The 122604-nt window shown below is 37.6% G+C and overlaps 3 protein-coding genes across 15 annotated transcripts; 2 read left to right on the top strand and 1 right to left on the bottom strand.

Annotated features, from left to right (window-relative positions):
- Positions 1-10540: 10540 nt before the first annotated feature.
- LOC113118701 (ATP-sensitive inward rectifier potassium channel 1-like) lies at positions 10541-18450 on the top strand. 4 transcript variants are annotated; one of them, XM_026288083.1, is made up of 3 exons: positions 10541-10607; positions 15467-15560; positions 16856-18450. In XM_026288083.1, the coding sequence occupies exon 3, from the start codon at positions 16869-16871 to the stop codon at positions 17985-17987; it is 1119 nt and encodes a 372-aa protein (XP_026143868.1). In that variant the 5' UTR covers positions 10541-10607; positions 15467-15560; positions 16856-16868; the 3' UTR covers positions 17988-18450. The 4 variants fall into 4 exon arrangements, with proteins under 4 accessions (XP_026143868.1, XP_026143869.1, XP_026143870.1 ...); XM_026288084.1 differs by lacking the exon at positions 10541-10607 and adding an exon at positions 12787-13223; XM_026288085.1 differs by lacking the exon at positions 10541-10607 and having other exon boundaries at positions 14835-15560; positions 16860-18450.
- A 1390-nt stretch (positions 18451-19840) lies between these two features.
- Positions 19841-49722, bottom strand: LOC113118700 (Friend leukemia integration 1 transcription factor-like). Of its 8 annotated transcripts, none has more exons than XM_026288074.1 (10): positions 49591-49720; positions 46987-47101; positions 38973-39184; positions 38719-38870; positions 37818-38021; positions 31357-31425; positions 24322-24381; positions 23983-24045; positions 23717-23764; positions 19841-22027 (listed from the first exon to the last, which is right to left on the bottom strand). In XM_026288074.1, exons 2-10 carry the CDS (start codon positions 47056-47058, stop codon positions 21498-21500), a joined length of 1410 nt encoding a protein of 469 aa, XP_026143859.1. In that variant the 5' UTR covers positions 47059-47101; positions 49591-49720; the 3' UTR covers positions 19841-21497. The 8 variants fall into 8 exon arrangements, with proteins under 8 accessions (XP_026143859.1, XP_026143858.1, XP_026143864.1 ...); XM_026288073.1 differs by having other exon boundaries at positions 38719-38873; positions 49591-49718; XM_026288076.1 differs by having other exon boundaries at positions 21498-22027; positions 38719-38873; positions 47014-47101.
- Positions 49723-67671: 17949 nt separating this feature from the next.
- Positions 67672-112514, top strand: LOC113118698 (protein c-ets-1-B-like). Of its 3 annotated transcripts, none has more exons than XM_026288072.1 (10): positions 67672-67782; positions 69101-69199; positions 74903-75053; positions 98177-98296; positions 98988-99188; positions 100519-100596; positions 101571-101816; positions 103664-103924; positions 109017-109135; positions 109953-112514. In XM_026288072.1, the coding sequence occupies exons 2-10, from the start codon at positions 69131-69133 to the stop codon at positions 110166-110168; spliced, it is 1461 nt and encodes a 486-aa protein (XP_026143857.1). In that variant the 5' UTR covers positions 67672-67782; positions 69101-69130; the 3' UTR covers positions 110169-112514. The 3 variants fall into 3 exon arrangements, with proteins under 3 accessions (XP_026143857.1, XP_026143855.1, XP_026143856.1); XM_026288070.1 differs by having other exon boundaries at positions 67687-67782; positions 100522-100596; XM_026288071.1 differs by lacking the exons at positions 67672-67782; positions 69101-69199; positions 74903-75053 and adding an exon at positions 86938-87510.
- The last annotated feature ends 10090 nt before the right edge of the window (positions 112515-122604 follow it).

Below are 122604 nucleotides of genomic sequence, written 5' to 3'. Positions count from 1 at the left end.
GTTTCTGGTTCCAAGTATGGAAATAAAATGCAGTATATGTTGAATATTTAGCAGCTGAGCAAGCGAAACTGTGAAAATGTATATAAGGTGTTTTAGTGGGAGAAGGGGAAATGTAACCGCTGATGCAGAAGAACGATACACTTCCACTCACATTTTCTCAGCTTATTGACTGAATGATTTGGGGAGACATACTGTACCACTGCTGTCTTGAGAGGGCAGCCTTTAAAGTGTAGCTATATGCCAGACAGTCTGTTAGATAGTTTTGAGCTGTTTTCCAGCAGGGGTTTGTCTGAAAGAATCTTTGGCTAACTATTGAAATACCATTTGAATGCAGAAAATGGAGTGTAAATGCAGGAAGTCTGTGAAAAACCTCAGGTATAAGTGCTTTGAAGTGCTGACTTTTATTATTATTTCTTCTGCTTCTATGTATAAAGTATCCCAGGATTCAAAAACTATTGTTGGTTATGTAGTAAGTGGTTTTAAACAGAAAGACTATTGCAGACATCGTACTGAAGCAATGAACTCAATACAACCAGACTGCTCATTTAATTTGTATATATTGTGTGGGCTGGGTGTCTGTTTTTGGTCCATTTGTCTGCTTGTTATTTTGTATATAGACAGGCAGAAGCGATGCTTGTGGTCAGGATCTTGTCTTTTCCTCCCACACATTACATAAGGAAGAAAATCACCTTATTGTGTAGCAGATCTGTACACATCAAATAGCATTAATTGGGAAAATACATCACATAGCTTTAAAATACACAAATAGTTTGTTAAAAAAGGAAATGTATGGCTGATCTAGCTGGAAATGCACATAGAATATCACAATACGGTGCAATTGGTGGGTAAAAAAAAAAAAAAAAAAAATCAATTCGTCTTCAGCGGCTCAAGTTCAGCCTGTAGGTCATTTCTCCAAGTGTCTCAAGTAGACATTGCTTGATGAGGATAGCTTTCTTCTGCAGTCGCTCAGGGCACTTTACTGAGATGATGTATAGTCCTCAGCCTGAACCTGATACAGTTTTTAAGACTTGTTGAACTAGGAAATGTCTTTAAAAAAATTATGAAATGAATGATTTTAGACAAAATGGTACACAAGCACCTCATTTTGGAATTACAGCAGAATGAAGGGTGGAACTTGTCAGTATTTATTGATTGATGCATTGATTGATTGAGACAGACGATATGTGATGACAAGATTTCTAATGTAAACTATTACGTTTTATGTGACACTTGGTGTTAAATTATGTAACATTTTAGGGAGTTTCTCCTAAAACCAGATTATGCTTACATTTAATATTTTCTGAAATGTTTTCATTTTTTTTTTTTCAGTTTGAAAAAAAAGTGAAAAAAGCCCTGATATATATATGGTCAGTTTTACATATTAATTAATTATGAAAATAGAATGCAATTAAAATATTTTAATGCAGTTAATGCACTGCCCCCCTCTCAGACCTGTACGTCATCTTACATTTCATACAGTTTACTTTCGTTTTTTTTTTTTTTTTTTTTTTATAATAATCCTAGATTTGACAATAAACATTACAGACATACACATCAGCAATTACCTCATATATATGTCTGGAAAGGACTAAAGTTGTTAATCTCTTTGTTAGTTATTTCCATGCATAGTGAATAGGAAAGTTTGTCTCATATTTAATGTTAAAACATACTCTTTTGGGTCATGCTGTGTATTTTTCCCTTTGTTCTTTCTCAAAAGGAAAATGCATCATATTTATTGTTATAACATACCCTTCAAACCCCATTGTTTAGTAATTTCATTAGCGGACTGTTTGTTTTTGTCAAGTTTCTCATGTTTATTGCACTTATACATTTACTGCTGAACGCTTTGATCTGTTTGCTGTGAAATAAAAACATAAAACATAATTTCAAAGGGTCTTTCATAAGGTCTCTGTACAACACACTTTTGGCAAAGCTGACCGGACTGACCTCAGGTTGAGCGGCTGCGACAGAAACAATAAAACAGGAACACCTGGCTGACGGAAAGGACATATTCGTCAAGTTAATTAGATCCTACATCAATCTAATCAGAAATGTTGTAGGCAACCTGGAGCTTTGGCCCTCAAAATCACCAAGTGTAACTCCATTAGTGACGTCCAGTTGCAGTCTTGAGGGTGCAGCTTTTCATTTGTAGCCGGGATGCTATGCCGTCTATTAAATCAATCACGCTCTAACTTTGTGAGTTATTCTCCAGGTTAAAGCATAGAGGTGACACCTAGAAGATAAAGATGTATTACTAAGAGATCAATTCATGATAGGTTCGTCAGACCCCAATGCAGCAGACCATGTTAACTCTCACAAAATGGTACAAAAGCCGTCAGTTTGCAGGTACTGTACCCTTTCAAAGGGTTCTGATATATTGCTGAATACAAAGCCGCGTTTCCACCGCAGGAACTTTACCCAGGAACTAGGGACTTGGTCCGGTACTTGGTGTGTTTCCACCGCAGGAACCAGGAACTAAATAAAAGTTCCGGGTAAAAAAATGCCCCTCAGAAAGTCCCTGCTGGCGAGGTGGTACTTTTTTAAAGTTCCGGAACTTTCGGGGGCGGGACTTTGGCGCTAAACATGCTGATTGGTTGAGTTCACGCAGCATTGGTTGAGTTCAACCACCATTTATTCGGATCAACATTTTCAAAATATTACTGTTATTGTGTCATGAAATGAAATTTTAAAAGTATTTCAGGCGAGAATGTAGTTGTTTGAAACTCAAATATGTTGTTTATTTATAAAGACCGTGCCTATTTAAAAATGTGTTTCGCCGATCTCGTAGACGGTGAGCTCCACTCGATCAGCGGGAGCTCAGTCCTCATGTATCCGCAGAGAGCAGCCTCTCCTGGGATAGACCTTCTGATATGTGCCGCTGGCTCTGATGTGTCTTTAGTGGTTAAACATAAAACATAATTCAGCTGCGGGGTAAATCTAACAGGTTTTCTTTGGTCTGTATTCAATTTATCTATATGTTAAAATGAAAATAAAAAAGGCAAATTTATATAATATTTCGTTTCATTGTAATGGCTGCATATACACATTTCCCTGAACTAAGTACATTTCTGCAGCTGTTATTATGCTTGAATGAAAACGAAAGGAGGCAGTGGTATTTGATATCATATTTCGTTTTATTGTAAATATACAGTAGGGAAAATTGCAGTAGCCAAGACCAGCTGACTGAAGTTATCAAGTATCATATATATATATATATATATATATATATATATATATATATATATATATATATATATATATATATATATATATATATATATATATAGTATATAGTTACGCTGCTGTTTATAGATTTACCGGACTTGCGTAGTTGCAGACATCACACTCCCCAGTCGAATGCACAAAGTCTGAACCAACTACCGAGGATGCACGTCCAAAATCAGCGTACTTTTTTTTTTTTTTTTTTTTTAATCAGTGGTACTTTGTATTGAGAAACGCGCGCAGACCTACGTCACCAGTCTATTTGCCTAATCTACCCGGTACTTTACACCGCGGTGGAAACGCAGAAAGCAACAGGTCTGGGGGGAAAAAAGTTCCTGGGAAAAAAAGTTCCTGGTACAAATGTTCCGGGTAATTTCGGTGGAAACGCGGCACAAGTGTTCATTTTCAAATAAATAAATAAATATACCAATGAATGATTGAATGAATTAATGATATAATTAATTAATTAATACATTTAAAAATACAAAATAAATAAAATTATATATTTATTGTTGAGCAGCAAATCAGCATATTATAATAATTTCTGAAGGGTTTTGTGATACTGAAGACTGGAGTAATGATGCTGAAAATTCAGCTGTGCATCACAGGAATAAATGACATTCATATAGTCATACTAACTTCTTAACTGTGACATTAATAAAGACAGTTTTGTGACTGTCACTACTTACAGTGACATCAAATGTATTGATTTTATTCCACAGTAAACTGATATAAAAACAACACTCCAGAGGCCAAATATAAATTAAATGGAGATTAAAATAAACATTGAAAAATAATCATTCCAAAAAAAAAAAAAAAAAAGCTTTTTCAAGGGTTTAAAGGCGTGACATCAGTGATGCACATTTTCCTATTGAGGTGCATGGAGGGAAAAATAAATAAATAACACAGACCACAACGGAATGTTTGAACATCAAATACAATGTGCATTTTCCTACTGAAGATGCAATGTAAAAACTAACAAAGGCATCTACATCTCTGTTTGGAAATGTTTGGGTCATGAGAAGCAGTCGGGTTTGAGTTTTAAACAACATATCTAAAATATCCCACAGAGCAGCAAGGAGTTCACTAAAAACAATAAATAAAAAGAATATGGCATGTTTGCAACCATGTTTGATGGACTGCATGCATTTATTTAGCTCAAACAGTGGAGTTGTGATTCTGAAATTATGGGTTTGAATATGTGTTGATCTTGAATGCATTGTTATTTTGGATAAATGTGTCTGCTGAATGCATAAAGACTTTATTCCCACACTGAAACAGGGTAGTGGTAGCAAGTCCTTGCTTTTTAAGCAGGCACTGGGTTGAGGGGCAGATGGATGAAGCCAATGGGCAATTCTTGAGAAAACCAATTTCAGACTGCAAAAGTTTTGAGACTTGTGTTAAATTTCAAGACAACAACGACAATAAAACATACTGCCAAAGCTGCACAACAATCCACATGTGTCAGAAAGGCCTAATCAAAGAATCTCTGGGAATCTGTGGCAAGGTGCAAATGAATGTTTACAAATTGTACCTATTTGAACTGAAAGAGCTGGAGCAATTTGTTTTTTTTAGCAATTTAATTAAATATTGCCATGGGGAATGGATAAGAATGCAATCCCAGATATATATAGATATATTTTTAAATATAAAATATATGTTTTAAAATTTATTTATGCAAATATATTTTCTTTCAATATACTTTTTGGTATTTTATATTACTGAAATGTATTTTAAATAAAAAAATTTTTTTAATGTAATTGTATAATAAATGAAAATAAAACAGACAGAAAACTAAAATATTACAAGTTTTTTTTTTTTTTTTTTTTTAAGGAAACAAGCAGCAAATGAATAGAGTGCAAGTCTAAAAGGGCAAACTGTGTTTTTTTAATAGAATAGAATATAACAGAATTAGAGTGCTAAAGTTAAATGGTCAAATAAAGATGGAAAAGATGTGCATCCTGCAGCTCAATTGGTAGAGCAAGGTTGGGGGTTTGATTCCCCGGGAATGCACTGTAAGTCGCTTTAGATAAAAGTGTTTGCTAAATGCATAAAAACCATGTGTTTTAAGCCGATTCTTGAAGATGGCTAAGGACTGCTCGGATTGAGTTTGGGAGGTCATTCCACCAGAAGGGAACATTTAATTTAAAAGTCCGTAAAAGTGACTTTGTGCTTCTTTGGGATGAACAATCAAGCGACTTTCACTTGCAGAACGCAAGCTTCTAGAGGGCACATAAGTCTGAAGTTATGAATTTAGTTGAATGGGTGCAGAGCCAGTGGTGGTTTTGTAGGCAAACATCAATGCCTTGAATTTTATGCGAGCAGCTATTGGAAGCCAGTGCAAATTGATAAACAGAGGTGTGACGTGTATTCTTTTTGGCTCATTAAAAATTAATCTTGCTGCGTTCTGGATTAATTGTAAAGGTTTCTTTTTATTATTATTGAAATATATATTTTTTTGGTATAAAAGTTGAAAGGGAATATATTTCTAATTATATATTACCAAGTATATCCTATATATGGACCTGACTCTCTCTCTCTCTCTCTCTCTCTCTCTCTCTCTCTCTCTCTCTCTCTATATATATATATATATATATATATATTATTATTATTTTCTGCATTAGAATTAATTTACAGGGCCATAGTTATCTATTTTTAAGCTTGGTACAAAACCGGCATGACAGACAAATCTCAATTACATCCATGGCCTGAGTGTAAAGCGCTTTGAGTGTTATTGTCACCTGACTGACATGTGATTTTCTCTTTTATCCTTTCTAACAGGAATATGTGCATCATAGTTTATGCACAACAAAAGCTTGTAGGCTGGGTGATTTCTGTTCTTTTTGTCCTTGTTAGAAGGAAAAGCAGCATGATATTTGATGTTATAACATGCCCTTGAAATTCAGTGTTTTGTGTTCACTGGAGCGATTGCTTGCAGTGTTGCACTAGTTTGCAAGGTTTATTGTAATCACCATTTCTTTAACATTTCACTTCTATACAGTTTTTTATTTTTGTAAAAAATAAATAAATAAAATCACAGTGTTATCTCCAGTATTTCATTGGAGGTTTCATTAAGAATTACCATAATGATGAGTTGAGGTTGCAGCTGAACAGCTCTTCTTATCATAAATACATCTGAGAACTTAAGAAATAATCTGCCGCTTCAGTATATAAATATACATTAGGTCAATGCCATTGCCCTCTGTATGATGAGAAAGTATAACCAAAAACAGCCACAAAAGTCAGTAGCCATATCATTAATATCAATCGGTATGAAATGCAGGTGAATGGATGCACAGAGCGAAGTGTGTTCAGCGCTAGTGAATGGATGCAAAACATAATATAAGGCCACAGGTTTAAATAACAGCCATAATGACAATCAGGTGTGCTCCAGTCACTCTCCAATCACAGCACCTGCCAAAGAGAAAGAACCCGAAACACTCAAACCAACACAACTCAGTACTAACAACATTAACTAAAACAATACAGACTATACGAATGCTTCACATAACACTAAACATATACACAACTAACCTACTGACAGATTTTGACTTTAAATATACTATATATAAATGTTTGTCTATACATAAACAAAAAAATACAGACTACATGAATGCTTCACATAATAATACTCTACATGTGCAAAGAGAAACATCATTAGTCAAGCAGCTGGCTGGGGAACAGTGCACGATGATTTGTAGAGCATGAGCATGTAAACATACACATATTACTGAGTCTTTTGTGGGATTATGTCCACACAGCAGTGTGTGAAAAGTGTCTAGTGCACATAGAGGAGACTGTGTTACTACAGGTGGTTTGTACAGGCCCACTCACCTGTGTACTCCGAATTGCTCTGAAAAGAAGAGAGTTTCAGACAGTTTTTCTGTGATGTGGTAAGTTTGGGGTGTGTTTGGGGGGAGGGGGTGAGATGAGATGGTCTGTGAGACTAAATTCCTGTACCAGACGGTGATGCAGCTGGTCAGCACACATGGTGCCCCTGTAGAAAGTGGTGAGGATGGGTGGAAAGAGACTTGCTCTTTTCAGCCGGCAGAGAAAGTGTAGGCAATGTTGGGCCTTCTTGAACATTGACATGGTGTTGGTGGTCCAGGTGAGATCCTCAGTGATGTGCACCCCCAGGAATTTAGTGCTGCTGACTCTCTCTACAGTTGAGCGGTCATTGGTCACTGGGGGAGGGGGGTCAAATGAGTTTCTCCTGAAGTCCATCAAAACCTCCATTTTCTTACTCACATTGAAGAACAGGTTGTTAGTGCCTAGCAAGTTTAGTTAATTAATGGCCGTTGTGGGATTATTGTGTTGAATGTTGAGCTGAAGTTAATGAACAGTTTTCTAACACAGGAGTCTTTATTCTCTAGGTGAACATTTTTAACTCAGCTCAACTCAACTCAGCGCACTTTATTTCTAGAGTGCTTTCAAAAACGACAATGGGCACAAAAGTGCTGTACATGAAAGAGAAAAAAAACTAATAAATACAATCCATATACATACACATTACAACACATTAAAAGCCGAATAAAATAAATACGTTTTTAACATCCTCTGAAAAGACCCTAGAGTAAGAGATGTTTTTAAGGACAGGGAAAGCTCATTCCATGGTTTGGGGCAGCTTGGGAAAACCTCTATCTCCTCTATATTTCAAGCGTGTTCAAGGAATCATCAGGCACAGTTGATCCTTAGAGCGAAGAGATCTCAAAGGTTGATGTAAAAAAATAAATCTGAAACATACTCTGGTGCCAAGAAAACATATAACAACACTTTAAATTGAATTCTGTATCGAATCGATGTAGTAAAATCAGAACAGGGTTAATATGGTCTGTCTTTTTGGTACCAGTTAAAAGCCTAGCAGCTGAATTCTGAGCCAGCTGCAGCCGAGAGAGAGAAGCCTGACTCACATCCAGATACAAAGCATTGCAATAATCCTGACGAGAAGACACAAAGGCTAAACAACCTTCTCCAAATCACGGAAAGAGAGGATAGACTTCAACTAAGCTATATATCTAAGATAAAATAAACTATTTTTAATTTTTTAATTTAAATTTTTTAATTTGGCAATCTTATTTAAGCTCTGAGTCAAAAAAAATAAATAAAAGAACATTTTTTTTCACAGAAGAACATTTTTTTTTCCCAGGGAGCAATAACAGATTATCATTAGAATCCATACCACATCCTTTCTGACCAAAAAACAATAAACTCTGATTTGTCATTAAATTGGAGAAGGTGCTTGCCAACCAACACTTCATATCAGCCAACAGTTATACAAAGACTCAATAGAAGATTGCTCCCATATTTTTAAGGGAAATAAATTTGAGAATCATCAGCATACACAAAGTAATTTATACCGTGCTTATCAAAAATCTTTCCCAATGGAAGCAAAAAAAGGGAAAATAAAAGGGGCCCCAAAATCGAGCCCTGAGGAACCCCACACGTCAACATTACAACAGAAAAAGAGTAGTTTCCCAAACTGACTGAAATGGTTCTACCCTTAAGATAAGACGAACACCAGTCCACCAGTCCAGCTTTACTTTCTTAAGAAGGGGATGAATGATGGCATGTTTGAAACTATTTGGAACAATACCAGTAGATAAACAACTCTAAACAATACATATACACAATACACTCTTGTACCAATTGAATCCATCACCTCCCTAAATAAAGAAGATGGAATAATGATGAACCAGAAGTCCTCATATGTGCAACAATGAAGCCACAAAATGTTAAACGAAGCCACAGAATTCAAAATATCAGAGCATGTAGAGTTAAACTGGATAACCAACTCTTCAGGTCACATGTCAGAACATGGAGACTCCATCGATGATTTTAATGGGAGTAAATCAAAAGCAGCTGAAAAACTGCTAGCAGTAGAGGAAGAGAGCACCCGAGATTCAGTAGTAACAAGAACATCATTAGCTTGACCATTATAAGAAAAAACTGGGTTAAACAAAACAGTCTCAGTAAATAAATAAAAAAGTCATATGAGAGGAAAAAATAGTTCAAAATAAAAGTCTTGTTTCAATTTACTCTGAAGCAGAGCCAGAAGAAGACTGAGAAGATAAAGCGAAGGGATCGTAAGAGTTGTATATTAACTCCCCGTTCTCCACAATGCCGCCTCGTGTAGACATTCTGCGATGTCCACCACACAGATCAAGATGAAGACGGGACGACAGGAAACAGGAAGAAACGCTGGCAGATCAACACCATCCAGCGCAGGTACAGAACCGTTAGTGACCCTCCTGTTCTTTCTTGATCTCACTAAATGGCCCGTTTGCCAAGCTTTCTTTAACATTTACTAAAAAGGCAAAAACACCCACGGTGATGACATACTTGCGTCAGTTTAGCTGGCACAGCAGAGTGAAACCCCCAGTTGAGTATAGGATCTCAAATCAAACGATCAGGCACCTCTGCGATGTCATGCGATCACAGACCAAAACAGAGGAAACCGGGCAGAGGATAAAACACATAAAAAAAACTAATAACTAACGTTAAAAAACATTTACTCATGAGGGTGAGTAAATGATGACAGAATATTAATTATTGGCTAAACTGTACCTTTAAGAATCTTTTATTTGCTCTACTGTACATGACAACAGTACTGGTGAATGTATAGCCAGGCTACACATGAGCTGTTCAATAGTTTAGTGCACTTTACACAACCGCTGATCTGAGTTTCATAATAAATCATTGGACTGTCTCATTTTAGCTTGAAGTGGTGTTCAGCGCCCACATATGAAAGTATAACATCAGCGCTTGTCATGTGGATCGGTTCTTCACAATAGCTGTGCGTTTGGCAGACTATCCAGACTTCACAGTTAAATTCAGGCCTGATAACAGAGGTTACATTTGCATCACTGAAGTCTTGATGAAGCTGATTATTCTGGGGTACAACATGTGTTTGTGTTCTTGCTCAGCAGCAGCACCTTTCAGAAAGCAATGGAACTGCAATGGTCCTACTTGCAGGTGCCGTAAATTATTCTTATAGTACTTAGAGGTGATGTTTCAATATATGAGACGTGGAGCAGAAAATCAGGCTATTTCTCAGATGCTTTCCTTCTTGAAGCAAACAAGGAGCTGTTGGCTAAAATACAGCTGCTGTGTGCCAGCAGTCCTTGGCCTTGTCTATGCTGACAGCTTTCTGCTGGCTAGACACCAGCTCTGACGGCTGTGTTTATCAGGCCAAACAAGAATCTAAACAGGATCTGGCACATTATGAGGTACTATGTATCTATTTTATGAACTCTTTGTACTCTCAGAAAGTGAGTGAATAAAAAAAGAGGCATGAAACGCAGAATCAGCTCATTCTAGACGAAGAATGAAGCACCCAAGGGTACAGACCGACTGATTGAGGTTTGTTTTCTCGTCTCTAAAGAAAGGTGAGTTGCAGATTTTACCAGCAATTTTTCTCTCCACAGCTGAGATGCCAGATTTGTTAAAAGAAACAAAATAGAAGAAAGTTACAAGCTACACATCATTTAAACTAGTTCAGCTACACTCAAGCTGCCCTGTTAGAAAAAACAAGTAGTAAACTATTACTTCAAAACCAACCAATGAGTGAAAATTCAAATCAATTTGATTGATTATTTTTTTTCAAACCAGTTTGATTGTAAAGAAGACAACATTTTAGGAGGCTTTTATAAAACAATATTTTAAAAATAATCTCTTTAATAATAGTCTTTTTTTATTATTATTCAAAACACCACAACACTGGCATTTTCGGGACATTAACATTTTTGAAACAGGTTTATATGAGCAAGTTTTTGAGAACGATACCACTTTTGTTTCCATGTTAACTCCTTAATCCTGAATTTGTAGAAATGATGCTTTCATTTACATCATTTCTGAGTCTAATGTTCATAGTGTTTCTTTACAAATTGGCATTGCCAACTACTGGCCTGGTATGCATGATACCGCTTTTTAGTCATTTGTTGCAGATCTTGTTCCCCTGATGTCAAGTCAAGGTTGGTTTATGAAGTAAATCAGGTTTTTGCCGGTATTTAAATAGAAACCATGACCGTGCAAAGACCATGAATGATAATGATTTCCAGGACTTGAAGTAAATGATACACAAAATGTATAAGTAAAATATTTAATAAAAAACTTATTAAATAGATTGTAGTTTAGAAAATAATGCTTATGACATTTGGCTCCAATCGCTGCTCAAAAGCTACATTGAATATTGGATTTAGGAGTCAAAAAGCGGGCAACAAAAGCAGAAAATATGGGTGGGAGTGTCGCCTGGAGCATGCGACTCATTTGAGTCATTTAGTGGAACTAAGTTGGTCATTAACGTTCACACTTCAGTAATGAAATCCCCCCTCGGCCACCTGGCACAGGTGATTATATCATTATGATCACAGAAGGGTGAAGAGAAACTTTACTTTGCCACCTCGAATGAGAAGTCAACGCTTCTGTGTATTGTTTGAATGAGGGGAAAAGTAAAAAAAAATCAGGCATTTTTTCCAGTTCATATATACATTTTATTTGTTTGGAGTTTTTCAAAAAAGCGTGTCCTGCTGGGCGTTTAATGCATTTAATTTCAAAATTATTCGTGAAGTAGAAAACATGCAGGTCATAGAGACTCAGCATTTTCTTAAAAGAATGACAGTAGTTTTGTTGCATAAATTGGATTTGAGACTTACAACTGTTACCGTTTACACAAATACACAAATGAGTTCACGTCGCAGCAGAAAAGTCAGTGTGGAAAAACTTTTCCTTGGATCAGTGGTCTTGAATGGCAGCCGAAGGCAACATTTCGTGGTTTGGTATTATTGAAAATCTTTTTTATGGATTTTCCATTGAAGTAACTCTGGTCATCGGCATGTCAAAGCGCACAAAGGTATTGAACTGAATGAAGATTAAATCCGAATGACTGGCAGGAGAACCAGGGTACCATATATATGCTGTGAGTTCATGCTGCTCACATGAGAGGTCAAGATCTTTTAAGATCTTCTTTTCTTGTCCACACTAATACGTTCTTATCTCATCTTTTTCTCTCTGTTTTGACCTTCCGTCCACACTGAGACAGTGTTTTTATCAAGGAAAACTGAGCTTTTTGAAAATGCTGTCCAAAGTGGATACATTTGAGAATATATTTTTCGAGTTGTAGTGTAGACTGTGATAACCGAGGCTTTTGAAGACGATGATGCAAGTTTAATCATGTGACGCTGATTATACCAATAGATATCTGTGTTAATACTGTAACTGTGCACGTTATGTGCTATTTACCTTTTTCCTGACGCAAAAATGGGCACTGCCATTTGTAATTACCTATAGCGGCTAATAAAACAGAAGTCTCAGCCATAGGCTTACTTCCGTGTTGAGGAAAAAGGTGGAAATATGTGTTACTATCCGAAAACTTAGGCAGGTGACTCGCTGCCTTGCTGTCTAATCAGGCAATGACTTTGCAGACAGCGTTTTTGCCCGAAGGCACCTCATGAAACTGATTTTGGACAGGCTTCTGAGGCAGTGTAATGATTTTATGATCGACAGCAAAATATAGAGAGCTTTGGTGATAACTAAGTGGATATTTCTGCAATTACTGCAAAATTAATTTATCGCTAGAAATTACATAAAAAGTGGAAAACGTTGTTCAGAAACATACATTTACACACAAACTGACCACCGACCACAACTTTCAGACGCCATCTTTACTTTTTTGCCTAACTGTCACATAATGAAACGCACAGGATTGTGGGATATCAAAGGCAGCGAAGGGTACGTCTGTGCCTTCAAAAACCGGCCAGACGAAGGCATCTCAGAAGACAGCTGACACTGATTTCGGACGTGACTTGATGCCTTTCTTGCTTGGAATGCGACCTCAGAAGGCAGCATTTTTTCAGTTCTCGGATGCATACTTTTCATATCACAGTCCTGCAAAGGTGAAAGCAAATTTACTCGCGATCGCTATTTGCGGGAAAACATGATGGCAGTTGCGTTATAGATCAGACATACAGTAGTGAATGTGTGCGACCTGGACCAATCAGTGAATGGTGAGTTCTTTTCGTGAATAAAATAAATAACATTTCTTGTCAGAAAAACTGCATGAAAATGAATCATGTCAGTTCCGTTTATATAATCTGCAGTGAGCTTATTTTTTTATTTATTATTATTTTTTTTTTTTAATTTTTTTTTGAGGCTTTACACATGCGCAGAAATGTAACTTTTTCTGATGTTTCTATGTGGATGAGACACTTTTGGAAAACGCTTGAAAACGCTAGTGTGGACGGAGAGCGTTTTAAAACGAAATCGCCGTTTTCAAATCTATCCAGATTAATATAGATAGGCTTATTCTCTTCAGAACTGAGATCTAAACAACAGTTGAATAGGCTGAACATCTAATAAAGAGTCTTTTAGACTCTTCTTGCTGGTTGAAGTTCACAAAAAAAAAAAAAAAAGGCATTTCAACGTCAGTGGGGAACAAAAGAAGCGTTTTTTTTTCTCTCTTTTAAACTTTTAAAAAAACATTTAAAAAAAAAAAAAGTAATGTCTCCTATATACAGTGAGATCCAATCACCAAAACTGGTTACTAACGTTATTCAAAGTATGCTCTTTTGTGTTGCACAAAAAAAAAAAAAAAAAAAAAAAAGTCACATTGTGTTGGAATGACATGGGAGTGAGTAAATAATTAGCCTACATATTTTTAATTTCTGGGTGTAAAGTATAAAAGTTAATCGCTTATTCGCTTAATTCGCGTCTGGAGTTTGCGTCTCTGCATGAAATCTATGCGCGCAAATAATAACATTAGATTTTTTTACTTGATATTGAAAAGTAATTTTGCTGTTTAGTTCCAAATGACACAGCAAAAACTGTGGTATCAATTAGAGTCCGTTTGGAGAAAATAATTTTGTGTAAAATACTATGCAACAGAAATTGTAAATGATATGATTTGATTGTTAATCATAACACATTATGATTTCCAGGAAGCGATTTCAGGCGATTTCGACAGGCTTGATTACACAAGTCCCTCATTTCAATGACAAAAGTCGCTATCAGTGTCAGCAGACTTGTAGAATCAGTCTGTGTGGAAAGAGAAAGGCTTTGAGTTCTCGGGTGAAACTACTGTCATGTCCAAAGAACAGAAGATCAAAACCCCAGTCAGTACAGGGCTTCATCATCTTCTGTGTTGTGATGACTGACATCTTTTCAAACTCCTTCAGCGGCTAACATCTGAATTGCACTTGAAATCTGACTGATCGTGAATGCAATGGTTTCAGTTTGTTCTAGACTTATAGATCAGACCTATGCACAATACTAACATGATCTCATCAAAATTTAAAGCGTGTTTCTAGCACACAAACAGTAATGCGTGTTTGGATTGACACTGAAAAGTACATTCCTCGTCATTTACTAACAATCAATGTCTTGCTATGGGATTGTGTCTAAATATTAGTCCCTGGGTAACACTTCATTTTAAAAACCAATTCTCATTTTTAACTAGCATGCATATTGTCTGTTCATTAATGCTTATAAATCAGATATTAATATCTTATTCTTCATGGCTGTATTTCAGATCCCCAAATCCTAACTTAACAACTAATAATAATAAGCATCAAATTAGTAGTTTATTGTGGCAAAATAGTTAGTTAATTGTGAGAATTGGACTTTAAAATAAAGCAAAGTGCAACTGAACTTTGTAAACTGATTAGTTTGCAATAGTTTTTATTGTCTAAAAAAAACATACAAAACTGCAAATACGCACAGTAGATATTCCTCTATAGATCCCAAAATCAAAACCACTCGAGTCGCAGCAAAGCGTGACCTTTGACCTTTGTGGTTTGCAGTCTGCCGGTGACCCAAAACATTTACAGAAGACTGATTTATCATGCATAGTTTAATATGACATGACCATCGCTGCTGACGTATATTTATTGCAAAGCAATAAGTGCTAAGTGATTTTGTGGGGGTACCTTTAACAGTTCAGCGGTTACAGCGTGTCGTGCGGGAGTGTGTGTGTGTGTGCGTATGTTGATAAGTACTTCCGTCTTGAGTAAATGCAGCCTGCACGCTCCCCTTGCGTAAAGCATTTCTGTGTATACATAAACAAGGGGTAAACACGGGATGACTGTGTTGAGTAGGAGGGAAGCCTACAAAAGGGAAGAGTCGGCATGAGTTGTCAGAAACACCTGGCTGGGAGAGAGAGAAAGAGAGAGCAGCAGAGTGTGAAAGACTTGAGGAGGGACACAACTTATTAATAAGTAACACACACAAGTTGATTTCCAATTTCCTGCTTTAGCTCTCATTTAAAAGACGGGAAAGAGAGGACAAAACCACACAAGCGAGTGAACCGGAGAGGGAGTGAAGTTTTGGCACCTCGACTTCTGTAGCAGGTAAGCTGAACATCTCTACATCTGTGATGCTTTCTTACATCTTCAGTGTAAATCTCTGCTCGTCTGATGTGCAGTCTGGCTCGCTCATCAGCACCGATATCCTTCATGGTATTTTGGGAACATTAAATTCATAAATCTGCACAGCAGATGATTGGTGGTGGATGGGAACTGCGGGTTCCTCTGGCTGGGCTGAACAGTCACTATTCTGTGCTGTAATTGAGCTGAGTTGAACAGAGCTGATGTGTATTCTAATAGACTCTACATTAAACATTAAGCACACTCCAGAGATGGAACAAATGGATCTGGAGCGAACCGAGCAGCACTCAGCTGCTCATAAAGGACAGATACGCAGAGATTACCTGCAGCTAACTGCCCTGAACATGCTGTGCCTTGCGATGCTTGCATTTATCAACGCTTTTGTTTACTGCTGTAATTAAGCACAATGAAACATTCAGAATGTGACAAGTAGAGTAGCGTGATTGTGAATCAAAGCCTGGAGAGAATCCACAGGTCTGTCAAACACAGTCAGGTTCAAGACGAAACGGACACGTTAGGGCTTATTGATTAAACTGATTTGCACTTGCTATGCATAACTCATAAAAAAAAAAAAAAAATTGTCATATTTTAAGCTTGTCGAGCAACTTAAATCACATGGCTTCAAATTCAACGCAGGCTCATTTAAAACCTATACATATATTTCACTGCAATTTCCTACTGAAATGAACACTAGAGGCAGTAGAACATGCTTCAAATTATAATTACAGCCTCATATTATCGATTCACGATACTATATTATGAATGCAAAACACTTTATAATATATCTGAAACTTTGATGCCGTTCTGCATGGATCTAAGAGTTGAATTCTTGCACTAAGCACTGCTATAACTACTTTCAAATGAACTCTCATAATGTCATAGAGAGAAAAAATACACTGGATTTGTTCAATCTGCTGTCTGTGATGTAACAATAAAGAGCCTCAGCAACTAATAACATTGCAACTCTAATATGTTTCTCGAAGTTACTGGCAATGTTATTTGAAAAGGCCCAGATTCTAAAGAATTGTTTACTGTGTGCAAAATGTGTAATCAACTCAGGTGCTTATGCACGTACGGTATGTGGACAGATTTGGCTATCTTGTCTCATGCATAACAATTGGCAGTGTTTATCCCTAAATACTTCAGTCTGTTGGACAATATGTTCTCTGTGGCTTTAGCCGACAGTTTCCGGTGTGCTGTTTTGTTTTGCATCGGGCTTTGGTTTGGGTCTAACAAATATCGCATCACTCTCTTCCCAGACAGACCTTCAAAATGACTCGTTCCTTGAGAGAGCTGGTGAAGGAGTACATAACAGACCGGCGAGTTCGCAAGTGTCGCCTGGTGAATAAAGATGGCCGCTGCAACATCGAGTTCGGCAACGTGATGCACCGAAACCGCTTGGCTTACGTCCTGGACATATGGACCACCTTCGTCGAGACCCGATGGCGGTTTGTCATCTTGCATTTCACGGCATCCTTCACCCTCAGCTGGTTCATCTTCGGTCTCCTCTGGTACTGGATCGCCAGAGACCACGGTGACTTGGAGTGGCAGAATCCCCCTGAAAATCACACGGCTTGTGCCGGGAATGTCGACACACTGACTTACGCCTTTCTCTTGTCGCTGGAGACCCAAACCACCATCGGATACGGGAACATTTATGTCGCTGACGTCTGTCCCGGAGCTGTGGCTCTGATCGTAATTCAGAGTCTTATCGGCACCATAATCCACTGCTTCTGGTGCGGCGTGGTTATGGCTAAAATCGCTCTTCCCAAGAAGAGAGCCAAGACCATAACCTTCACCGACAAGGCAGTTATCTGCCCCAAAAAGGGCACCCTTTGCCTTCAGATCCGAGTGGCTAACCTGCGCAAGACCTTGATGATCGGTAGTCAGATTTACGGCAAGCTCCTGAGGACCACAATCACCCCCGAAGGTGAGACCATCATCTTGGACCAGGTCAGCATTGACTTCATGGTGGACTCCGGCAAGGACAGCCTGTTTTTTGTGTGTCCTTTTACCCTTTTCCACGTCATCGACAAAACCAGCCCTTTCTTTGAAATGGCGGTGGACACTCTGCATCAGCAGGAGTTTGAGCTCGTGGTGTTTCTGGACGGCACGGCCGAATCCACCAGCTCCTCCTGCCAGGTCAGGACCTCCTACATCCCTCAGGAGATCATGTGGGGCTACGACTTCCTCCCGATCATCTCCCGCAGCAAAGAGGGAAAGTACCGCGTGGACTTCTCCAACTTCGCCAAGGAGGTGCCTGTACCGACCGCTCATTGTGCCTACTGCTACCACAACGAGGCGGGACACCATCACCACTCCATCAGCGGCATTGACAACAAGGGCTTTGAGGTGATTGACATTGAGAAGCCCAACGTCACCAAAATGTAAAGCTTTTGGACTGACATGTACTGAGCGACATCGCAAGGTCACGTTTTGTCTCTCACAGTGAGCACAAGAAGCAAGACAAGTGTTTAATCTCTAGAAATGATTCTATCTACCATTTGAGAAATGAAGTGGAGTGGCCCTTTTTATTTTCTGGAATGTAGTTACTATTTTAAAGAGCACCCAGTGTTCAAAACTCAGAAATATAAGAGTGTTAATTGTCCTTGAGGTGGAACTAGAACTGTCTTCTGTAACAGGGTCAATGGGAGTGAGAGCATGAAATGAAAGGTCATTCATATGAGATTGGGTTTTATTAATGGGTCTATGTATAAAAGTCTAAGATGAACTGATTTCAGATTGCAGTGAACCAGCAGGTGCCTTTACGCTCTGAATCACTCTGGGATTGTGTATTTCTTTGTAAATTAGTAGATATTGTTAATATGGTGTAAATGTCATTTGCATTTTGTATATATCATTTTGTAAATATAATTTTTTTTAATAAAATAATTGGAATTTGTGAATTGGGTGTGGAGTGAAAAAGGCTTTGTAAAAATCAACCAGGATTTTTTTAGTATTCAGTTAAATATTACCACATGAGGGCGCACAAGACAAAGCAATAGATGACAAACAGTCAGCTTGACAACTGTTGGTGTGTAAAAAAATATATATTCATGAAACATCCATTATGTACATATAAGAATAATTTTATATAGGAATGGATACATCTTAAATATAGAATTTTTACACACACCAATAGTTTGTCAATACACACACACACACACACACACACACACACACACGCACGCACAGTAGATATTCCTCTATAGATCCCAAAATCATATCCACTCGAGTTGCAGCAAACCATGACCTTTGACCCTTGTGGTTTGCAGTCTGCCAGTGACCAAAACAGTCAAAAACTGCATTATAAGATAATAATGGTATATATATATATATATATATATATATATATATATATATATATATATATATATATATATATTATATATATATATATATATATATATATATAAGTTTTCCTTGAGTCGTCAGGGCCTCATTGTGAATCCTGCAGTAAGGTCTCATCATACACAGTCAAACAAAGCAGTCAGTGTCAGTGTATTTGCCATCAGCAGTGCTGACTACTTGGAAATTTGTAATTCTCGTAAAGCGTAAGCGTGGAGAGTTGTGCGTAAGGCAGGGTGGTGTGCGATCGAGCGATGCTGTCTGAGGCTGTGGCCCGCTGACTCACTACATGACACACCAAATAATAAAGAGGCTTTAAAGTATATTAGACGTGGGATGGAGATAATGCCCTGAAGTGCTCTCACTGCCAAACACTTAGAATTCATACATCTTACCTTAGACTATCCATGTGTTTGCAATCATTTAGCCCTAACATTACATCACTGATTTATTATTATTATTTTTTATGTTATTCATCTCAGAATTTCCAGTGAGATATTTTTATGATCCAGTCTTTTCCTTACCAAAACAGTAGATCAAAATCCAAACAAATGAATACTCATCAGATTTAATGTCATCGTGATCTTCAGATGTGCCTTTGATTGTTTATGATAAACCGGGACTGGATTAGATGAAATATCATGTAGTCTAGACCATAAGACTGAATCATAAACAGTTATGTTAATGCCAGGCACAGATTTTCCTATTCCTCTGTGTACAAAAGTGACTTAATATTTAACAGCTGATATCAAGATTACATTATGTGTATGTGATCATATGAACTCGGTGTAAGCCGATACATGTTTCGTTTAGTGGTTTAGAACACCACCCTTTTTTTAACAATTATAATTTCAAATTATGCACTGCCCAAATGACACACAGTAAACAAGTTATATGGAGAGATTTTTTAATGTAAAAACATTTATTTTGTCACATTTTACCTATACAATAGACCCTTTTACAAAAGGTAATACATATTAAATTGCGAAAACAACAAAATTAACAAAAAAAAAGATTAATTGCAATATTTCATATATATTTATATAGTAATAAATTTAATATCCAAATACTTGCATATATAAAATAGCACAATTCCTTCATATCTGAGACTGATCCCTTAAAGAGATGAAGAGCTGGGAATTTTCAATCAGCTTACACAAAATACATTTGTTTTTTTGTTTGTTTTTGTTTTTAGGCACAGTAACAAGATTTGGCTTTAAGGTATTGTTATGGCACTTTGGAAACATTAATTATGTAGAACAGATTGTCTCTAAGCACGTTTGGTAAGGCATTTGCTTTTATGGAATGAAAATATCAGCTACGTATCAAAATAACCTTCTCATTGTCATGGCTATGCGCCAAGAGCTTTAGAAAAAGCATTTTCTGAAAAATACAAGAAAACATTCATAAACTTATTGCCTATATGTACAGATACAAAACACCTACGTAGTTCAAACTACTTTCAGTAACTGATAAAAAAGTTTGCATTTTGACCGAGGTCAACTCGTATTAACGTATGATTCTTAACACTGTCACATATGAAAATAGCTCTGCATAACTTATACAGTAAGATGCTTTTAATGCCTAGTTGACCTTTGATCAAAAAAAAAAGAAAAAAAATACTAGCAAATAGGTCTGACAAACGCACAGCGTTCGCGAATCTCTGGTTTCAACGTCCCGTGCTGCTGTTTCAACTGTCTTTTTCTTTCAAAGAGGTACTTCGCGTGATGCCCGCAATCATTCAGTCCATCCAAGACGCAAATCTCACGTGAACTCAACTCTTTGGCTGTTTTGAGATGAAATCGAGTGGATTTTCAATGGCCAATGAAACGGGACACCATGCGTCAGAAACGTAAAGCAGGCATCAATCCATTCACATCAACGCCATCAGCATAGAGGAGTGCTAAAGATGAGGGAGAGAGTTTAGCTTGAGCCAGCTAGCCTGAGAAGCTCCTAATAAACAATCAGACGCCACGTCCTCCAGCGAGGAGGAGAAACGGCGCTTGAATGCCAACATTTTTTCCAGTTGCCAGATTTGCTTTAGAAAAGAGAGTTTCAGTCACGACTTGAGAAGATAAACTCGTGTTACTGAGTCGGGTTTTGATAAAATCCGAAGGGAAGCGGGGAGTTGGTCCAAAAACATAAACACTGGGTTCACAATTGCATTAAACACACAGGGTGAGTTTACAGTGATTCTTTTCTCGGTCGTTTGCCGACTTCTACATAATCGAGGTGGTCTTTATTGGCTAGAAGGGACTCTGGCCCATCGGTGCAGCTTTCGGATGTAGAAAGGCACAAGAAACATGCACACGCTCTCCAAAACACACAACAACCCAATGTCCTTCAATAAGTAGTACTCCATTTTTAAATAGGATCAACCATTTTTTGGTCCGTTTTGCTCTACTTTCTCTTCCTTTTCCAGTTTCTTTCAACGTCGCTTCTTTCTGCTAACTTTCCGGCCACAATCCCTCCAGGTCCAGCTTGCTTTTTTGTCTTTGCTTCGAGTGCAGTTCAAGTTTTGGCGTATGGGCAGCGGGGTGAAAGGTGAAGGTTTTAGTAGTAACTGCCAAGGTGGGGAGGCACGTGTGAATTGGGGTGACGCGGCATGCTGGGATTGGGATAAATCCCTCCTGTCGGAGAGCTCCAGTACGGGGTGGTGTGCCCGAAGAAATTGGAGGATGTGACGGGCATGGAGGAAGGATGGGGAGAAACGAAGTTGACCTTCTGCTGGTGAGCGTGGTAGCTTGGCACATAGGGCAGTTCGGTTGGGTATTTGTACATGCTGGTCTCGGTGGGATGGGGCTGCAGGGCTTGAGCGATGCCGTGGAAGTCAAACTTGTAGGCGTAACGCTTGCCGTGCACTTTGGTCATGATGTTTTTGTCGTAGTAGTAGCGCAGGGCGCGGCTCAGTTTGTCGTAGTTCATGTTGGGCTTGCTCTTGCGCTCGCCCCAGCGACGCGCTACTTCGTCAGGGTCCGTCATCTTGAACTCTCCGTTGGTCCCTTCCCAGGTGATGCAGCCGGCGTTGGCACTGTCGGAGAGGAGCTCGAGCAGAAACTGCCACAGCTGGATCTGACCTGAACCTGGACAAATACACAGACAGAGTTTTACTATTGACCCACCAGCCTTCATGTAGCTCAAACAGTAAGCATGGTACTGGCAATGCCAAGGTCATGGGGTCGATTCCAAGGTAAAAATGACTGATAAAAGGCATACTTTGAATATAATGCAAGTCACTTTGGATAAAATCATCTGCCGAATGAATAAATATGATGTAATTAGAGATTTTTTTTTACATTTTGAACAAATAAATATCAGTACAATGTAAAAAAAAAAAAAAAAAAAAAAAAAAAAAAACAATTTTTGCCAGTTTTATATGGGTATATAAAGTTTTATACTTTATATGGGTATCTTTAATGATACAATATTTAGGTTTTACTTTAAAAATTCACATTTAATTCTAAATTTAACTTGCTGTTTCTTGGTAATTATTTGTGAAATTCTAGCAAGTTCTATACAGTAGTGTTATTATAGGACAATTTATATATTATTCAAGTTTTTATTAATATTAGTTTTTTTTAAGTATTTTTCATTATATTCGTCTTTGTGTTTTTTTTGTTCTTTTTTCATTTGTATTAGTTTTTTTATTTCTTATTTTGGTTTTAGTTATTTTGGTACTTTCAAGTTAAACTAAAAGTAAATGAGATGCCTTGTCAACTAGCTGAAACAAAAATGTATTAAGATTTATTTTCTTTTATTTCAGATAAATATATATTAGGTTTTATTTTAAGCTTGTTTTTGAGTTAAAATTGCTTCAAAATAAATCACAACATTTTTACACTGTAGATTATTATTTATATTGCAGTGATTTAAAATTAATAACTATTTTAAAACTATATATGAATACAAATTTTTGTAAATGATCAATGCCAATACACATTTAAAATAAGTGTTTTCAATGGTTTGCTAATGTTTCAGTGTTTTATTTTTTAATTATTTAAATATAAAGCAAATATTACAGAATATTAGAAAAGTCTCAGGTTACCTATTTAACCTTGGTTCCCTGAGTAGGGAACGAGACACTGTGTCATCTAAGGGCCACTATGGGGAAGCTAGAGGACACTGTTCGAAGTTCCCTTGAAAGGGAACGTCACTGGTTAGGTATGTATCCGTGGTTCCCTGAGTAGGGAGTGAGACACAGTGTCCTCTAAGGGCAACTATGGGGGAGCTAGAGGAGACTGTTCGAGGTTCCCTTGAAAGGGAACGTCTCTGGGTAGGTATGTATCCGTGGTTCCCTGAGTAGGGAGTGAGACACAGTGTCCTCTAAGGGCAACTATGGGGAAGCTAGAGGAGACTGTTCGAGGTTCCCTTGAAAGGGAACGTCTCTGGTTAGGTATGTATCTGTGGTTCCCTGAGTAGGGAGCGAGACACTGTGTCATCTTAGGGCCACTATGGGGAAGCTAGAGGACACTGTTCGAAGTTCCCTTGAAAGGGAACGTCTCTGGTTAGGTATATATCTGTGGTTTCCTGAGTAGTAAAATGAGACACTGCCTCCTCCAGCTTTCCCATAGAAACCCAAAGAGGACACAGTTGAAGTTCCCTTGAAAGGGAACAGAAATAATATAGAATCAACCAATTCTTTACTCTTCTTTATTCATTAAATATTAATATTTTAATATACATCTCTAAATAATAATAATAATAATAATAATAATAATAGGTTTTCCTAAAATGCATTGTAGCTCAGAAACAGTAAGCCTTCATGTTGTTACCTGGGTTGGCAAGTCGACTGCTAGTGGGTCCTAATATTTGGTAAGGATCTGAAAGGAAAGATAAATTAATCTTTGAACTGGACAAATGTCACAATTTAAAAGTCTTGCTCTCCAGTAGATGGAGAACTGGTGAAAAATATTACTATTGCAAACCCATAAAAAGTTCAACTCCCAGAAAATGAATAAAGTGCAAATGCACTTGCCAAATGCATAAATATGAAATGTTTTTGAACGCATGCGTGTGCTCGTGGCAGAGCGCTGCTCACCGGGCTGAGGCCGAGCCTGTTCAGTGTTCTTGGACACATTCTGAGACACCACTGTAGGAGAGCCTGAGAAATGGAAAGAAAGAGCACGACAGAAAGAAGGAGAGAGAGAAAAAAAAGTTAAGCACATTCGTCTGGGCGAGCAGACGCACAAGTCTTCATCCAAAGAAAACATGGGCAATATCTGACCAAACTGCTAAGCACTTAATGGGCCTCTTCAGTGTCCCTAAACTAAAGACCGGCCATCAGCTGGTGTTCAGTATCACTGTCCAGATTAAAGCCTTAGAATCAAACGCTGTCTGACCAATTAATCAAGACTCCAGATGGGTGTTTGACTCTCACCTTTGCCGCTGTGCATGTTGTTTGACCAGCCTGTCCTCCGTACAGCATCATAAGACGCATCTGGAAAGGAGAGAAAAGAATATGAGGGATTTTCATAACCTGCTATTGTTTATTCCAAAAGCTCAGTATGCCTTTGGAAAATGTATTAATGTTCCTGAGAAATTTGATTTGGATGGGTTATAGCAGTTTATATCACACTTGAAGTCCTTGCTGATGGAGCGTTTTTGGTTCATATTCAGTTTTTTTTAAGAAACTCTCTCAAACTGTCTGTGTGTCTGAGACAAAGATGTGCTGGAGCTGTTAGGTTTGATCTGACAGAGTCCCGTATTCATACGGAATATCTTTTTGGATGTAAGATTATCATGATCATCTGATTGAGTCTGTTTTTAGCGATCTCACAGAAACAAGGAACATAACAGACTGGGAAGGGTTCTCATTTATTTATTTATTTGTTTGTTTTTTGAACCGACAAATAACAAATAAGAAATCAATCTTCTGGCCTTTGTGGTAAATAAACTAAACTAAACTAAAAAAAAGAAAAAATAATAATTATAATTAAAAAAAATATATATAATAATATTTGCAAATATTTTGAAAAAAAAAAAAAAAACTTTAATTAAACTAAGCTTAATAAAAATACTTAATTTAATGCAATACTGTTGTGGTTATTATCATCAAAACTAAAATTTAAAACGTAAAAGCTATATCGGCAGATTAAAAATAGTAATTAAAGAAAGTTAAAAGTTAAAAACAAAAATATAATACAAGAAAATAATTACAGAAAACATATTAATAAAACATCATTCAAAATATGACCAAAAACTATATCAATGATAAGATAACTATATAACACTGGAAATGAGTTACTATTTAATCTATTTTATTAACAAGTTCCATTATTATTATTATAATGATTATTATTATTTGTACTCTTTTTTTGTTACTTTATTTTAATAATAGTTTTGAATATTTGAGTTATTATTGATTATTCTTTTTATATTTTGTGTAATCCTATCAGAGGGTTGTTGATTTAGAATGAATGAATGAATATCCTGTTATCTTCTAAAAGGTTAATCTGAGAAGCCCGTGTTCTTCCTGTAAGGGTGTTTTTATTCCTACTCTGGAAAGGCATCTGTATCGGTATCCAGGAAAATGGCCAGTCTCCTTCATTCTCAAACAGAGGCTACTCTTAAAACATTCCCATCATGCCTTGTGGCACTGCAGTGATCCCTCTTTCCCGAACGGAAATTAAGCAATGACTGGCACTAATCAAGTCTCTATATGCTCTAGATGTACGTTTGGCCTTGGTTACGGAGTGAGTGCTTCCTCTAGGTCTTACAGGGGCTCTGTGTACGACCATATGAGAGAGCATCGGATCAAAAAAAAAAAAACTAAAAAAGAGACAGCCAAAAAATGCTGGCCAGATGCTAGTATACTGACATCATGTCTTTGAAAGTAGCCTTTGTGGTATGACAGTCCGTAGAGTTAAAGCTTTAGTTCACAGCTCCAGCTGAACAGAGCCAAAGCGTTTGCAATGGTGACATAACGCCGCCCTCTTCTGGTCACTGCACTGGAGATCTCATCCAAGCTTTGGGTGGAACTACAAGACATTAACCTCTGGAGACAAAGACAATGTTTGGTTTGGAAAGTGCTGATAAACCTACATGGCCCACGTTTCAGAATCGAAACAAGATCTGCAGCCTGCATTTCTCAGCAAAAGCAGAATCCAAGAGAAAAGAAGATGCTAATCTTGAAACGCAGAGAGTGAGAAAGAGCACGACTTTCACTGCTCCTGTTCATCATTACATCCACAGCCCAACCTGACTGAGAAGAGCTTAACTCTTTAAATACAGGATTCACACACACACACACACACACACACACACACACACACACACACACACACACACACACACATATAATGAAGTAAAACATAAACTAAATTAATATGGAAATGTCCACATAATACAAGCTTGAAGAGTAAAAATAATAATAATACAAAATAAATAAATCTATGCATAAATTAAAATTATAAATAAATTAGAAAATACATAAAATAGTATGTATAAAAAAGATAATTCAGAAATTTTCACACACAACAGTTTATGAACCATCGTTAAAAATAAACTAGGGTAAAAATTGGTCTTTTATCTATGATATGTTCTGATGAATTGTAACTTTATCTAGATTAAAGGAATAATAATTATAATAATAATAAAACAATAAAAAAAAACAATGTAAAGACCAAATCAAGCTATAAAAATAATAGATAGATGTCATTGACACTTGGTCACAGGACACACAAGAATGAGTGATGTTTAATTTCACTGACATCTATTCTGTGTCACCACTCAAGATTTAAAGATTACTCAAAATCCCCTCGTTTGTGTCACATGGGAGATAACAGCATATGGGTCTTAACAACATAATAATAAATACATACAATTAAAAAGAAGTTTGATTTCATTTGCCCTGAAGGCACTTTAGATGAAGAAACTGTGCATTTGTTTTCACTATAAATACTGATTCTGTACATCTGTAATAGTAATTTATCAGAGCACCAGGCGCTACACATCTAGGCCCCGAATTCAGGTGATATCTGGGAGACATTGCTTTCCATTTAACATTATTCTATCATTCCTTGTCCTCAAATGCTCACTCTTTTTCTGTAATGATCTTCCATCCTTCGCTCTCTTTAGTGTCTGTCAGATCTGATCTGGAGCCGGGCCGGAGAGAAGAGAAAACGAAAGAGAGAGAGAGTCCTGAGAGAGTTACGTTTCCTGCCTGCCGAGTCTCTCACACAACCTCTCTTTGTTTTACTGGACTTTTTTTCCCTCGTTTTTTCATCCCCCTCCACCATGAAAAAACACACAGCGGCCAGGAGAGAAGAAGAGGGGTCAGGACGCGATGAGGAGAACAGAGAGAGATGGAGAGCAGACCATACACATCATCGGAATTCACAAAGAAAACCGCGGCGGTGGCCAATGCTACTGTCTGATGGCCGTGTCCCTAATTCAATCACATCAGAGCTCAACTGCGAAACAAGAGACAGACGTGCATCTGGGATATGGATAGAATGTGTGCTTTAGGACAGTGCACTGTTCTCTGTCATGAGTAAGGTGTGGTGTCTCCTCAAGAGACCAGACGGCTGCTCTCTAGTCAAAACAAGACTCGCGCACAGCCATCCGTCTAGACTATCTCAGTTTTTAGACAGTGCTGGAAAAGTCCAATGTATGTGGCCGTTTTGAACCTAACCAAAGTCTACAGGTGCTGGTCATATAATTAGAATATCATCAAAAAGATGATTTCACAAATTTCATTCAAAAAGTGAAACTTGTATATTATATCCATTTATTACACACAAACTGATATATTTTCAAATGTTTATTTCTTTCAATATTGATGATTATAATTGACAACTAAGGAAAATCGCAAATTCAGTATCTCAGAGAATTAGAATATTGTGAAAAGGTTCAATATTGAAGACACCTGGTGCCACACACTAATCAGCTAATTAACTCAAAACACCTGCAAAGGCCTTTAAATGGTCTCTCAGTCTAGTTCTGTAGGCTACACAATCAAGGGGAAGACTGCTGACTTGACAGTTGTCCAAAAGTCAACCATTGACACCTTGCACAAGGAGGGCAAGAAGCAGAAGGTCATTGCAAAAGAGGCTGGCTGTTCACAGAGCTCTGTGTCCAAGAACATTAATAGAGAGGTGAAGGGAAGGAAAAGATGTGGTGGAAAAAAGTGTAGAAGCAATAGGGATAACCGTACCCTGGAGAGGATTGTGAAACAATACCCATTCAAAAATGTGGGGGAGATTCACAAAGAGTGGACTGCTGCTGGAGTCAGTGCTTCAAGAACCACTACACACAGACGTGTGCAAGACATGGGTTTCAGCTTCACATTCCTTGTGTCAAAACACTCTTGAACAACAGACAGCGTCAGAAGCGTCTAAAGACAAAAAGGACTGGACTACTGTTGAGTGGTCCAAATGAAGGTAAATTTCTCTGATGAAAGTACATTTTGCATTTCCTTTGGAAATCAGGGTCCCAGAGTCTGGAGGAAGAGAGGAGAGGCACACAATCCATGTTGCTTGAGGTCCAGTGTAAAGTTTCCACAGTCAGTGATGGTTTGGGATGCCATATCATCTGCTGGTGTTGGTCAACTGTGTTTTCTGAGGTCAAAGGTCAACACAGCCGTATACCAGGAAGTTTTAGAGCACTTCATGCTTCCTGCTGCTGACCAACTTTATGGAGATGCAAATTTCATTTTACAACAGGACTTGGCATCTGCATACAGTGGAAAAGCTACCAGTACCTGGTTTAAGGACCATGGTATCTCTGTTCTTAATTGGCCAGCAAACTCACCTGACCTTAACCCCACACAAAATCTATGGGGTATTATGAAGAGGAAGATGTGATATGCCAGACCCAAGAACGCAGAAGAGCTGAAGGCCACTATAGAGCAACCTGGTCTCTCATAACACCTGAGCAGTGCCACAGACTGATCGACTCCATGCCACGCCACATTGCTGCAGTCATTCAGGCAAAAGGAACCCCAACTAAGTATGGAGTGCTGTACATGCTCAAACTTTTAATTTTTATACTTTTCAGTTGGCCAAGATTTCAAAAAATCCTTTCTTTGTATTGGTCTTAAGTTTTATTTACATTTTCTGAGATACTGATTTGGGGATTTTCCTTAGTTGTCAGTTATAATCATCAAAATGAAAAGAAATAACCTGTATATATGATTTTACTTTTTTTTTTTTTTTTTGTCCAAGAGACTGTTTATACAGAGAGCACTCTTCAATTTTCTGCTTGGAAGAAACGAATAGAAAACTCAGTGCGTCTTGTCGGCTCTGTTCTAAAATCTGGTGATATGCCCTGCTCTCTACGGCTTACAGACAGCTGAATTCTAAGTCAGCATCCTAAATGAAACAGAAATCTCATAATTGAGTGAATTAGGAAGCTATTTAGACCGTAAGTCCGTTATGGAACTATATATATATATATATATATATATATATATATATATATATATATATTCTTATGGAAAATAGATATTTTAAATTGTAAAAATATTTAACAGTATTACGGTTTTTACTGTGTTTTTAATCACATATATAAGCCTGGTAAAAAAGAAAAAAAAGAAAAAAAAAATTAGCTTTTTTTATGTGTAATTTGAGTGCACATAGTTGCACAATTATATTACAATACAATTATAGAAATGTTAACACGTGGCCAAAATACGTTACCTTAGAAGGCAGTATAATCAAAATAATGTATCTTAAAAGGCAACATAGTCATGCTCGACTCGCTTTGCAACAGGCTTTGTATCAGCAGTGTATTTGTGATGCCTAAAATACTCAGTGAGTTTAAAACTAAGCAATTTAGGACACTAAACATAAGATCAATAGTTAAGATTAGTGTAATATGGTATTTACTGCATTAAGTGGAGTATTAATCAGTATTAATCTTTGACTACCCGTGAGAAATTGGCTTAGGAAAAAAATGGCCTGAAATCAAAGGGCAAGTGAAAATAAATCCAGCCCATAAATCTTGCTATCAAACGTTTAATCTCCAGCTGATAAACCGAGACCTGTGAAATGACCACTTTTCTGACGACTTTACCATTTTTATGCTTTGCATTAAAAGCACAGCTCAAGGGAAGGTTATTGGATCACTAACTTTCTAATTCAGAGATATTTAAGTACTAAACAAAGGATGTTCAAGACGTGTTCTCATAAACCGCAGCCCATCAGAGTAATGCACTTAGTGCTCTACTATGATTGACAGCTGTGAGAAGAGGGTCAAAGGTCTCACGGCCTTCTCAGCATTATCTTATCTTCAGGCTCACTGTACTAATGACCCTAATATGTGTAGAGAACAGGTGGTCTGTCTTCTGGCTTTTATCAGGACAGCTCTGCTCTCAGGACTATCAGTGTTATTACAGCCCTCTGCTTTCTGAAGACGGAAAGCCCAAAGTGGTCTGTTCTCCAGAGAGACTGTCAAACGTTTACTTCAATGGTTTATGCAAACCGATTTCCTTGATGAGCTTGAGAGCCTGATTTCATTTGGATGGGAATCTTGTGTTATCATTGGAAAGTACACAAGTAAATTACGTAAATGAGTCTCAGCAATCGTTGTCTATCATCTCTGTGTTCATGTAAGTCTGAAAATAAATGGCGCGTAAGTCATCTAAAAACATTGGGGGACACGATCATAAAATGAAGTAGCTCTTTTAGATTAATATTAATCCTTCGGTGTCGTGTTTCATATCCATTCGACACAGTAGCTTATCCAAAATTAGAACTATATCACCTTTTAGTTTGTTTTTTTCGCAATGAATTCTTTAGAAATTGTCTGTTATATGTTTTAGTATTTGATGCTAGGTATGTTGCAGTATCTGTTTTCTGTCAGTTGTACTGTGCTTATGATGCAAAACACCTTTTCAGTGCTGTAAATATGGTCTGCATGTTCAATAACGCCTCTAAATGACTGTTATTAAGGCACACATGTCTTCCATTAACATCTCAGTCGAGTTGTGCTGTATTGTTCCCAGCGACACCTGTCTCTCTGCTCTTTCTCTGTCTCTCTCTTTCCCGCTCGTGGCTTTTGTCTTGTTAATTGTCTCTGTGCTCTGAGAGCCTCTGCTGTCCGTGCTCAGGTGGAGACTGAATGGTTGATGCTTTTTATTTGCGGCACACAAAGAGAGCACCTGCTGGGCGCTTTGCCTCGGCCCCGAGCCCTGCTCTGATACACATGATGGAGAGAAGGGACCGGGGCCAACCAAACGCTGCCTAACGCCATTATTCTGATGAAATGATCAGACTCACTTCCTCATGTCATATCCACATGCATTGTTCATCTAATGTGCCTTTTGTGCCTCAGAATTAGTAATCCACATATGGGACCATAAGGATTTTGAGTGAAATTGTACTAATGCAATTGTATTTGCAGAACAAATGAAAATATTGTTGGAGCAAGAATATAAAGGACAATTATTTTGAGGACAATTGGTTTGTCATACCGTCTTTGGCAGCCAAGCGAGGAGACTGGTCGGTATGAGATGGTGTGTTGTATGATATTGATGAGCTGCCTGCAACACAATTAAAGAAAAAAAATAGATATTAGAATAATAAAGATAGTAATAAATTTAGTGTGGTTAAAAAATACACTTACATTCAATATATATTATCTGACAATACTTCAAATTTAGATTTATATAAACGTAAAATGCTATAAAATGTATTATAACAATATGAACTAATTTATATTCTATTCTTGAAAATTAAGTTGAAAATCAGTCAACAGAACAAAAATAAATACACTTAAGACTTACAGTTAAGCGTTATACAGTTTCACTCATTAAAATGTTATATATATATATGTATGTATGTATAATCACAATATATAACATGCATTATATAATATTAACTTTTCATTGTTAAATATTTAATTATTTTTTATATTTTATATCAATGCACTAGTATGAAATGTAAATAACATTAATGCACTACATAAAATAACATATAATGTGTATTATTGCTGTTGTTAATAGACAACAAACTTTCATTGTATTCTATGTAGTCTATGCTTTTGCATAAATAACATAACTTTAGCCTTTGAAACACATTTTTGGCCATTTCATTTCAGATTAGATCTTTTTTTTTAATTACAATCAATGGGATTTTATATTTAGTTTATAACCGTGTAATTACATATTAATTACACAGCAACAAGTGAACAGTGCATATTCCATAACGAGAAACTTCTTCTAGTAATAACCATTTATCTCTGATTCTCACCATTCATTTCTTTTCACACAAGCTGCTCAGTTTTGTCGTTACAATCCAAACACAATCTACACTTCGGACAGAGAGAGGCATTCATGTGCAGTCCCAGAGTGTTTCCAGTGAGCACTCTCTTAATTTGAGCTGCTTTAACTCATAAATCAGAGCAAAAGAAAACAAGAGGAAAATTGCACTGGAGAAACCTGAGTCTTCCTGTGGATGGAGGGCTGATGGTTATAGCAGTGAGAATGAGGAATCAGAAGGAATAACATTCGGCATTTCTTTGTTCTTTGATCAGCTCAGAGAAGATAGCAGGGTGTTTTAATAAAGGTGTGGGTGTGTTTAAGTGTGTTTTATGGAGGTGGAGAGAGCATTGAACACATATTTTAACCTCCAGGCCCCTAAACCCCCCAAAGTGATGCCTTTGGCGCCACAGAACAGGGCAGTCTTTGTGTGGGGTGCGATCCCCTCACAGCAATCCATGACTGCTCTTCCCAAACAAGAATAACCCCCACACATCCACGTGGAAGAGAGGGAGAAACTTGTACAGAAAAACACAACAGGGCTGAAGTGAAGGAAAGTTCTGTGCATCCTTATTAAGAGTAAAGAGTTTTACCGGTGCTAATGTTTTTGTGATCCATGTTGTTCCCCTGAAGCTTTTGAAGTTTAATCTATTTACACTGAAAAAAGTGAGTGTGAAATTTTAAAGCAGAAATAATAATTTCTTGCAAAATGTGCACGAATAATCTTTATACTTCAATAAATGCATTAATTGAAATAATTATCTATTGTTCTATCATTCCTTCTGTAAAATCAAACCATGATATGCCAGTCAAAAACTTTAACCTGAAATTCAACTCATTTTTTATCTAAATTCTAAATCTATTTTTCCATTTATTTTCAAATTTCTTTCAATTTTCATCTTTCTATTTTCATCTTTCTTTCTTTCTTTCTTTCTTTCTTTCTTTCTTTCTTTCTTTCTTTCTTTCTTTCTTTCTTTCTTTCTTTCATTCTAACTTTTAAACAGTAAAATTTTGCTTTTCTAGTAAAATAATACAGTCCTATGAATTGAAATGCAGTTCTTTACATTCAAATTGAAATTGCTACCTCAATTCAAATATGAATTAAATATAGGAATTTTATTCAAAAGCATTCTTAATTCAGTTCTTTATGTAGTTTTTTTCACCATTATTTTAAATATATGTATTTTTTTATTCTATATTTCTTTTGTTCTGTCATTTTTTGTTCAGTTTGTAAACTTTTAACACTTTCAAACAAGCAACATGACATTTGTGTTGGCTACCTCAATTCTAATTCAAAAATAATTCTTAGATCAGTTAGTTTGTTTTTGTTTTTATTTTATTTTCCCAACTATTTTTAGTTATTATTATAAATGTACTATTTATTTATAGTTCTACACATTATTGCACTATATGTATTGTTATTGTTTTCGTATGTATTGTATGTATTGTTTTCAAGTCAAAATTAATGTCTTTGATTTTTAACTTCATGTGTCTACATCCTTGGGTTGCTTGGCACCAAATTTAGGAATTAAAGTAGAGTTTTAAAAACATTCTTAACTCAACTCTAAATTGAGCTCGAGCCTATTATGAATATCATGAGGTTTCAATGCCATTAAAAACAGAATAATAAAAAAAAGCTATTTTTATTTCCTGAATTTCAGCCTTATAATGAGATAATGAGATGACTGTCTTTATTACAGCCACCAGAAAGTTATGCTTTTTTTATTTTAAGCCCCAAAAATACATTTAATTGAATTCATAAACTGAAAACACGTTCATCACAGAAGAGCTGCAAGTGATTCAAGATGCCATCCCATTACTATCTGTATATATGTGTGAGTATATATACACATACAGTGGCTTATTTCTGTGCATATCCAATCTTACTCCTAGAACCTTTCTAACACACACACACACACCTTTCCAGTCTGTACAGTGTGTGTGTGTTGAGATAAAGGCAGCAGTTCAGGTCTGCTCCCCTCCTGCAATGAAATTCCAACAAATTTTCTAATTGCAGCCAAATTAAAAGCACATTGGCGAGTGGGCGGCAATCACTAATAAAATCTGAATATCTGACCAACAGCAAAGTCAAAGCAAAACCTCGTCCAGCACCATCGAGCTCCAGCAGCAGATCCTATTCACCAGCTCTCCATCTTCGGCTCGTTCTGATGCGCGTGTGTGTGTGTGTGTGTGTGTGTTTGTGTACTGTATGATTCAGCGTTTGCTTACAGTTTGGCCAGAGGCGGGACTCGACCCTGCCCTGCTCCGCTGTGTATAAGCAACGACACGGAGGAATGTTAATCAGACTCTATGTAAACACCACAGCATGTACACAGATGTGTATGAAATGATTACGCTGCCGACTGTCAGACTGGAAAACAGCGAGCCGATGGATGTGTGTGTGTGTGTGTGTGTGTGTGTGTGTGTGTGTGTGTGTGTGTGTGCTCTTGTTTTTGTGTCATATCAGGACACAACTCTGTATAATGACATGGGTATGACACAGGTATTACAAGGAGAGGGTGACTTATGAGGACATAACCCATGTCCACATTTTTCAAAACGCTTATAAATCATACAGAATGAGTTTTTTTGAGAAAGTAAAAATGCACAAAGTTTCCTGTGAGGGTTAGGGTTAGGGTTAGGGTTGGTGAAGGGCCATAGAATATACAGTTTGTACAGAATAAAAACCATTACACCTATGGGATGAACACACTTTACACAAAAACAAACGTGTGTGTGTGTGTTTGTTTGTGTTACGAGAGGAAAGAGATCTTCTTTGGTTTTAAACTCTGAGGCCCGGGGCTCTGAAGAAATCTGTCTAGAAAACATATGTACCTACATACATGTACACACATGTAAACTACATAAAACATGGACCTCTTAGAGAGACAGTTCACCTAAGAAATGTTTTAATTCTGTTATTTACTCATCCTCATGTTGTGGTTTATATTTTTAGAATGTTTCAACTTTTTGCTCAAATAAGATTGTAATTTTAACGGTAAAAACCTGTTAATTGGCTCACAGTGAGTTCCCTAACTCTAAAAACAGCAAAATATCTTATAGGTAATTTTATGTCATTTTACAGCAAATACATTGAAATTCACAGCTTTTTGGAAGTGAAAAAGAACAATTCATCTTATAATTTACGGTGAAAAATAAAATAAAAATCTAGCTTGAAATTTAGATAGCTCACATTTTATTTATTTATTTATTTATTATATATACATATATACATTTGTTTTTTGTAACATCTTTAATTTGATCTCTTTTCCATTTGTGTTCTTGGGGTGGTTGTCAGCATAATTTTTTTTTTTTTATAAAAATATATAATTATAATAATAAATCATCATTTCCTTTATTATTATTATTATTATTATTATTATTATTATTATTATGAACTAGTGTGTTATTATTATTTTTATTATTAATACGAATATTTATTATTATTTTTTATTATTATTATTATTATTATCGACATGGCAATAAATGACTTTTATTTTGAAGAGTGTGAAACTTTTAATTGCTGCTTCCACATTTTTTCATAGATTTTTTGCAATGCAAATTTCCCAGATTTGTTAATTTAATTTAATTTAATTTAATTTAATTTAATTTAATTTAATTTAATTTAATTTAATTTAATTTAATTTAATTTAATTGAAAATTGAAAATCAATGGGTTTCAGTGGGTTGCTTTGGAACTTTGTTTTGGACCATTGTCATTAATTTTATGGAAAAACAGAGAGACATTTTTGAAGATATCTCCTTTTGTGTTCCAGAAAGGAATAAAAAGTATAATATGAGGAACACGAAGGAACACAAATGTCTTCTGACTGAGAGTGAGGAGCCTCTGGTAGATGGACCACTGCTCTTATTAATATTTGATTTTGACTCGGGACGTGTTCCAAGGCAATACAAATGGTGGAGCGAAGGATTACGAACCATTTCTTCTGTTTCCAAAACACACAGGCTAAATCAAAGAAAGAGCGGAAGGCAGATCCACAATGCCCCGGCGCGTAAGCTCTGGCTCAGTCCTGAAGCAATCGTCCCTAATGAAAACTCCAAAACCAAAAAAAAAAACACCTGACAGCACGCAGACAGGCCGGGCTCTGCCCTGCGACTCACAAAGGCTCTCTGTTATACTCCGAGTCTGTATGCAGGCCCACAGCCTGGCCACCAGCACAAAACCGTTGACACCCACGGAATAAAGTTCCCATTACCTCACAGCAGAATCCATCACTAGTTTTTAAGGAGGACCGTTTAACCGCTCAGCCCTGCTGTCATAATGTTTAGATGGCCCAGCTGCTCTCACCATCCCAACAAATTGCATCTAAATGCAACCCTTCGGAGAATGCGTAGCTCTGTTTACCGACGCGATTCTCGTCCAAACAATTCACGCACAGATGTGGCGTGTCCTCCCGACAGTTCGCTTATAGATGGCACTGAAGTGGATGAGTGGACTTAGTTTTCGCCCAAAGCTGTGGGATTCTAGTCAAAACATGTGGGGAAATAACATATAAAATCCTTTGGAAGAGAAATGGGGCAAGATGCCTCTGTTGTAAATTAGGGATAAACTTTCCCGTGCCGTGTGTAGGCAAGGGCCTCGCTGGCCGTCTCCCGAGGCCATGCACCTGGGCTTCATCTCTCTGAGCGCTCAGGGGGAGATGCTCTGCACGGGACGGTTGCTGAAATTCATAATCACTGCAAGTCTGCCAAACCAAATGCATCCAGTAAAAGTCAAGTCAAGCAGGTGGAGCGAGACAGGAGAACTCCCTACGAAAGCCTTCGAATGGAATAAAACGTGAACGTAATGTGCAAACTATTAAAAAGCATGTTATAAAATATTGCAGTAAACTTGATCTCAGTGTGGTTTGAGTGACTGTGCCACGGCGTGGCTAAAAACAATGACAGCAGCCATGTGGAATAAACTAGGCTCTATTTCTTGCATGGATAGTCATGCATTAAACAGTTGCAATTACTTCCAAACATTTTACTGTTGTGGTACCATTATTACAAGCTTTTCTAAATAGTTTGGGAACGATTTATTGGTCAGTTGCTTGGCACCTCATAAATAGTCATAAACAAAATATAAACACTGCTCTAGAATGTCTTCGCCGTGATTTTTGATGAAATTGCAATTAAGTCATTAATGCATTCTGTCATGAGAGATTAGTTGTTAAATTATTTATTTATGTCTTGGGTACACAAGCTGTCCTTTCAAAAGTACACTTTTATACCTAAAGGGTGCTTATTAATACCTTATACATATATAGTATTACCATTTGAAAGGGTATGCTCTCATACAAAGGTACAAAAGCTGTCACTGGAGCGGTACACTTTCAAAAGAAACAACTTTATACCTTATTTACGTCAAACAATTGCATTGTATTCCCCACGATGTACATGTTTGTACATTAAAGTGTACATATTAGTCCCTGAATGGTGCATATAATTGGCTTCCATTCAGTGACAGCTTTTTTTTTTTTTCACAGCTTTTGCATTATTTCTATTCTGAGAGTGTGATAAAAATATATGTCCATTAGGGTTACAATATATTCTGACATCATAAACCGAGGTATGGAAAAGCAGCATGTTACACATTTGAAGAGAATGGCAGCAAAAGTCAAAAAGAGCCAAATTAGCCGATCTCAAAGGAACACAAAGAGGTGGTGGACTTACTTTCCCTGAGGTAATTGAGATGTGAGAGCAGGACATCCGCGTTATAGCCGTTGGTTAGTCTCAGGAAGTCCTCTTTGCTCATCTTGCACAGTTCTTTTCCGTCTGTGTTGTGGAACATGGCTGTGTCGATCTCCTGAAGACCATACTCTTTAATGGCCCAGTCTAACCATTGCCGCACATGCTCTGGAGACCAGAGAGAAGGGTCTGAAATGGAAATAAAGGATCAGATATCATTGGTTTATATCACCACTTCAATGTGAGGAGTGAAGAAGTGAGCAGATCTTTAATTGTCATTAACAGAAACATTCAGTATTTTCAGAGAAACAAAGTAATCATTCCTGCTTTATTAGTGGCTGCAAATGGAAATGCAAAAATAATGGCTGTTCCAAACACACAATGGTCATGCATTATTATTAGTTTCAATATTCTCCAGCAACTTTCGTTAAGTTCAAATAATCATTAAGATTTTTTTGAAAATCAATTGCAATTTCAAAAAAATATATATAAATAAAAAAATATTATATATATATATATATATATATATATATATATATATATATATATATATATATATATATATATATAAACAAATATTGTGGAAGTCAATGGCTGTCATCATCATTCTGCAAAATATCTTCTTTCGTGTCCAGCAGCTAAAATTCATACTGTGTTTGAACAATTTGAGGGTGACTAAATACTGACACATTTTTGTTTTTGGGGTGGAGATGGGTTGTAAATAAAACAGGTTATTTGGAATATGTTTTAAAATGATAATTTCAGCCTTTCTGCTAATTTCATATTTAAGTCACATCAATTTGCGTCAAAGTTTCTACATCGCATTTTCAAGTTAAATGTGTGGCTCTATAAATGCAGCATCGACGACGAGACGAAGTGTGAATACCTGCTGGGACGATGACTCTCCTCTCATTGGTTGTCATGTTTGGGGGCGGAGCACACTTCTCATCCATGTAGCCAGTATAGCTCATTTGAGATGCGTCGGTCCCGCCCACCATTTTATTGCATTTACCCACACTGCAGTCCACCGGGGACTCTCTGCTAGAGAGAAAAGGCAGAGTCAGAACAGCTGTTGCTTACTAATGCTTATTTCAGACAGAACAACTCACGGACACAAAATAATGGTGTTTTCTGCCATACCTGGATCCATTGATGTGGTCATACTCTCGCTTGACGTGCACCCGGCCGGGCTGGCTGATCCACTCCTGCTGAGGGGCGATAGGGTTGATCTTGTGAGGCTGACCGTAGTCCTGTGTGCCGGACGCAGTCATGTCTGTCTTGGGTAAGGGAGCAGCAGCAGCGTACGGAGGCTCAAACAGAGACTGGTCTTCACTCACCACTGACAGCGCCTCCTGGAGGAGACAACCGGCCCAACACTGTATCACTGTTTCTCATTAAAGCACAGAGCAAATGATAAATGGCTTTCAGTTCATCATGTTTAACCAGAATTAAGCTGAACAAATTGTTAATTGTTTCTTGCTGAAGGGCATAATCACAGATGCTGGGTGCAAATGAAGCAGTGCAATTGATTGCTAACACATAGCCACACCGCCGCTACGCATACAGGAATAATAGCTTGAAGTCAACAAGGAATGCAACTTGTTTTACTTAATTTGAAATATTTCCCCATGAAATGGGATATTCAATAAGGAAAACACATGTGGGAAGAATTTGTTTCATTGAATTGCATAGAAAAATGAAGGGGAGGAGCTAAAAACAGGCATTTGTGATGTCAGCAGAAAGGAAAGTTGTTTCGGACGCGAACTAAGTTACTGTGTTCTGATTTTATGTTGAATTCAACAGTTTTATTTATTATTGAGAATATAATATTCATCGTCATAATAATAATTACAGTTAACTGTCACAAAAAAAACAACCGTTAACGTGACACTGTCCACTTTAGTTTTAGAGAAGAATTTGAAGATGCGACTCTCAATAAGTAGAAGATTTGTGAGTCTTGTTCATGACTCATGTGTGAGACAGAACAGAGGCAGACAGATCTGTCCAGGGTCACTTCTACATCTGCTCTCATCGCAGGCGCTCAGCTGGGGTGATGTCGTTTTATTAAAGAAAACAAACGCGGCAGACAAGGCCCTCCGGAGAGAGAGAGTCTACACGTGCATGTGATCGTCTCCATTCACCTTTCTGAAGATTTCCTGCAGTTATAAACATCTGTCAGACCCTTAACGTACACTAAACGTTATCCTCAATAAATGCATGACAAAAATGAAGATACACAAACACAAGGCATTGAAAGATGTGAATCATTGTGGATTTCGAGAGCGAGTTTAGGTGAATGATTCCTCCTTGGCATCTCTTTATAAAAACAAAGCATGCAGCATCCAAACACCAAACTGAGTGCATTTCACAACTCATACTGCTGGTTTTACAGATTCAAACGAAATGGCAAAGGGGATCATGGGACACTGTCTCAGCTATTCTTTATCCCTCTTTGGCTTTTGAACTTTGGTGACAGTCGTCATCAATTTGACCAGCGTCCCGTGGACAGTATCGGGGCGACCCACAGCAGCAGCCTGTGCCATGATAAGTATGGCAGGGCTAAGGAATGCCTTCATGGTGCCAGATAAGACCAGAGCTGCTATTATGACTGTTACACGTTACTTACACGCAGACATATCAGGCTCCACCATATAATTCATGATTGGCAGTCAGTCGTTCCCAAGATTACAGAGGGTTGTAAAAATAGGAAAATCTAATTCCACACTCATGTCCGTATATATGTAGAGACAGGCTTGTCAAAAGGCGAAATTCCCTCATCTCTGTGAAACAGAGAGCTAGGCGATGGTCACAGTACAAGCTTCTTCTTACAATGAGGCTAAAATACTCACAAAGGTGCTATTTTCCTGAGGCTATAAATTGGCCGTGGCTTCATGGCTCGCTTAAACCGTCCAGAACCACAGGCTGGTTTGGTGTTGTAGATTTATGGCAAGGTACGCCAACAGCTGAACATGCTGCATACATAATGCATTATGCTACCGTATGTTGTTATTCTCACCAGGAAAAGTAATTCATATTAGAATTCTAACAGCCGACTTAATCATCACGGGCCGTCCCGCAGAAGATGCGTCATTCAGTCAGGATGTGCGGACCCCTTTAGAAGCACAGTGCTATTTTGTACAGAACGCATTCCTGTCTTTTGTTTCAGGAGGAAAAGGAAACCTGACAGGAAACCAGATTGTGTGCAACAGGAAGTACCCGTGGATTGAAACCCCCTCCTCATTGTCCACCTAAGTTTACAGTTCAGAAATGGATCTAGAGAGCTATAGGTGTCAAATTGCAATTTAAAAACACTATAAATTCCTCTAGATTTCACGAATGCTACTGTAGACACAGTACAGTACTAATATTTAATAGCCGTGTTTGAAAATTGTTGAGGGTCGCACTTTATAGTAGGTTTATTTTATAAACCATATTATTTTTTTTTACTTTAAAGCATGTTAGGGTAAGGTTAGTGTTAGGCTCATACAAAATCATAAATATACAATAAATATCTTATGCAAATCTCTAGTCTCTACTGTAAACAAACTGACAAAGTACAGAAATATTTAAATTTTATGTTTTTAATAAACAAAAAATATATGTGTGTTATATGAGTGTTTTTATGTGTTTTGTATATTCATATAAATAATACACAATTATTAAAATATACAAAACCACACAACCATTATCTTATATATTATCTTAACTCAGATATGATTTAGTACAGTAGTTAACTACAAAGAACAATTTATTTATGTGCTGACATTGTAATAATAATACTCATAATAAATTATTAAATTAATAATACGATTTAATTATTTTTTCAGTCATTTTTAACAGCCAATCAAACAGTTCTGATCATATAATAATAAGAAACACTGTTTTTATTCGTAATGCCCTGCAGCAAGGACTGTAGGCTCTTTGAAGGAGTTTTGCCGCATTAAAACCAGCTCTTTTTCTGTCCCCAGTCACCCCAGCGCAGTCGAAACAGTCTCTTTAACATGATACAATCTAACACAAGCATGATGTGTACGGCCCCAAACATATACCACACCCAAAACCACTTATATGACCGCAGAAATAAGGAGTGTTTGAATCTGCAGGCCTCCCCTCCACAAGAGTCAACAATCAATCAGGGATCTGATGCTCAGAAATAACCATTTCAATCAAATACTGATTTAGCTTGTTTTGCTGTTTTTAATCAGAGATCCGATGTGTGGATTATTCTTATTATATATATAAAACTATCAAAAATGCACAAAATGATCGTGTGGACCACACAAACAATAATAATTTGTGTTCGCAACCCATTCAGGAATATTGCGCAATAATTATTATTAGTTATCAGAAGAAGGGAACGAGTGTGGAGTGATATTTTACTGTGGGTGGGCTCGGCGTTTGAACTATATGAATGGATGGAAAACCTCGGCACGGTGCCACTCCAATTGCGCAGCCACATCTCCAGCATAAAGCTTTATGATTTATATAAACCTCTGCGCTGTATTCACACGCACACACGCGCCACGGTATGCTGAAAACACAAACAGCCTCGTCGAGCTCCGGACTATCGCTATTCTATTCCTAAAAACCAGGTTCTCCTTTACTCCTTTACTCCAGCGGCTCTAGCCCGTGCGTTTTTACGAGCGTCCGAGTGTGTGTAGGACCCATCTGGACGCCCGGGTGCTCCGCGATAGTTTTCAACTTCCAACAAAGTTTCGACGAAAAGGAAAAGGAAACTTGAAGAGAGAAAGGGAGAGAGAGAGAGAGAAGAGGAAAAGCGTTGCTCGGAGCGGCTGAAAAGTCCCAGACAGGCAGAACTACAGGCGTCTAAACTCTCAAACTCTGTCCATCTCTGAAAGATCCCTCTCATCCACTCTTACCTTAATAGTTCCGTCCATTTTGCGCAATTTTCAGTGGAGCCCGACAATATTCCAAACATGACACGCGTCTGAATTAATTCCAGATCTCGATATGTGGCGGAGAGACAGAGACAGTTTCGCCGGATGGTTTTTTCCTCTAAATTTGGGAAGTGAAGTCACTGCGCTTGAGAAGGAAGCCGTGTATGTGTGCGTGTGTGTGTGCGTGCGTGTGTGTGTGCGTGTGTGTATCCCTGGCCCTGCCTTCATTACGGCAGGATATTTGTCCAGAGAAGATAAGACACCAAAACAATAGTGTTTCTTTCCTTTCTACATGTTTTCGCTTGGAAATATTTACAGAGCGCCTGCCAGCACTTTACGTTTGTTGCGCTTTTTCCGTCATTAAAGTAGCTAGCCAATGAGATTTGATAGAAGCATAAATGCATCGAATGTATGTAACAAAACAAATAATAATAATAATAAATAATAATAATAACAAATCTCAAATAGCCAAACAAATTAGATAAAGCTGATACAAATACAAAAATAATAAAAAATACATCTGGTTGACTTTTTACACGAATGGAGGTTTATACAAAATCGAGTTAACCTATAAACTATGAAATGATGTCAAAATATTAGGATTGGAGTTCCGCTATAAAGAAAACCACGAACTGGATCTACCTATAGTGAAGTGAAGAATGTGACGAGTCTTCTTTTGCTGTAAAAACGGGTTTCCATTAATAAAACCGAAGCCCGCAGCGCAGAGTCTGTCTGCTCCACACGTGTGCGCGCCTCTGAATGCACACGAGCAGCATTTCTCCAGCGACAGACTGTATGGACCATACTGAGAGGCTGATACCTCTCGTGTGCTGGCTGTTCGACATTTCGCAAAATCAGTAACACATGGCCTCACATATTTAATATCTTCATGGGAAATGAGGGGAATCGTCTCTATTCTAGACTACATTTACTGTACATTAAATATTTAGGCTACTTTCATCCTGGAAAAGAACTGAAAATCTTACCATTATTTACCACGATAAAAAAATTTAATAAAATAAAAAACACAGATTTTTTTAAGTGCCAAACAAATCTGTTTTGCACCAATATTATATGGTAATAATACATTTATATAATTTTGAATACCTTGCTTGTAATTCCCTTTTCCAAATGCAGAGTCAGTCTCCACCCCCTACTTTTTATTTATTCCCCCGGTGCGCTCTGTTACCAAGCGCACTCTAGACGCGCAGCCAGCCCAAAACGTGACCAGACCCCCGGATCCTGGGACCCCCTGACCGAGAGGGCCAGGCCTAGGGGAGCGAGACTGAGTCTGCGCCGGCTGGCTTGCACGGTTCGCGACATGGGGGTCTAGAGGGGGGAGAGGCCCCCTCGAGAGCGCCACATCTGGATCCTGCTAGGGGTCAAGGCTTCTCCTGCCTGAGGCCTGCACAGTAATTAACGGAGACACCTTGTTTAACCATTTCGAGTCAGGGCCCCTCTCTCGCGCACAAAACAACAGTGGCTTTTCTTTCATTCAAATAAACGGCGTTGGCATATATTAATCAATTTCTGTGTTCTGCATTCTTGGGGAAGGTGAAGGATGGTGACAAAGCAGAAAGATGGAAATTGGGTTTTGGTGCGGACGACCCATTTAGGCTACCCGCTATTATTTATGGCCGAGTAATACAGATTTGGATCATCATATCAGGGTTTTTTTTTTTTTTTTTTTTTTTTTGGGACATGTGCATGCGAGTTGCAGTGGAAGGGTGGACATAATTTCACAGAGCGTGGGACTTGATAGCTGAAACATATGTTTCCCTAGAGGGGCCGCTTAGACTCCACCATTCTTTTAATTAAAACACCATTATCTCTGAGCGCATGACGAGACGGAGATCTGGTGGAGAGGGGTCACTAATGACAGTATAATTATGTTTTATGGTCTCCATTTCGATTATTATAAATGAGACGTCCCTTTACTTGAGACTAAACTATATATCAGATAAACAGTGAACACAAGCGTTTCATTCAAAATTACGAACTGCATTTGTGGTGGATTAAAGCAAAGAATTGATATAGGTCTAGTAGCCTAGATCGGTATGATATTTCTTGTTGGATGACAACAATTTAGACATCATCTGCTTATCTAAACCAAAGCTGTTTTCACATACAGTGCGCTCTCAACTCTCAAGATGTAATGATAACTTGTCCAGAAAAAAAAAGGAAAAAAAAAGTTTTATTTATGGAGCAAACATCTTCATTAAATGTAGAAAAATCAGCCTCTTTTCCCGCGTGGAACTTGCCCAGGTCATTACGAGTCCAGCGGTAACAAACATTTTGGAAGGCCAATAAACAGATGCATGTTGGTTTATGTAGTGAGCCACAGAACATCTGGCTCGACGCTGGAGCTTGACAGCCAGGCATTTCTCCCAACCACGACCTGTGGGAAGCCAGTGGCCTAACGCTACTGGAAAAACCCTGAAGTGCTGGAGTAAGACTAACCCAGAGAGAGACCAGAGGCTTCCTCAACTTCAAAAGGAAGAAAGAAGGGGGAAAACGATGTGGGAACAACATGGTAAATGGACTTTCGATCATACAATTAAGGCTACTTAATGGGCTACAAGTATATACCAATTTTATAGACCCTATCTATCTATCTATCTATCTATCTATCTATCTATCTATCTATCTATCTATCTATCTATCTATCTATAGTTTTGCGAAAAATATTAGAGCGTCGCTGTCCTGGGCATCCTGGTTCTCAGGTTTCTCAAGACCGTCACCCGCCCTTTTCCTCTCACGCGCGAAGAATGATACGAACATCGAAAATCGTCTGGCCTCCTGCTCCGGGCCATAATTAATTAGAGATTTATTTTTATTGGAAAGCCCCAGTCTCGCCCGGCCTTGACCAAACAAAAACCTAACCCGTGGCTTCGCCTGAATGAAGTTGAATATTCCTCTCAAACTGGCCTTTCTTGAGGAGCTGAGGTAAACCCCCTTTCCCGCTCAAATTCTGCCCGCCAGCAACACAACCCAAATATGACCGTTTATCTGCAGCGCGAATTAAAGAGGGGGAGGGGCACATACTTGCGAAAACATTTCTGGAACATATTCGTTAAATATTTGTCACATTTGACCAAAACAAAAACTAGGGTTTGGTTGCATTACACATATACAGACACACACCAAGAGTGTTTAAAAATAAGTATAAATAAATAATATTAAAATAAAAAAATAAAAAATCATAAGATGGGACACCAAACATATTCCCAGAGACTTCTTTGCTCCATTTTATTGTTGTTTAGACGTGGCCAGCTCCACTGCCACGCAGCGCACTATTTATTATTCAGTCTGTGGAGAGTAAGCTGGATTTCAAAGAGAAGGTTTTCCCTCAACATTCCTGCGCTGCTAATGTCTCGAAACAAATCGAGGACTGTTCGTGGGACTGTGAAACGCAGCCCCTCTGTGGAGGAACACAAACTATAGCGTCTGCATGAAAAGCTCCCTTATGCAGGGGGCAATAAGTCTCCATAACATAACAACTCGGCTCTGGAAAGTATGCTGATTGTAAAGATATAATGAATGACTTTAGCAGGCACAATACTTCATTTTCATGGCTCTGTCTGTGCGCTCTGCACTAAGCCTTTTGATACATTAAAGTTATTGCTGTGGCACTCCGCCATAAATAACCATCCAAATATGCCAATGTACCTTTCACCTTCTAGAAGAACGAACAGTGATAGTACAACATATCTTTCATAAAGAAGTAGACTATATAAAGTGAGCGATCAGTAGAAGTGGCATAATCAGTGTGGGCTTACATATATCCATCTGGAGAGATTCCTTAAACAGTTTGAGTTCTGGAAACTTCCCTATGCATGGTTGGTCGAACTTAGTTCATGCTAAAACAGATGTCTGCCATTTGCAATGTTTACATTCTTTAATACCATGTCAAGAGAGAGAAAGAGAGAGAGAGAAGCTCCACGTCGAATACAATAATGTGAAATAAGTACCATTTGTGAAGGTCAGAGATGGCCTGTCCATTCGTTCAATGGCCAGATCAAATTTAAGACTAAGCTAGACAGAAAGTGTACACTCTCCCAGATGTGTTGTAAACCAATTAAATCATTAGTCAAACTAAATGGTCTTCATTCTGTAGGCTACCACCCATTTGAAGTCAAATATGGCGAGAGGTGAATCCGGAAAACCGCGTTTGAACAAGCCATTTACATCAGTCATCAGCTGGGAAGAGGAAAAAAGGCCATTTAGAAGTTCCACTCTGTTTCCTCCGACATTACCTGCACGTAGTGACGATGCTGTCTTACCTTGACGTAAGACGACGTGTCGGGGACGGTCTGAAACATTTTCATTGGACAGAGAGCCCGGAAATGTGTGATGTTCACTTCACGGCCCCTTTAAAAACACAAATCCACAGGTCACCTTAGAGGAAGCTGGAGTGTACCCAGTGCACAGAAATTAATAATAAAAAAAATAAATAAAAATAAATAAATACAAATAAAACACCAACCAAATAATTAGGCCTATAATAATAATAAAAATAATAATAATAATAATAATAATAATAATTTCAATAAAATAAATAAATAAATAAAAAGCTCATTTAACCGAATTGTTTCTTAATTCTGACTTTACGGCCCCCGCCTCAAGACAACTGTCCCAAATTAAGCTCTAAAAATTAGTTTTATTTCAGGTTTTATCTGCTAAATTCCGAACATTTTAAAGAGCAAACGAATTCATCGATTATCTCTTAGCCATTCATTAATTCCCATCTCTCACAAATCAGCACAGAACCATTTTATTTATTTATTTCTCCGAATTACGCGGATTCTCCTCCGTCAATATAGCTTGTTTCCTTTCGCCATGCCAGTACTTCTCAAAATTGATTTCCCTATCAGATTCTACGAAATGCATTTCCTCGTGCCCTACAGTGATTGCTTCCTAAGAAAAAAAGAGAAGCGGGTTTACCTGCATTCTCTGTGTTTACCTGCAGAGAAATTGTAAAGCGCGCAGCAGTTCTTGTGAATAAAATGGGAACGTTGGTTTCCAATTAAACCACATCCAGTAATCTAAACAGAGAGGTCAGACCTGGTGCATGAGCTTATACGAGCAGCACGAATGGACAGAGCTGCATTTATTCCTTTAAGAAGTGTAGCCTATACTTTTCATCCCTCCAGAGAGATTTAAAAACCGGGGTTATTTTTTTTTTTATTGACTGCACCCACAGACCTCCGTTTCATGCAGTATTTTAACTAAAGGTGGCAGTACAGTATAATAATAATAACAATAAATTTATTTGTTTTAGTATTATTTTGCTTTTCATATTTAAAATATGTACATAATACAGTTATACACATGTTTTGCGTTTCTCTTTCCATTTCTTCATCTTTCGTTCTTGAATGTGTTTATATGATAAGGCTATCTGAGATAAGTCAATTTGTGAAGTGTATAGGCCCAGCCCCCTCCAGGTTCGGGGCAGCCACATGTTGAAACACTTTTCGTTTTAATAAGTGAAGCTTGCAAAGTCTCGGGTGAAAGGGCAGCTCGGGGACGGTGTCTTTCGCCTTTCCTTCGGCGTGCAATTACAGAGCAGACTGGCACGAGCATTATTTAACATTCCACAGCAGTTCAGCAGCACTATGAAAATAACTGATGGCCATATCAAAACACTGCCACTTCACAACTTTATTTCTCGCAAACCGTCCTGATGTGCACAGAGTTTATTTACCCTTCTTTATAGGCTAATCATTTAAATAAGGATTTATCAGAACAGCTAGTTATCTGCACCCAGATGTAGGCTAATAAAGAAACTAGTTTATCCAAGGTACTTTTATTATAATAATAATAATAATAATAATAATTATTATTATTATTATTATTATTATTAGTAGTAGTAGTATTATTATTTAACACAGTAAAACACCAAATGGCTTTTTTTCAAGCAATTTACTCTCCAGAACAATCGCTGTGAAAACATTCATTATTCATGCATCATTATGTAGCTATAAAATAATTCTTGCTTCACTCACTTGTTGAAATAATTTATTTAAGTTTTTAGTGTCAAGACGACTTTCTTCACCGCTAATTAAATTTAAAATGATTTAAAGGTGTATTGCCTTTATGCATGTAGGTTGTCAGTTTGGTTCCACTTAAAATTGCAATTCAGCTTGGGTTGTAACTGCATATAACTAATGAGAACTTATTTTAAATAATTCTGTGCATAAAGTTTCAAGCTAAATAGTTGTTTACTTGTTTGCACGCTTCACATTACGTCGGACGCATGCGTAAGTGCAACATGGTAATAAAGGAAATTAAAAGGCATTTCGTCAGTTGTCTGCCTTTGCGATGGGGATGAGATGTTGCCATGTCGATACCTGAACATACTGACCGTGATGGATAAATCAGGAGTCTTATAATTCGCTCGATTTATATTCGCAGCGTCAGACCTCGGGCGAGAGCTGGGCTCGCCTCATAAACTTTCCCAAATGCATCCAATTTCTAAACGGTAAAAGAGCATAGAATTCCGCATCTGTGGCCAATTAAGTGACTGGAGGTTCAACAGGACTGTTAAGTAACTGCATCGCCTCTCCTCCGAAGAGGACCGAGAGCGTCTAGTGTTTCACCCGAAGCGTGTTCGTGTTATCCGTCAAACAGCGTCTCTCTCGACTGTCAACACGCTGCAAACCGGCAACGAAGCGACATACCAAAGTGGACAAGGAACTCAAATCATTCGCCCGTGAAAAGTAGTTCCACGTGCATGAGTTTTTATCCCGGAAACGAAACGAGGATTGCAGAGAGCGACGAAAACTTTCTGGTCAAGCTAAAATCAGAAAGAAGACATGCTCAAGTTTTGCATCGCTGAACCTCAAACACACAATACTCACCTGTCTCGTGTCTGTCACTGGATATTTCTGAACTCTTTCCCAGTCTTAAATAATTAGTCCCGTCTATGAGAAAGTGATTGTCATGGATATGTGTGAGTTGTGTGGAGGAGGCGTGAGAGGAGGAGAGGAGGGATGTATGAATGGGGAAAGAGAGATGGAGAGAGCCAATGAGAGAGCACGAGCTCACCCTGAACATCCACTGAACCGTCAAATAACGGAATAAGCACAGCACTATAAAAGAGAACGAAAGAAAGGGGGAAGCGTCAAGAATACTGGAAAACATCCGAATAATTCCTGCAGATACAGGCAAACATTCAAAAGACAATTCGAAAGTTTGACAACTTCGTTCATTCATTCACGTGTTTGTTTATTTCGAAAATGTATGCACATTGCACAACACAACTAAACAGCGCAAAAAAATAAAATAAAAAAAATAAATGAAAAAAGTTTATATATGCATTTTATTGTCTTTTTATTTTTATTGTATTTTGATTTGAGGATGCCTGCTCGATTGGATGAACGCGCCCAGTGGGCTCCTGTCACATGCACGCGTCCCCCCTGAGCGTCTCTTTCCTGTTAGGTTGACCCTGTTCACTTCACTAACTCCATTTCCTCCAGCAGAGATCTTTACAGTCGGGAAACCGCTGATGCATGAACATCAGTGACGAAGCAAACACTTGATAAAGACTCTCTCATTGATCTGAACTGGTTCTCAAATTAGGTTTGAGCGTTTTTAAAACAACTGATTAAGAGGCTTGATGACACTTACATATGCACTGTGTGAACAACAAACATGCTTAATATGTGAGTTGCTTGTGATTGCAATTTGGTAGCTATTGTAATCTATGTGCTAATGTAATCAATTATTACACAATAGAAAATGTGCAACATGCAGGGTGCAGCAATAAAAAGTGTTACAATATCTTGCAAAATAATTATACGTCTTTGCTAATGGATTTTTATCAAACAAATAAGTTGAGCTCATATAGTCCCTAAACTGTACTGATAAATGTGACCAAAGCAAAGAAATTTGTTTCCCATAAGCCTAAATTTACCTTGCTGATTTAGGTAAACCTGAGTGAACTCTGAAACAGTATTTGGAATAGCACGCCACGTTTCCGTAAGATCACATACTTTTGAACAATAGCAGGAAATTGCCACCTTACCCAGAAGGGAAACATATCTAAAGGCAAGCGTCACTACTTCAGTGGCTGAATGTCATCTACAACATGTAAAATGTTAAATTCTTACATTCATAACCAACATAGAACAGTTTTATTTTCTACCCTCTTTTATATATATTATTATTTCTTTTATTTCTGAGTGTGTCCTGCCCGAGGAGCTCCAGGAATTGTTACAGATGCCGGGACTGAGAACACATCACTGGCTGGATGACGCACTTCCATCCGAATGCCTTCAGACAGAAGTGAGCAACAATAAACATGGCCAACGCTATGCTAGTGTTCGTTCTCAGAAAGTGGTTGTTGTTGTTGTTTTTTTTTTTTCTCTCCATTGTCTTGTTGCTTTAAAGTTTTTACTGTAATAAAGTTTAGGAGTGAACTAAGAGATCTAGACAGACCAGTGTAAAAGGAATAAAAAAACAAATATATATATATATATATATATATATATATATATATATATATATATATATATATATATTTTCATGCATGGAAAAAAAAAAACAGTTTCCACCTGCAGCGATCTATTCTTGAAAATAAAAGTTATTTTATTTTAGAAGAACCTTTAACATCCATGGAACCTTTCCATAAGACAAAAGCTTCTTTACATTAAGTACACATTTCTTGAGATTATTAAAATTTCCTTCACACAGAGAAAAAAAGGGGGTTTATTTTAAGAACTTTTCCCTGAAAGGTTCTATGAGGAAACCACAATGGCTCTTCTATGGTATCATTGCAAAAACCCCCTTTGAAACACTTATTTTTACAAGTGTATGTCCAGTCTTGATAAACACAAGCTGACTAACAAGAGTGAAACTAGACCCAAACTGTTGTTTAAGAATCGTATTCACATGAGTTCATATGTGACCCTGGAGTCATTTTTTTCTCTTCGAAATTGAGATGTATACATCTCCTGAAAGCTGAATAAATAAGCTTTCCATTGATGTATGTTTTGTAATATTGTCTTTCAAATGTAATATTTGGCCGAGATACAACTATTTGAAAAGCAAAGCAATCTAAACACTGAATAACAAAAGCACCTTTGAAGTTGTCCAAATTAATTCTAAACAATGCATATAAAAAAATAAGTTTTGATATATTTACATCTTTACACCTTTACTTAATATCTTAATGATTTTTTGGCATAAAGTGAACAGTCGATAATTTTGACCCATACAATGCTTTTTTGCCTATTTCTAAAAATATACCCCAGTGACTTAAGACTGCTTTAGTGCTCCAGGGTCACATATTTTCTGCATCACTAGGTTTCACGATTGTGTTTCAATACACATTTATAATGTTTCAGGACTGAATGGTGTTTTAGCCATCAAAGGTTAGAGGGATCAGAACTGCACTCAAGGAAAGGGAAGATCTGAACCATATCAGTCTCCATGAAACGGTTAAAAATGTAACTGTCTCTCATGGGATCTAGCATCTCACGAGCCGAATTCCTGCATCCCATCTATGATCAGCCCCCGTGGCTGGTGTTATAGCGTTAGAGATTTATCTCAAAGGTCCAGCTCCGCCTCCTGGGACCTAATATCTGGCTATTTAGGAATATGCAGAAACATACAGACGCGTCTGATTACATCGAGTATGTAGTAATGAAGGCCTGGATCCTCCAGTGTAATGTCTTATTTATTTAACTGGAGGAGCAAGAGAGCAGCAGAGATGAAGATATCTCATTTTCCACATCTCTCTATGTTCTCAGGGGGGACGCGTAAATGAGATGCCGGCACCAGTGAAGGCAGGGCAACTCTTCACGCTAACCCCGTCAAGGCCCACACGCAACAGGATAGACCCAAGGGCTTTACTAAACTGAAGCACAATCAGACTCATTCGTACTTAAACGCCAGTAATGTCAGCACAGGAGAACGGAAGACGCTCTGCAAAATAACGTGACTCGTAATCTCATATATATCTATTCCCTTAGCCCTCATGAAACTAGAGGACAGTTATGAACACCTGGAGAAGGCTGTCTGTTTTTTCCGGCCTCGCATGGATTTCATGTGTTAAGTGTGAATGCTCTAGATTCATGGTTTTTAATACGAGTTTCACAGACAGGTGAAACCGGATCTGGAAATGTGTCTTTATGCAAACAGCAGACCACTCAGGCATGTCATTAGAATTTACAGAAGGGAAATTAAACCGCTGTGTTTGGTTTATAAGAGAGAGTTTATAAAGGTAAAACTTTACAAGTGCTGAATTTCTTATGAGACACCAATCATCACGGCTGTTAGCTCCATCCAAACGAAGCAATAGATGACCTCTCAGAAATACCATACATCTGGTTTATTCAGACCCCAGGGTTTGCTTTCAGACAGAAGTCAGACTTACAGAGTGCGAAGAAATAATTGCCGGCTATGAAGTGAGACAACTAAATTGCATAGTAGATCACATCCTTACATGCCATCTAGGGATTTTAGTTACTAAATAATGTTCATTATGCTCAGAAGAAATTCTCTCTTTAAGGCTGTGAATTATACAGTATAGCTTTTCAGATCAATTCAAACTGGTAATGCACATTTTTGGACAACTCATTCATTCAAAGAACCATGCAGCTCATGAATAGGACTCGTTCGTTTTAGAAATCTGCTTCTACTGGTCGCGCAAATTCACTGACACGAATGGGATTTTAAGAGCTGTTTGGCCCTTGGTTGTGCTGTGTTCTTACGTTCAGCTTGCTAAACATCTCAGAAGAAAGAAGTTCCTTGCCCTAATTTACATCATGTAATTTTCGATCGTTTTATTGCATCATATCCAATGCAGACCTAAAAACTAGCAGTAGATGCTTTCGAAACCCTGCCTCGTGAAGCTTCGAAACATTTGCAAATCATTCATTTCGAATCGGTGCTACAGAGCATGTGGTAAACTGCCTGAAGTTGGATGATTTCAGTAAACTAGTTTTTTAATGCAATTTCAGTGGTCCGCCACAAGGGACAGTCTCTCTGAACCAGTGTCTATATTTTGGTTTGATTTGCTAAGTAAGTTAGATATTTTAAAAACTTATTTGTATAATATAAGAGCAAGAGTTGTAGTTATTAATCTCATATTGGCCTGATTATCAGATATTAAGCATACACTTTATGTTAAATTATATAAAATTATTTGTTAATTACATTTAACAGATTAAACTTTCAGTAAAGACTTGGCCATTGGTTTGTAAAAGGTGCTTTTACACATGTTTGAGCTGAGCTGTCAATCATTTAGACCATTCTGACCAGTAGATGTCACCAGCAGACTTCGAAGAAGTGAACCATTTGCAAAACAAATTATTAAAACTATGCCACTGGGTAGGAAGACCGAATATATACTGCAGTTTTGACACAAACGCTAACATCTGCATACAGCTGAATGCACAACCTTTCAGAGTATACTTTATTTGATAGTATGCATGAACACGCGCTCGACACATGCGCACTAATTTCATCCTTGTTCAGCGCCTGCATTATTTCTCTCCAGAAGTTATCAACGATACTGTCTTTTATAGTTTCCACAGACTTGCATATCATTCATTTTTCAAGGGCTATATATACCTTTTTTTTTGTCCGCTGATGTAAGTGCACACATGCACGAGTGATTTGAGCAGAAGTTACGTCACACGCACTGTATGCATTCCTTATTGTTGGCATAAAAAACAAAAGTATACTTTGTGTAGGGATCATTCAAATTAAGATTGTATTAATCTAAAATCAAAATTTAAACCTTGACCTAGTACCAAGTCACAGTTATTTTTTATCTGTTCAATTTTCATTCACCAACCCCCAGTGAAACTCTAGGGTATAAATCTTAAGATTTAAGACTAGCCAGGAGAAATAAAGCCATGTGGATGAAAAAAAAAAGGAAAGAAAGAAAAATCCTTGGTGGAAAACAGCAAGTCAAGGCATATGACTACACACCTCGTCTAAGAAAATGTAAAATCATCTCCCTTCAATAAATCCTCTGACCACTCATCATTCAACAGGCTTTTAGCAGGCCCTTAAAGAAAAGCAGCAACTGAAATTAATACTCTGTCACCTCTCATTTTTGTCCACAGGCCGGCCCTGTGAGAGAGCGTGTTGTTCCCGGGGAACCGGGACAGGACTCTCAGGTTTACCGTGCCATGCTCTTTTTCTCAAGCATGTGCTTTGAGTCCCCTCTCCGTTCCCCTAAACCCCCACCAGACGTGTCTGACAGCCTGAACTCGACGTGAGCCGCTCACCAGACTACAAAACTCATTCATCTGTGGCTCTGACGCTCAAGTCTGGATCCAATAAAGCAGGACACTATTGATCCCTCATCTCAGTGAACCTTGCTGCGGTGGTTCTTCACCACCAGGGGGTTCGTTGAGCCAAGATTAGGCCAAGAACATGAGAAGGAAAAGATGGAATGGTGCAGTCAGCTACATTTTGTTTATATGTGAGGTGTAAGCAAATGTCTTTTTTATATGTCTATATGTCTTTTTTTATGTTCTAGAACTCTTAGGGTACAATTTACCACACTGAAAACCATCAACCACCTACTGATCACATCTCAAATGGCATCCATGTCTTAAGATAAAAAAAAAAAAAAAAAAAAAAAAAAAAATTCATATATATATAGTACATTTTTCCCCAAACATGATATATATATGTATAAAGTAGTAAATATTCAACCACATACACAGATATTTGGGGGAAAATACTGTGCATAATGCATATAAACACACCCTTTCTCTCTCTTAATATTATTATTATTAGTTCTATAAATAATTGACTGATTTACTAAACTAGGAATTCTGTTTCCACTGTCTCTCAGAAAATGCTTTTATCAGCAATGTCAGGACCATGGCACGTCCGGATACTGGAACTGCTGACAGTTGTCCATAATTTATTTGTTGCAAGACTTACAGATTTTTTTGCAAGGCACATTATAAGCCTAAAGTGTTTGTGTGTACCGTTAGGCCTTCTTGGGAGGCACAGAGTGAACCCCTCCCTCTCTCCTGCTCCCTGGGGCAACAAACAAACGTATGAAACGGGATCCAGACCTAGCTCTGTTTGCCCGTGAGTGAGGGGGTTTACTGATTATTTAGTGAGAGAAATACCTGAGAAGTAAATGATTTGATGCACATAGGGCATGGGACGCCTGTCTGAAAGGGTGAAGCCAGCTTTAAAGGAGAGACAGGGAGCTGGCCTAAAACTGTGCCTGTGTGACTGACTGCAGGGGCACTGCTCTAAAGGCCCTGGCAAAAACCACAACATTCTTCCTCATCCTTAAAGAGACAGAACATTTGCTGTGGTTATGTGCCAAACACACACACACATCACATTAGATTAACATTTCTACACACTGATGGCGCTTGCATGTGTGTGAAACATGTGCACATATGCTTAACCCTTACTGATTCAATCAATGGGTTTGGATTATGGTTCAGAGTTATGCATTCGTTTTTCTTTGTCTTCCAAGTCTACCTCAAAGTTAGAGTCTTCAGAAGACATTAAATAACGTAATAATTCCCACTGACTGATAGAGGGCAGAGTTGAGCTATGGAAGAACACAGAACAAATGCGTGCATCAGTATCTTTCAAAGTATACTTTGTAATTTAGCAGAAATCTATAACTAAAAATAATAACTCCAAGGTTTAATTTGTTGATATTAGTTAACTGCATTATTTGACATGAACTAACTCCTAAAACAATTCTTAATTTTAATGCTATCTTAATTATTATTATTATTTAATTATTATTAAGATCAATAGTTGTAAAGGTGATGCACTGTGAACTAACATTAACTTTTTTTAATTAACAAACACTGACAAAGACTGATAAAAGCTTGTAATAAATAAATGATTGTTCACTGTTAGTTGATGCATTAATTATTGTTTACAAATTATTATTTTTATGTATATATCACTTGTCCATTGTATATTGAAATTGCTGTAGCACTGATAAAAATTATATATATATATATATATATTTTTTTTATTATTATTATTATTTTTTTTTTTCATTTCTGATGTTGCTGTTTTTTTTTTTTTTTTTTTTTTTTTAATGACAACCATAAAAGGCTCACAATAAATGCCAATGTACTAGGTCACATTTTTGACACTGTTAAGTTGTTTCTTGGCGTTTTTCACAAGCTCTGACTCACACACTTGACAACATCTCTAATTGAGGGAGTGGAGCTCATGAGCACACACACACACAGACACGTAGAGCCAGCAAAAGACACACAAATACATCTAGAGGCAAAGCCGAAACACAAGCACACTGCACCCACACGATCACAAGCAAACGTGTGCTCACAGCCCCTCAGCCACACTGACACACATTCCCTCACATCAACACCTGTATCTACATCTTTCACCTACATCTTAAGTAACTTATGTCGCAATAGAGATTTTATAGAGCGAGATGCTCGGCAATAAAATTCATCTGCTAAAATTTGTGCCCTTGATTTTAAATGTTCACTCATGCGGTTGCTGAATATTAAACTGACAGTATTTTACTATGGAAAAAGTGATGTGCTTTAAACCGAAGACTCTGTCATCACCTTCCCACCTTCGTATTGCTTGAGGACTTTCATGGAACGCAAAGCGAGTTATTATCAAAATGTCACAGATGAACGAAAATACACAGTAATCACTGGCAGTCAAATTTAGCTGTGAAAAAAAAATGATGCATGACGCCTCTGCTGCTATCTTCATCAATTATCATCTAATTCCATCATATACATTTTAAATAAATGAGTATAAGCAGGCAGGCAGAGGCAGATAACGTGGGTAGAGGTGAATAATTATTTGGGACAAGAGGCTTTCCTGCCTATTTTGAATGTGGGGGCGCTGATTTGAGCTCAGATTAAACCTAGGATAGGAACCAACTACGTTCACAAGACTGCTGATAACAGCAAAGAAGGGTTTCATCACCAGTACAGAGAAAGAGAGGGCGAATGAAAGAGATCAGACTCATGTGTGTGTGGTCATGCTATTGTCGGTTTGGCTTCACATAATAAGCATGCTAGCAGTCGAATGTGTGTGTTGTGAGAATCTGGGAGTTCTTCCATTTTAGAGTGCAGTTTGATGGGAACGTGGGCTGATTATTTATGTGGCTGTAATCTAAACCCCCTTCAGCTGCACCCAGATCTTCTCCATCTCCCTGCAGTCAGCCATCAATTTCTATCCGGAAACAGCAAATACAGCCTCAAGATGGTCTGCAGATTATGACACTCTGATACAGCCTTACATGAGCTTGAACACCTGAAAGGCATTGTGGGAGCTGCCTTGGTGGACACAGATTTGGGTCCAGCTTTGGGTTTAAGATTTTTATTCAGAAAGGTTTTATAACTCAGTATGCTGTAGGGGTTACTGTATCGCAATTAGTCATTCAGAGGCCATATTTGATTTTTTTAACATAAATAATTTACGTGCTAGGTCCGGACCTTGGTGACCTAATAGCTGCTTAAAGGCCTGTGCGGATTCACAACCATTACACTTTCGCAAGGGTGATGTGTCACTTAAAATAACAAATATGAAATTAAATAAAAGAATTTGGTTTAAATATTGGCGTAAAATTAGTATCACACTTGTGAGGCCATGTTTAATGTGGAATTACCTTCAAAATATCTGTCCAAAAGTAAGGGCAACCCTTTTAGACCATGAGCCCTGGGTGCATCAACTGTTTTTCCGTCGTTAATATAGCAAAAGTGGATTTGGACATGCCCTGAGTGCATCTGCGCCGTGCACTTTACACTTTGCGTTTTGGTCGTTAAAATAGGGCCCTCTGTGTTTTTGAACAAAACAAAAACAAGACTCACTCATAGGATCTTGTTTTGTTCCTAAAATGAATAAAAGTTTTTAATTAATCATTTGAAGAAATTAGAGCAAACAAGACGTGAGACAGGCAGGGTCGAAGCACTATGGGCAAAACACAAGAGCATTCCAGTAAACAGGCGAGGGTCGGTTGACGGTGAACAAAATCCAACAGGCTAAGGCACAGAGAGATAATCCAGGTACACATTAAAGGTCCCCTTCTTCATGATCCCATGTTTTAAACTTTAGTTAGTGTGTAATGTTGTTGTTAGAGTATAAATAATATCTGTAAAATTCTAAAGCTCAAAGTTCAATGCAAAGCCAGATATTTGATTTAACAGAATTCGTCTACAAAAAACGACCCGTTTGGACTACAGCCCTCTAGTTCCTGCAGTAATGATGTCACTAAAACAGTTTTTTGACTAACCTCCGCCCACGTGAATTCACCAAAAGAGGGCGTGGTCTTGTTGAACTCCGACGGAGAAGAGGAAGAGCTGCATTTGTGTTTGTCGCCATGTCGTCGAAACGCTGTTATATATTAATCTCGGAGTCAAATCAAAACCCAGGGACGCTGTACTTGGAGATGGTTACAATTTATGTTTAACTCGGTTCCAGAAAATTATAATCCACATGTAAAACTATGTGCAGCACATTTTGCAGAGGACAGCTTGCTGAGGACAACTTCCTCAATCTCAATCAGTTAAATGCCGGGTTCACACAAAGATTATTCCTGAAAGATGGAGCAGTTCGTCTGGAGAAGGCGTTGTTTATGGACCACAACCGGTAAGTGTATTTTATTATTTAAGTTGTTGCGTTTAACAGTTTCTGTAACTTACTACACAAAGGGCAATGCTGTTTAGCTTTGTTAACTAGATGTTAGGGCTGTGCAAAAAAAAACGAATGCGATTTTCATGCGCATCTCGTCGTCAGTAGAAACGCTCCTGTGATTATAAGTACATCTCCAGCACATGCTCCTGCTCACTTGCTTCTCAAAACTAGTCCAAAACTAGTCCAATCGTGTTCACAGGAGGGCAGCGTGCGCTCAGCTGCTGTCGAATCACAACACAGGAACCGCTGGCCCAATCAGAACTCATTACGTATTTCTGAAGGAGGGACTTTATAGAACAAGGAAGTCATAAGCCCGTGTTTATGACAGTGAAAACAGCAGTATACAGATGAGTGAATACTGTGAAAAATACTGTTTTTTTACACGCGAAACATGAACACATGTTATATTGCACAATATTGCACTGTAAACACAATCAAAGCTTCAAAAAAGCACGTAAAACAGGACCTTTAATAATCCGGGCAGGGGCAAACAGAGTCTGAAACAGCAAGACAGAAGAGTAATCCGAAAACACAGGCAAGAATCTGAACACAGGAGAACAGGCATCGATCATACAGCGTTGTTATTGTTTTCCTTTCCAGACCTGCTTAAAAGTCTGTCTGGAACAAACACAGGCAGGTGGAGTGATGTAACCAATGAAAAGTCCTATTGCTGTTGGACGCTTGGAATGCTGCTCGACCAATCAGATTCGAGGACTGGAACTAATGGAGCGTCCGCGTAATGTCAGAATTCCTGTAATTACGAAATGAGAGTTGGAGCTCTTAGAAAGTTCCAAGTTTCCGAGCTGTAATTATGAGTTCTACGAGGACGTCATAATCTCATAATGGTGGTAAGTTTCTTACAAAAAAATTAGTTATAGCTTAAGCCAGCTCTGATCTTATGAAATGGACCGTTGGGTAATTTTGATGTGAAGCAAACATTTGTTATTGGTTTAAAACCAGAGTAAATAAGAAAACTTAACTGAATGTAAAGTTTTGGAACAGTTAGTCTTTTATCCTTTTGGTGACTTCCTAATTTGCCATAAAAGCTGTGCTATAAACAGAGACCATGACAGCTGGAGTTACTCAACTCTTACCATAGTCTATCAGTACACACACGAAACAGGCTGTTTTGAGGACATTTCTCTCAAAGGCCACACAAACACACAGAAGTGCACTAATATGAATCTGTATTTGGCACCTTCTCTTGTGAAAAGAGAAGTAACCGAAGAAAACTATGATCCACACAGCTCTTGCCTCCTAATTATATCTATGTGTGTGTGTTTTAAATGTCAGATTCTGTACCACTAATGAAGAGTAGTTCTGTGCTGTTGGATGTTGAAGCTTGTTTGTATTGGCCCGGTCCCAGTATCTTATCAAGACTGAAAATTAATTTTTGCTTCATAGCTGGATTGCCCTCATTTTTAATCCTCTCTTTTTCCTTTCCAACAGACAATCTGCTCCACTGGCACACATTAAGCTCTGCTGTCATCCATCTCCATAAAGAGACACTCTGAGGTGAAACACCTGTAAGATGCAAAACTAGTGCAATAGAGCTGAGACAAGACGGTGTTAAATGTTGTACATTATAAACACATGTATTCAATTTGGAACTTAAAACCTTTGTCATGGAAAATAAAAAGTAATTCATAAATAAATAATACATAATCAATACATAAGGTAAACGGTACAAATAAAAAGGCAACTGCAACATTGTATCTCACAATTCTGACTTTTGTTTTCTTGCAAGATATAAATTGTGTCATAAGGACATAGAATTGCGAGATATAAACATGGGTTTCTGAGAAGAAGTCCGAATTGTGAGATGAAATCACAATTGCAAGACAGAAAAAAGTTGGAATTGCAAAATAAGAAGTTGCAAACGACTTGTTTTATTTGTAGGAGAAGCCTGTTTTCCACCCCGAAAACACAAAACAAAAAAGTGAAGTGAAATACAGCCAAATATGTTGACCCTTACTCAGAATTCATGCTCTGCATTTAACCCATCCAAAGTGCACACATACAGCCGTGAAAACACACACACACACAGACAGAGATAGCAGTGGGCAGCTATTTATTTAGGGCACCTCAGTCGTGGTATTGCCGGCCCGAGACTAGAAACCACAAGCTTAGGGTTAGGAGTCAATCTCTCGTACCATTAGGTCATGACTTCCCAAAACATCAAACAAAAACATAATAAGTAAATAAATAAATAAATAAATAATACATACACAAATGGTTTAAAACTATCATAAATTAAGTGATTTGAATCAAACAGATGATGTATTAAAAAGCATCTCTTTTAAATGTAAGAAGAGGCGATTATACTGAGAATAAAATAAGTTTGATATGTAATACAGCAAAATGTGTGGCAGTTAACACAACATTTAACTTTTTATGCATTTTACCTGTTTTTTGTTTTTTTACACGTCAATGGTGTTTTGATGACTGAAAACACATATTTTTAAAAAATGTTTTCGAAAATGCCACCGATATCATTTCCGTGTAAACACCTAATACGAGAATCTTTGAAAACATTGACGCCGGGTTTGTGTTGGGTATGTGGACGTGCGCAGTACGTGTTGATTTTAAAGGCAAGCGCAAACAAACATACACAACAATGGTGGAGAACATGTTACTGTTGTGCTGTTCAAGAGTTTGATAATGCTTCTTTAGCAAAGTGTGGGTTTACTTCACCAATATTACAACCAACATCATATACAAAAAATTTTGTCACTTCCCTACAGGTATGGCCTGGCATTCATAATACAGCATTTCTGTAAACATAACTCATTTGGAAAACATTGGCGCGTATACGTGAAACCAACGCTATCCCACGACCAATTCGTACGTATTTTACGAGGTGGCTTATTCGTACGAATTTGTACGACCTCACTCGTATGATTTTATACGACGGTTAGGTTTAGGGGCGGGGTTAGGTGTAGGTCATTCGTACAAATTCATACGAATTGTGCAAATCATAAAATACGTATGATTTGGCAACAATCGTATGAATTTGTACGAGTGTGGTCGTACAAATTCGTACGAATAAGCCACCTTATGAAAAATGTATGAATTCCCGTGAGATCGGGTTGGTGAAACTGTTTACCAACGCAAGAGAAAGACTTTTCAGTTGTTAACTACATCGTTGTGGTGTAAACGTAGCCTGTGTCTTCTCAACACTGTACACAGTCCAGGAGGGTCCTCGACTCAATAAGAGTTGAGTCACTTTGACCTTTCCTCACTGTTGGCCAAGTTTCACACCTCTGTGGAGCAACACTGTATCCGATTGTGGTCAACAGCGGCCGAGCGACACTCCCTGCTCCCAAACACCCAGGTCGCCTCGGACAAACAAAGCTCCTCAGAATGAGTTCCGGCACATGTGTGTCGACCGGGGAGTGTGGCCGAGGTTAGTTAGGCCCAATGCGAAGCCTCGTGGAAGGGCAGAAGCCCTAGAACCTTCAAGAAACTTGAAACATCTGGAGAAAGCTGCACATTTTCCAAGGCATGTTTATGTGACCTAGAAGGCCTATTTAGAGGCTGTTTGTGCAACTCATAAAAGGGATTGGGGACTTAATTAAAGATAATATCAAGGGCTAATGCTAAAGAACGTAGCTTCTCAAAAGTCACCCAACTTTCAGAATCTCCTCATACATTTCTTTTCATTCTCGTGATTGCCAGCTCTTTTGTTTAGCGCTCTAAACTCGGGTTTGGGTGATCAAGAGTCGATACTGTCACAAAGCATTACATGCTCGCTTTTGTCATAATTTCCACAGCTTTTATCTAAAAATACCTCAGGAAGAAATAAAAACAAGGCTTCAGCAGAAAAGAGATCGGCCCTGTACCTCTCGGAAACGCTGCGTCCCAAAATAGACTCGGTCTTCATAAAGACCTCCTTCTTTGTAGTCGCTGGAGCAACATCTGTGGGGCAGTTTCTTTTGGGAAAGAGCCGGGCAGTGAATCAAAGCAAGCAGAGATCTCCTGCGAGAGATGAGTGGGAGGACTTTCTCTCACACAATCTCTCGCTCTTTCCCTCCTCGAAACGTTAGAAGAACCTGCAGCAGTCGGGACGATGCTAATAAAAGCTCATTAAACTCGCCTGTCCTGCGCTGTCTTTGGGAGATTAGCAAAACTAGTCAGGATAGATAGACTCTGCAAGATGATAGAGCTTTGATGTTCTGATTTATCATTTCATTTGATGGCTAATGAAGGTCTGTCCGCTGTATTCTTTGGGTTTAACAATTTGAAAGTCAATTATCCCACAGTTTAGCGTGAGGTGTGATCCAGTGTGACGACAGCAGGACGGACACCAGCAGTAAAGCAGTCAGACGGAGTGAGTGATGAAGGTTTAGAGCGAGGAAAAGTGCTCTGTTTAATGTATAGCGTGACCAGACCATGAGAGAGAAAGAGAACCAGAGCGAGAGACGTACAGAGAGAGCGTGAGAGAGGCAACTATGGATAGGAAAAAAGTTATAAAGGGATGAGAAAACTTTACTAGTTTCCTGTGATTATTTTCACTGTCTATCTATCTATCTATCTATCTATCTATCTATCTATCTATCTATCTATCTATCTATCTATCTATCTATCTATCTATCTATCTATCTATCTATCTATCTATCTATCTATCTATCTATCTATCTTGCCATTCTAAGAAGAAGAATTGTGAGACATTAAATCACAACTGAAAGAAAAATTCAAAGAAACCAATTCATATATTATTTCAAAGTTCTTGAATAAAAATAAACTTACCGTTTTTTTGTTTTTTTTAACATCGTTATTATTAGTACTATTATTAGTAGTATTATAATCTAAAAAAAAAAATATATATATATATATATATATATATATATATATATATATATATATATATATAATTTATGACTGGATGATCAAATAAAAAATAATTAACAACAACAACAACAGTAATAATAATAATAATAATAACAATAATAATAATAATAATAATAATAATAATAATAATAATATCTGATCAAAATTAAATTATGTTAATATAAATATTCATTGCCTTTCTAATCCTCAAACAGTCTCTGGCAGCAGAGATGGGTTTTGCTATCACATTTTATCTTATTTTATTTAATGATATTTTTTTTTTATTTTTTATTTTTATTTTAGGGAAACCATATAAAAATGTTTAGCATGGTGATAATGACTGAGTTATAAAACAGACAAAATAACAATAACATATAATGGATATTTATTTATTTAACATAATTTTCCTAGTTTTAAAACTTCTGTCACAGATAGATAAAAAATTCTAAAACACTGAAATTATTTTTTTGTTACTTGAAATAAACAAAAAATAAATAAATAAACAAAACATAAATGTTAAAATTAAAATGTTTGTTTAAATTTGTCGTTTTTTTTTTTTTGTTACTTTTAGTTTAATTACTCAATTGATAAAGGTTTACAACCACAACGAATTATAAACTATAATAAATGAAAACAGAATAATCATCCAGATATCTGGGTGAGAGAGGGGGGTGTTTGAGGGGGCGAGCGAGAGGTGCTGGAGTGATAAGAGCGTGCAGGAGGTGATGAGAGGAGAAGAGCATCAAGGCCTCTCCTTTGAAGCCGTCATCATGCTAATCGAAACAGCATTGTGGGCACACAGGGAAGATCTGGATCACATTCACTGCCTTTTATTCAATTTGGCTCATCAGAAGGGGTGTGTCTTACCCACCTATCTGTCTTTTCTCCCGTTTCTCTCAGCACATGGCCATAAGTCACGCAGCTCCCCTTTGCCCCTGATGTGTTGGCCCTTCCTAAGCTCTCTGGGATTGCTTTGCCCGGCTTCAGAGAGATTCCCGTCCGAGACAGAGCAGGATGACATCCCACTTCTTCATGCTTCTCACCTTGGACTTGAAAGCACCTCCAGATTTACTTTCAAGGACCCGCACGGAGGATCTTTGACCACGCACTTTCTAATTCAAACAAATGAGAGCCGCGGAGGGCTTATCACTCACCGCAAGGTGTTTCAGACGAGATGCGAACGGCCCGCTGATAAAAACTAAGTGCTTTGAGAGGGCTGTTGGAGTTTGATGGGAGAAAATAGGAACATAATCATCTGGAAAATTATTTCTTAGACATAATGCTGTGTATTCACCAGGGTTATTAGTGAAAAAAAAAGGTGACAAAACATTTCCATTCAAAAATTGCTAGTAAATTTCACAATTTATTACAAAGAAAGGTCAGGTAACACATTGAAGTAAATGTTTTATATTTAAGTGAAAACACTTAAATAGTATTTTCTTGTAAGCATATTTTATTTTATATATATATATATATATATATATATATATATATATATATATATATTCAAATAAACATTTATTATAAAGAGGACGTTAAGAAGTCTGAGTGAACTGATAAACGAATGAACAAACAAATAACACAAACAAACTAATTAATAAATATATAAATTAATAAATAAATAACATATTTTATTTTATTTTTATTCAGATATAATTATTACTTTTGTTACTTTAAATAAAAATAAAAATGACTATCAAAATAAAATATTTTAAAAAGTTTTAACATTTTTTTATTTTTTAATTTAGGTAGTTGCCAAGTAAACATTTCTAGAATTTTTCATTTTCATTAAGTTTAACCTGATCACTAAATTAACTAAAACTAAAGCTGATACACCTATATAAATAAAATTGATACCTTCAGCAGAAAATATTAAAAGTAAAATATTATAAACTATAATAGTGAACAGAGAGATGTGATCACACAACTGCTTCTTCAGAGTAAACATGCTGTTTTCTCAAACAAGGCCAGATCAGATCATACCGAGCACAAGCCAGGCTTTCTCTCACACTGTATTCTGTCACACACAGGTGGAGTCTCTCTCAAATACACACGTGAATATACAAACACAGGTCATGGCCACCCAGGCCTCGTCATTTTTCTTTCATCTGGTCAAAGCCACGCAGCTGTATTTAGGAACCACGGAGGATAAATAGCTTCTCCTTTCTATCCAAAACTCATCCTAACTCAGCAGCACATCATCGCTCCGGCCAAAAACTGCCTTCCTCCCACCAGCAGCATAAAGAGGGACCTTGGACAGCGTGTCCAAACAGAAACCGCTCCCTGAACCTCTCCCTGATGCTCTCCTCCTCTCCACGGCCCAGTAACCTGCTGGACAGACGTGACCGGAGGAAATCCACTCATTGTGACCCCCATCGGCCGTGCTCTTCCTCTTCCTCTGTATACGGACATTTTCCTCCAGAGCCGGAGCGAATCAGTGCTGGGAAAACTCAATCGCTCCGCTTCCTCTTCAACCTTTGTAATGCGGTCACGTCCAGGAAGAGCTAGAGTGAATAACTGATACAGCTCACTTCATGTGTGGAAATACAGAATGTGTCTCTATCTCATATATTTTATTTGTCAAATAAATTGGAAAATGTTTTTTTTTTCTCTCTATTAAATATTTGATCTAATTCAAATACCAACAATAATTTGTTATCAATGCTATTATAAAAAATAAAATAAAAACAATAAAAAATAAAAAAGTAGTTATTTAAAAAGTACCATTTAATATATATATATATATATATATATATATATATATATATATATATATATATATATATATATATATATATATATATATATAATTTTTTTTTTAAGCCATCATAAATATAAATATTACTGTTAGGAACTTGACATATGTATGAAGCAATTTAAAAAGGAAATAAATAAATAAATATATAAAAATGATTATTATTATAAACATTAGTAGTTTTATCCTACATTTTCATTAAATCTAAATGTTTAAAAAAAAAAAAAAACAGAAAACAGTAAATATATATATATATATATATATATATATATATATATATATATATATATATATATATATATATTATTATTAAAATAAGTAATAAGTAGTTTAAATGTTAAGTTTAATAATAAATAAAGATATAAAGACTACATGTAGAAATTTGACACATTTAAAGTAGTTACAAAAATAAAGTAAAACAATTAGTAAAAATGTTTTATTAATAAAATAAACTAAATTAAAACACACACACACACCCACACACACACACAAACACACCATCATCATCATCATCTTGGATATTATTTTCTGCAATTGATTCAAATATTAGTGTAAACGTTCATTAATGTAATTCATTTGAATATGTGTTGTCTGTCATATTTAAACCATTTTGATTCTGAAAATACACATATAAAGAGATCAGTCAGTATTCCCGTCTGTGTGGCTGCACACTTGTTAGATGTGGAGAGTCCTGAATGGTTTTGGAGGGGCGCAGTGATTGGAGAGGGTGGGACTCCAGCAAGTGCGCTTTATCTTTATCCTTCCTCTCCAAAGACGAGCCAGGTACAAACAGCAGCTGACAGACAGACTCCAGCGACTCCAGCAGACCACGGTAAGAACAGAGTTTGTTTGTGTCTCCGTCGACTGTAGCTGTAGCGGAGAGCGCGTAACTCTGCAGGCGCGCGCGACCGATCTGCTTACGACCTGCTGAATTCAGAATGTCCTCCAACTTTATCGCTTCAAATATGACTTTTCTTCTTTTCTTTTTTTTCTGTTTTTTTTTTTCTTTTCTATTCTTTTCTTTCTTCTTTTTTTGCTGTCTAAAGAAAAAAAAAACTTTTAATATGTTTTACATTATGGTTAAAATGTCAACATAATTATTATTATTTTATACAAAGACTAATGTATATACTTTGTACAAACAGAAAAGCAGATGTAGGCTATTGTTATTGTTAGTAATATTTTCTATTAGTTTAAATTGTGGTGGTGCTGTTTGGAATAGTGAAGTGAATAGGAGAGTGTTGTGATAACCTCAGGAAGATCCATCTGTGACAGTCACCTCAACATCAGATGCCACACTCTCTCTAAACACTTCAAGATGTTCACTCTCTGTCTCTTACACACACACACACACACACACACACACTGTTTTAGGTGAATCCTGAGTTGTTGGTCAGCTTGTCCATGTGTACATCATGAAGTCGCTCCAGAAACCGAATCCTCACAGCTGGGCTCCAGCTCTCTCTCTCTCTCTCTCTCTCTCTCTCTCTCTCTCTCTCTCTCTCTCTCTCTCTCTCTCTCTCTCTCTCTCTCTAATGCCTGCTCTAGTAAACAATGATAGAGGGATGGCAGTAAGAAGACACCGACAGAATGAGAGAGGAGTGTAAAAGAGACAGACGCCAGAAACTTTTATTGCTCTGTATTTGTTCAGTGTAACGCTAACGTAGTATTTATTAACATTATTTCATAATGATTAATGGTTTGCATTGAGTACACAAATGAATCATTCCACATTTAGCTTTTATTGATTGATTTTTTTTCATCAGTAAAGTGTTTATTTCTCTTGCTGTCTCGTTATCTCCTGAAGAAGCCTTATCAGCTGACCACTTTTTTTTTATTATTTTTTATAGATTATACTTATTTACTTAGTAGTAAACAATGACACAGTCTTTTAAAGTCATGCAAATGTAAAAACGTACGATGACTCTTCTTTGATTTATCTGATCACCACCCAGTCCGGTTGATTAACACACACTTAAGCAACACAGCATTGCAATAGAAGCAGCTCTGTGTCCTCACCTCATGATAACTTTAGCTTTGAGTGGCAGGTTATTTCTAATCCAGCTCGTCTCTGGGATAAACAGTGTGAGATTGATTGAGGTCCTCACCTCTCGTGTGTGTGTGTGTGTGTGTGTGTGTGTTGTCCGCAGGCCTCCATCGCTGCAGCTCCAGCTCGTAGAATGAGTTACTACTCGGATCCAGTTTCCTTCTGTCAAGCTCTTCAACCGCCTGACTGTCTGGGTGTAATGGTAAGACCTCCACCTTCCACCATAAATCACCCCTGTTTGACCTGAGCCGTCCACTAGCCATGTGTAAGAGACAAGTGAACACACACTCCTGGTTATTACAGCAAACACAACCCCAGAATCTGTTGGAGGACATTCACTTTCACTTTAAGATCAGTTTACAGCATCTGTGGCATAATGTTGATTAATAGAAACATTTATTTCCACTTCTTTTGGGACAAAAGACTTATAAAAAGTATATGCATTGTACGTTTTTGGAAAACCTGCATGAGTTTATTTCTTCTGCATACAAAAGAAAAACACAAAATAAACACGACAGAAAAATATGTTGAAGATTGTGGGTAACCAAACAGTTTTCGGTAGCCATTGACTTCCATAGGAATTTATTTATTTATTTTTTCTCAATGGAAGTAAATGGCTACCGGCATCTGTTTTGTTCCCCACATTGTTAAGAACGAAAGAATTACATTTTTTGGGGGGTGAACTATGCCTTTAAATAAAAATAAAATATATTCAATATATATAAAATATCCCTTTAAGTCTTCAGTTGCAGTTCAATCAAAACATCTGCTTAATTTAATGCATTATATTCCAGCTCCGTCACCTCAGGTTTCTTGCATCCAGGTGTTTCAGACACATTTGCTATTGTCTGAGCAGAAGCAAAGGTGAATATCACTGTGATATCAGTGGCATTAAATGGATGTGAACCCACGGGTGACACCAGATCTGCGCCTGAATGCAGAACGCTGTTCGCACACTCGAGCTACAGGGTTTTTTTCCTGATTCATTTTAAATAAATGCACAATACAAAAGCTGGGGAAGAATTAGTATGGGAATGCTTAAAGAAAAAGAAAAAAACATTTACCTCCTTTTAACCCCCATCCGCCCTGTCTAGAGGTCAGAGGGGTTAAGGCAGTTTGTTGGGCGCTTGTAAAAAAGGAACATTTGAACAGTCCTGCCGAGGAGTCGTTCGGGGCACATTGGGATTCTGCACAGGTGAGCGCGAATCAAAGGTGTCTAATAAAGATTCAGGCATCAGTATGCACAGACAGGGCTGTTAGTGTTTGAGCCGGAAAGGGTCGCATGCTAATCGTCACCCGACCCGTCCTCCTGATGCAGGGACTCACCGTTCTGCTCATCTGCTCAGGTGGCCTCGTGGCTTTTGAAATCGAGACGCTTGTCTCCCACTACGGTCAAAGGCTATGTGGAGGGGGCTTCCCTCCCGGTTCATTCATTTGCATGTGCTGAAGAAGAAAAGACATTCTCTGATCTCATCTCTCCCCCCGAACATCCCCTCCACCCCTCGCTCGCTCAAGAAGACCAGCGAACTGTCTGTGTCATTAGCACTACAGACCAAAAGAACAAGATTGCCTGGTGTTATTGTTTCTGATGAAGTATCTGCTGAATAAATACATAAATAAATAAATACAGCAAAAATCATGAAAAAAATAAAGAAAAACATACAGTGCAACCAGTGTAGTTCAATATCTGACCAATTGAATCTGAAATGAGCTGGTGAGTAAATAATAATAATAAAATAAATAAATAAATAAAACTTCAATGCAACGTGTGCAGTCTTATTCTCGTTATAGTTAATAATTAGAAAACTTACAGATTAAATAGTGTAGTGATTGCAGAACAAATGATGCTTACAAATCCATTCTTCTTATTAAAAAAACTAGAACATGCTACGCGACCAAGTGTTATCCAATCCCCAACTAAATGACTCTTTTGAATCAGTTCCTTTAAATGAACCGTTGTAGTTTAATTCACGAACAAAACTCTCAGTTTGTTCTAAAAAAAATAAAAATAATAATAATAATAATATTAATAATAATAATAATAATAATAATAATAATAAATATTATACATATATTCTATATATATTCTTATCTTATTCCCTATCTTATTAGGGAATAGCAAAAATAAATAAATAAATAAACGTAAAAAAAAAAAAAAAATAGCAGTACAGTCTTATTCCTGAATTTATTATTCTCATTCATTTGTTCATTTAAATGGATCAAAAAACATAAAACATGACCAATGCAGTCCAATTCCAAATGAACGAGTCTCATGATCAGGTTCTTTTAAGTAAAAAATAAATAAATAAATAAATAAACCTAGAGTAACCGTTGTAGTGATTACAGAATCAGTGACGTTTATGTCTATTCTTCTCAGTGAATCTAAAAACAAAATGCAACCAGCTAGTCTAGTCACCAAACAAATGATTCTTTAGAGTCGGTTTCTTTAAATAAATCAGAACACATACAACCTAACCAGTGTCATCCAGTTTGTGAATAAATGACTTTTATGAGCTAATTCGTATTAAATTCTCCCATGCATTATCAGCATTATTTTATCAAATTAAACAAATATATTACCATGTTTTTGTTCATTTCAATACATTTCATGCATTTGGAAGATGCATGCTTTCAAAGCAACTTACATCATTTTTGATGTAAGGCCTATAGACTTTATAGTTAAATAGAGTGAAGGCCAGTTATGAGATTGCAAAAAAAAAAAGTTAACAATTTTTACAATACTTATGCATTTGGCAATGAAGTTGCATTTCTTGTTTTCTGTGTATTTGTGCTTTAAATGTTTTCAAAGCAGAGGTAATGGAGCTGTTAAGGAATCCGAATCATTACATTCTTTACAATCCCCATCATTCCTCTTTGTACATCCTGATGTTGTACCACTAACTTCCCACTCCTCATCAGATATCCCAGCTCCCTGAGGGTTCAGGGGTGGCATTGCCCTTTGTATGGGACAGGACCTTCCTGTACCCCATAAATCCTACAGCCGTCCTCCCAGCTTCCTCCGTCTCTCCCTCAAGCATCATCTATATCGCTCTCGACTTCTCGTCTCCGCTCCCCGTGACTCCAGCCTAAGCACGATCCTCCAGTGAGCTCAGCTCTATAAAGCTGCTGATAACACAGTCTTAACTCAACAGCAGGTTTATCAGATGGGCAGTGGGTCGCCTCCCTTCATGAAGAACAGCCCTGGAGACAGACAGGAGCTCAGATACAGCGGCTTCTGTCAGTTCACAGCCTGTCTGTTGACTCTTAATAGTGGACACACGTTCTCTTTCTTTGAGTCTGCAGGGGCACAGATTTAGGAATAGTTTACGTCCAAATGAATCAATGTGAACTGGGTCTGTCAAGCTCCAAAAATGACCAAAAAGCATCATGAAAGTATCACAAAAGTGGTGCAAATGAATTTGCTAGTTTTGTGCAAGGAACTGATTGAAATCTTTGTGGTTATTCATGGAAAATCTTGACGTAGTCAGGTGGCTGTATGAATCACTCTTTGAAGTTTTCTTTTAATCAAAATGGTTCATTAACAGTTGAGTTCAACCCAATTAAAGATCCAGTCACTGCCTCTTAAAACATGAGATTATTAATGATTAGGTCTTGAATTTTGGACAGTTGGCTTTAGAAAATGTTTGAAGTTTTTATGATTTTTTTTTTTTTTTTTTTTTGTCAGGCAGTAAATAGTGAAACTGTAATTTAAATAGTTACTTTTCAAATTATTATTATTATTAATATTATTATTATTATTTTTTGTTAACATTACATGCAATGTAGGTGTGTTTTATAAAATATATAATAAAATATAAAATAGGATAAATATATATCACAAATCGATTCATTTATTTATCTATTTGTTTGTTTGTTTGTTTGTTTGATTTATTCAGTTCACAACATTGGTTATGTTGCTTTTGTGTCATTTTGAAGCTAATTATTGTGCATGCACTAAATTTGGTGTGGGATTCAATTAGAAGCAATTTTCACTCAGACATTAAATTTCACAAATAATTACAAGAAAACGGCAAGTAATTGAATTGCAAATAACATTTTGAAGTAGAAAGAGTACAATTGTATTGTAAAACATACTCAATCTCTGCTTTGGGTACAGCTTCAAATATTTTACCATATGGACATTAGAAAGTGCTGGTTTTGGATTTACAGATTATGTGTAAATTATAATGTTTGCTATTAAAATATCAGCTTTTTGTTTTGACTAAAAAAAAAAATGGCTGGACTCAGGATGTCACTTTAACTCTACAGTTACATTATCTTCAAAAGGCATGAGAGCTGCTGGAAATGAACTCCAGCCGTGGCACCTGTGGCGCACACACGTCAAATTATAATTTGCACCACAACCAGCCATGCTCAACACTTTATTCTTGATAAGTCATATAAAAGAAAGCTTGCAGCTTCTTCGAAATGGAAAGAAGCTCTCCTTTTTGCAGACAGATAACATTTCAGACAGATAATCTAGAGCAGACGCATGCGCTCGCCCTGCGTTAATGCTGATTTATTCACCACAAAGATGCTTTAGATATGCTGATACCAGTTAACCTGTTCCTGTACCCAGCAGTGAACATCACGACATCAGTCAAAACCCCACTGAAAATGGGACATGATTTCTGAGTCAAGCGTGCAGCTGGAGATTTCATATCAGGTTTCTAAAACAAGAGTGCACGGCTATCTCCTCCAAACTGAAGGCCAGCTACGCTCCGGTCACAAAAACAGCATTGTTTCATCAGTCTCAAACATTGTGTTCAAGAAGCTGACCGAGACTGTCAACAAGCCGAGGACAATGCCTGTGTCCTGCACACACACATCTTCTACACAATTACATGTGATGGCATGTGCTTTTGACCAAAGGAAGTTGATTTGCCTATTTCAATAGAGCTTTATCTGTCACAAATTGTTTTGTAAGAGGTATTTTCCCTCAGAAGCTGTTCTCTGAAAACATCCTGCAGATGAAGAACTGTTTGTGGATCTGTTGGCCTCTTAGACGCAGATCGCAGAGAAGGATTGGGGAGATTGAGTGGCTAATGCTTCTGTGTGTTTACCGGATCTTATTTTTGAGGGTATTAAAGGGTCAGGGCTGATCCTGGATCAGTTTTCTTTCTGCTAAACATATTCGACCTATGACCTCTGATTCCACAATACTGATTGACATTTTAATGTGAACACTGTACCCTATAAAGAAGCGTCCGTTTGTTTGGTTGTGGGCATGGTTCTTTAGTTATAAAGTTTGGAAAACGATCTTTTCTCTGAGATAAAAGAGCATGGCATACTAGCAAAACAAACAAAATGTTAGCTTTTTTTTCTTTTTTTTGCATATCCTAAAGGCAGAACTGACATACAATTTATAAAATAAAATTAAATAAAATTGAATAAATGAACTAAATTATGACTATTTTGGTGCAAGCCTTTACAAAAATTCTGAGAGCTTCATGGAAATCAGAAACAATAAATGGTGTTATGACCCTGTTAAGGAACCAGTTGACTCAGCAGAGTTCTCTGCTAGTGTCTCACTTTCATTTTTAAATAGTTTTTTTCTGACTGTCTGATTTCCCCTTCTCCTGGCCAGACGTCAGAATTCCACCGAGATCAAAAGAGTAAAATTGCTTCCCAAGCGCTTTGCTTCAACAGAAACTGGAGCTGCCTCGGGCCACACAGGGAATTTCATATGTAAAAATCTTTGCTGTTCACCGATGGTAAGCGGTCATGAATGAAACCCCTTGAAACACCAAAGACCTTTGACACAAAAAGGGTTTAGATATACATTTCTATCGCTATTCTGCGTGTAAAGTGCATTGCAAATCATCCAGCCATCTCTGTGACTTTCCCAGGTATAACCATCATCCCAGCTTTGGCTTCAGTAGTCTGTGTTGTGTTGTTTCTGTAGAGGACGAGTGGTGGGATGACGGTGACTGTGGCTCCTCATGTGCAGCCTCCTGCCGTGTGTCATCCACAAAACCCAGCTCCACTCAGACCCCTGTACGGCCAGCACGTCCCCCTGCAGGAGGTGCCCAACGGACCCGACTACAGCCCCAGCGGTGAGACAGAAGCTGCTCGGTGTGTGTGTGTGTGTGTGTGTGTGATGGGATGAGCTTCTTCATGTATATCTTCTGATTTATACTTAATGATGCTTGAACATTCATCACTGACATTTTATTATATATTTTTCCAACATTTACCTTTGTATATATTATACAATTTAGTAAACATAAATAAAATAAACAAAAACAAAAAGCAGCAGCAACATCAACAACAACCACAACTATAATAATAGTGATAATAATTATTATTATTATTACTACAAATCCATTTGTTGATCATAAGCATTTGTACAATTAAATGTAAATAAAAGTAAAAACACATTATTATTATTATCAATATAATCAAATATTACCTTTTTAGATTATAAAAACACTTTTTAAGTAAACATTGTTTTGTTGAAATTATAGGAATTATGAATGTATGTATTCTTTATGTATTTATATTTACATTTAGTCATTTAGCAGATGCTTTTATCCAAAGTGACTTACAAATGAGGAGAAAAGAAACAATCAAAATCAACAAAAGAGCAATGATATGCAAGTGCTTTGACAAGTCTCAGTTAGCTTAACACAGTACACGTAATTTGGATTTATTTTTATTTTTTATTATTATATAATAAATAAAAAGAAAACAGAATAGAAACAGAATATTTAAAAAAAACGCATGACTCAGAATGATGTCAATACACTCTTGACACAATGTAAAGTTGAGGCCTGCTTGGCGTAAAGCAGATCTTTGTGTGTGTGTGTGACTGGGAAAAGTGCATGTGCGCAAACACACACTTCAGATTTGAGGAGGAGGAAACTGCAAGGCATCTGGTAAAAGCATCTCTTTGGGGGTCAATGTCCCCATCGTCCCCCAGAGAACAATGTTTTCTCTGCCACATTCAGTGCGTGTGTGTGTGTGTGTGTGTTTATTTGTGTGTGTGACGTTGGATGGAGGAGGTGACTGCATGCTCTGGATTTTTTTGTCCAGGACATTTTTTTGAATGTTTATTCAGAATGAGAACATTCCTCCCAGTGTTAGACATCAGCCTCCCTGCTTTTCAAAATGCCAGAAAAAGCGGCGACATGCGCCATCTGTACGTGCATGTGTGTGTGTGTTGGGATGGATCCAGCAGTGGCACCAACTATCGCTTGACACCTCCCCAAACGGGACACAAGGCCACAAGGGTACGAGGGCGCGAGGGCTCAGCCACGGCCGTCCTTTTCCCAAGCCTCAGGCCCCCGGGGGGATCGGGCCGGGTCGGGTTTGATGGGATTTGCTGATGTTTGTTGCTAGAGCCACTCACTGAAAGCCTCCAGCTTGGCCTGAGCACATTGCACCATCACAAACAACGTCTACTGGAAAAAAATGACCTCTTGAACTTTTTTCCTCAGAGGTGAAGCGCTGTGAACGCTCTGATGTTTGCCGTTTTATTTAATACGATGGGCCGTTTGTTTAGAGAGCCTTCTAGGCTGGCAGAATCCAGAGATGTCTCTTTAGTCATGGGTGAGGCACGGTTTAGTCAAATCTAAAGCGAACAAGCTCGCCTGTGTGAGACGGTAACCTCAAAACACACTCTGAAACTGTCATCCAAGCCACCGTGTGCAAAAACCGTTGGACTGTTACAGTTGTTAGTCAGAATGAAACGGTCCGACCTCCTGTCACCCAGAAGATCTCGTCTGGAGCAGTTACTGTGACTTTTTACCTTATTCTTTAAACTGAAGTCATCAAGCACATGCATGAGAGTAGTGGGAATCACGCAAATTTTGAAACGTGCCAATTTGTAACATTTGTGGCATAGATTTAAACATACACCATACACATTTAAGTAGAAATTATATTAAAATATATTTTAGTTTACCATAAATGCTTATAAATGCTCATAAATTTCAAAGACAATAGAAGTAATTATGACACTAAGAATCACTCAAGTTCTACTTAAATATATTTAAGTAGAATACATTTAAACTGATATATTTTAATTCATTTAGAAATGACATCATTTAGTGTCTGGAAACCCAGTTGATTAGAATTGTAGTAATTTTTTAAATTACAATTAGCCATCAGTTTGTCATTTTAATAGACATTTTGTACTGAATTAAATTCAACCCATATCTGTAGTTTGCAATAACACCAATACATCGCCTGAAGTTTAGCATTTCTTAACTTTTTGACGTTCTCACTCGCTTTACGCTCCACTGTCAATCCCACAATCCCTCACATCATTTGCTGATTAGCTCTCATAGAGAACGAATGGGAACCGCCCACTCCTGCTCCGCTGTGGTCATGCACGTTATTATTTGGTACATGACTTTATGATGTTAAGCATTGCCTCAGAGCTGACGGACTCTGTTTTTCCGTCCTTTCACGACAGCAAAATCTTTTGGAAAGATGTGACCAAATTTAGTTCCTGATGTAATTTCCAATGAAAAGACTGACTAAAATTATTTTGACTAGATGATTAGGCTTTCCAGATGTCATTTTTTCCCCTGTCCTTTTTTAATGCTACCCAATCAAGTGCGAAAGCTTATGATGTTTAACGAAGCAGTATGAAGGTGGAATTTATTCCACGACTATTAGAACAGCAGGCCGGTCTTTGGCTTCCAGGTGTGCTGTGAAACGCACCGCTCGACACACTATAACGCACACAGACACGCGCACACACCCACGTGTTTTCAGACTGCTTCAGTGGAGCTGTACTAGCCCTGCATCTGTAGGCTACAGGCACAGGTGCCGGCAGTTAAACCAGAGACACGCTGTAAACGGCTTTTGCGTTTGACACATATGGGACCTGTATGTGGAGAGGGAAAGCTTGTGTCAGTTTTCTGCAACGTGTCACACACTGTTGCTCCTCAAGTCCATCAAGAAGTAATTATTTGTCTGCACTATTTGACAGAGAATGTGCACTAGTTGACTAGACTTTTCTATTTAGTATGCATGCAGTCATAGCTTTAGCTCTCTACAGTCCAGATGTGAATGCTGCTTATCACACGATTTGTTTCCAAAGATAAACCATGCAACAATTATGCAATAAGGAGGCATTTTCTACATAAAATTCTAGAGAAGTCTAGAGATTTAAGGATGATAAAATGCTTTAAACTGAGCAGAGTAGCTCAATTACACTCTTATCATCATCAGAACCGTTGAATTGCATTGAATCTGCATTTGTAGTGTACTTTGAATTTTAGGTTATATTTACTTATTTTTTGGGGTATTGTTTGAAATAAAAGTCCACTTTAAAGGCATACTTTACCCCAAAAGTTTGAGTAAATTCACTCACCTTTAGTGCATCTCATACTTTTTTCTTCAGTAAAACAATACAGAATTTTTTTCAGAACAGTATTTTTAGCTGAAAACATGGTCTTTGATGATTCATAAAATGCAAGTTCACACCTACTGTCACTTTAAGATTCATAAAAACCATATCCACTTTATTTTTCAACGTGGAAGTAAGCTGTGAAGGTGCGAGACTTACGATTCATTAGCTGCTGTAGGGAAATAACGAGAAGAATATAAAAGTGCAGTAAGCAGTGAAACTGTTAGCTATACAAACCAATGTGCTTACAATTAAGATGATACATTAAAATAATATGGTAAGGAAAATAGCTGGAACCAGATGACACTGGAAGACAGACAACACAAAATTAATATAGTGAGGTCTTATGAAGAGAAACAATCAGTCTGTGCAAGAAACCAAACATTCTTTACAGCATACCAAAGCACATGATTATACTAGATTATAATTTTATTAAAATGCTGTTTTACTAATTAATTATGATTATGCTGATCAGAAATGTAACAAAAACAAAAAAAAATGTAACTACAATAATATTAAAAAGAATGAAACTATAGCTTTGGACTGAATTCTTCTGTTTTATTTACAAGGGTTTGTTTTATAATAGGTTGACCATACGTCCTTCTTTTCCGCCTATATGGACGGGATTCCTAAATTGTCTAACTTGCCTGGGCTTTGGATTTGTTTCTCTATTGTTGTCATACTCGCTGAAGGCAATGACTGAGAAGTAGTTTGAATGAGAGCCAGTGTTGGGCGTAACACATTACAAGTGACATGGCTTATGTAATAATAACTATTAAAGTAACACATTACTTTTAAATTTACAGGAGAGGTACTTTTTCAAATAAGTAGCACAAGTTACTTTGTTTTCCCATTTATTTCTCGTATAACTCCTGTCCTGTCCCATGTCTAGAGATTCAGGAGTGAAGTGGCATCCTTCAGCCTAAGGGCTTATTAATTTCACTTTTTTTTTTTTTTTTATGAAAGGGGCTTTACAGTTGCCAATAATTCTAACTTTTATTCAAACAGTCAAAGCAATACAAATACTTTTCTCCACTTCTCTTATTTACAAAAGACTTCATTGCTCAAATTACACACATACAGAAAGTCCAATGACACAAATGCACACACACAAATACACATTCTCACAGCTCCATCCATTAACATCACACTGTAAACTCCCACATCTCTCTCTCTCTCTCTCTCTCTCTCTCTCACAAACACACACACACACACACACACACACACACACACACACACAGAGTGACAGCTGTGTTATGCAGCTTTGGCACCGCTGGCTTACATTTTACGTGATTTGACAACTGGACAGATGAATAGAGGAGAAACTGCAGAGCTGATATTGAAAAGTGTGTGTGACGTTGCATGGAAGCACCTTCCAGTGTGTGTGTGTCATGTCTGTATCTTTGTATATAGATATGTGTGTGTGTGTCTGTTTGGAGCAGAGTGCTGTCTGATGAGGGGCACGTCCTCTCGGGCCAAGGCCCATTTTTTCTGGGTTAAAATAAACAGACGACTGGCGGGGGTCTGGGGGTTATGGGAAAGGAGGAAACAGTGATGCTAATCAGTTCTGCACACACTTCCCCCAACTGTAAAACAAAACATGAGAGAGAGAGAGAGCATTTTAGCTGTAAGTGCGCATGAGTGAAAGTTTAGGACTACAGCTCTACTCTGCAAGGTCAAGTGTTGAAACTAACTTCAGTTCCCCTCCCGATCATTTTATTTCTTCATTACAGTTCTCGCAAAGACGATCCATGTTACAAAATCAAATTTATAGGCAACAATTACACAAGCTGAACGTTCTGAATTTGCATAATTAATTCACCCAAACATGAAGATTTCTTTCACTATATGTTCTTTCTGTAGGATGAAAAATATCTTAAAGGGACAGTTCACCCCAAAATTCTGTCATTAATTACTCATATTGTTCCAAAACCGTAAGATCTTCGTTCATCTTCAGAACACATTAAGATATTTTTTATTAAAACTGAGAGCACTCTGACCTTGCATAGACAGCAATGCAACTGAAATGTTTTATGGCCCACAAACGTAGTAAAGACATCATTATAATAGTCCATATGACCTGCACAAAGAAAAGAAAAATAACCACTTTATCCAATGATTTCTTCTATTAATTTATCAATGTCTATACTAGCTTTTTCACATGAGGATGGGAAATTAATGCATTTTCATTTATTTTTTTTTTTATTTTTTTGGTTGAACTATCACTTTAATGTAAAGTTTTTTTCTTTTTTTTTTTAGTGGATAGAAAGTGAATGGGGATTTATTGATGTATATACACATACATACATACATACAAACATACATGCATAAACACTTGTAGATAATATAACATTAATGACATTAAATGATTCTTAAGTCACTTAAAGACAGTTTAACAGGAAATAAAGCACAATTTTGTTTAGCATAAATGTTTATCAGTACATTCAGCTCTAACCATATTTAAAATATGTAATTTTGAAATTACATTTAAATATGCACGTAAGTCTTACTTACGTGGTTCATAAAACACCCTTAAGTTCAAGCAATTGCATTTAATATTCATTTAAACTATCATGTATTTTCATTTAATTGTAAATGACAAGCAATTAAGTGTCTTTTGCACTGAAGTCTATTCTTTTAAAGTTTATTCTTTCCATACTAAAGTATCCTAAAATGCATTTTTTTTTTATAAAGGCTTGTTTGAATCTTGCGTGAGCTATTTGTAACTGATTCATAAGATTTGAGAATGACTCACACCTTAAATTTGTAGCTAAATCACCATCCATTTTATTCACATGGAAAAGAGCAACTCGGACATTCTGCCTAAGTTCTCATTTTGTATTGCACAGAAACGTGAAAGTCATTCAGATTTGGAATAATGTGGGTTATAAAAAAAAAGACAGGTTTCTGAATGCTCACAGGCCGTGTAATGTAGCATTCCTGCAGTATATGATGGACTGAATAGGCCGGCAGCCTCTGACCTGTCAGATCAATGGACTGAGGAGCGGCAGCACAGTGGCCTGTTGCACATGTGTGTGTGTGTGTGTGTGTTTAAAGACAGAACGACCGGGGGCAAAGACACCAAGAGAGGGGAGGAGGAGAAAGGGTGAGATGGAGGGATGTAATTTAATTTGCCACACAATGGGGTGAATAGCAGACACGTGGTGGAGCTAATGGAGGAGAGAGATGTGCTTTTTAGCAGCGCTAATTGATAAGAAAGAGCTTTGCCTTTGTTCAAGCAGTCCCCCTCCCCGCCTGTTTGGGACACCATCGGTAAACCCCCATCTGCTGTCCAGGGTCCTCATTAATTCACCAAACACACGCACACACACACACACCAGCACAAAGACAAGTGTGTCTGCTACATTTCTGTGTGTATGTGTGTGCTGATGTGTGAATGTTACATTGTTTCATGATCAGTATCACTGTGAGAAAGTCTGTAATAATCCCTCAGTGTAACCTTAGTTGATTTTGCTGAAATGTGTTGTTTTACTGCTGTTCATTAGGGATAGATTGATGTGATGATGTCATATTGGTTATCAGTTATTAGTTCACACACACACACACACACACACACACACACACACAATATATATGTGAGTGTGTGTATATATATATATATATATATATATATATATATATATATATATATATATATATATATATATATATATATATATATATATATATATATATATATGCTAATGTCGAGCTTCACTTGTTAGCACCCGTGTCTTGATTCTGGATGGTAGCTGTTATACAGATGTTGCTCTGCTCAGCTCTTCCCCGGCCTGATCTACCTCATAACCACCGAAACCATGACAACAGCACAGTGGCGGCGATCAGAGAAGCGGCGTCTGCGCCGGGGTCTTCCTCCAGCGTCTGACTGCAGCATAATCAACTGCTAAACACAGCCTGATTCCCCTCCTCAGGGTAAATTCCCATACAACTCTGAACAGTTCTGAGGCAAAGCACATGCTTCCAGTAAGTGTGACGGGCCAGAGAGCGAGAGACGGCTTTTTCCTTCACTGTATCCTGGAGACTGCTTGTTTTGGGGAGTCAACAACCTCTGATGTTGCTTGCCATCCAAGTTGGATGAATGGATTTCGATTTTATGAATCAAGACCAAGACTCCCCCGTGTTCATGCAGAATTTCGTATGATTCCCGAAGCGTTGGCCACATAGAGGAGGTTTCTGAGAAATCCTGTTACTCTACTAGTTTGGGTTCTTATCCCAGACATCGTCAGTTTGTACACAACAATTTTCCATCTTATAATACAACAGCCAACTAGACAGAAGAAGCATCGGGAAATTAATCCACGACGAAAATACACTGGTCATAATCCATATATATATATATATAATAGAAATACAAAGCTAGGATAATTAAGATTTTTGAATGACTTTTCTGCTCACCAAGATTGCATTTCACTCTAAAAAATACTGGGTTATTTCAACCCAACTTTTGATCAAATTTGGACTAACTTTTGGGTAAAAATTTTAACCCAACGGTTAAGTTAGTCCATATTTGACTCAAAGTTGGATTGAAATAACCCGGCATTTTTTTGAATGTATTTGATAAAAAATGCAGTAGAATCTGTAATATTGTGAAATATTGTTACAATTTGTGAATATATGTCATTTATTTCTGTGAATTTTCAGCATCGTTACTCCAGTCTTCAGTGTCACATGATCTTCAGAAATCATTATGATATGCAGCTCAAGAAACGTTTCTGATTATTATCAATGATGAAAACAGTTGTGCTGCTTCATATTTTGTGGAAATCGTAATACTCTGCCATTCAAAAGTTTGGCACAAATAAGAAATGTATACCATTGTTCAGCAAGGATGCATTAAAATGATCGAATGTGACAGACATTGATAATCGTACAAAACATTCATACTTAAAATAAATTATGTTCTTTGAACTTTCTATTAACAAATCAATGAAAAAGGTATCACTCTTTCCTCAAAAATCAGCATATTAGAATGAAAGGATCTGAAGGATCGCGTGAAGACTGGAATAATCACAGGAGAACTTACATTTTAACATGTACAGTTTTTTTTTTTTTTTTACTGTAATAATATTTCACGAAATGCATTCTTTCAAAAACATATATATATATATATATATATATATATATATATATATATATATGTATTTGAAAACAGAGCCATGCCATCCAGTCACACGATACATCAGAGTCTAAACAGATTAGGACACTGGCAAGAAAGCAACAAATCCGTGACAGTCTGCAGGCCGGACGTAGACGTCCTTTCTTAAAAGGAGAAAAAGAGCCACTCAGCAACCTCTGGCTCTGATATTAGTCAGCAACCCCATTAGTCTTAATGGCCGCCTCTGGGCGCAAGGGAGCCTGGGCTGTCCTTTTAAAAGTACATACAAGGAGCTCATTAAGACTTAAAACAAAGCGGAGCAGTGAGAGGGGGTCGAGCGAGTGACTGACTGACAGAAGGGGGAGAAGTGCAAGATCTCCTCCTTCCATTAAGACCCCTTCCCCCTTCCAGCTCTCATTGACGGGTTCCTGCGACCACAGAAGCCCCATAAAGGCTCAGCCATTTCCATAATCGCTCATATCTGTCGGATGAAACACTATCCAGACAGCTTAATGGACACTCTGAAGAATCCCTGTTTAAAAATCCATAGCTGATCAATACCGCTGGCTCCCCGGCCTCTCAGCAGCGCTCGCAGATGTGCGCCACCATACTCGCAGCCTAGTATTGACCCGGATAATAGGGTTATTCTGAACACAGAGACCTGTGCTGGTCTCATTTCTTATACCTCAGCTTTCCATCGCTGAAGCTCTTTGTGGAAAGAGGTCAGAATTAGTTTTACGGAAAGGCACGAATCCGCCGTGACGTAGCTAAGTGTTCTAGGCAGCCGTTCCCACAGTTGTCAAAGCCGTCGGGCTCCACTTAGGAAACGAGCCGATCAGCACATGAAAATTGCCGAGGCAATCTGTTACCATGGCAACTAATTAAGTTAACGCAGTCGCAGGCCCTCATCCCTCCGCCTCCATTCACCTCCTTTTAGACGCAAGTCAGTCTGTGCTCAAATCCATAAGCAGGGTGATTCGATTTATGAAATTGAATTTTCAGCTGTTCACAACATGTGTCGAAACAACCAGATATATATACACGTTTGTTGACGTTTGAGCTTTTTTGATGCGGATATATTGTGGAATATGTGTCTTTAAAAGCTAATGACAATTTAGCATATGGAGCATATATGGAGCAATAATATTCAGCATATTAGAATTATTTTTGAAGAATCATGTGACACTAAAGACTGGAGTAATGATGCTGTAATCTAGCACTGATCACAAGAAATAAATCATATTTTAACATTTAGTCCTATTCACATAGAATACAGCTACTTTAAACCGTAATAATACTGGACGATATTACAGTATTTTTAATCAAGTAAATGCAACCCTGGTGAGCAGAAGAGACTTAACTATTATTCCAAACTGTTGAGCAGTATGTGCATAAAAAACAGGCATGACATCCAATCAGACGTGATACAATAACAAAACAAACACAAAAGTTGGATGATACAATTTATAAACTTTTATTTGAATTTTTCACAGCATTAAAACCAACCAGATATGCATATATTGCTTTAGCACCAATAATAATTGATTATAATTGGGAAGCAAATCAGCATATTTTCATGATTTCTGAAGATCACGTGACACTGAAGACTGGAGGAATGATGCTGAAAATACAGCTCTGATCAAAGGAATAAATGACATATAAATATACAATCAGAACAATCAGAAGAACATTTTTCCATTTTCAAGAACCTTTTGTGAAACGGAAAGATTCCATGGATTTTAAAAACGTCTTTCAAAAACATAAAAAAATATATATAAAATCAATTAGACATGATGCAATAGTATCAAAAAGAGTCAATATTTGATAAAAACCATGAATTGGGTGATTCAGTTTATACAATTAAATCTGAACTGTTCACAACATGAGTCGAAACCAACCAGATATGCATTTGTGCAGGTTTAAGTGCTATTTTAGTGCAAATAATGCAAATAAAATGTCTTTTTTTAAATTGGAGGTGTCTGAAAGTTGGCTGCAGGATTCAGATCCAGCGCTGCTGGTGTGGCGAGAAGATCCTCTGTAAAATCCTAAGTTTGGTTTTTACTGATCTAGTCAAGGTGGACAGGAAATACGCTGAGGTGTTTATGAGGGCTGGGTCGAAGTTATGAGAGCACTCGTTACTTTCAGATCATTAGCAGACTATTAGCCAGACGAGAGATGTGTCTTTTTATCCTCTTGTGTTGCTCTTGTGATTCCTCCGCTCCGGTGAGAGTTCAACTGAGCGTAGCGTCAGCCATTCACGGTGACGGATGGGATACTGAAACACGAGCCAGCGCGGAATACACTGTTTATCTGTGTTTTTAAATAGACTGAATAGTTTTCTTGCCCTTGGCAGCTTTTCCTTGAGAGAGTGAGGTGTGTCGCATTCATCATTTGGAGGTCAGCATGTCTCAGCTTTTGTAATCGCCAAAGAACAGCACATGCAAGTACATGAGTGTTTGTGAGCTATTATGGTGATATGACACTTTCGGCAGTAGATTGCATCAGTGCAGTTAGGCAACATTTTTACCCATGTGTTTTTTTTTTTTTTTTTTTTTTTAATTTCTCAAGACTCACAGATAATGGACAAGATGTATTCTTTGTGAAACTGCTCTCTTTGTCAACATTAGCTTCTCTGTGTTGAATAAGCCCATAAGAGTAAGTGTAGTTAACAAACGGGAAGTTCTCATAACTATTCAAGTGGCAACTGTGCCCAAGAAATGACCAAACTCTTCCCAGGTCAGATGTAATTACAGCTTGGCATACACTAAAGTCCAATGCTCCTTCATGCAATCTCATTGATGGAGTGCAAACTTCCACTGATCACTTCAGTGCAATAAGAAAGGGTGGGGATGCAAAAGCCACATTTGAAAAGTGTTTACACTGATCTTTCTGGATTTGCATAGGACTCACAAACACTGGGAAACCATGTACTGAAGTTTTGTGCACAGCCAATAGAGAATAAGAAGGTGTGTGCCAATTGGAATGGTCAATTTTCGTCTGGCTCTTAAAGATGCAGTGCAGGGAAAATGAATTCATAATTTTCTACATTCTGATAATCAATAAAACGGTTGCTTTTGATGCAGCTTTTATTATCACTATCTTCGCAAATAAATAAATAAATAAATAAATAAATAAAACAAAACAAAACACACACACACACACACACACACACACACACACACACACACTGATTCATTGATTTTTTTTTTTTTTTTTTTTTTTTTTTATGGTAAGTGGTTGCAATACATTTATTTTAGCTATATTTTAATAAACAATTTTAGTTGATTAACTTACAGCAAAAAATGTTTATTTAAATGTAGCCTAGCTAAAATAAATTGATTGCAACCACTTACCATAAAAAGTAAATTCAATTAGTAAAGTAAATTTATATATTTTTTCAGTTTATAGTGTATATAAGTTGTTTTTATACCAATGGATTTCCGCTAAAAAAAGAAGAAAGAAAGAAAGAAAGAAAGAAAGAAAGAAAGAAAGAAAGAAAGAAAGAAAGAAAGAAAGAACGTACTAGTATCGTTCACTTTACTGTATCTGAACTATTAGCTCTGAGCTCACAGCTGCTTTGGTGGACGTTTTGAAATGACGCGCAGCTTGAACGCGTCCAGAGCTCTGGCGTCGCGTGCGTCGCGTAATCGGCCGCGTCCAGAGAGACAGCAGAGTGGAGTGTAATTGAATTGAATCAGCGTGTAACGCCGCCCCTTTACGCGGATCAGCCTCTTCCGTGCCGCACACTGAACCGCCCTGGACCGGGGTAACTAACAGAGGGAGGCAATGAAAGAGTGATTGAGATAGAACGGAGAAAGAGAGAGGGAGGAAAGAGGCGCTTCAATACTTCAGAGATCGGATCTTGTTAAGGGAAAACCTGTGTCATTTCTAAGAAACTCCAGGCACACAGACGGACTTTGGAGGACACATTTGGGACTAAAAACACACAAACAGACTTTGTACATTGAATGCGTGACAATGACGGCAGCTGTCGATATTAAGCCGTTAACTATAATAAAATCTGAAAAAGTAGACGGTAAGTGCTCTAATCGTTTTCTCATCCGTATTGTTTTGATTTTAGATGATTGCAAACCGCGTCTTCGTCACTTGTCCAGTCAGTTATGACTAACTTTTGTGCATGTACTGAGGTAATGTCTATGCATTGAAATCGAGACAATGTAACATACAGCCATGATTTGATGTCAGACAGAAATTTTCCGAAACCCGTTGCAACATCAAATGTTTTTGATCAGCGAGTGATAGACAGGTATAACAGCCTGCACGCGGCGCTCCAGATGTGCAAGCCGTTGATTCAGTGCTAGCCTATACAAAAACTATTTTATTATGTAGCCTAATATATGAATAATTTTACACCGCTGGGTGTGCACGCGCAGTTTACTCCCAGCCTAATTTAAGTCAAGTTAGTGAATATGTGTGATATGTGGTCACAGTTGTAACCAGTGAGGGAAAACTGCTTAGTTGTTCAGTAAGACCCAACAGAAAGTTACATACAACCGACTAAGATAATGTGGGAAAAGGATATCAATTAATACACTAATACATATGTTTTATTTTGTTACATTTGTTATCCCCCTTTTTTCTTCAGATTTTATTATGTTAATCAGCCAGATACACATTGAGATTGATAATCTCAGTTTTTTTTTGTATGTTTTTGTCCAAATGGCCACAGATATGACCACAGACGTGTCTGCATGTATTCTGATCACGGAACCACAATAATACATTCAAGGAATCAGATTTGTTAAACAGTGTATTATGACATATGTTTTACATGCTTTCTTTTATGGAGCTTTCAGACTGGAATTAAACAGCTCTGGTCATGTGACTAATTCTACCAGTCATGCAAAAATGTTCTTATGAAATCTAGTCATTCTTTACTTTAATTTATAGTGGATAATTCTGTAAATGTATGCCACACATGTTTCCGGCATGGGTTACATACTGTAATGTTGCATTCGTGTACAGACCATATTGTGCAAAACTGGACTTTTTTTTATTCGCTACAGTGCAAGAATGAGAGCAATGCAAACATTTAGTAAATAGTGTGCATGAAGATTCTGACACCAGACTGATGTTGACTACCACACATGGCCTCTCATGACATGACATACTTAACCGCTTTTCACAGTCGTGTTTCATTTCGTGCATGACCAGCAGGCTTGAATTCTAACTACATGAGCGATTATTTTCGTGTCAAGCTGACTTTCAGAACATTGCGTCATCTAATGTGCTTGTGCATTTAGTGTAAGTTCATCATTTGGTCATTGGCTGAGCCCTGGGCTTTCTTTCCTTTTATGCAGATATTATAGGCCTCCTTGTAACTGTGTGATTAAAGTTTAATCTATGTTTCTTTCTTTCTTTGTTTTGATGTGAGTGTGCTTGTGCAATCTTACACATGCATGTCATGGCAGGGAATTTCCCTTTTGGCTAAAGAGTGGTCAATGTCAACTGAATGAAATTTGTCATGATGCTGCTTCACTGTCCATTCATACCACATCCATTAACCCCCACCACTGACCGAGCCTGGCTCAGGAGGGGCTGCATGCCTGACCAGGGTGAAGGGAGGGAGAGAGGGAGGAAAGATGCCATGCTGGTTTAGCAGTCAGCAGTCTCACACTCCCCCTCTGTACTCCTGAGGCCTGGAATAAAGTGACGAGCATGCAAGTGGGATGTAAGCACATAACTCGGCCCAGTGGAGTCTTTAAGAATATGACCCTCTTCTTTGGCCCGGAAGGACAGGGTGAGTTCAGTGGCCACTAGTTTCTCTATGATAAAATGCTGACTGGCTTCGACCACAGCTGGTGGTTTAACATGCAGAATTCTGACTCCCAACCTCTCAAACACACACGCATTACCAGCTGTTAATATATCATGGAAAAAGGCATTCACCTTTGCAAGCATGTCAGAACGAAAGCTAAAACATAATAACTCCAGTGTGATGTGCAAGATGTGATATGAATCATTACCACGCTTGCATATTTTCGCATGCAAAAGGGCCTGCTCTCTTTTCACACACAGTCGCAGAGTTTACATTTACAAATGCGCTGGCACATGACCACGCGCAGACACTCTCCAACACACATGCACAAGCTCTCTCCTCGCAAGGAAAAACAGTTGTGCGCTGTTAAAAAAAAGTGCTGATACTTGCAGCGGGGGTTGCCAAAATATTGTGCTATCTTGCAAAACAATTTCTCAAGACGAGCTCCCTTGAGTTCCCTCATACGTGAATATTCAGACCAGGTTGAACGGTGTGCACTGGCAAAGACTGTATGATCCATGTAAGACATGTTTTATGCTGGTCCGCTACTTTAGTCTTTAAGAATGGATATGTGCACATTGTGGGTCCCATGTACAGCACAAAGTGCTTGTAATAGTGTAAAGCTCTGGCAGACTGGCGCAAATGATAGTTTCAAGCATGCATGCGTCATTAATGCGGAGAGGCTATAGACATTAAGCACCTGATCCCAGTTTGTATTGGGTCTTAAATCAAGACAAGCGAGCTGTGTCTTGAAGACAACAGCTAGTGCAAAAACAAGCCCGCCTTCCCCCACCCCCCATTTGCTTTTTGACTCTGTTTATACAAAAGTGATGAATGGTTGAATTCAATCAAGAGTCACACAAAAGTTGTTTAGAGTTCAGTCAAGATTATCTGATTTACCCTGGAGACATGTAGTGCATGAAGAGACAATGGGACCTACACAAGAAGAGGACAGCCTTGATAAACACACTTACATTCATTAATGGAATTGCTAAAATAAGATTGCGTATGGAGTTACCACAAAAACAATATCCAAGAACACACGTATAGTCTGGAAGCAAAAGTGTTTACGTGGAAAAGCTTGGCTGCACAACCTGCTAAGGTGGCCACAAGTAATTCACAAGTTTACTTATGGTCAAAGATAAACCAATGTAACATCTGCTACCAAAATGGCTAATGCTGCCCCTACCCAGCCAGTTTTGCTGTGCCAGAAGTCTTCAGCATCTTCTGAGAGCTTTGCTTTGAAAGGGGCGTAGTCAAAATGCTTGACAACGGGGTCACTCCTTTCATCTTTGCTCAAAGACTACTTAGCACAGTGAAATGAGTCAGCAACAACATGAGAGACAGCCAGGGGTCACCTCCCACTTATTTCGGCCTAGAGAAATAACCCTTGATGAGGGTATCTGGTCTTCCCTTTCTCCTTTTTTCTCACTCTGTGTCCGTCTCAGGGTTCAGTAAGTGACAGGAATGTCTGAGGATTGGGTGGGCTGCCCATTGCCCACATTTATCTGATTAAGACACTGCACTCTCTCTCATCCCAATCCCCTGCTAAGCCCTGCTCGTACACTTACTTAAGATACCATACACAGGGCACTAGTGCAGAAGTATACAAGTGTGAAGAAATTATAATTCAAGCAAGGTTGTATCTGAAAATGGCCTAGATTCCAGAGTTACATAACAGATAGTAGGGATGCACGATATTGGATTTTGGCCGATATTCGATATGCCGATATTTTCTAAATAATTTTGGCCGATGCCGATACCGATATCGATATATATACAAATATATACTGATATATTTACAAATATATACTGATATATTTAAACTTTAATTTTACTGAAGAGAAATCCATGTATCTCTTCTGTACTGATTCTACCATAAATTTATTATTTTGCAAATGTAGACAGACATTCACATCTGAAAAACAGGTCAATTATTTCACTTGGAGAATATCGGTTTGACTCATCGGCAGAAATATTCATATCGGCCGATACCGATAATGGTCATTTTAAGCTTTTATCGGCCGATACCGATGTTGTGCCGATATTATCGTGCATCCCTAACAGATAGGTTTCTGTAATGTCAGACTGTTCACGCTTTCATCAGGCCTAAGCATGCCTTGCTTACCTGACAGCTGTGCAAATACAGACCCTTGCGATTAAGGTTAGTCTGATGTGGGTATCAATTTACTGAATGTACACAAAAATTTACAAAATGTGAGGTATAGGGTTTAGAAGTGATTGGATTCTTCATATTTGACACTCAGAATTGATTCACCAGACTTAGGCCTTGTGGCCACGATGAAACACAATTAGATCAGAGTGTTTTGCTACTGTTGTGAATGACTCCCACTTCACAGAATGTCCACTGGCTACATGACTCCCCTGTCAAAAATTCTTTCTGGTGAACACACGTTTTTATTGTTCCCTTTAAAGTGTAGTCATCAAAGGGTGAAGGGAGGTCCTGGCCTTTATTCGTTCAAGTTATTGGCATAAGCTTATGGCACAAACAAACGTTTTCCAAATCGTTACATGCGTCAGAATGACTGAACCATACGTCAGCGCCGTTGTCTCTGTAGCGTACTTGTGAAAGCTGTTCTGACCCACTCACTGTGTTGCAGTTTGAAGTTTTCCCAATAGTTATCTCTGGCACTGCTTCTCTGAACTTCAAAAGACCAAAACAAAAGCAAAAGACACAGCATGTCCCAGAGCAGGGAAGAAATAACAACCACGGTGTATTTTTTCCAGCATTTTACAACACCCATTTTCTCCCCTGTGTTCCACGTCTCTCTTTTTTCCCTGTGTTTGTCTCTCTACCGTCTGCGGGCCATATGGGCTCTTGCCTGGTCTCCCTGGCCCCTGATGTGGCGTCTTCCTAGTGCTGTCTTCTCATCCCTGCAGTGTGCTACAAGCTAATTACTGAGTCACAGCCCCTACCGTGCTAACTCCCAGCACGTACCCCTCCTCCCATAAGACATTAGTCCTACCCAGTCCCTTCAAGGCTCTCTGGTGGGCTCCAGACCGCCTCCTGGGTGGTGGGAGGCCCTTGAGGTGAGTAAGCCAGCCGGACCGGTGCCTGTCTTTCCATGCCACTCTTGTTTTTCCACTGTGGCTGTTTTACAGATGTCTACCGAGTACAACAGAGGGACATGGAGAGGGTGGCGTCAGATATGTTTTTGATATCCGAGCGGCATCCTGACTGGCTCTGGCTATGTGTCTCACTACTCAGGGAGGTAGCGGAAAACCTGTTTCCAGATTCCACTCTCCCATCGGTGTATGCTCTTTCACCAAGTCACCTGTTTTAGGGCTCAGTAGTCGAAGCTGGTTTTGTAATTATCCTACTTTTGTCTCACCTCTTTGAACACAGTTCCTACCTCAGAGGCACATTGATGGAACGCTCCTGGCTACCACTCCGTTTACATGTGAGATCTCAAGCTTTCTTTGAGGTCCAGGTGTTTGGCTGTAGCTAGCTGTGCCGTCTCTCTCGGTTTGTGAGTGTTACTTGATGTACAGCTGAATAGAAGGCACATGATCCTTGGCAGTCACAAGAGCCACCACAGCTGTGTCTCTTTCTCGTTCAACCTTCTCCCCACTATCTACATATTTCTGACAGAGAGGCTCTGCTTGGGATGATTTAGGGACGAGAGCAGTTAAAGACGTTCTGTGTAGGTGTCTGGATTGGATCCAAGAGGCGGTTGTAATATGAGGGCTAGTCTTTGACATTGTTCACTTTCACCAGATGAGGATGGCAGGATTTGACATCTCGCCCCTTTCGCATGAAACTATGGTTTGTCATGGGTTTTTTTAATCTTGTGTTACTGTGTTCAAATGGAACATATTTAAAGCATTTTAAACTATTCCTTACACAGTTGAGAACTGCAGAGACTTAATTTGGCATGCCTCTCTGCTTCTTCTGCTTTCTGACACATTTGATGTTGACATTTGTCACCAGAGAGGATTTTACTGAAATGATGTATCACTTTAGTCACTTTGATGATGTGTTAGCACTCCGTTGTGTTCTGTGGTACGATGTGGATTTCAGAACAGTTGCATCTTCTTTTCCAGCCATCCATTCATCTATTTTGGGCTCATGAACACTTTTCATTGCTACAGCTGTGGTAATTTTCTCTGCGTACAGTTAATTGTGTAATTGGTCCATTTAGAACTGAACTCAAAGGCACACTGCTTTTTAGGTCACAAATACAGAACAAACTCACACAAAAATCCAGTCGACATTAGTGATTTTAAAACAAGGCAGGAATGTGTGGCACGATACATAAAAACAATGCGGTCTGTGGGGAATTTATTTACAGAGAATGCATCTGTTGGCCATCGGCTGGTTCCACAATAGCAGAAACCATTAGCCATTAGCTTGCTAATTGCATGCAGAACTTTCCTTCCTTCATTTCCCTGATCCTGAAAGCTGCTTGCTCATAAACCTAGCTCAGGCATGACTGACTACTTATGTATGAATTCACTTTGATCAGAAATGCTTTTGGAATTATTTATATCCAGTGCTGGAAACATGCTTTTTTCCCTCCTCTCGAAGTGCTGCAATTTCAGGTACACTAAGAGGAGGTTATTGGAGGTTTCTAGGAAGAATGTCAAAGGAAGAGTAAACTGTTTGTCAAGATCAGCATTTGTTTGTTCAGAAACCTAAACAGTAAGATTCACTGATCCAAGTGCACTCATGGTCTTTTAGAGGTGTTCAGTCCTGCGATGCACTTACACTCTCACAATTTGCATGCTGCAAACCGCCTCCGCTTTACTTTGCAGTATGCATAGTAGCATCACTATACGCATCTCTGTACTACCACAACCTAGGCCTGATCAATTGCCCTTTTTGTCTGCACTCATGCCCACAACAAAGACTTCAGATCTAGGTATAATAACTGTTTGAGCAAGAACTTGGCAAGGAATGCCCAATTTTAAAGTCAGAAATTGCGATTTGAATGCTTAGTGTGATAAACTGATGGCGATGTGCGCAAGACCATCTCGTGAACCCGGGGCACACACTGGTTGGGTCTCTAAGAATAGCCACAGTGTTCCAGAGCAGGAAAGCCCCTGACGCATGACCCGGGCAGGGTGGACGGACTCTGCGCTGCATTTGGGAGCTCGATCGTGGGCCGCTGCTATTCCTGTCTCGGCCCGGCCCGGTCTGCATGCTTTCAGATGGAAATCTAAACAGTGTGCAGAACAAGCACTTCTCTCACTGGATCCCCCACCCCTTGACCGTGCCTTGTTCAGCACAGACCTGCTGCGTGAATGGCCCTACTTCATCCGGGCCAGGTTTAACAGTCTTGCTGTCACATGCTCGAAGAAAGATAGGGCAAGAGATAAAGAACTGAAGATGTTTTATGGGCCACCCTGTTGCGACCCAGGGGTTTGAGGATTCTTTTGTTGTAATTTGTTCTGAGCTTGACTTTATTTTCAGACTGGAATTTGATGTCAAAAACTCAGAAAATGAAAAAGGGCAACACACGTGGGGTAAGATATGTTAATTTGACATACAGACACAAATACACCAAGCACAAAAAAGCATTCAGAAGCTCAAATACCATCCAGACTATTGAGGGACTCAAATGAGCTATTTGGCTTTTATTACACACCCACTCGCTGTCTCTCATGCATTTATGACAGACCCCTCACACACACAAATGCAGACACAGTTCTTCGAAGTGTGTCTAATCTTAGAACGGACCATTAACACTATCATCAATGTGTGATCTGTAAGGATGTAGACTGGCCTTGGATAAATCATTGAACATACTATGGGAAATACTGAATGGACTGGATGGGCGGAGCCCTGTGGTCATGCCAGCAGTGATGTAATCCCTTCAGGGACTCCATTCATGTTGTCTTGGATGCTCTCACATTACAGATAAGTGAATCATCCGACCCCTCCCCACCACACCCGACTCCATGACTACCAGGGCCTCATGACCATTATCCCAATTTCACAGCCCCCTGACTAATGCACAGAGCTCAGACAGGCCGACTTGCGCTCATACACACCTGCACTGTTTCCGTACGATATGAAGGTTTTCCGTGTGGGACTCTATGGCTGAGACCCAAGATCTTTTGTTCCTAATGCGGCTCAGTAGACAGATTTATAGAGGATTCATATCTTTGGCTATTAGCGAAGTATAGTTTCTCTCAATGGGAATTTATACAATGTTCATTTAATTCACTGAACTTCACACGCCGAGCTAATGATTCATTTCCATTACAGAAGATCATAATGTTGGAACTGCTAGCCTATGTGATCAACTCTTACTACACTTTAAAGCTACCCTTTAACAAAAAAAAAGGTTGCCAAAAAAGGTATTCAAGGGAACATTGTGAGAGTGTAACTCTTGAAATTAATACTTAAAGCTTTTATGTACAATACGTTGTAAAAGTAGTTTAATTCATTAATTATGCCTTGTAATGAACCTTACAATGCATTGTACAGTCACATGAACAATTATAACCACAGTTAATACATTATAACACGTATCAATTCATTGTTACACTATGTATTTTAAATGTAGTTGTAATTATTTACGACAAGATATAATGTATTACAATGCACATTGCAAATAATTGTAATGCATTATACCCTTTAATAACCCTTGATAATGCATTACCAATAAAAGCTTTAGATTGGATCATTTGATGTAAAGGTGTCCTTACAGATATATTGTTTGCTTCCAGTGAGCATGTAACATAATGCAAGTGAAACGTATAGATACTTTAGACATTAACGGAAAGATAAACTCAGTGTTTGTTTTTCCTGATTTGATTTTCATAGCATCCTATGAACCCTGAATGCACAGATTGAGCTTTTATTTGGTCTTTAATTTTATCTAAGTATGCAGTCATTTCAAAGCACCTGGCTGCTATTTTTCTTGTTCAGAAAGCACTTTGCATTTGTCACTAATGCAGATACCTCACTGCAATTTGTGTGTTATATTTTGTTCAAACAAACATGCTTTCTTTATGAAGAAAAAAGAAACATTTGCACTTTACCAGGGTCTTCCGGAGTCTTTCTTGCCAGCTCTGGCCTTGTATCACCTAATGTGAAAATGAGCATTGAATGAAGCCGCTGACGTCCAGCTGGTAGAATGGCCTCTCTAATGCGCAATTAAACACTGTAAATGGAGACTGCAGCATCTCGCTCTAATCGAATCACACGAGTGCACTGCATTGTTCTTCTCCATTTAGACGCTCCGCATAATGCATCACCGCAAGTCCTTCCCTGTTTGTGTCAAGCGGGGTTGCAGATCGGGAGAAGGAGGTTAGGAGGGACAGCTGTTGTACATTCCTGGCTGGGTTATGTCGTGATGTGGATCGACAACAGCGAGCGGGAACCCATACGGCGCCCAGGGCTTGCAGTTTCAAAACCACGCAGAGATGCCAGAACATCTGGGTGTCAGTAGAATAGAAAAGCAGTCACAGACGGTTAAAAAAAAGAAAAAAGACACAAAGTGTTGGCTTTCCACAGTCTGGACTTTGCATTTAGCTCCCGGACAAATTCATTGTGCCTGAGTCACAGGCGGGCGTTTTTTGATGGCCACTAGTAATAGAAACACCACCCAACACCTTGTGTTTTTGATCGCATTCCTGTCCCTTTAGTGAATTCTTTACTCAGCTTTGTGACATTCTTCAAACCCTCAGGGTTTTTTTTTTTTCTGCCACCCTGACAGTCCTAATTGGATCAGTGGAAGTCATTGGGCACTGTTTAACTCATCAAAGCCCTCTCTGTGTCCTGCTGGGTGCCCACGAGCAGAGAAGGGCGATCCTTCCAACACTACACTGTCTGTTCAACGCCCTGCAGCCTGCTGTGACATCATCACCCCTCTGCCATGACCTCTGACCCCTAACTATTGACCCCTGCCAACAGAGGCCCATCTGTCTATGGCTGGAGACGGAAATGGGACAGCTTGCTGGGCGGAAAGGGGTCATCGGTGTAGAATCTGACCTGTGACACACACTGGATGTGTTTGCACACCGTCCTTGGCTCTGAGCAGCAGTCCTGGAGGTCAGGTTGGAGGTGGTTGATGTGTGTAGGCCTGTGAGATAACTACGTTTAAGTGTGTGATGCTGACGCTGCTGGTTTTCTCGCTGTATTTGATGATGTAGTTCTTCAAACCGATTGACTTACTTTAGGTCAGGAGAGTGGTTTTGTGGAAATGAAACTCTGAAATCTGGGATTTTATGTGCTTTTTGTGAAAGTAGTTTATATTTATTTGTTGTTGTTGAATTTTGATTGTAGTATATTTATTTTATTATATTTTATAAGTATTTTACATAATTTAATTTTATTTGATTCATCTTTTTAATTAAATTTTAGTTTATTTTATTTGTATAAAATATATATTTTGTGACATAATGCATTGGGTTGTCTATGATTTGATTAAGCTAAAATTAGGTAAAATTTTCATAATTAGTTTATTTTTTCATTTGATGTTACTTGATTTTATTATTTTACTTTAGTATATATATATATATATATATATATATATATATATATATATATATATATATATATATATATATTTTTTTTTTTTTTTTTTACTTCAAGCAAAAAAATATTTATTTATTTAAAAATATATAAAAAATATAATCAATTGTGTGCATGTATGTTTAAATTTTTTTTTTATTTGATATTGGCTTGATTTTAGTATGTTACTCTATTTTTGTGAAATATAGTATACTTTATTATTATTTACTATTAATTTATTATTCTTTTTTAAATGAATCTGTTTTACATTTTCATTGTTTTACTTCTTTGTACTTTTTGTTTGTTTGTCCCTAGTTTATTTTATTTTATTTTATTTATTTATTTTTGCCTGTCAGATAATTTTTATATGAAATATTTTATATCTGCAGTTAATCTCAGATTGTGTGAAGACATATTTGTCTGTCTTTGGTCCAACAGATCTGGAGTGTGCGGATGTACCTTTATTGACTCCAGGAAGTAAAGAAATGATGTCACAGGCTCTTTTGGCCACATTCAGCGGCTTCACCAGGGAACAACAGCGGCTCTCCATCCCAAAAGGTCCAAACCTACAGCACTTCAATCGAAATAAAAACACTCTCTCACAGCTCTCTAGAGTAAATCCTGTAGCTCTCTCTCTCTCTCTCTCTCTAAGGGAAAGTTCCCGGCTCAGTATTCTGTAGCACTAGGCTGTTTTTGAAATGACCACAATCAGATGGCCTAAAAACAGATCTTGCTCGATAGGCACATGGCACTCTGAAGCGGCAGAGGTTATGAATTATGCTTCCTAAACTATGTCAGACCGCAGGATGGCTTTACTTGCTGTGTCTGGAGAGGCAGAAGTCTTTGTTGGGTCTGTGTCTGTCTGGAAATAACAGTTGTGGAGTGCATGCACAGCAGAGAGAGAGAGAGACAGAGAGAGAGAGAGAGAGAGAGAGAGTTGAGGTGCAGGTCTGTAGGGTAAATTTACAGCTGTTTCAGTTCCTCTCATGGTATCAAATTTATAGCAAGAATCAGCTGATAATTTCACACAAGCCCCTGGACCTGCGACTGAAATATAGCGTGCATCGGCACTACAAGTTCACAATACTAGTGTCTTGATAGTTTATGGGCATAGCATGCTTGCATAAACATTTTTTGTTGTTGATAATGAAATTGAAACACTGTTTCTTTATTCAATATGATGCAATATGATGTAATCCGTACAATATGTCTGATAAAATAATTGCATCTGTCTCTTTCTCTTCTCTAGACCCCCGTGAGTGGACAGAGGCCCATGTTAGAGAATGGTTGACCTGGACAGTAAATGAATTCAGTCTGAAGAATGTGGACTTCCATAAGTTCAGCATGGACGGGGCCAATCTCTGTGCGCTGGGGAAAGAGCGATTCCTGGATCTGGCTCCAGACTTTGTGGGTGACATCCTCTGGGAGCATTTAGAGATGCTGCAGAAAGGTAGACATCCTCACAGCCTCACGAAAGACACAGTCATCAACCACTCTTAATGTACTGTCATTGGGATACTTCTGCATTTTTCTGTTTTCATTTTGACTTTAGAGAATTTTTTTTTGGAATTTTTATTATGATTATTATTTTATATATATATATATATATATATACATATCTGTATTTTTAAGTTTTAGTTTTAGTTAAGCACGTTGACAACTAGCTAAAATTCTATATATATTATATATATATATATATATATATATATATTTTTTTTTTTTTTTTTTTTTTTTTTTTCAGTCCATATTTATTTTACTTTCATTTTTTATGTTTTAGTTAATGGTTATAACCCTGTCTTCAGTAAATTAATCTGAATGTTACTAAATGTTATATTCATATTTATTCAATTATTTTAATGTATACATATATTATTTTTATTAATTATATGAATCACTGTAGTATTTATATATTTTAATTTATTTATTTTAATTTGATTTAGTTAGCTATGCCAACTATAGTTCATAAAAAAAAAAAAAATAATAAATAAAAACATTTGAAACATTTTTGCAACATTGTTTATTAGAATATGATGCTTCAACTTAGAAACCTCACAGATGAATATAGAATTTGAATGATGTATTGTAGTCACAGGTGTGAGTACATCCAAAACTCAAAATACAGATCATCCCATTAGAATTTTTTTTTTTTTTTTTAGTGAAGTGACATTCAGCCAAGTATGGTGACCCATACTCAGAATTTGTGCTCTGCATTTAACCCATCCGAAATGCACACACACAGAGCAGTGAACACACACACACTGTGAGCACACACCCGGAGCAGTGGGCAGCCATTTATGCTGCGGCGCCCGGGGAGCAGTTGGGGGTTCAATGCCTTGCTCAAGGGCACCTAAGTCGTGGTATTGAAGGTGGAGAGAGAGCTGTTCATGCACTCCCCCCACCCACAATTCCGTCTGGCCCGAGACTAGAACTCACAACCCTTCGATTGGGAGTCCAACCCTCTAACCATTAGGCCACGAATTTCAAGCTGTAATGGTATTTATAAAGTGACTTTTACAAACGAGTAAGATACAGTACAGTAAATCATCTTAGGCAGATTTTATCATCTAGATTTTATAAAGTTTGCTGTGATTTGACATGTCAAATGCTGGAAGCACGTATGAGGTTTCACATTTTGAAAGCTTGTAATGTAAATTCCACTCAGACATGCATATCAAAGCAGTTTCTGTTGCACTACCTCGCACAATCTAATCTGTTACCCAGCAAGCTCAGCTTCGAAAGAGTGCATGGGTTCAGTGATGTGTGTTGTTTTCTTCACACAGAAGACCCGAAACATTTCCCTGTTAATGGTCTGACCTCCAGTTTCCAGGAATCCCGCTACCCCTCCGAATACTACTTCAGTGAGTATCTGTCATCAATACACGTTCAGTCCTTCAGTCATGACTCTGCTAGATGCTGTCTGTAAGTGAAGCCAGTTCTAGAAATCCTTTATCAATTAATCTGCCTTACAGGTAAAGTTTTGAGTTTCTGTATTAACTAACACTTATGTCATTCTATTCATACTTTATTAATACAGAAAGTTTTCTTGGTGTCAAGCTAAGTACTAGAAAAGCATCTTGAAAGTCTGAATTCATTCAAAGTGATACATGACTTCGAAATGTATTGGGGATCCAGTGATATTAAAACTGATGATTATTTTCTTGTTATCAACAATCATGTCGCTGATGTTAATAATTTTGTCCAAATTGTCTAAAATCAGTTGTTTTCAATGCTACAAGCGAATTTAAGCATTACAACATTGTAATATACAGTATGAAAAATGTATATGTATTTTAAATTTAAGTACTAGTATCACTATGAAATTTAAGTAAGAAATAGATGATTACATAAGTACTCCAAATGTAAATCATGAAATAAACACATCTTAAAGTCTTATATTGACAGATACAATACAAAATCTCTAAATTTACCCGATATTGTGTACCGATATTGTAACCGATACATCACGCATCACTAAATTTAAGTCATGATTCACTGAGAATCTTTACCTCCACTGCACATAATCACATCATTAAAAAACTAAAAATAAAAATGTTTTGGCATCTAGCTAAAAAAAAAATATATATATATATATATATATATATATATATATATATATATATATATATATATATATATATATATATATATAAAATTTATTTTTTTATTATTTCAGATAATCTTTATCTAATTAAAAATGAATGCATAATTTTTTTAGATAATAGTAATAATAGCCCTGGTGCCGACAGTCTTTGGTCACTATGTCATTTTATGGAGCTCTATGCAAATACTCTTCTTTTTAAATGTCTCTTCTCTTCATCATTCTTTCCTCCAGACTATGGCATTGAGCATCCTCAGTGTGTCCCTCCGTCAGAATACTCCGAGCCGAGCTTCATCACCGAGTCCTACCAGACCCTCCACCCGATCAGCTCAGAAGACCTGCTGTCGCTCAAATACGAGAGCGAGTATCCCAACGTGATACTGCGAGACACACCTCTCAATCCACTGCAGGGAGAATACTTCTCAGTCAAACAGGAAGTTGTGTCACCTGACAACATGTGTGTGGGCCGCATCAGCAGAGGTGAGTATGGGCCAAAGAACATGTGTTTCGATGCAAATTAAACCGTGTTCATGCAAGGTCTAGATTAATAGAGCATAAACGTTTGGGAGGCGAAATCGAATTCCTCTCGTCTTGGATGCATATTTATGATCTCCCATCGGGGCTTAAATTGATCCCCATCGCCCCCACAGTGATCAGCAGTGTGCTGTCTCCGAAACGCCGCTCTCATCTCGCATTACTGCAGTTATGCACGCATTGCCAGGGAATGAAATAGACCGTTGGGTTTATTTGTGGTTCTATCTTACACCATCTTGAGAAAAAGGAGAGAAAAACAAAGCTGTTTGCTTCAAAGTGAGAGATGTTTGAAGCCACAGAGCGCTGGTAGCCGTCTTTTGTGTCAAGGCGTCCGTGTGAGGTTACGTTACTGGGGTACGAGGTGTTTTTTTGTGAACCTTAGGTTCTCGTAAGGAGCGAGAGGTGTAAAGCGTGAAAAGAGCGTTCCGGTTTCTCATGAAGTAACTTTACCTCATGTACGTCTGGTTTCACTCCCACTCGTCGAATAAACCCCTCCTGTCTAACCATTGTGCAGCTGAACAAATGATCGCGATTTGGATTTAACGTTGAGATTTGTTAAAGTCACTTGTATGTTTTTGAACAACATAGAGATTTGGGGTTTTGCCCTCTAGGTACGCACTGTGGACTAAATCCCAGCTGTGTTTTTCCTGTGTGGGAAAGTATTTGTGGTGCCACCAAACACGCATGTGGCTTCAATTTTTCAATTGAGGATTTCAGGATCAGTCCCAGCTCTGTATTATCTTTCATTCTGTAATTGACATTCAATCGAGACCGGCCTTTTATCTCCAGCTTGGCCAAAAATAGAGAAGCAATTTGTTTTGATTTTCTTCCAATTAGAGAAAACCCAAATATTTCCACATGGAAACTGTGTAAGAGAAACACAGTGTGGTGGGGACCAGCTCTGGATTTTTCCACGTGGTTGGGTCTAGACCGCTTGTGAACTTCTCTAGCTTGTGTAGCTGCCAAACTTTACACCTTCTGCAACCAAAGACATTGGGTTCATCGGTAGAAATAAAGACCAGGGGCCTCATTTATAAAATACACGTGCACTCTGATTTGATCCTAAATTCCATGAAGTTTATTCTATGTATAAAGTCCAAAATTGATGTGAAAATATTCTTATGTGTAGTAACTTAAAAGTAAGCGTGCAAACATTTTGCATACTTATATTCTTATATGCATTCATAAATAAAAATAATCCAGCATTATTACAATATAAATATAATATGTAGTTATATAATCATATATGCAGACAGACAACTGCTTTGCAATAAATATTTCACTGAAATTAATTAAATAATTATATATTTCTATTGTTGTGAATTCATATTTAGGAACATTTCAGTGTTTATATTATATTTAGTGCTGTCTAATGATTAATATGATATTTATATATTAATATATAAATACACACACATTCATGTAAATATTTTAGAAAAAAAATGTTTATATATTAAATATATTTATATTTACTATACATTATATGAATTTAAATTTATAAGTGTAAATACATATACATATTTTCAAAAAGCAAAAAAAAAAAAAAGCAAAAAAAAAATGCAATATCTTTGTAAATAAGTACACTGATCTATAAAGGAATAGCATTTTGGTCTTAAAAGTCACCATACTACTGTTATACGCTTTTATTTATTTATTTTGGAGATATTTAGATGCATGTGCATGCTCCGGTATTTCCATACAACATGCATCAGATCAAAACCCTGTCTGTTTGAATATGTGGAATGAAAATGCACTTTGAATGATGTTTAATAAGAGTGAAATCTCCGTCGCAGGTAAGCTGGGAGGTCAAGATTCGTTTGAGAGCATTGACAGTTTCGAGAGCTGCGACAGACTGACGCAGTCCTGGAGCAGTCAGTCGTCATTCAACAGCCTACAGAGAGTTCCCTCCTACGACAGCTTCGACTCGGAGGACTATCCCACTGCACTGCACGGACACAAACCAAAGGGTACCTTCAAAGACTACGTACGAGAGCGCTCGGACCTCAGCAAGGACAAACCGGTCATCCCGGCGGCTGCGCTCGCTGGCTACACAGGTCAGCATTACCCTGGATTCAACCATTCACCGCTCATGTACACAACCTACTCATGCAATAAAACCACATGAGTCAGAATTCAAATTAGCACAAGACCGAAAGCCAGCGCCTCGAGACATATCCTAGTTTGACAGTCATACACAAGACCAGCAACAATAACTTTACTCAAGTTAGTACTTTTATTCTATTATAAAAAAATATGTTGAGCATGCTACATTGATATTATGTTGCATGCTAATAAAATGTTTTTTTGAACATGCACCATGGTACTGGCATGATATCCTTTAAAATATATGACTGAAAAAAAAAAATACCTTTTTTGATACCATATTATTACCATGGTAATTATATAATAATAATATTATTATTACATTATTGGAAGTACCATGAAATTCCATGCACATTTGATATCAAATACCATATTTTATTTTATTTATGATATTACATACTATATCAGAAATCATATGCTATTATATATCATATAACACCATATCATATACTATAAATATCTTATCAACAACCATGTGATGTCATTGCACATATCGTGAATCATATTATATGTCATATTAAATACCATATCATGCAAAAAGCATCAAAAAGGCATGCCATGTATGATATCATAAATCATATATTATTATATTTTATATCACATACCATATCCACATGTGTTATTCCATTTATGATATTATAGATTATATTATATATAATATTGCATACTACATCATATACTGTATACCATATCATATTAAAAACCATGTTATTCTATATACCATAAATCATAGTACATGCAATATACATATGCTGTATACCATATGACAAAAAAACAACATGTAATTCAATATATCATGTTTTAAATATTGCATGCTGTATTGTATAACTTATATCATATCATATCAAATCATAAGTTGAGTTATATATCAAATTGCATACTAATATATATATATCATGTTGCAATACCATATGATATATTCCATATATCAAATGCATATGTTACTTCATATATATTATATTCAAATAACATCATGTCAAATAGCACACGATGAGTTATCACATATCATATTTTAAATACTTGGTTTTACCGTATCATGTCAAATTATGTTATTCAATGTATCATAAGTCATAATATATATCTTTTTGCATACCATATCATATCAAAAAGCACATATGTTGTTCCTTATATCATAAATCATATTTATATGATTGCTAACCATATGATATATTCCATATACCAAAAAGCATATGATGTCACTTCATATATCGTATATCATGCGATGTTTTTCCATATATATATATAATATCATATGCCGTATCATAAACATACAGTGACAACTGAAATATCGATGATAGAATAAAGAAGGAATCTGCAAGCATATGGAATCAGGTTTATGCATGCGTCCCGTCTCATGTTGCTGCCGGTTGGGTGAAGACGAGACGTGCACCAGTTCTGAATGCATTGGTGCATTGGTAACCGCAGAGCCACACTTGTTACACGACTGTAAGAAAGTCATGGCAGTGTTTTTGTGAGCGGCTCGTGTACCAGCAAACACGCCACACCCCGGCCTCTTCACATCAAAACGCTCGCTCCTTCCCCGCTTCTGTCACTGCCACCAGCTCTCCGTTTCTTTCTCTGCTGTTTTCATCTTGTACTCCTTATCTGCGGCCCACATCTCAACCCATTTCCCAGGTCGTCTTGGCAACAGAGGGTGCAGCACAAAGTGATAGCAGCCCTGTGCACTTAAGATGAGAGCTCCTTTATCGGCCCATCTTCGAGGGGCTTTTTTAACCTTGTGCCATACTTTTCAAACCTACCTGAAAAACACTTCCCTACCGTAAAAGAACGCACACACCGGCCGTACTCACTATGCGTATTTCTATTTTGGGAAGCTAAGGTTTCTTTGAACATATAATGCTCCGTTTTGCCTGTACCCGAGTTGAATGTCATCTGGAATTCTCCATACCAGATCCGAGCCCAAAAATCAAAGACGTAACAGTCATGTTCCCCGTGAGAGTTTTTGTACATGTGCACATGCATGAGGAATACTGCACGACATGTTTCTGTAATGGACAGAACTAGTTGTTTTTATGAGTGTTACTGCGGTGTCAACAGAACAGCCTTCAGAGTTCAGAGATGAGGTAGATAAAGCCAGCAAGTGACAAAAAAGATCTATTTGCTCGCAGAGCTCTGAGGTTTCGTGTTTGTCATCATTAATCACATACGCACGTACAAATCCATCAGATCTGTGAGGAGAGCAGCTCAACCACACTACCACAACACTTTCTTCAGCGACGGCTGATTCTTTACTTTACAGGGCGGCTTCCTTATAAAGACGCACGCACACATTAAAGGGACAGCTCACCTAGAAAAATACAACTCTGTCATCATTTACTCATAGACCACAGAGGGACGTTTAGAAGAATGTGCATGCTGTTTTATTTGATTTTCTCTCTCTCTATCTCTCTACGTATAGTGTAAGTGAATGGGGACTGGGTGCTCAAGCTCCCCAAAAAAAGGAAAACAAGTTTAAATAGTTAATATGACAATGTATGGCAGTCCATTTCTTCTGAAACCTTGTGATAACTTTGTCTGATTTTAAAACACTCAAGAACCAATTACATTCGGCATTGCTGAAAACTACTTTGTTAGCACTTTACAATATTACTGTATTAACTAGCAATGAGCAATACTTCTAACATTTATTAATCTTTGTTAAAATTAGTTAATACAAATACAACTGTCCATGTTTTAATTTAGGTCCATTTAATAGCAACTTTTGATTTGAATAATGAATTAGATGTAACATGAACTAAAATTAATAATGTATTGTTCGTTCATGTTAATAAATGGGACCTTATTGTAAAATTTCACCTTTTCACTTTTATGTATTTTAGACATTGGTCAGCATTTACTTTTATTGTGTGGAAAAGTGCAGCGTGAACATTCTGCTAAACTTCTTATTTCGTGTTTCATGGAACAGCAAAAAAGTCATACAGACGAGAGCGAGTATTAATTATAATTCACACAAAAATATGAACTATCCTTTCAAGCTCAGTGCTAGCAATCCATGTTTTCAGAAGTCCTCACCTTTGCTTGTTGTAATCATGCGCTCACTTCAGGCAAAGTGGCCTTAATGTACTTTTAAAGCTTGGCTGAAGTCCGCGGTGGATTTGTCTGTCAGTATGAGGGTTTGGTTCAGGCGTGTAGAGGACAGACCGTTCCCGGGCTCTTTGGATCTGATGAGGGTGTGTTACAGTAGCGAGCTTATGGAATGTGTTTTAATGCGTTTACCTACAGTACATAAACAGATTACTACATTGATCCAGATGAGTGATTTTAGTGAGGTTTAGATGGAGACAAAGAGAGGCAGACAGACAGAGGGAGAGAGTTAGAATGAACTGTTGAATTGTTGATGAGATAATCTGTTTCAGAAATGCATTAGTGTTTTATTGCATTATCGGCAAGGATATTTTTAGCTGGATGTAACATGCAGTGGGGAATTAACTAAGAATGAATTGTGCCTGCTGTTATCGCTATGGATTTCGCATGTGCATTGCTTTCCCGCCCAGTGCACCAAAGGAATGATGCAGATTAGGTAACTGAATAGATGTAGCATACAGTCTATGCTTAAAGTAATTATGTGACTTTATTGCTTTACATTGTGACATTTCTGAATAATGTGCTAATATCAATAAGCCCTGAAAGTATAGACATTAGGGTTGCTCCAATACTAAAATTCTGCCTGATTACACTTATTTACTTTTATTATTTTTTTCTGATGATCAAAAAAATGAAGGTGTTTTAAATTCTGTACTGTGATTAAAATAAATGGAATTTATTTTTATACTTAAATACATATTTAAAATACATTTTATATTTAATTTTATTGCTGATAATCAATACATTAATAAGAAAAAAAATATGCATACTAGTTTGTTTAAATAAATTAATAATTAGATCTTGAATTTAGGCATTACAAAATTAAATTATACAAAATAAAAAATAAAATATATATATATATATATATATATTTATTGTGATTTTTTTCTTACTTAACTGATTTGATTGATTTCCCTAGATTTTGCTTTGAAATTATCTAATGTTAAAATTGGGAAAATGAGCATGCGCAATTTATTATCCGATACTGTTTGCCCACGGTCAAGTGACAAAATCTTCAGTATTGCCAACTGATAATCAATATGATACCTAGAGTATATATTCTGCATCCCTAGAGTAGCAGGACTTCTGCAGGAAATTGAGAGTCTCTCTTCTTTTCGCTCTTGTTTTGCAGCAGGTGTGATATGAAATGACGGTTCATTTTAATGCACACAAACCACAAGATGAAGAAACAGCAAAGCTTATCTAGACGGGTGCATGAGCTGCTCTGCTGCTGCCTACACGCTGTGAAGCCCTTGCAGGATAGATCTTGTGCTGCAGGTCAACACGAACGCATAAACCCTTCGTGCTAGTCCTTAAATCGCTTCTCACAATCAGATGCATTAAAATGTTTCAATATTGCAAATGTCTCCTTAAATATGTCACCATGCAGATAGCCTAAAGTCTTTAAAAGTTGACCCTGGCACGGTTAGGGGCCAATGTGATGTTGGAGCCTGTGAGAAAAGCCTCTCGGTTTGCAGATGTCCGCCAAGGGCTTCACTCTCTCACACCCACACAGTCTTTCACACACATGTCGACATCACACACATGTGTGCTTTCAGATACACCCGGGCGACATGCAGACATATACATCATGGCCTGCGTGATCAAACACATTTATCCGCTAGATATTTAACCTTGGGGCAAAATCCAAATGATGTCAGTGGTTTGGAATTCACATAAAGAGTAGGACATGCATTCTGAGCAGTAGCCAGTCAATACTCCATTGTGTCTCAGCCATCTCTGTTTTCACGCAGAGTGACATAAAGCTAATGGCATGTGAAACTCAGTTTGGGCTGGGATACAAATATTAACTACAGTAGGAAATCTAGAACTGAAAAATCTAGAATGGTAATAACATGCTACTTTGATGTGCGATTCATGTGTGTGGTATTGGGATTTTGTTACTGTATTAAGTGGTGGTGTTGTGTCTCTGTTCAGGCAGCGGACCCATCCAGCTCTGGCAGTTTCTGTTGGAGCTCTTGACAGACAAATCCTGCCAGTCCTTCATCAGCTGGACTGGAGACGGCTGGGAGTTCAAGCTCTCTGACCCTGACGAGGTGAGCGACTAAACAGTAAACATACTGCCTGTGTAGTTCCAGAAAAAGGGGGTAAACGTAATAAAAAAATAATAATAATAAAAAAAAAAAAAAAAAAAAAAAATATATATATATATATATATATATACAAATTATGTATTTTTTTTGTTAACTGTAATAAAATAGAAACATAAAGGCATAAACTTGTTTTAATTATATAAATTATTACATATAATTTTAATTATTACATAAATTATTCAATAAACCGAGCCAACATTTCTCATTTCCACTTAGTTTACTTTAGGCGCTAATATAACTTAAACTGAAATAAAAAGTATAAATGTATAGAATTACACACACACAAAAAAAAAATATATATAATAAATAAAACAGAAAACTGAAAATATACAAATTTTATTAAATTTAAAATATTAATAAAACTATAATATTTGAATGATACTGTAATAACACTGCCACTATAGTAATAATTTAATATATATATTTAAAAACATTGACGCTAAAATATCATGATACAATTTGGAAATCATGTGGTATACCTATGCATTTTAACATTTACATTTAATGTTTGTTTATTTTTCACAATTGATACTATGACAATAACAGACAATGAAGGTGTTTTTATGCCCGTATTACCAATGCTTATTAAAAAGTATAAATGCAAACATTAAATAATGAGTGCATAGCTAGCTGCTGTTTTTCACACAACAAAAACATCTGATACAATGGTTATACATTGGTACCACAACTTCAAGACACAAATGATCTTACGAACATCGCGGGCGTTCATGATCCTGACCTGTGTTTCTCTGACTTCTAGGTGGCACGCAGATGGGGCAAGAGGAAAAACAAGCCCAAGATGAACTACGAGAAGTTGAGTCGTGGTTTGCGCTACTACTACGACAAAAACATCATCCACAAGACGTCGGGCAAGCGCTACGTCTACCGCTTTGTGTGTGACTTGAAAAGCCTGCTGGGATACACTCCCGAAGAGCTGCACAACATGTTAGACGTGAAGCCCGATGCGGATGAGTAAACTTCGGACTTCGGAAATAATAAAAAAAATTAAAAAAGGCTGAAAAAGTCCCTGGAAAGAAAATGGGGCGTCCATTTTTGAGTCCAATCACATTCCATCTTTACACTTAGTCGTTGGTCCAGTCTTGTTTTGAACTCACACGGGACAGCGTCAAAACATTCACCAAAGTTTAGAATCTGTAGACTTTGCGCGTCTGTATTGTTTATAGCTCTGCGGGAAGGGAAAACTCTAAGTTCAGGTAGAACTGCTGTTTTAACCCAGTAGCATAAACACCGGGAAGGAACAGAGGACAATAAGATGGACATTTCTTGGACTGAACGCTCCTGTTATTAAACACGTTGCCAAAATTAGAGACAAGAGGAATATCGCAGAAATATTTACGATTGAGTTACTTACTGTTTCTGTCTCCTTGCATATACCCAACCACGAGGAAGAGTTCTCAGCCGGACCAAAAGAACAAAAAGTGTTTTATTATTATTATTTTTTTTTATATATGGTTTCTTAAAGATCTATATGTGTCAGTATTAATTTGTCATATTGCGATGCTGTCTGGACAGAGATTGCGCCGTTTTGTACGTTTTCATACAAAGGTTTATTGAAGTCAAACTGTGCTTAGATAGTCTCTCCGCTTCTTTTAAGGCCACCGTTAGTTATGGTTTGCTCTTACCACAGTGTTCATAAACGTTGTTTTTGATCATCAGATCAAAATAGATACCAGAGTCTCGCCCTTTTCAGTTGAAAGAGACGTACCTCAGTCAAACTGAGAGTGTGAGTGAGAGACGCAAATGAAAGCGGCCGTTGGCTTCTCAACGGTGACACGCTTGTGGTGAAAACGAGGTGTCGTTTTATAACTTGTATTAAGACATCAGACATTTCTTGCCTCGGTTTGTTTGTACGTGAACAGTTTTTCATAAAGTTTTGCCTTAATATAGCACTTGCTGTGTTTTCTCAAGGTTGACTGAAACGTGTGGGCTGGTGACAACTGACATGTCAATCAAATGGTTTGCTGGCATTATTACTGAACCGAAAGCCATAAAGCGATGCCTTTTGCCCTTGAGCCAGACGTGGCCAGGTTAGCCATGTTGGAAAAAGCATGCATCGGGATTGGCAAAGTACGTAAGATGGATATCGCAGCACAAACCAAGGATCTGTTGGGCTGCGTTCGATTTTCCGGATGGTTTTTGAAAGTGTTACAGTTAGTGGCCGATATAAGGTTAAGACAGGAGATCATGCTGATACTTTAGGCAGCTTTAAAGATGGCTAACGAGATCCAACATGAGAGTACGTTTCAAAACGGCTCGCATTAAAACAGTGTTTATATTACAGAAACTGCACATGAAAAGTGTTACCAGTATTTTCAGCTCCTTTAAAGACCGAGTGGCTTTGTGTTTTCTTCAGCCCAGCGTTTGACTGTGTGGGAAGGGTCTCGCACTCAAGCCCTTGTGGGAAAAGCCGAAGTAAAGAACGTTCTTCTAAGAAAACAAACCGTATTGTTTACAGTGGCAGAACGCTACCCATCCTGATTGGTGTAGCTTTGGAATTGTCTATTTTTACAGATAACATTTCATAAAATGGCTAGATTAAACAATAAACTGGGAACACATTCGTGAGAGCTCCGAATAGAAGTCTTTAATTCAGAGATGAGCTGCTTTCAGTCGCAACCGTCCTGCCATGAACAACAACCAAAAAAAAGTGCTACATCACCTGAACAAGCAGCTTATAGAGTCAGTTTCTGGAATAACGAGAGTTTGTTAAAGCCACAAGCGAAAGCCAGCTGCATGTTACATGACTTTTTGTTTGATAAGGTCCAAATCATAATGCAGTCTTTGTCCTGATTGTAAAAGTTGCAAAAGTGATGCATTTTATGTGAAAACGAACACTTTTGTCAGATACATAAATGCATATTCATATCGATGAGTGTTTTTTTTTATTTCCCCACAATTTTGCCTTATTTTGTATGTTTTATATTTCTTTTCTTTTTTTTATGGGAATTTTAATGTATTTAGTTCACAAGCATTTTTATATTTTTCAATAATTTATATTTTATAAACTTTGAAATATGAGATGCAGACAGCTGGTGCTTTCGTGGAAAAAAAAAAATAAAAAAAAATAAAAATAAGGTAGCACAGGACAAAATGTAGCGAAGTTTCTTTTATATGAAAAAAAGAGAGATAAAAAAAGTCAAATTTACGGATTTTAAAGACCTGTCTGCTTCTACAGTTCTGTATAGATAAGGCTGATGCTGGCCCATCATTATGTTCCGCTGGAGAGTTTTATAAACAGTAGCTTCTATTTCTTATTGTACTTTAAATTGTTATGTTATTAAAATATATGTGGAGAAAATGATTCATGTGCGTCCTCGTTATTTCTAAATGTCTTTATGGTCAAAGTAGCACGAAGGAAGACACACCCATAGCAACCCAACACTTGCTCAAACACAGGTATGAAGTTGCAAGCACTTGCAGTTATCACCTTGCAGCGCTGCAGGCTTTGCGGCAGATTTGTGGTTTTGTTTATTATGAGTCTTGGTTAAATGAGCAGCTCGCTTCTTTCATTGCTAATCATCTTAAATACCACAACTGCAGTTTTTCATTGTATCATCACGGAAAGACAGAAGCTGCTGGATTCTCACACTTAAGATCGGTGCGCTGCACCTCTGGCCGTCTTATGCCGGGGCTTTCACACGCCACGGGCTCTTCTGCGGAAGGGGACGGGAATATGTTGTGCAGCGGCGACCCTAAATAAAAGCCCCTGACGTAAGAACTAAAACAGGCACACTGAGTCCATTCATAAGTGTAACCTCAGGACAATAAATTACAAATGACAAGGGCCGTCTCTTCTTTTTATGACTGTCTGTCCTTTCTGTCAAGACACAAAGACTCGTTTTCGACTACACAAATATGGGTTTATATTGCCAAAGCATTAAAAAAATAAATTGCAATCACATGCACATGCAATCATGTTCTAAAAGTCTGAAGCTACACACTCAGAATAAAAGGTCGCTATCCTTTCGAAAGGTACTAATATGTACTTTTAGAGTACTAAAATATAGCTTTAAGGTATTAATAAGTGAAAGTGAAAAGTGAAAGTGACGTGACATACAGCCAAGTATGGTGAACACACACTCGGAACAAAGGTACAAAGATGTACCTTTTAGACTCCCGCCCTACTTAGAAGTTTTGTACCTTTTTTTTTTATTTAAAGGCATAAATAAAGAGGGAGTTTTAGGATTTTGAACAACGTAAAAAACAAGGATACTGACATAAAATGAAGAAAATATTTCTAGGTCACTAATCAAATAAGTACATCTGCACACATCATGTGACTGCTTTATACAGATGTTCAGTTGTTCATGCTTCCATTGCTTCTTAAAAAGAAAGAGAGACAAAAATGCATGTTAACTATAAGCATTTTTCTCATATCTGTGAGTAGGTTATGGACATAAAATGGATATATGTACGTATAAAGTATTTATGTCCGATCTGAGTTTGGTGTTTTCTTCACACACACATCGCAGGAAAGGATGAGCAATGCATTTTTTCAAAGATTTGTGCCTCAAGTTGTCCATTTTGTTCCTACGCTGATGCATTTGACCTTACAGGGGATCCACCAGGTACGAGTGACAGATTTTACAGTTTAGCTGAAAATGCTGGTCTCACTTCTGTGGAAAGAAAGAGTCAGTGGGTTGAGCAAAATCAGAGCACAGGTCAAAAAAGATACTGTTATACTGAGTGCAGTTGTTGCATGCACTGTTGTCTTTTGGTAACTAGGTCTGGAAATGTCTGTGTTCTGAGTCGATAAATAGTGTTAGTCAGTCACGGTGGTCTGATATTCTGCCAAGAAGCATTTTCTGTTCAGACACATATTGTATTCCAGTGTGCTCTGTGTAGATGGGCTTTCTGTCTTTGCCATGTGCATACAAAACAGCCAAGATATTCTGTCCAAATACTTGGTATCATATACATATGCTGTATTTTATGTATCATAGGGCTCAAAGTGATGTTGGCCTGAGTGAGATCAATGAAAGATAAGCAATATATTACTTGCTAAAAGCAAAACACTATCCAGCTGAACTGTGTCAAGATGTTAGATGACAGATATCTCCACACTTTCCCCAGCTGATTAATCGCAGTACACAACAACGATTGTTTTGGTTTGCACGTGTACAGAAATGAGGGATTATCTAATTATGTATGCACTCATTTATTTTCAGAAAAGAAATCTAAAAACCTAAAGCAAGGTTCACAATTTTGTTGACATTTTCAATGCATTTAACAATGTGATTCAACAAAATGAAACACGTTACAGAAGCAAAATAGACTTAAACTGACCAGTGCACAAAATATTTCAGCTGTAGTGTCTTGCCTTAAACGTTTCATTCTCCAAAAATCTTCTAATGTCCACAGCTGACCACACACACATATACACACACACACACTGTTCAAGGCCTGTGTGTCCTAGACATCATTCAGCAGGTTCAGGTTTGCAGGTGGTTCCTCTCTTGTCTTCACCTTTGTCTGTTTTAGATCCGCATGCAACAGTCATCACATGCTTCACTCATACAAACACTAGTGCACTTCATCTCAACACTTGTTCATAAAGAATCTGATCTTGCTTAAAATAATGCCTTTGATAGATACCTTTGATAATTATAAATATAACATGAAGTGGATTTATTTCTGAGTGTGTTTGAGAAGCACTATGCAGTTAAAAATGCTGAACGTGGTTGTCAGGTTACACAAACACCGTGTATTTGTGGGTTTGAAGGCACCTACAGTTGGGGATTTCAAAAGGGTAATTTTCATATCTGACTGAGGTAATTTTCCATTACGGTTGAGTGAAAAAAAACGAAAGAAAGGCAGAGAAAGAAAGAGAGAAAAAAACCCTCTGCAAGTGCAAAAGTGTCATAAGTGGTGAAGTTAGATGATGTATTATGCCTGCAGACTGTTGAAGAATTTCTGTCTCTCTCTAGTACACACACACACACACACACACACAGCTTCAAGCGTCCTATGCAGGAGATGGAGGAGTGTGTGGAGTCTGAGCACAAATATTTATTCTCAGCTGTCTCCTGTCTCCAACCGTCAGAGTACAAGCAGACAAATGTCCCAAAAATGCAAAATAAAGGTGAGTGAATTTCTGCAGCATCAGCAGCAAACAGAATAGCAAGAATAATTACTATTTTTAAAGTTTCAATTCAAAGTAGTTTGCACACATATCTAGAAACATAACTAGAATAGGTACATGCATGCTCAAAAATACTCCAAATTAAAGGAATAATACAAAGCGCACTGTTTTATCTGCAATTATAAAAAGGTAGCAATAAAGTTTTGCGTCAGCTGCCTTGTTTGGGTTAAAACATAATATATTAAAGGAATAATCAAATAACCGGTTACATTTCCCGCTCGCCAATGGATCCTCTGCAGTGAATGGGTGCCGTCAGAGTCCAAAACAGCTGATAAAGACATCACAGTAATCCTGCTAAAAATACTCTAAGGAACAAATACTGTACATAAGCCCAAACAGTCCAAAACAGTGCTAAACAAATACGTTTTTGGATTTTGAACTCATTCTGACGGCACCCATTCACTGCAGAGGATGACTTGGTGAGCAAGTGATGCAATCACGGTGGCTCTAGTAACATTTTCACAATAAGTTTCTCCAGTTCTGATCCTGGCGACTAATTCTGAATCTCTCAGAGCATGTAAACACATCTGACTGAACATCTGCATGATTATTATGTCACTACCGCCTGATCCCGTCAGTGGAGATGTGAGGCTATCTGTGCTCCAAAAGCCAATCTTATTGTGATAATAGATCCCAAAATGTGCCATGTATCCCCGTGAGGAGCTGGAGAGAAAGATGGCCCTCATGACGCATGTTAAGCTCCTCTCACTGGTTCCATTACGCCACAGCTTGTGAAACATGAGCCCATTCCTGGTTCCCCAATGTCCTCTTCATAACAGCGTTTTCTATTCTGGGCTCATTGTCCTGAACGGTCGAATCTGGTTCGGGTCAATATTAGCAGGGATCAGTAACAGTGTCTTGGGACTTCATTACAGCCCCGTAACCGATCCTATTGGACTATCAGTGTCTGATCTATCTCTATTCTCATGGTTTCAGCGATGACTCATGATCGGAGTACAAATTACGTATCATCTTTATTTTAACTCATTTACTGTAAGCCTTTGGGTAGAGGTGCCAAATGCTTTTTTTTGTTTGTTTGTTTTTTTTTTAAATATGTGTTTACTCAGAATTGCCCATGAAGGATTTCGTTACTTCATTTGTTTCAATATGAAATATTTAAGTTGAAAATTATTCTAATTACGACATATCTTAAAAATAAACACATTAATGGGTCGATCTATTAAGTTATCACAATAAATATATTAGCTTCTGTTCAAATGCAAGTAAAACGTTTGTTACAAATATGGAGACTCCTTTGGTAGAAAATAAATAAATCTAAATAAATAAATAAAAACCTTGGACATTAATGGATTAATCCTCGCATATATGTTCAATTAATATATTAGTTATACTATTAGGAATCTAATGGGAAATAATAACGTTTTTTTTTTTTAATGCAATTTCATTAATTGAGGCTTTTACGTTAATTATTTATTTAAACTGATGTGCAAAACACCCAGATATTTATTTTTTTTTCTTCATGTATTTGTTTATTACAATTTATTAACAAAGTACAAATGATTATAACTAAGACATACCTGGTTAAAATTGATGAATGGATGGATGAAATAAACATCTGGGCATTAATTAGATTAATCTAATTTTCTTTCACAATACACATATTAGATAAACTGTTGTAAGGCCATTTTGCATTTCCATTTAACTCAAATGCAAAATATTTCTAAATTATTCAATTTTTAATTATTACAAATTATTCCATTTATAGTCTGACAATAATGGGTTAATCTTCTCATTTAGCCTCACAGTAAATAAAGGTTTTGTACTATGCGAGGGCTTTGTGAGGCCAGTTTGTATTTATATTTAAACATGATTAAAGAGGAAACAACAAAGAGCTTCTAAATGTCATTTCAGTCATTCAGCGTCTCGCAGACACTTTGATTTTCTCTCTCTCATGTCTCTCAGTCTGAGGGAAGACGTCCTGACCCAGATTTAGCCACAGGTGGGAAGTGTATTATGTGGGTGTAGGGGGTCGGGGCTCGGGTCGCCCGAGCTTTGCCTGCGATTTGCATTTTTATTGCACTTGTCGTTTCCTGGGTCTCCCGTCATGTGCTAAAGACTCACACAGACCCCTGTCCCGATGAGAGCGCCCTCGCCGGGGCCCGCCGTATTCACAAAGGGCCAAAAGCTGGGGACCTGTCATTCGAGACGGGAAATGGAGACGTCTTCAGATGGTAATGTGCACTCTCCATCAGGAATGCTGATTGATTTTTGTTTCAGAAGGCATTACGGTTTATAAACCGCTAGACAGGTACAAAGAGATGCGAGTGTGTTTATTGGGCGAGAGCCGAAAAGGGTAGATGGAGGTTTAGCGGAAGATCTCCATCACGTTCAATACCTGACACTCCAGCGGTGAAAGCTTGGTGCATGTCAGCGCTCACGATGAACTGCATTTATTATGCTTGTATTGTTATAAAAAGGCCTGCTGTGAATTAAAAAAATCCCACATCAATAATGTAATATTTGGTATTTGCGAGAAAAATGTGCTTATGCAGTTGTCATCATGTAGATTTATAAACCTGTATTGTAAAAAAATAAAATAAAAAATGTGTGTGTTTGTAAGCGCGGCTGGCTGAATGCAAACTCTGCTCTGGATCGAATGTTTTCACTTCTCGTTTACTGGGCTTCGTTTGGGAGTTAGCACGGCTTTCCCAGAACATCTGCTGCCTGCGCCCACGGTCGGCCTCTCGACCAATCGGGACGCTCCTTACGCACTTCAAATGGGCCGCTGATGTCCTGCTATTGGTCGACGGAGGCAGGGCCCAGAAAGTGAAGACTGAGGCCTGAGAATTTTCTGAAAACCTTCCCACCTCCTCTATAGTTTCTCGGGCCAACATCTGCTTCCAATCACAGTTTCTCCAGAGACCCCCCCCCCCCTCCCGCGCCTCAGCCCACTTTTCAAGGGCCCCCGCTGGAGAACAGTTCTTGGGATTCTCCTGATGAACTGCGGTCCAGCACTGACTCAAACAGAGATTCTCATCACTATATGAGGCTTTATAGACAGTGCATCTGGATAAACGTAACACTTGGTCTGGAGTGATTCAAACACTTGCTCCATCCGAGAGGGGAGGAATATGGTGCATACTGTGGGGAAAAAAGCTTTTCGGTGGGAGACTCCATCTAAACGTTTGAGTGGCCTTATGAATGATTCAGCAGTATGAGGATTACAATGAAATACATGACAAAGCCATATTAAACAGGACATTTAAATTAAAATTATTTTTGGAACAAGAAAGTGGAATATTTTTTCCTGTTTTCAATATAAAAAATCTAAAGAGATCAAATAAGACGATCTATTTTTTTTTTTTTTTTTTTTTTTTTACAAAAGAATAAAAAATAAAACCCTAAATTTACTTTAGTGAATTAAGCTTGATTAATTGAATAATACATTAATGATATAAGATTCTCTGAGAACAATAACTAAAATCCAAACAAATTAAGGCTAAATAACCTCAGTAACCAAAAAAAAAAAACATATGACATATTATATATCTGTTTAAGGTGCATTAAAATCGTTTAATGCACAGCTAGCCGTGCATTATTGTGCTTATAATTTGAAGCTGTGTAACTTCAAAATCAGCAACTTTATAATGCAGTGATCTAGTATCTAGGCTGTTTTATTAATAAAAGTCGTGGGGAGTGTGTGAAGTGTTGACAAGTTTGTTCAATTAAAGCAGCCATTAATATAGTGATACAGTAATTCAAATACTTTTTTTTTTTTTTTTTTTTTTACTGACAGGTTTTAATGCATAACTGCCAGCCAATCAGAATCCAGTATTCAGAGAGACCATGGTATGATTAACATATATACATTTTTTTTAATTAAAATAATATAAAAAATAACAATACGTTTACAATAAATCCAAGTATTATATAATTATTGCATGATTTACTATTTATAATAAAAAAACATTAATTACAATATATTCTCAGCATTAATATATTATAATATATATTTATTGGAAATATGGAATCTATAATTTTTTATTAATGATTGTATAAGTTAAATAAATTTATTTAAGAAAACATAGTTTATTTTCATGCCACTAAATTACCTATAATATTGCATACAATATTATCTATACAGTATACACTCCATTGTCTAATTCTATCTATTCTAAGATAGATAGATAGATAGATAGATAGATAGATAGATAGATAGATAGATAGATAGATAGATAGATAGATAGATAGATAGAACTATTCCTGTTAAGAATCAAATCATTTATGCTATATTCTTTGAAAACAAGTCTTATCTCACACTTGAATTAATTTTTCATGTTTTGACAATGCATATATATTATTCCTGAAGAACGCCTTTACTGACAAAAATATAGAAAATTACTGTAATTGTTTAATTTTCAAAGGTAAAACAGCAATTCAGTGTGATGCACTTTACACCTAACTAAAAAAAAAAAAAAAAAAATGTTTCTTTCTTTTTTTCATGACTGACCTTTGTGCAGTAAAAAAATACAAAACCTGCAAGGCCAGAGAGAAGACGGGGCTTCATACGTTAGCTGGATGGAGATGAGTTGCTGCCTCACATGCACATGTTTGAAGTGGTTTCTGAAGGGTTTGGGGAGGGCTGCTAGACCACCAAAACTGCTGCAGGAAGCGTGCTCTCCCACGACATCTAGAGCCACCGAGGCCAGGGTCAGCACTCGCTCTCTCTCTCTCTCTCTCTCTCGATTGTCTCACTGCCCTTCAATACCCATCAAAACACAATTTTCATGTGTGGTCGCTTGTGCAGTTTTTCTCTGCATGACTTTCAACAGCAATGAGAAAATAAACAGCTGCAAAGGCTAATAATAACAGGTACTTACCGTAAATATTCACAGCTAGGATTTGTGAATCACTATGGGCTAAAGCAAACACACAAGAGACGGAGCTGCTGCATGGATTCCCATCACCATGTTTTCCAAGAGCTTCTGCAATGATCGGATACTGGCATCTGGAAAAGCAACTCTGTTTCGGTGGTGGAAAATAAAAGGACATAAACATCGCTCAGAAAGATTAACAGCCTAGCTTACTTTCTGTTTACCAGGCTAATGGGAAAGAATCCAGTCCCTCCAAAACTGAATGCTGTTAAAAACAGTTAATCCACAGGTGAATTTTCACAATGTGCCTTTTCAGTGAGTCAAACGGAAAGACAAATACTTAATGCTAAAATGCCAAGAAAGCTCAACAGTGAACACTTTTTCAGCAGACTTGGTTTCAGAAGTATTCTTCCTACTCAGTTTCTTAATTAAAAAAAAAAAACACACTTGATTCTTGACAATAATATTTTTAAAAGACAAACTTTTCACAATGCAATGAACTACACATTCCATGAAGCATTTACAAAACAATGCAATCTAATCAGTTATGCTGAGGCAATATAAAACTATTAACTACATCATGCATAAAATATAATATATCTGACATTCAAAGATGTAATTATAATGTGTCATTCACAAAGCTTTATATGAGTACAGTGGGCACATTTTCATAATAACAGTGATTGTTATTAAAACTATTAAAACTCATGCTAAAATCACATTGCTTGTGACTTTTATAGAAATGCATATCATTGCTGAACAAATCTATAGATTTATTTAGAGTGATTTGGGCTATATATTACTTCTAAATTCAGTTGTTTTTTACTTCTAGAACCTGGATTTTGCACTATATGCCAAAAGTAAGCATTGTAAAGAAAAAGCGAGTCCTGTTTAGGAGGATGGCAGCCTGTTTGAGCTTCCTTCCTGTTAAACTCTCATGCCATAACATTTGATCTAGATCTGATTTATTGGCCCGTGTGCTGACTGCACTTCCTTTATACATTAACTTCACATGTGAGGAACATATTCTATAGATTTACGTCTCTGAGGAGCTCTGCTATCTTTGTAGCTTTTCTCTTTAAATTAGTGAAGAACTGTACTTACAGCACTTACATAAATAAGCTAAATGGCGAAAAAGTTGTAAAAAGATATATATATATATACATATATAATAATTGAGTTATAATTTATTCTCAGACAAGCAAGTCTTGTTATTGTACACTTAAATGTATCTTGTTTTGAGATTCTTTTTTTTTTATTGTAATGGAAAAAGTTTAAACCATTCATATGCGAATATATATCATATTAAAATCATTATTTTATTTTTATAAAAAAAATAAGAGAGAGTGTGTGTGTGTGTGTGTGTGTGTGTGTGTGTGTGTGTGTGAGTTAGTGTGTGTGTGTGTCTCTGTGTGTGTGTGTGTGTGTCTGTGTGTCTGACACACACACACACGCACACACACACACACACACACACACATGCACACACAGATACACACACATACTCACTCACTCACTCACTCACTCACTCACTCACTCACACACACACACACACACACACACACACATGCACACACACACTCACTCACTCACACACACTCTTTATCTCTCTTAAATGTTTAATAAAAACAAAATAATGATATTAATATGACATTAACTGATATTAAATTATCTAAACAAATATCTAAACACATAAAATTACATTTGCAAATGCATTACATAAGATAAACTCGTATCCTTTTTTATATTGGCTCGGAACTTCTGAGGAAGTAGAAAATCTATGGTATGGTGACCTTACTGTTGACTTTTGAGAAGTGAATGCTCACGATGCACAGCAGTGGTCTAAAGTGCCAGTCTGTGTCGCGGTGGGCAGTGAACAGTGGTTAGAGCTGACATTTATGTTCTCATCGCTCAAATCATGGTCTCCACCTAAGCTGCCCACATCTGCCTATTTATAGAAAAGAAATGCACACAAAAATAGTGACTAGTCCCAAACAAATTCAGCCCTGTCAGACTCTTGAACAAGTATAGCATGAGCAGAGCAAGATAAGGAGACGAGGGAGGACAAATAGTACTAGCTGCTTCGACATTTTCCATAATGAATCATCTTAACATGCTTTGCACTCATCAGATTCTCGGTCAAGTTCAAACCACCATGATCTTACTCCAAATCAGATCGCAGAAGACAAGATTACAAGTCATCAGATAGCACTCTCAGTGAAAGGAGCATGATCAGTCAAATTCCTGTATTTTAGTTTAAAGATGACAGATAAGTTTATAGGCTGTTAGAAACGGCCAGAAATGGTGTGATGATGAACGGTCTGTGTGAGATCTTGCATCATTCGGTGGAGATGGTGTCTATTACGTCTAGCTTGTGATGGTGGGCTATAACAGAAAACACTATAAAAGTTGAA

This window comes from Carassius auratus, chromosome 18, assembly GCF_003368295.1.
Source record: "Carassius auratus strain Wakin chromosome 18, ASM336829v1, whole genome shotgun sequence".
Lineage (NCBI taxonomy): Eukaryota > Metazoa > Chordata > Actinopteri > Cypriniformes > Cyprinidae > Carassius > Carassius auratus.
This window is presented reverse-complemented; position numbering and strand designations above follow the sequence as displayed.

Excerpts from the sequence above, each read along its gene's own strand:
- LOC113118701 (XM_026288083.1), top strand. The coding sequence starts at position 16,869 with ATGACTCGTTCCTTGAGAGAGCTGGTGAAGGAGTACATAACAGACCGG.
- LOC113118700 (XM_026288073.1), bottom strand. The coding sequence starts at position 47,058 with ATGAAAATGTTTCAGACCGTCCCCGACACGTCGTCTTACGTCAAGGTA. Across the intron at positions 38,022-38,718 it reads GAGAGTCATCGTCCCAGCAG|ACCCTTCTCTCTGGTCTCCA; the intron begins GTATTCACACTT and ends TTTCCATTTCAG. Across the intron at positions 24,382-31,356 it reads TCGCTTGGCTGCCAAAGACG|ATGCGTCTTATGATGCTGTA; the intron begins GTATGACAAACC and ends TCTCCTTTCCAG.
- LOC113118698 (XM_026288072.1), top strand. The coding sequence starts at position 69,131 with ATGAGTTACTACTCGGATCCAGTTTCCTTCTGTCAAGCTCTTCAACCG. Across the intron at positions 98,297-98,987 it reads GCGGCTCTCCATCCCAAAAG|ACCCCCGTGAGTGGACAGAG; the intron begins GTCCAAACCTAC and ends TCTCTTCTCTAG. Across the intron at positions 109,136-109,952 it reads AGCTCTCTGACCCTGACGAG|GTGGCACGCAGATGGGGCAA; the intron begins GTGAGCGACTAA and ends TCTGACTTCTAG.